Source organism: Zootoca vivipara, chromosome 1 (genome assembly GCF_965207765.1).
Source record: "Zootoca vivipara chromosome 1, rZooViv2.hap1.1, whole genome shotgun sequence".
Taxonomy (NCBI): Eukaryota; Metazoa; Chordata; class Lepidosauria; order Squamata; family Lacertidae; genus Zootoca; species Zootoca vivipara.
This window is the reverse complement of record NC_142582.1, coordinates 69,117,155-69,243,148: the sequence shown is the minus strand read 5'-3', so window position 1 is coordinate 69,243,148 and position 125,994 is coordinate 69,117,155. Positions and strand designations below refer to the sequence as shown.

At 42.1% G+C, this 125,994-nt stretch overlaps 3 protein-coding genes across 8 annotated transcripts; 2 read left to right on the top strand and 1 right to left on the bottom strand.

The window, feature by feature from the left end:
• Nucleotides 1-39,003: 39,003 nt before the first annotated feature.
• On the top strand, nt 39,004-42,975 carry PTH (parathyroid hormone). The gene is given in 2 exon segments (XM_035118695.2): nt 39,004-39,089; nt 40,075-42,975. Coding segments are annotated over 2 exon segments (348 nt in total). The 3' UTR covers nt 40,337-42,975.
• Nucleotides 42,976-46,317: 3,342 nt separating this feature from the next.
• On the top strand, nt 46,318-76,077 carry BTBD10 (BTB domain containing 10). Of its 4 annotated transcripts, none has more exons than XM_088667586.1 (9): nt 46,318-46,426; nt 56,429-56,558; nt 65,874-66,064; nt 68,247-68,529; nt 70,133-70,235; nt 71,212-71,332; nt 71,756-71,953; nt 73,713-73,823; nt 74,938-76,077. In XM_088667586.1, the coding sequence occupies exons 2-9, from the start codon at nt 56,458-56,460 to the stop codon at nt 75,246-75,248; spliced, it is 1,419 nt and encodes a 472-aa protein (XP_088523712.1). In that variant the 5' UTR covers nt 46,318-46,426; nt 56,429-56,457; the 3' UTR covers nt 75,249-76,077. The 4 variants fall into 4 exon arrangements, with proteins under 4 accessions (XP_088523712.1, XP_088523711.1, XP_088523716.1 ...); XM_088667585.1 differs by having other exon boundaries at nt 56,400-56,558; XM_088667590.1 differs by lacking the exon at nt 56,429-56,558.
• Nucleotides 76,078-77,203: 1,126 nt separating this feature from the next.
• Nucleotides 77,204-122,642, bottom strand: BMAL1 (basic helix-loop-helix ARNT like 1). 3 transcript variants are annotated; one of them, XM_060275555.2, is made up of 20 exons: nt 122,462-122,642; nt 108,763-109,099; nt 100,774-100,907; nt 99,251-99,398; nt 98,247-98,267; nt 97,236-97,274; nt 96,778-96,819; nt 94,868-95,025; nt 94,253-94,332; nt 92,154-92,246; nt 91,744-91,861; nt 91,174-91,323; nt 88,724-88,970; nt 85,471-85,577; nt 85,028-85,178; nt 83,834-83,922; nt 82,405-82,513; nt 81,410-81,503; nt 78,802-78,904; nt 77,204-77,883 (listed from the first exon to the last, which is right to left on the bottom strand). In XM_060275555.2, exons 4-20 carry the CDS (start codon nt 99,388-99,390, stop codon nt 77,723-77,725), a joined length of 1,902 nt encoding a protein of 633 aa, XP_060131538.1. In that variant the 5' UTR covers nt 99,391-99,398; nt 100,774-100,907; nt 108,763-109,099; nt 122,462-122,642; the 3' UTR covers nt 77,204-77,722. The 3 variants fall into 3 exon arrangements, with proteins under 3 accessions (XP_060131538.1, XP_088523702.1, XP_034974609.1); XM_088667576.1 differs by having other exon boundaries at nt 88,724-88,967; XM_035118718.3 differs by lacking the exon at nt 108,763-109,099 and having other exon boundaries at nt 122,462-122,634.
• Nucleotides 122,643-125,994: the final 3,352 nt, after the last annotated feature.

Here is a 125,994-nt window from a genome sequence, read left to right as displayed (position 1 = left end):
GTGAAAGGCTAGACACTGGTTTAATTTCTAAAGAAGAGTGTTATGGGTTATCTCCCCCCCCCAGGCCTAGTGGGGGCCTGGCAGGGGCCTACATAAAACAAAGGCCTAGGGGTCTGATAATGGCCACCTTGGTCCACCAAGTCAAACCACCCTCAAGTGGCGTTCTACCCTCCTCCACCCCCTCCCTTCCTGTGAAATCTAAGCCACACCCACAAACCAAATGACATCATCAACCAAGCAACTGAAACTACCAAGTCGGCCATTATCAGACCCCTAGGCCCTGCCAGGCTGCTAGGCCCCCACTAAGCCCGGGGGGGGAAGAGGGTGAGCGCCCAGATCGTAGGTCGCAGCACGGCCTTTGTTTTATGTAGGCCCCTGCCAGGCCCACACTAGGCCCGGGCACTTGGGGTCACAGCAAGGGGTTTTTACTTTACAATTTAGCACCACTACCCCCCAAAAAAATCCCCCACCAAATAACCACAAGACAAAAATAAATACTGTACCATCCTTCAAAATGTCATGAGATACGCCGGTCACGGCGCGGGGGGGGGGGGGGAACAAACAGAATAGATCATGGATCGGGACATGTGGGGGCAGTCACAGGGATTAGCCGCAACGTCTTTAAGGTGCTGCTGGAAGGAATATTTTTATTTTGTTTCAACTGAAAACAGGCCTTTTCCAGCAACAAGGCCCAATGAATAGGGAGCAGGGATACGTAATGGGTCAGAACAGGGTGGGGGGAGACACAGGGATGAAACCTGCCCTCTCCACAGTATCTCACCTCAACTCAGGGGGACTCTGAGGCTCAGGGGGATCTGAATATTACCCTCCATTTCACATATACTACGACTGAATGCAACCCTCCGCGTCTTTTTTTTTAAAAAAAACAACCATGCACTTTCTCTCCCCAGTTTAAGTCCTCAGATATTTGCAGTGCCCAATTCCCCCCCCCCTCGATTTACAATCCCCTACCTTCCCCTTGCCACTTCCTGGCTTTTTTATGGAACTGAACAACTTAGGTGCTTCAGAACGCACCTTCTGTTGCCAGGCCCTTGCAGGGCCAGACAGAGGCCCAGGCCAGGTAGATAATGTGGCCCTGTTTTTAACCCTTTTGTTACTTTTTTCATTTTACTGATTGTGAATATGCTGCTCGAGGCCCCCTTTGGATTGGGAGGCCCGCGCCAAGTGGCCCATATGGCCCCCCTCCTTCTGGAGATACAGGGGGGAGGGGATAACAGAGGCCTCAGACAAAAGTAAATACTGGGAAATAGAACCCAGAAACTGACAGTTCTTTCTCCAAGGGTGGGGGCCAATGTAGGAAGATACCGGGGGTAGGGGCCAACACTCCCCAGGGACAACAGAAGGCTCAGACAAAAGTGCATGCTGTGAAATAGAACCTAGAAGCTGACAGTTCCTTTACGAAGGGTGGGGGCCAAGGTATGGAGATACAGGGGGGAGGGGCCAACACTCCCCAGGGACAACAGAGGGAAGGGTATCCTACCGAAACACAGGGATGAGCCGGGGTGGAGGGAGGAGGGGCAGGATACGTCATGGATCGAGACAGGGTGGGGGGGGTCACAAGAAAGAACCACAGCAACGCGTGGCTGGGTCAGCTAGTAAATTATACATCTTTGAAAGATTCTTAACTTTAGATTCTAACAATTCCGTTTCCAATTTGGATTTTTCCATTTGAAAACCAACTTTTTTATCCAATTTATACAATTCATTTATTTGATGATACTGCAACCAATCATTCAAATGACTCTTCAACTGTTCATATGTTTTTAACTTAATTTGTTCTTTCTCTTCCACAAATAATTCCTTATACGTCAGCCACCTGGTCTCCTTATTTAACTTTTTATGTACTTTAGCCTCTAAAGGTGAAATCCACCTGGGTGTTTTTCTTTCTAACAGATCTTTATATCTATTCCAAACATTAAACAATGATTTTCTTATAATATGACATTTAAAACCTTTATGAACCTTGATCTTGTCATACCACAAATATGCATGCCAACCAAATGCATTATCATAACCTTCTAGGTCTAAAACATCCGTATTATCAAGCAGGAACCATTCTTTCACCCAACAAAATGCTGCGGCTTCAAAATATAACTTTAAGCATCAATTTGTTAGAGAATGATTCTGCAAAGAAACTAGAAAATTTCTAGAAGGTTCCAGAGTTTTTCCTTTAAGTTTGGGAGTGGCACTCTGAGCTTAATTAGTGTCAGCTGGAAGTGCTAATAAAAAGAATACCACTAGGCTTCGTGTTTGCAGACACCTGATGACAGATGTCTGACAGAAGAGTGCTGCCTGTGAATTCTGTGAAGGACTGTTGCTGTGATTTACAATGTGCTGGAGATGAGACTTTTGTTTCATAGTGTACTGTTTATGTTAACAGTCAGAAAATGAGAACAGTGTGTTAGGACACCAATGCATGTGCACATGTCCAAAAGAGGTCTCGAGTTTCCTGATGGATATATATATATATATATATATATATATATACATACACATATACATATACATATCCATCAGTATAGAAATAGTGTTTTATATGAACAAAGAACACCACACCCACTGCTTTTTTGTGTGGATTGGTATTTCTGGTAAATATCTTCTGAGACCCTTCTTTGGGTGCCTCCTCCTTCAGAGGTCAGAAGGGTGGCAACATGAGAATGGGCCTTCTCTGCAGTGGCTCCCCGTCTGTGGAATGCTCTCCCCAGGTAGGTTCGCTTGGCGCCTTCAATATACACCTTTAGGCGCCAGGCAAAAAGTTCCTCTTTAACTGAACTTTAACAATGGCATACACATCCAATGTCCTTTTAAAATGCTGGCTCTTTTGCGGGGTGGGGAGTTATTGGGTTGTTTTTGTTTTGATTTTATGTATTTGATATTTTATGTGAACCAAGTGGGATACTAATCACACTCTCACTGTAAAAAAAAAAAGTAGCTGTGAGCCTGCCTACCCCTCCTTGTCTGGCAGTACATGCCTATATTTCAATAGCATGGCACTCGGGTTTTCACTCCCACACTCCAGCCAATGATGTGGAGCAGGAACAAGGAAACCAAAGGTCTCTCTGGTCTGGAGTGGGGAACCTGCGACCCAAGGGCTGCATGTGGTCCTTAGTCTAAATTGATGTGGGTGGTGGGACATTGGAGAAAGGGCAGATGGCTAATGGAAAAGGTGGGGGTCTAAACAGATGGACTTATAGAGGCGGAATTCCTTTTAGAAGTGATCAGTTCAGACCTCCATCAAGGGCAATCTTTCTATGCTCAAGAAACCAGTAGGAACAGACAGAAGGGGTTATCAGAAAGAGCCACCCAATTTTTCTGTGCATTGTTGGCTTCTGCCCTGACCACCCTCAATGTGTTGATCCCAACAGACTACCCATAAGGGAGAAAAATATCCCCTGTGATGTGTTCTGTCAGGTCCTTTTAGGTCCAGGGACCTCGGATGACATTGAGCCTCCTATAGTTACATTCCTGTGATATAGGCTGGGTCTCTGGTGGGGTGAGTCTTTTGGGTGGAGATTAATCATCTGGTGGAGGATTACAACCTTGGATTAAGAGCAGCACAAATCAAATTATGTACTGGCCCCATGTTTCGCATCCACACCAGTGGGCGGTGTTTTTTGAGATGCAAATTTATTGAGTGTTGTTCCTTCAGTTCCTGGGAATCTGGTTAGGAAAGCCATGGTGAAACAACTGCATAGATTCTTAGATAAGGGTGATTTTCTTGGTCCATGCCACTTTCAGTGAAGCCTAGGGTTGTGATTGAATTTGTCTTGCTTGCCCTTTAGGGAGAGGACATGTGGAATGCCACCTTCTACGTGAGCCCTCCGTGGCTTTCGATACAATTCACCATGGTATTCTTCTGGACTGACACTGTGGAATGGGTACATTGACACTGTGTTGCGGTGGCTCCATTCTTAGCTGCAGGATCATACCCAGAGAATAGCATTGGGAGAGTGTTCTTTGGCTCCCTGGTGTTTATGCTGTGGGGTGCCACAGGGCTCTATTTTGTCCCCAGTGCTATTTGACATCTATATAAAGCTACTGAGCAGTGCTATTTTTCTAGGGAGCCAGTGTGGTGTAGTGGTTAAGAGCGGTAGACTTGTAATCTGTGGAACCGGATTCGCGTCTCCGCTCCTCCACATGCAGCTGCTGGGTGACCTTGGGCTAGTCACACTTCTCTGAAGTCTCTCAGCCCCACCTACCTCACAGAGTGTTTGTTGTGGGGGAGGAAAGGAAAGGAGAATGTTAGCCGCTTTGAGACTCCTTCAGACACTTCGGACATGGACACTGGTACCAGAGCCTGCAATAAACCCAGATGCCAACTTTGCTGCCACATACCATTACTGGCTCCAACAACATCTAACATACCATCTCAGGACTATTTAATTGCTCATCTTCTAACATTGTGTATGCCATCAAATGCCAACAGTGCCCTTCAGCTCTCTATATTGGACAAACAGGCTAAACCCTACGCCAAAGGATAAATGGACATAAATCTGACATCAGGAATCACAAGACAAAGAAACCAGTAGGAGAATACTTCAATCTCCCAGGACATTCTATAAAGATCTCAAAGTATCCAGTGTAGTGTAGTGGTTAAGAGCGGTAGACTCGTAATCTGGGGAGCCGGGTTCGCGTCTCCGCTCCTCCACATGCAGCTACTCTGGGTGACCTTGGGCTAGTCACACTTCTCTGAAGTCTCTCAGCCCCACCTACCTCACAGGGTGTCTGTTGTGGGGGAGGAAGGGAAAGGAGAATGTTAGCCGCTTTGAGACTCCTTCGGGTAGTGATAAAGCGGGATATCAAATCCAAACTCCTCCTCCTCTTCTTCTTCTTCTTACAAAAGAATTTCAGAAAAAGACTGGAAAGAGAAGTTGCTGAACTGCAACTTATTACCAAGCTTAAAACCATGGAGAGACCAGGTCTGAATAAAGACATTGGATTCTTATCTCATTATACATCATAAAGCTATCTTTAACCATCTCACCCCTTACTTTTTCCTGTAAGACCAATTGCAGTCATAAACAGTAGTCAACAGCTATCAGTCAGTCAACCAATCACCCACTCCCACCACAAGGAGGGAGTAATACCCCTCCCCACCCTCTCACTATATATAGCATCTGGTGACTTCTGTTGCGGTGTATCTGAAGAAGTGTGCATGCACACGAAAGCTCATACCAATGACAAACTTAGTTGGTCTCTAAGGTGCTACTGGAAGGATTTTTTTTATTTTGTTTCGACGGCGACAGACCAACACGGCTACCTACCTGTAGCAGCAAAGAATTGATCCTGCATCCTACAAAAAACCTTCTGCATTCTTAGCAAGCTTATCACCCCAGGCTGGGGGAGAGATACTGTATATTCCTGCTTATAAGACTACTTTTTAACCCAGGAAAATATTCTCAAAAGTCAGGGGTCGTCTTATACACCGGGTCGTATTTCTTATACGGCAAGTATATCCCAAACGCTATATTTTAACTGGAAAAGTTGGGCGTCGTCTTATACGCCCAGTCGTCTTATACGCCAAAATATATGATATATCATTATCCAGAATAGGCTGTAGATCCCTGCATTATACATTGGATTGGAATGTTTTTATCTGGGCACATAGTGTCCTGTAATTTTATGTTCTAAGTCTTCCCTGTAGCACAGTATTTGTGGAAAGCAGTCTGATGTTATCAATTGGCTTTTTCACATAGTTGGGTGGGTAGTGCCTGACAGTGGGTTTTCGGGGTGTGTTCTGGGTGGGTGCTGGAAGCATGTGAACACCTGTAGCAGTAAGTATCTTTTGGTACTTGTGAACTTCTGTCCTGGCAAATCAAGTAGCATAAATTAATAAAAACAGTTGCCAGTATTCGTGGAAACCAATCTGATGTTATCAATTGGCTTTTTCACATAGTTGGTTGGGTAGTGCCTGACGTAAATGCCTAACTTAAAGGCTATAATATGACTGAGAAATGCCTGATGCAAATTGAGAGTCAGAACAGAGACAGCAGAGCTTGGCTGCAGACAATGGGTTTTCGGGGTGTGTTCTGGGTAGATGCTGGAAGCATGTAAACAGCCGTAGCAGTCAGCATCTTTTGGCACTTGTGAACCTCTGCCCTGGCAAATCAAGTAAATCAATAAAAACAGTTACCTGAGTGTTCTGCCTCCCCAACATGAAGCCTGCCCCGCCTCCAACACTGCCCCACAACATAAATCCTGGCTACGCCCATATGCTGAGGTGAGGTCTTTTGGAGATGCTAATTGCCCCCTCCCCAGTCATTGGATTGCTCATACGAATCAGTGGTGGCAACTTGAATAAAATATTGGGGGGCCCAGGAAAGCCCCGTCCTGCATAATCAATCACAAGATGTGGCACAGACACCCCTTTTGAATGGCAGTGCCCATTAACTTGGGGGTGCGGCCCCTAGGAGTTGGCTCCCATGAAATGAATAGAACAATCTCACATATTAAGAGCAATAATAGCACATATCACCAGGAGAGAAGGGGTGTGTGTGTGTATTTTGTCCATTGTGTGCTTAGGGAGGGGGTATCGTCGTGCCCATCACTGACTGGCATGTGGTCCTCAGAGGACTGACCAAGGATGAATGTGGCCGTTACGGAGAGGGAAGGTTAGGCATTCCTGCTTTACGGGGAGCTGTCTAAAGCATGGGTAGGCAAACAACTAGGGCCCTGGGGCCACATCTGGCCCAATCGCCTTCTAAATCTGGCCCCTGGACGGTCCTGGAATCAGCGTATTTTTACGTGAGCAGAATGTGTCCTTTTATTTAAAATGCATCTCTGGGTTATTTATGGGGCATAGGAATTTGTTCATTCCCCCCCCCCAAAAAATATAGTCTGGCCCCTCACAAGGTCTGTGGGACAAAGGACTGGCCCCCTGCCGGAAATGTTTGCTGACCCCTGGTCTAAAGGCACAAGGTCTGCTGGCAGACCATCTCTGGGTTACAAAAAATGTATGCTAACGTGACATGAAGGCTGGCATCATTAACCCCGCCATATGGAAATCCCTTGCAGAGACCACAGAGCCTTGGGACAATCTGTCAGGTTGTGTATCCACAACAGTGACCAGAGGAGGAATGACCACCAGGAGGAGCGCAGAAAGAAGAAATGCCATGGGACACCTGTAGCAGGAAAACCAGATCACTTCATCTGCCCCAGATGCAGTTTGATAGTGCACTGTTTAGGTTAACAGTCGAGAAATGAGAAAATGTGTCAGGATACATAAACCAACGCATGTGCACATGTCCAAAAGACGTCTCAGGTTTCCTGTCCCGGAGCAACACAGAGAGAGATAGAAAAATATATATACTAACATAGCAGTATAGAGCAAAATAAAAAAATTCCTTCAGTAGCACCTTAAAGACCAACTAAGTTTATATTTTGGTATGAGCTTTCGTGTGCATGCACACTTCTTCAGATACCACTGAAGAATATTTTGCTTCGACTCAGACCAACACGGCTACCTACCTGTAAATAGCAGTATAGAAATAGTGTTATATTTGAACAAATACCACCACACTCATCGCTTTTTTGTGCAGATCCGGTATTTCTGGTATATATCTTCTGAGGTCCTTCCTAAGAGTTCTTTGGTAGAGTTGGAAAAGGTTCAGAACAGGGTCCCCAATATTATCAAGGGAATGGAGCGACTCCCTTATGAAGAAAGGTTGCAGTATTTGGTTGGGTTTTTTTTAGCTAAGGTGAGTAAGAGGTGACGTTTAAAAATTATGCATGGCATGGAGAAAGTATCTAGAGAAAGGCTTTTCTCTCTCTCTCTCATCATGCTGGGCATCCAAAGATAAATGTTGCCAAATTTTGGACAAATAAATGCAAGTACTTCTTCACACAGTGCATATGGAACTCTCTCCCCCAGGAGGCAGGCAGTGATGGCCACCAACTTGGATGGCTTTAAGAGAAGACTTACAAATTCATGGACGAGAAGGCTATATGGCTACTAGCCATGATGGTTGTGCTCTACCTCCACAGCTGAAGGCAGCAATGCTTCTGAATATCAGTTGCTGGAAACCATGGGAGGACAGAGTGCATTTGTGCTCATGTTCTGCTGCTCCCATAGGCAACTGATTGGCCACTGTGAGAACACGATGCTGGACTTGATGGGTTATTGATCTGATCCAGCAGGCTATTCTTACATTCTTATGTGATATACCTAGATGCCAAGACCCAAGTTTGGGGCAAGTACCCTTTGGTGAGAAAATCCAAGCAGAGATTTAGTTACAAAATATGCAGCAAAGTCAAGCTTGGAAATATAGGCTGTCTGACCTTTAAAATATGCCCTTCCAAGTGAGTTCCAATTTTTCCCCCCCTACCATAGGGAAAGACCGCATGTTTGGTAAGTTGGAAAATTGTTTACTTACAAACTCTCCAAAGGTCAGGTTCATGTGTTTTTCCACACATCAGTCAGCAAAGTTGCACAGGCAGTAAAATGTAGCTTTGTTACAAAGTGCTGAAATTTCCTAGATTAGTATAGAAGTGGCTGGTGAGAGCCATGTAGCTGAGCTGGAACAACTAGCTCAAATCTCTTCACACGCTGAGTTTCTCAGGTAGACTAAATACGGTAATAAGCTTGATTACATATTTCCTCACCAAGTAAGGGGGCGAGATATAGCTAAGCCTGCAAGGCAGCTTACTCTGTGCTAAAAGGAAAGGCTACAGGGTGGAATAAAGGGGATAAAGCAAACATGCTGCTCAAATAAAAGTCTGCTGCTTCCATTTTCAAGAGAGAGAAAGCGGGCAGTGTTTTGTCTATGTGGAAAATGAGCAGCAGGCAACTAGGCAGCAGGCAATTTCTGCACCTTTTCTCCAACACACATTTTTCTAAAAAAGGAGCTGCCTGCTGCCTGCTCCTTCTGATTGACTAGCAGGAAAACAAACAGCAACAAAAAGGTTTACAACTGCATCTGTTCCAACTCTACAAAGACTCTCAGCTAAGAGATCTACAGCAAACCTTTTTAGAACTAAAATATCCACCCGATGAAGTTAAACAACAGATCAACAGAGCCAGACTGATACCCAAAGAGAACTACCGCAAGACAGACCCAAAAAAGAAAATAACAGACCACCACTAGTAATCGCATACAGCTCCCAAGTTAAAACAGTACAACGCATCATCAGAGATCTACAACCTCTCCTAGATAATGACAGCTCTCTTTCTCAAGCTCTGGAAGGAAGACCTTTCATGTTTGTGGGGGACAGGAGGCGGGAAGGTGTGGAGGACTCCCTGGTCCTGAATGGGGTAACTGTGCCCCTGAAGGACCAGGTGCGCAGCCTGGGAGTCATTCTGGACTCACAGCTGTCCATGGAGGCACAGGTCAATTCTGTGTCCAGGGCAGCTGTCTATCAGCTCCATCTGGTACGCAGGCTGAGACCCTACCTGCCTGCAGACTGTCTCGCCAGAGTGATGCATGCTCTAGTTATCTCCCGCTTGGACTACTGCAATGCGCTCTACATGGGGCTACCTTTGAAGGTGACCCGGAAACTACAACTAATCCAGAATGCGGCAGCTAGACTGGTGACTGGGAGCGGCCGGCGAGACCACATAACACCGGTCTTGAAAGATCTACATTTGCTCCCAGTACGTTTCCAAGCACAGTTCAAATTGTTGGTGCTGACCTTTAAGGCCCTAAATGGCCTCGGTCCAGTATACCTGAAGGAGCGTCTCCACCCCCATCGTTCTGCCCGGACACTGAGGTCCAGTACTGAGGGCCTTCTGACGGTTCCCTCGTTGCGAGAAGCCAAGTTGCAGGGAACCAGGCAGAGGGCCTTCTTGGTGGTGGTGCCTGTCCTGTGGAACGCCTTTCCATCAGATGTCAAAGAGAAAAATAGCTACCAGATTTTTAGAAGACATCTGAAGGCAGCCCTGTTTAGGGAGGCTTTTAATGTTTAATTGTTTTATTTCATTTTTCTGTTGTAAGCCGCCCAGAGTGGCTGGGGATACCCAGCCAGATGGGTGGGGTATAAATAAATTATTATTATTATTATTATTATTATTATTATTATTATTATTATTATTCCTACAGACAGCCACCCAATCTTAAACAACTCCTCACCCACAATACTACAACCACCATGCACACTGGTACCAGAGCCTGCAATAAACCCAGATGCCAACTTTGCTGCCACATACACCCGGACAACACCATTACTGGCTCCAACAACATCCAACATACCATCTAAGGATTATTTAATTGTTCATCTTCTAACATTGTGTATGCCATCAAATGCCAACAGTGCCCTTCAGCTTTCTATATTGGACAAACAGGCCAAACCCTACGCCAAAGGATAAATGGACATAAATCTGTCATCAGGAATCACAAGACAGAGAAACCAGTAGGAGAACACTTCATATTGGAAAATAATATATATGATAAGAATATTGGAGAAAACTGTGTATTGAAACCTGCTTAACCTAAATCATATATCCCAGTTTCCAGCGGCAGAGTATACGCAGTCAGAAGTTGACCTGGCTAAGAAAACACCACCAAGAGCGTAGGGAATTGTCTCCCTTCTATGAAACCCCTTACTAGCTGTACGCTTGTAAAAGCATACAGAGGAAAATACAAACATTTGGGTTTCTTTAACTGAAAAACAAACTGACTCTAAAGAGACTTTAAACTAAAGATAAATGCTTTCTCTCTTAGCAACATTCCAACCTTCAACCTATTCCAATCCTCCCACAAACTCCCACATAACTCCCATTAAACTATCCGAGAATTAACAGCAAACTAGCATTATAACTAAGCAACTCTCATACTAAGATCCAACTAGGAATCTCTTAAACTGAGAGTCTCTTTTACTAAGATTCAACTTGGAATCTCTTAAACTGAGAACAACTGAGAGAGTGATCTACCTAGAGATGAATCAAACTGAAAGATCTAAGTAAGAGATACAGAAGGCTTTCTGGCAGAGCCTTATATACAAGAAGCAGAGCCCACGCCTGTGAGCAATTAACAGAAACACCGGCACCTGTTTCTCTTAAACAGACAGTATTTACATTAGACCGGCTCTAAAGTAACTTGACTATTCAAAAAATCCAACAATCTCCCAGGACATTCTATACAAGATCTCAAAGTAGCTGTCTTATTCCAAAAGAATTTCAGGAAAAGACTGGAAAGAGAAGTTGCTGAACTGCAACTTATTACCAAGCTTAAAACCATGGAGAGACCAGGTCTGAATAAAGACATTGGATTCTTATCTCATTATACATCATAAAGCTATCTTTAACCATCTGCTTTTTTCTGTAAGACCAATTGCAGTCATAAACAGTCGTCAACAACTACCGGTATCAGTCAGTCAATCGCCCACTCCCACCACAAGGAGGGAGTAATACCCCTCCCCACCCTCTCACTATGTATAGTATCTGGTGACTTCTGTTGCAGTGTATCTGAAGAAGTGTGCCTGCACACGAAAGCTCATACCAATGACAAACTTAGTTGGTCTCTAAGGTGCAGCTGGAAGGAATTTTTTTATTTTGTTTCGACGATGTCAGACCAACACGGCTACCTACTTCTAGCAGCAAAAATTTGATCCTGCATCCTACAAAAAACCTGCATTCTTAGCAAGCTTATCACCCCAGGCCTGTGTGAGAGATACCGGGTATATCATTATCCAGAATAGGCTGTAGATCCCTGCATTATACATTGGATTGGAATCTTTTTATTGGGTACATAGTGTCCTGTAATTTTATGTTCTAAGTCTTCCCTGTAGCACAGTATTTGTGGAAACCAGTCTGATGTTATCAATTGGCTTTTTCACATAGTTGGTTGGGTAGTGCCTGACAATGGGTTTTCGGGGTGTGTTCTGGGTGGGTGCTGGAAGCATGTAAACACCTGTAGCAGTAAGTATCTTTTGGCACTTGTGAACTTCTGTCCTGGCAAATCAAGTAGCCTAAATCAATAAAAACTGTTACCAGTATTCGTGGAAACCAGTCTGATGTTATCAATTGGCTTTTTCACATAGTTGGTTGGGTAGTGCCTGACGTAAATGCCTAACGTAAAGGCTATAATATGACTGAGAAATGCCTGATGCAAATTGAGAGTCAGAACAGAGACAGCAGAGCTTGGCTGCAGACAATGGGTTTTCGGGGTGTGTTCTGGGTAGATGCTGGAAGCATGTAAACAGCCGTAGCAGTCAGTATCTTTTGGCACTTGTGAACCTCTGTCCTGGCAAATCAAGTAAATCAATAAAAACAGTTACCTGAGTGTTCTGCCTCCCCAACATGAAGCCTGCCCCACCTCCAACACTGCCCCACAACATAAATCCTGGCTACGCCCATATGCTGAGGTGAGGTCTTTTGGAGATGCTAATTGCCCCTTCCCCAGTCATTGGATTGCTCATACGAATCAGTGGTGGCAACTTGAATAAAATATTGGGGGGCCCAGGAAAGCCCCGTCCTGCATAATCAATCACAAGATGTGGCACAGACACCCCTTTTGAATGGCAGTGCCCATTAACTTGGGGGTGCGGCCCCTAGGAGTTGGCTCCCATGAAATGAATAGAACAATCTCACATATTAAGAGCAATAATAGCACATATCACCAGGAGAGAAGGGGTGTGTGTGTATTTTGTCCATTGTGTGCTTAGGGAGGGGGTATCGTCGTGCCCATCACTGACTGGCATGTGGTCCTCAGAGGACTGACCAAGGATGAATGTGGCCGTTACGGAGAGGGAAGGTTAGGCATTCCTGCTTTACGGGGAGCTGTCTAAAGCATGGGTAGGCAAACAACTAGGGCCCTGGGGCCACATCTGGCCCAATCGCCTTCTAAATCTGGCCCCTGGACGGTCCTGGAATCAGTGTATTTTTACGTGAGCAGAATGTGTCCTTTTATTTAAAATGCATCTCTGGGTTATTTATGGGGCATAGGAATTTGTTCATCCCCCCCCACCGAAAAATATAGTCTGGCCCCTCACAAGGTCTGTGGGACAGTGGACTGGCCCCCTGCTGGAAATGTTTGCTGACCCCCGGTCTAAAGGCACCAGGTCTGCTGGCAGACCATCTCTGGGTTACAAAAAATGTATGCTAACGTGACATTTTCATTATTAACATATGGAAATCCCTTGCAGACGACAACATAGTCTGAGGACAGTCCGTCAGGTTGTGTATCCACAGCAGTGACCAGAGGAGGAATGACCACCAGGAGGAGCGCAGAAAGAAGAAATGCTATGGGACACCTGTAGCAGGAAATCCAGATGCCTTCATCTGCCCCAGCTGTAACAAAACAGGTCTCTCCCATATCGGCCTCTACAGCCACAGGAGGTACTGTAACTTTCCAGTGGTTTGACTTCACCCCCAAAGGCCCACTCTTCCATTGCCCTCCCACTCTTCACTGCTTCCCATCAGACCCTCTAGGGGAGGGGTAGCCAACAGATGCTATTGGACTACAAATGCCATCATCCTTGGCCCCATTGACTGAGGCTGCTGGGTGTTGGAGTCAAACAACATTGGTAGAACATCTGCTTTGCATGTCATCTGTAGACATTTGAGTTCTGTTTGCATTTTCCTTTAAAATATATATATATATTTATTAAAGATTTTCTCAAACAACAGAGAATACAAAACAACAACAAAGAAAATACAAAACAACACAAGTAAAAAGAAAAAGAAAAATAATATCCTAGCAATCAAATCTTATCATAACTTCCTTTTAGGACTTCCCCGACTCTCTCCATATTGGGTCCATTATCACAGCTAAATTAACAGTATTCAATATATTCCATCAAATCTATTTATGATATTTTCTAAACACATTGTGTATGCCATCAAATGCCAACAGTGCCCTTCAGCTCTCTATATTGGACAAACAGGCCAAACCCTACGCCAAAGGATAAACGGACATAAATCTGACATCAGGAACCAGAAGACAGAAAAACCAGTAGGAGAACACTTCAATCTCCCAGGACATTCTATACAAGATCTCAAAGTAGCTGTCTTACTACAAAAGAATTTCAGAAATAGACTGGAAAGAGAAGTTGCTGAATTACAACTTATCACCAAGCTCAAAACCATGAAGGGACCTGGTTTGAACAGAGATATTGGATTCTTATCTCATTATACATGATAAGCGATCTTCAGCCATCTCAACCCTTGCTTTTTCATGCAAAACCATTTGCAGTCGTTTCCGGTCATCAACAGCTATCAGTCAGTCAATCACCCATTTCCACAACCCTTCTGAGTGATCCCCCCTCCCCATCCCCACCCCTCCCCACCCCTTCTCTACATAAGTGCCTGGAAACTTCCATTTCACTGTATCTGAAGAAGTGTGCATGCACACGAAAGCTCATACCAAAATAAAAACTTAGTTGGTCTTTAAGGTGCTACTGAAGGAATTTTTTTTATTTTACTTCGACCCAGACCAACACGGCTACCTACCTGTAACCATTTCTATTTTCGTTTAAATCTATAATCTATAACTTCCCCTCACCTTTATTTTTTGCTGACAACGAATCATCCTTCAATTATTAACTCTTATATCTTAATACATTTATAACAATATTAAAATTTCATCCCTCCTTCCACCAATTCCAGATTCTCTGGAAATTTTAGCGAATTCCATTATTCAGACCAGTGTCGGGTCTTCCATATCATCCATCCATTAATTCACCATATGATTCCTTTAACCCATCCCCACCCTTTCCCATATCCTCAAACCCACTTTTTTACAGTTACAGGTAGGTAGCCGTGTTGGTCTGAGTCGAAGCAAAATAAAAAAATTCCTTCAGTAGCACCTTAAAGACCAACTAAGTTTATATTTTGGTATGAGCTTTCGTGTGCATGCACACGAAAGCTCATACCAAAATATAAACTTAGTTGGTCTTTAAGATACACTGTATCTGAAGAAGTGTGCATGCACACGAAAGCTCATACCAAAATATAAACTTAGTTGGTCTTTAAGGTGCTACTGAAGGAATTTTTTTATTCCACTTTTTTTACACCACTCCTTCTGTTTCCCCCTCCCTCTATCTGCCTCCCAACACACTCTAACTTCTTTAAGGTTTCCCCCAAATATGCCCTGTCCTCCCCCTCTCACTGGGAGGGCAAAAGCCCATCCTAATTTTCCCTTGAGTGGTTGTTGTAACAAGTCCTTCCTCTGTTCCACATCTCTCACTTGTGGAACATTCTCTTCATTTTCCTCTTCTTCAGTGTACAAATCAGTCTGCTGCTCTGTTTCCATATTCTTTGTTAATAAATCCTCTTGATCCTCTAACGCCTCTCCAGGTCTATTGTCCAAATATTTTCTTATTTGTTGGTTTTGCTCACGGAGCTGGTTTGCGTTCAGGTTCAGTTCCTTTTTAATGTCCAAAAGTATTATAGAGATCCTTAGCCAGAGTCCCTCTTTGTCGGATGTTGAGACTACAGCCATCTTATCACTTTCCATCCCGTGGGAAAACAGCAGAGTGCAGGGCAGGAAATGACAGGGATGTTGTTTGGATAGCTCAAGTTACAGGTAGGTAGCCGTGTTGGTCTGAGTCGAAGCAAAATAAAAAAATTCTGAAGAAGTGTATCTGAAGAAGTGTGCATGCACACGAAAGCTCATACCAAAATATAAACTTAGTTGGTCTTTAAGGTGCTACTGAAGGAATTTTTTTAGTTTGGATAGCTAGTACTCCATTTTAAACCCAATCTGGGAATCTTTTCTCTTCTTAATTCTCTTCCATGCTTGAAATTCTTTACTTTTTAACCAAGTCCAAGTCAAAGCAAATAAAATTTGTAATCCTCACTTAATTTCTATGGTCCATTCGCTAATCCCTCCAGGAACCCAGAACAGGCTTCTTCAGGGACTTCCTTTAAATACACTTCTTTAAACTTGCAGGGAATTTAAATATTACTTCACTCTTCACTCCCCCCCCCTGCTTCAGGGAGAGAGCTTTTAAGTCTAATTGATGGCAAATTAGATGTTTCCTTTCATCTTCCCGGCAGGGGTCAGGTTACTGTTTCACCAGTCTCTCAATAGAAGAGGTCAACTTCCCTTTTACACCTCCTCCGTGGCCAAATCATTACAAGTCCAAATTGTTTTACATAAATTACTCACGGGTCCCAAATTCTTTGTTTTTAGAAAAAGGGAGGAATCCACCGCTCTCCGCTGCTTCACTTTGCGAGGGTGACGATTACTCTCAAAATGGCCCCCCCGCGACTACCACTCAAACTCTCTCCGGGGCTCTAAGGCTTACTGGGGAGTTGAGGAGACGCAGAATCTGGGCGCCGCTGAGTTTTTCATCCCCAGGACACACAACCTGGGGCTCTTTTGGGGAGGTGCATCACTATCGCACCTCCCCCCCTCGCGGAGCCGGGTTGCCTCGGAGCTCGAGGCAAACCCTGCCGATTTCAGTGCTGGCGGTGGCCGGAAGTCGTTCTGTTTGCATTTTCTGACTGTAGATATTGAAATTCTTTTTTCTATTTTGGTTCTGGCTGCTATGGCTGTTGAAATTATACGACTGGACGTTGTAACTGTTGCTGTTTATTGGTTTTAATGATTAGGTATATATTATCAACCACTTTGAGATTCATACATTTATAAATGAAAAACAGGTAAGTTTTTCCAATCAACAACACCTTTTCATTGGCCTATGTTTCTTTGAACTGCCTGCAATCTTCTTTATGTGAAACATATGCTCTGTGTTGGAGGAAACCATCTCTTTAGTTCGTAGATAATGCATGTACTGTACAGTATTACTTTAAACCATCAGAGTGCATTATTTGTTTAGCAATCTAGCCAGCACTTCCATGTAATTTCTCTAAGTTAACTCCACCCCTAAAAGCTGAGACATTTTGTTTGTTGTTCTCTCCCAACTTACCCAGACAAGATTTCTCCTGTTTCTCTCATCTCCACTCATTCTGTAAATAGTTCCTGTATGAATAAAGCCTTTGAACTCCAGAAACTGTAAGTGATTATTCCAATCGAATTCCCCCAAGCTGCAAGGTCTGTTAACACTCTGCTTCTGGACTGTGCCCCCTCCAAAGAAAGCACACACACCCTCGTCAAAAAATTGGGACTGTGCAGTAAGTTGCAGTGCAACCTGAATATACCGTAGTTTAAGTGCTTTTTGTTTGTGAAGCTCAATAATTTCAACCATCTTGGGCAGGATGAAACAATAATTATTTATCTTTTATTTTATTATGTCATAAATGCTTTAATTGAAATTCCTACATTGTACTTGCAGGGGTTTGGAAATAATAATGATAATAATAATAATAATAATAATAATAATAATAATAATAATATATTATTTATACCCCGCCCATCTACCTGGGTTTCCCCGGCCACTCTGGGCTGCTTCCAACAGAAAAATAAAATAAAATAATCTATTAAACATTAAAAGCCTCCCTAAACAGGGATGCCTTCAGATGTCTTCTAAAAATCTTCTAAAAATCTGGTAGCTGTTTTTCTCTTTGACATCTGATGGGAGGGCGTTCCACAGGGCGGGCGCCACTACTGAGAAGGCCCTCTGCCTGGTTCCCTGCAACTTGGCTTCTCGCAATGAGGGAACCACCAGAAGGCCCTTGGTGCTGGACCCCAGTGTCCGGGCAGAACGGACGCTCCTTTAGGTATACTGGACCGAGACCAATTAGGTCAGCACCAACACTTTGAATTGTGCTCGGAAACGTACTGGGAGCCAATGTAGGTCTTTTAAGACCGGTGTTGCGTGGTCTCGGCGGCTGCTCCCAGTCACCAGTCTAGCTGCTGCATTCTGGATTAGTTGTAGTTTCTGGGTCACCTTCAAAGATAGCCCCACGTAGAGCGCATTGCAGTAGTCCAAGCGAGAGATAACTAGAGCATGCACCACTCTGGCGAGACAGTCTGCAGGCAGGTAGGGTCTCAGCCTGCGTACCAGATGGAGCTGATAGACAGCTGCCCTGGACACAGAATTGACCTGCACCTCCAAGGACATCTGTGAGTCCAAAATGACTCCCAGGCTGCGCACCTGGTCCTTTGGGGGCACAGTTACCCCTTTCAGGACCAGGGAGTCCTCCACATCTGCCCGCCTCCTGTCCCCCCAAAACAGTACTTCTGTCTTGTCAGGATTCAACCTCAACCTGTTAGCTGCCATCCATCCTCCAACTGCCTCCAGGCACTCACACAGGACCTTCACCGCCTTCACTGGTTCTGATTTAAAAGAGAGATAGAGCTGGGTATCATCTGCATACTGATGCACACCAAGCCCAAACCCCCTGATGATCTCTCCCAGCGGCTGCATGTAGATGTTAAAAAGCATGGGGGAGAGGACAGAACCCTGAGGCACCCCACAAGTGAGAGCCCAGGGGTCTGAACACTCATACCCCACCACCACTTTCTGAACATGGCCCAGGAGGAAGCAGCGGAACCACTGTATGACAGTGCCCCCAGCTCCCAACCCCTCTAGACGGTCCAGAAGGATGCCATGGTCGATGATGTCAAAAGCCGCTGAGAGATCCAGTAGGACTAGGAAACAGCTCTCACCTTTGTCCCTAGCCCGCCGGAGATCATCAACCATTGCGACCAAGGCAGTTTCAGTCCCATGATGAGGCCTGAATCCCAACTGGAAGGGATCCAAATGGTCCGCTTCTTCCAGGCGTGCCTGGAGTTGTTCAGCAACCACTCGCTCAATCACCTTGCCCAAGAATGGAAGATTTGAGACTGGGCAATAGTTGGCCATATTGGCTGCATCTAAAGATGGTTTTTTAAAGAAGCGGTATAATAATAACCGCCTCTTTCAGTGGGTCTGGGAAGGCTCCCTCACAGAGAGAAGCATTCACCAACCTGCGAAGCCCATCGCCCAGTCCTTCCCGGCTAGCTTTTATAAGCCAGGATGGGCAAGGATCAAGGGTGGTTGGTTTCACTCATCCAAGCAGCCTGTTCACATCCTCGGAGGTAACAAATTGAAATTGATCCCACGCAACTTGACTAGACAGACCTCTAGCACTCCCCCGCCCCAGCCCTACTCCCACGGTGGAGTCTACCTCTTCCCAAATCTGAGCGACTTTATCTGCAAAAAAAGTTTGCAAAATCGTTGCAGGAGATCATGCAGCTTGTACTGGGCCCCGATGGAGCAGGTGGTTCCACTAAACTGCGAACCACCTGAAGAAGTCTCCTGCTGCTATTTTCTGCAGATGCAATAGAGGTGGTGAAGAAAGTCTTCTTCGCCGCCACTACCCCACTTGGTAGGCTCGACATTGAGCTTTAACCCGTGTCCGGTCAGCTTCAGAATGAGTTATCCGCCACCAGCGCTCTAGCCGTCTCAATGATTGTTTCATTGCCCTCAGATCCGTGGAAAACTACGGGGCTGTCCGGGCTCCATGCAATCGGAGAGGGCGCTTTGGAGCCAAACAGTCAATAGCCCTGGTTAACTCCACATTCCAGCGGGCCACCAGGGAATCGGCTGAAAGGCCATCAACATGGGATAAAGCACCCCCTACCCCTCTCTGGAAACCATTTGGATCCATTAAGTGGTGGGGGCGGACCGTCCGAATCGGCCCCACCTCCCTGCAGAGGGGAAGGGTCGCGGAGAAGTCCAGTTGCACCAGGTAGTGATCTGACTGTGGCACTTCTTTAGTTTCACTTTTACTTAGGGTCAGATCACCAACATCCCTAGAGGTAAACACCAGGTCCAAGGCATGACTGTCGGGTGTCCCTTCCAACTCTGCAATTCTTTGATTCCAGGAACCACTGTTGAATACATAAGAAGGGACATAGAACTGTGGAAGTTCAAAATATAAAATCTCCAAGCCAAGGAAGATTTAGCATAGGAACTTACTAACTTTTAGAGATATCTGAGAAGTACCGGTAGGAGAACTGTCTCAGTTTAAAGGAAAGATCCCCATCTAGTGGTGACTGAGGAAATAAGTGTTAAATGGAATAGATGGACTTTCCAATGTACTTTGAAGTTAAGGGTTGTACAGTACAGTATTTTTATGAATGAAAAACACCTCCCTGAAGGAAAAGATGTGAAAGTACAGACTGTCATAGGTAACTAGTCCAGTTCTTCTACCCTCCTTCCTTCTGTATGAATGCATAAATTACCTCAAGGCTTAATTTTAAGTTAGTCCCAGCAAAGCTGAATCTACCCACCACTTTTCCAGAGTAGGCCCAGGCCTAACTATCACTTTGGCCAGTACTGCCCCTTCCCATTGGAAAATGAAAAGGTATAACTAGTGTTGATATAAGAAACCAACATTTTTCTTTGTTTCCTCACTCTGTGTTTTCTATTTTTCCTCATTGCTTTAGGTACCTTCAACCTTCCCCCCACGCAAGGTATTCTGGAGATGGTTTGGCTGTTGGCAGGTTTTGGATATCAAGATGGTGATTGGATATTTGGCACCTGGCTTTCTTCAGCTGCTTGTTTATGTGCAATTGTTATTACAGGTAGTTTTGAAGAATACAGAAATAACACTTGTCTGAACACACGTTTTCTTGGGAACTGTTTACAGGGTGGGGTGAGTGGATTTCTTTTTTCTTTCTGCCAAACATGCCAATTGATACTTTGTTTAATTGCATTTTTTGAAATTATTATTATGTAGCAGCAGTGCTTATTTCCTAAAAGAAATGTTTAGGGGCACTCTCATTTTCCTATTCATATTGAAATACGGCCCCTCAATGAAGCCAAATTTAGATTCACAAAATGTTTAGGGGTATGCGTAACCCTGCATACCCCTGGAAAAATAGCACTGTGTAGCAGTAAGGCACAACATAGCAATCGACATGCTAATTATTTGTTATGTTAACATCACATCCTTGCCCACATGTTTTTAATAAGAATTTTCAAAAGTGAGCTTCTGGGGACTACAAGGCACATTGCAGGACCCTTTGAAAGGGGCTTGGAAAGAGCCCAGAGCTGTGCTTTGAAGTCCCAAGGATCATGTGATTGGAGGCATTTCAAAGCACTGGCTTCACCTGGCACCACTGTCATGCCAGGTGACTGACACATGAGTGACCTGACCCATTCACCAAATTTGGACTGTGGGGATACAGGAATAAGGATCTGATGCACCAGTAGGTCCCAGATTCCCATCCCTGATGTATGGTTTAATGGGTCCAGAAAATCCTGTTGCCATCACATAGTTGTTGGTTTTTCCTACTGTGAAAATTAGCCTAAATTTGCATCTATCAATAAGACGTTGAAAATGCAAATTGGGAAAATACACCAAAAGCCTCAGCAGCCCAATGAATTCAGGTTTTGTATTTGGGCCATCAGAGCCAATCCTTTGTAAAATATTCAAGCATATTTCATTGCTTCCCAGGCCTTTCTGTGCCTAATCCACCCTCCAGACAACCAGTTTATTGAGCATTTGTCTTCTTTGCCAGCACAGTACTTCTGCAGAGGTTAAACTTAGGCTGCACAGGGTTTCCTGCATTAGTTTAACTGGCTAGTGCTTCTATCCTGCTTTCTAATGTCCCTTTCACACTGCATTCACCTGTTCCATCATATCTTAACCGCTATACTGCCATGTTGCATTAAATGTCATTGACACTCAACAATGAGCAGTGAGCATCTACAGGTGTCAACTGAGTTGTTTTGTTTTGTTTTGTTTGTTTGTTTGTTTGTTTGTTGCTTGCTTGCTTGCTTACATTTATACCTTTATGTCCAAGGAGCTCAAGATATGATGTCTATGCTTCTCCCTCTGCTCACTTAATCTGCACAACAACACTGTGGGGTGGGTTAGGCTGAGAGGCAGTGACTGGCCCAAGGTCACCCTGTGTGATTCATGGCTGAGTGGGGATTTGTTTTTTGTTTTTTTTATAATTATTTATTAAATTTTCCAAAATAAACACATTTAAAACATTATACAAGACAAACAAACACATAAACAAACATTCAAAAATACAAACATCCCAAAAAAACATGCTCCGCCGAGCTTGACTTCCCTCCCTCCCCTCAAAAGGTTTTCTAATCAGTTCTTATCTCGCAGTTCCTTTGTATCTAATCTTTAGGGTCAATTCGTAGGATTTATTTCACGCCTGCAAGTGTCTTTAAACCTTTACAGTTCATTTCCATATAGTCCACAAATTTACTCCAATCCCTTAGAAACCTTGTCTCCCTCTGGTTTCGAATCCTGCTAGTCAGTCTCGCTAATTCTGCATATTCAATCATCTTTGTCTGCCAGTCTCCAATTGTCGGTAAGTCCTGGGTTTTCCATTTTTGGGCTAATAATGTCCTCGCCGCGGTTGTCGCATATAAGAAAAGGGTACTATCCTCCCTAGTTATCTCTTGGCCTATCAGTCCTAACAGAAAGGCCTCTGGCCTCTGGTCTTTTGGGAAAAGTATATTTAAATATCTTTTTCAGTTCGTTATATATCATTTCCCAATATCCTTTAACCTTTTCACATTTCCACCACATATGATAAAAGTCCCCTTCCTTTTCATTACATTTCCAGCACATTCTGTTACTCATTCTATACATTTTCGCTAATTGAACCCTGGTCTCTCATGTCCTAGTCCAACACTCTAACCACTGCACTACACTGGTTCCGCCTGCCCCATATGTACTACAGTGGTGAAGCTGCATACTCTGGCACCAGGGGTGGAGAGCAAACAGGGTGTGGCACACTGCCCTGTGTGGCATGGTGCGAGTCCCGGGGGCATGGGGTGCCGCCTGTGGGGGCGTGGCATGTGCCCCAGGGGTGTGGTGCGCCGTCTGTGGGGGTGTGGCGTTCGATGCGGTGGGCTGCAATGGTACCCCCTCCCCGATGGTGCCAGGAGGGGTGCACTCCCACCCCACCCCACCCCACCCCACTCCTCCCCTCGTTTTTCTGCCAGTGATGCACTGCTGTTTCTCCATTATTCACTCCTCTCCCTCTACATCCCGCTGTTCTTATGCCCTTTACCTTTCTGGTATGAATTTCAAAGCTGAAAATACTGGCACACTTTTGTCATCGGGCAAAAGAAAAAAGGTGTGAGACTTGAAATGGGCGGGAATGCAGTATACCCTCGTATGCCATCTCATGGCTCGTCATCCAAACAGCTGTGGCACGAACCTGTGAAAACAGCGAGAATCTTAGCATGTGAAACTCCCATGGTTTTCTGGGTTAAGGGGGCTGCAAATGGATTTTTCCAGAACCAAGTAACACAGATATGTGTGTGAAACTTGCACCATATCCCATTCGTTTTCAATAAGTGGCTTTTAAATCATGTGAAAACTCAAAGTAACGTGTGAATTAACAGTCAGGGAAACGGAATAAATTGCAGAATGAATCCAGCCTATGTCCAGTCTTTATTGAGCATTCCTTCTGATTTGTTGGTGGGGAGGTTATACAACAATGAACATTCATCCTGAAATGCTTGTGTGGTGTGTATATATCTTCCCATCAATAGTTCATTTAAGCTGCATTTCCCCATCACTTTCCCAATGGCAAAAAGCTATTTTTTAAAAAAGTGAGTTTGTTGTGCTAGGGTGACAAAGTGGCTCCATCCTATTTTCATTGCACAAACCGAAATTTCCAGGATGTGCTTGGATGCCACACACAAAATACAGTCATCCCGGAGGTGACGTGTCATGAAATGCTTTTTACTATGCTGCAGTATTGTAACAGAGATGTTATGGTTTGTCAAATGAATGATGGTTACATTGTGTTGAACTTGATTGCTTAATAATGACTACTGATAAGGAGTTGTTTACAAGGAGATACCTGCTTAAAAACTCTCTGTAAGAAAATTTTTCTTGTGTGAACGTTGGTGACTGCTGAGCTATAACGATACATGCAATTTCATGCTGGTGGAGCAGTTAGTAAATAGGCAGAATTAAACATTTTTCAGCTAGCTAAGGAAGGAATGGGCAATTCACATTTTGCTTCAGGGTAAGGGCATGAGCAGGCAATGAGATTCGATTTGGATCTGTATCTCTGTTGCTTTGGGAAGCAGCCCAGTCTGTTCTAAGTTGCTCTGTTGTCTGTCTGATTCAATTTTTCTTTCAAGTCCAAAACAACTTATTTAATAATAGAGCTGTTTCCCACCATTCACTATTATAATGAATAATAATAATAGTAGTAGTAGTAATAAACTATAACTTTTTCTTCATTTGACAGAAGTGGATGAAATTTCTAGGCATAGGAGCAGAGGCATACCTAGGCTCCCTTGTGTCTTTGGCAAGGAGCTGTATCAGTGTCCCCTGTCGCTTGTGCCCCTGGCAAGGAGCAATATCCAGTGACTTCCTCCATGGCCATTGGGGTTGGGTCTTCTAAGCTTCACCTCTTCCCTCCTGCACCTCCTCTTCCTCTGTTGGTCCATCTGTCTGAGCTTACGGATGGGCAGACAGGCTCCTGGCCTTTGAAAAAAACAAAGCCTATAGGTTCCCTGCATAAAACCCCCTGGATGTATCTGTTTATAATTTGGTGGTCTTAATCCACTCTGGATGGGCTGCTGTACCTGTAAACCAGTTGTGTGAAAAGCGGAAAAAAGCTATAGTCATTTTTAGATTGCACAATATGACCTGGGGGGGGGTTCTGTTTTTTGTTTTTTTAAACAGATCAAATTCTTTCAGGAATACAAAGTTGAGTTAGACAAGCACAAAATAGCTCCAAGACAGCTTCCCAGGGCCACAGATTCTAGTCACTGCTTTTGGCCAGTGGGTTCCTCTGTGGAACCAGAACAGGAGGACATTGGGAACAGATGGGATTGGGGTGGGGGAGCAGCTGCCCCTCTCTCGGCATCTACTAGCTGAAGTGCCCCCCCTTACTTTGGTGAGGCAAGCCCTCATCTGATCAGTGTTGACGAAATGTACTACTGTGCAATTTTGTTGCAAGCTTCAGATTACTTATCTTTTCTACTTCAATACGCGTGAGAATTGTTCGCTAAGGCACTGGTAATACTGACGGGATGATAATGCAGACTAAGGAAATGTGACCTTCATGGTAAGGCCATATGAAATCTGTCCCTGCTTGCAAATAGCCCATGAAATAAAATTCAACAACCAAAGATACCCTGAGGGAAAGTTCAGAACAAATACGGGGTGGGGTGGGGGTGGGGGTGGGGAGAGACACGGGAGGTTAAACACGCAAGAACCTGAAATAATTGAGATAGCTGAACAAAAAGCCGCAGTCATAGTATGCTAGGCTGAGTACCATTGTTTATACAGGCGTTCCCCCTATTGTGTGCTATCAACTCGTGTGGTGCTGGGAAATAAATAATTTAATTCATACCCAGAAATGGCGGGAGAGAGCTGGAGACTCCTCATGGCTCACGAAGAGACCCTCCCTAGAGTCGGAAGAGAACATCAGTGAGGGCAGAGGAAGCCCCAAAGAGAACAGAGGTTCAGTAGCGCATTGTTTATGCTGCTCAGCCTCCCCACTTAACAGCTGGTAGTGCAGCAGCGGCCGCCACTTTCCCATGCATCCTTCAGCCTCCAGCTCGCTCCAGAGCTTCAGTTCCAGTTGTGGATGTTTTTGGCACAGTATTTTTGAAATGGATTTGAGAGAGAGAGTGGCAGAGAGGGCATTCAAAGGGTGTCTAGAGGGTGCTTCCCACTTACACGATGCTCCCTTATGTGTGTGGGACACCAGAACGTAACCTCCGTGGAAGTGGAGAGTCGCTTGTATTCAGGTCTGCTGAAATGTTTCATGTTCCCCACACCCACCCCACCCCTCAGCAACAAAAGCTGAGAGGAATACTTTTTTCCCCTTTACCTCATGTCTCTGGTTCTGCAAAGGCTAGAAATGTACTTGAAAATAAAGCAAAAAAAAGAGCAGAGAAATTGGGTATTTTATTTATTTATTTATAAAAATATTTATAGACCACTATTTTCGAAAAGCTCAAAGTGATTTACAGCAAAACCATGAGAGAGAGAGAGAGAGAGAGAGAGAGAGAGAGAGAGAGAGAGAGAGACCGCGTTAAAAACGAACAAACATTAATTAACCTTTGTGGAAAGATGTATTCCTAATTTCCTGCATAGGCCTGACAGAATAGACAAGTTTTTAGCGGGCAGTTAAAAGTTGAAACAGAAGCTGCCTGCTGATTATTGTTCATTGTGGGGGATGCCCATAGACAGTTGTCATGCGAGCATAACCATAGGTACCTCCAAAGCATGCGGGTAGCTCAGTTGGTACGGATGAAACTCTTAACCTCAGAGTTGTGGGTTCCAGCCCCATGTGAGACAAATAGATTTCTGCATTGCTATGGGGTTGACCTAGATAACCCTCATGTTTCCTTCCAACTGCATGATTCTATGATTCTACAAAGAAGCATTTTTTAAATAAAAAAAAATGCCTTTCAGGTGTTCAAAGCCCAATGTGGTTAGAGGTGAGTGCAGATCCTCTCTCTGTCTCTGATACCTTCCATGTGTTGGAAAGCAAAGGTCTACAACAGGGAGCTTGCTGTATGCCTGGAAGCTCCCTGTGTGAATTAGAACTCAGGTTTTAAAAACAAAAACACAAACCACATGGGAGCCTAGAACGAGTTCCCTTTTGCCTTCCAACACATGGACAGTGCCGGGGGCTGGGTGACATGGACATGCCAGAGGAGGTGGGGTTTCCAACCTAATGCCTTTAGGATCTCGGCGTGCGACTATTTAAAGTCTCAGGCACAGATATTAACTGCATGACTTGTTGCCAGCTGTGTTTCACGGTCACAGGAAGATATATGATGCAAGGGAATGCCTGTGACAAAGTAGTTATCATGCTGGGTAAGTGAGCTAATACGGAGCAGTGTTTTATTACATGACAGGAAAAGGGGTGGGTCCCACGCCAACAGCAGCTGCCAGTGCAAACCGTCTGAGCAATGTCAAGAATGAGAGTCGCCCTGTGCATGAGAACGGAAGCAGAGCTCTGCTAGATCAGAGCAAAGGCCCATCTCACACAGCATCCTGTTCTTGCAGTGGCCAACCAGATGCCCGTGGGAAGCCCACAAGCTGAACAGGAGTGCAACAGCATGCTCCCCATCAGCAAGAGTCAGTCTGGTGTAGTGGTTGCAGGCATGTCAAACATGCGGCCCTACAGATGTTTTGGCCTACAACTCCCATGATCCCTAGCTAGCAGGACCAGTGGTTGGGGAAGATGGGAATTGTAGTCCAAAACATCTGGAGGGCCGCAAGTTTGACATGCCTGGGTTAGAGTGTTGGACTAGGAACTGAAAGGCCAGGGTTTGAATCCCCACTTGGCCATAATGCTCACTGGCAGGGCGGTCTCAAGCACATTGGGTGCCCTTGCGCCGTGGTGCAGAGATCGCTCTGGCGTGCCCCCCCCCGCTCCATTTCTTGCTGCAGCTGGTGGGCAGGTGCAGCGCACAGCACGGTTTCCTCACGGCTCCGTCGCATGGCGCCCCCCTACCGGACCGGCGCCCTGCCGCCCCGCGCCACCCAGACTACCCCTAGAGCTGGCCCTGCTCACTGGGTAATCTTGAGCCTGTCACTGCTTCTCAGCCTAATCCACCTCACAGGGTTGTTTGGGGGATTAAATGGGGAGGGTGCAGAACCATGTACACCACCTTAGGCTCCTTAGAGAAAAAGTGGGACATTTGCACAATGAATGAATAAATTCCCAGAAGCTAATTTTCAGGATTTGTACACGCTCCCATTGACTCTGCATCCAGTGTGCTCCTGTGGCTGGTCTGGGAAGTGGTGTACTGTACACGCGACATTAACCACGCTATACCTATCCTTGTATTGGACCTGTCATTGCTTATGAAATGCTGCATTTCCCCCAGATCAACTTCAATTCAAATGGGAAAAAAGAACAAACTAGCGGAGTTTTAAACTGGCAATGAATCCATCGCTGCAGAGCCATCGTGGCTCTGGCAGTGGAGGTAGAACATAGGCATTGTGGCTAATAGCCTCCCTGAATTTCTGTAAACTTCCTTTAAAGAAACCCAAGTTTGTTTGTGTATTTATTTATTGTTGCATTTATATACCACCTTTATCTTCCAACGAGCTCAGGATGGTGTATATGGTTCCCTCCCCGCCCCCTATTACATCCTTACAACAAAACCTATGAGTAGGTTAGACTAAGAGATGGTGACTGACCCAAGGTCACCCAGTGAGCTTCATGACTGAGTGGGGATTCAAACTCTGGCCTCCCAGGTCATTGTCCAGCACTCTAACCATTATGCCACACTGGCAGCCATCACTACATCTTGTGGGAATGAATGCCATAGTTCAACTGTATGCTGTGTGGGAAATTGCTTTCTTCAGTTTGTCCTGAAAGGCCCAATGTTCAGCTACATTGGGTGGCCCAGTGCTGCTGCTTTTGTAGTTTTCCCGTAGGCAGCGCTTCAGTTCAAATCATAAAGGCTAGTTCAATCATTTATCTTTCATACTGGCAGGAAACCGGACAACTATAGCGGAGGGCACCATGCAATGAAGAAACGACCTGAGCAGGGTATCGTTTTTCTTGGGAGCCATGACCATCATCCCCATGTTGCCGTGTCCATCTACAGAACATTTCTGCAGGAGTTATCAGCTCATCTGCAGAAATTGCAGAGAGTGTGAGAATTGGACCTTGGCATTTCTTTCAAGCAGCAGCGCTGGGAAAATCTCTTGTTTCTTTCTGCACCACAGCCAGTATGTCACCTGCTGTGTGCACCTGCTGAACACACTTCGATAGGGTAGGATTTTAGATTGTGTTCCAAGACTGATTGTTTTATATCTTAAAGCAGGGATGGCCAACTGTTTTCCAGGTGCTGTTTTCCAGGTGCTCTCCCAGGAATTGGAATTGATGGATTTAATGTCACCAACAAGGCTTTGCAAGTATGTAGTGAACAATCATCCTTTGGGGAGGCTTTCTAGAATGCACATGAGGAAAACAATACAATAAAAGTTCTATGAAAGAAGTCAGACCTGCCACAAAATGTTACATTGCAGAATACTCCTGCTTCGTTCTATCTCCCCTGGGACCCTGTTTTCACCCCCACATCCAGCCAGCATTCTGTGCCCGCTGCTGACTCTCAGGGATGCTTTGGCGACTCTCATTGGGATGCTTTGGCGGGGGGTGGGGAGTTCCCCCCACTTGGTGTCTCCCCCAAGTTTTTGTACTTCTGCAAACCTTTCTTGTTGATACCTCCTCCCTCCTTGTGCAAGAATGGCACTGTTTTGGCAATGGCACTCACCTCTGAACGTTGGTAACAGAGACTCACTGCTTCTTTTTCTAACAAGCAAAACTGAGAGCAAATTATTTGACCGTACCTTGATTGAAATTTGGTAGCTTCCGCAGAGGCTAGAATAAGTGCTTTGGGGGCTGTAACAACTTGTGGGCTACCAACGATCTAAAGTCATAAAAATATAAGAGGTCAGCTTGAGCTCAATTTTAGATAAGACAAGCTGAGTTTGGAGATAGAAGTTGATGGTAAATCAGGAAAAAATATAGGGAGCTGTGTGCTTGGGAAGTTCTTGCAGTGATGAACCTAGATCTTCATTTCTTCTCCTTTAACAGCCTTGTGCATTACCATGTAGGTCAATTTCACATAAGAAGTGGTTCTTGCTTGTTGGTTTGTGAAGTGAATTCAAATCTACATTGGCCTACATGCTCATTCACATTACCAGTGTCTCTCTTCCACTTTTCATCTTCACTACAGTCAGACATTCATTTTTTTTTAAAAAAAAAAAGTTTTAGGGAAAGCTCAGAGTTGATTTAGCTCTCTCATATGAGAAATGCCCCTGTCCTCGATTGATTGTTGATGCACTCTGTCCTGATGCACTCTGCTCTGATTTTTACTTATCTATTCGCTGTGTAAACCCACACTTCACAGTATAAGGTTATACTGTGTTTCAACGTACCTTTGAAAGGCATCTGAACTGCCTCCCATACTTTTGGCAGATTGTGCTGAGATCTGAGCTATATGCACCATTCATAGACAGCCTAGGAATCCCATAGATTAACACTGTAGTAGGTGAGTCTGTTTCTGGGTTCCTTCACATGGTCTGGGATGGAAAGCCTAAATTGCATATGGGGCTCTGGATCATGCCATGCATCAGGTGTAGGGAACCTCTGGCCCTCCAGATTTTGCTCAACTACAACTCCTATTTCCCCCAGCCATTAGCCATGTTTGATGGGGTGGATAGGAGCTGTAGTTCAGCAACATCTGGAGGGCCAAAGGTTGCCCACTCCTGTCGCATATAATGAGTGTTGCTCGGTGCTTAAAAGACTCAGGACACAGACATAGCATGGCACAGATTTGCAGGTGCTATTTTATTTTATTTTCCTTTTATTTGCAGATTCATACATTGCTTCACAGCCAAAAGCTACTGAACGATATGATAAGAACAGATCAAAGATGTAATAAACCAAAGCAATAAAGTCATTTCCTACAAATGCACAAAATGATGGCTCCTGTTTTGCAGAAAGCCTTCTTAAACTACAATTTGTTTAATTTATATCCTGCCCTTACAGCTTTATTTAATTTCTATTCCCCCCCTCCCACCCCCTGCCCACCACGTCAACAATGCCCATCCCATCTATTTAACAAGCAGATTATGTGGGGTCTCAGGCATGCTTTGTCATTCCTGGCCCAGAGTGTCTTTGTTGTTATTGATCACTGGGGTATGTCTCTGAGCCTAATAAGATGAAGCGCCTCTTCATGACTTTCCTTACCGGCATTCCTCTGCGCAGCTCACCAAGCCTGGGATTCTTCTCATTAAAGAGAGATGAGGTAACCATCCTTCCCCATTTAGGCTTCAAAACAGCTATGCAATGCTAGATGAATCCCCCTATGCAAGACACAAGGTGTCAGGTGATGGCATGCAGAGACGGCTGCATTCACATGTCTGTCTTCAGAACATAGCATACCCAGCACAGAGCACTGTACGGAAAATGCCTGAACTCATGCATGGTGTCTGCTTCAGAAGCAAGTTGCAGACCACCCTGCCACCCCAGATATATAATGCAAAGTCCACGCAGCAGCTACTGTATATCAATAAATATGCCCTTAGAAATCATGTCTTATTGTGACTGGTGCTGAGATTTTAGAAGGTAAGGTCTTCTGCAGAATGACCGTGGGACTCAAGGATGGGAGAGCAATTTGATCTTGATTGCATTTAAAGGCTAACCTACCTAATGCATGCATATCAGATAATATGCAAGCTGAAACACAGCCATCCTTCAAAATTCACACTTTTTTGCAATGATAGTTTTGCAGCGCAACTATCAGAGCCGTGCAATGTGTACAAAAAGGCACACACTAGGGTGAAGTGTGCCTAAAAATGCGTATATGAGTGAAAATAGCGTAGAAAAAAATGCATTCTCTTTGGGGAAATTGTTTTGCATATATTAGGAGAAATTTGTAATAAAATGCTGGTGATTTTTCATGAGGACTATTTAAAAAAGATGAGCTGACGTGGAAATGTGGAGACACATTCTCCCATCCCTACATGAGACTTAGCCTTTCTTACACAGTTTATGTTTTTCTCAATCAGAGACCATGGCTGCATTTATAGATAATGTCCACCTGATGAGAGTGACAGAATTAATAAATGCTCGGGATGGTTGGACGTTGCACAATATAAAGAGGTAGAGAATATCTTCAGAAACATTCTGATAGTGTTGTTGTTTCCAAGGGGGACAGGTGGCTCAGCATGTTCTAGAAATTTGGCCAGAGCGTTCTAGCTTGTGGGCTTCCCATAGACATTTTGCTGGCCATTGTGAGGCCATGATGCAGGACTAGAAGGGCCATTGGCCAGGTTCAGCAAGGCTTTTCTTACATTATTATCATTGTTTATTATTTATTGAATTTATATACTGCCCTATACCCAGGGGCCTCAGGGCGGTTCACAGAATATGAAACCACAAAATACATAATAAAAATAACAACAACCCACTAGACCTGCCCCACAAAAAAAAAACCAACAACACACATTTTAAAAGGCCATAGGATGTAAATCAGATCAGCTAAAGGCCTGGTTAAAAAGGAACGTTTTTGCCTGGTGCCTAAATGTGTTTAATGAAGGCACCAGGCAAACTTCCCTGGGGAGAACATTCCACAGACGGGGAGCCACTGCAGAGAAGGCCTGTTCTCATGTTGAACACCCTCTGGACCTCTCAAGGAGGAGGCACACAAAGAAAGGGCCTCAGAAGATGATCTCAGGATCCGGGTAGGTTCATATGGAAAGAGGCGGTCCTCGAGGTATTTCGGTCCTGAGCCGCTTAAGGCTTTATAAGTCGAAACCAGCACTTTGAATTCTTATTTTAACGATGTGCTGTACAGAGAGCATGGGACGAGTGTGCACATTCTAGGAGTCACCACCTGGTGGAAGGGAAACGATAGGATACATGTCATACATGCAGAAGGTCCCAGGTTCCTTTGATAGATCCAATAAAGAAGATCCAATAAAGAAGATCAGGTAGAAGGCGATATGAAAGATCTCTGTCCAAGTCTCTGGAAAGCAGCTGTCAGTCAGTTGATAATACTGGCCTGAATATTGTTAAGAGTCAACAATAGTGAGCTAAATTATTGTTGTACCTGATATGAGGTAGCTTCCTTTGTTCCTATCTGCACATAACAGAGTGGCTGGGACAACCAAGTTAGATGGGTGGGGTACAAGGAATAAAATTATTATTATTATGAGTAAGGAAAAGGAACTAGTATTTTGAATGCCCCCATTCCACTGAGATCCCTTGCCTCTTGTCTAGATGCTCCATTGATTGAAGAAGTTATTTTGAAGCTCAAAATGATCAAGAGCTGTTAATAAACAAGTACATTGTCCAAGCATGACATTTTTGTCAGGGCTGTTACAGGCACCAGGGCCCTTCTGTCAGTTTTTATCCTTCGCTGAAAGTTTCATTTGGTTGCTAGCGTTGCTCGAGAGGCACCCGAGGCTACGTCAACCTGGTTATGTTATGGACTAGGCATGCTGCTGTGGTATGTCAGAAGCCACAAATCTTGTCAATCAAATCAAGATCTAAAGGAGTTAACGGACGGTGCTTTCAGATCTCCATTGTGTCAGGAGAGAAACATTCTTTAGACACATTTAGAATGGTTGCCTCACCACAACCATCCGTGTGTCACCACTTACTCCTCCTCCCTCCTCTTTCTTGGCTGTGGCATTGTTAGCGAGCACATCTCATGCAGCTCCTGGACGTGCACAAGGGGGTCAAACCCTAATGCACTGCAGTGTAGTCTCCCGTAAGTAAATGAAAGTGTTTGCATGCTCAAAGGTAAGGAAAGGTTTTTATTGCCCTTTCTCAGCTGAAGCTGGGCGAAACAGGGGAAAAATTGTTGCAAGAGTACACATTGGATGTACCAGGAGGAATCAACATCAACGTGATTTGTCCTCTTGTATGGAATACAATACATTTTATTGCACAATCGCATGCCAGTGCATCATTCTTTTTACCAGAGCAAAGGCAGCAACATTTATTTATGCTCTGCTGCATGTCTTAAGGTCAGTGGAAGATAAGGATATGACTTTACATCTATATTTCATGTTTGGATAAACCAAAGCACACAAATAAACCTGACCAGATTGGAGTACAGATAACTGTTTGCTATTCAGTGGGGGGGGGGGGAGTGTCACACTCAGCTTTTTCTCTCAAAATGTGAGACGCCAGCATCTTCACCCTATAATTGCTGTCCTTCAGAAGTTCCTGATGCCCAGAGCTTTAAATCTGATACCCGAGGCAAGGTCGTCATTATAAAGTTATTTACAAATTTTAGATTAATAATAGTGGGTTCAAGAGATGCAATGATAAAAGATTAACTCTATCCACGCCGAAGATCTTTCTTGGAATCATAAAGTCATTGAATCTGAAAACAAAAGGTGACCGGTGAATGTCTCCTCTTCACACAGAACTTGAATTTTTGCAGTTTGACCGCCAGCTTTTCTAAATCTTTTCTTTTTCCACATCCTCAGCCTCCATATTTGTCAAACACCTGTGGTCCTGACCCACGGTCAACAGCCTTAATAATAGCCTTATTCAGAATCAATGATTGTACACTGAAATCCATGCACAAGTGGGGTCCAGGACTGTTCCCACTATCCCCACCTGATGTTGCACTTGCATGGTGGTTTGCCTCACCTGTATACACCATTGTGTTCAGAACTCCAGATCACATGGATGCCTTTGCATGTACATGTGAAAGCTTCCTTACTGCAGATGTATATAATGAACACATGGATGTCAGAGTGTGGGACAAGGCAGTGTGTGCAATGTTATGTGCAGGCCCCCATTCACGTGTTGATTCGGTGTGTCATATCATATTTATAGTATGCATTTGCTAGGCTAGTGGCTCTCAGGGCCGGCTCTAGGTAGACCCCCGGTGGCGCGGTGTGCCAGGGTGCCGGGCCAGTACTGCGCCCTGCGAGGGCGGGGGCGCCGGAGCGATCTCCGCCCCTCAGCACCAGGGCGGCCGACCTGCTCGAGACTGCCCTGGTGGCTCTGGCTCATGAACCTAATTAGACTGGTCAGGCCTCATCATCTGACCCATGAGGTCATTTTAGCCAAGCCATGCCCACTTTCCCTACACCTGATGCCATACAAGGTTTCAGATGTGGGACAGGCAAAGGCGGGTCTGGGACAAAAGGGTTTTCAGGTACTGCCAATCAGTTAATTGGTAGCACCTGCATAGGGTTGCCCTATCTGGAATACTGCAGTCGGCAGCAGTGGCCTGGCGGAAATCAGGAAAATGTCCAGGAAACTCCAGACATATGGCAGCCCATGTTGGCAGTGCCAATTTTGCCCCTTGCCCTGGCAAAAACTTTTCTGTCTGGATTTTCACTGTTTGCAATATGGCAACCCTACACCTGCATTGTGCGCGGCGCTTTGAAGTCAGCTGATGGTTGGAGTTCAAATTGCCATGCCTAAACTGTTTCATTTCAAACAATGCAGGTGAGATTGGGTCACTTGGCGCCATTGTGATGTCAAGGGATTGACAGGTGGGTGACCCCGCCCATCTGTCAAAGCTGGCCCATGAGAAGAGAGAAGGATCCAGTCAGCAGGCCAGAGCCAGTTTCTTACCTCCTTGCTAGTCCATGGGTTGCTTGAAAGAAGCAAGAGGTAACCTATCTAAATTGTCTTTACGAAGACAATCCCTTCCCAATTAGTAGTGTGCTGTAGGGGTAAGCCAAAACACTTTTCAAGTCTAATTGCTGGTGGGTGGGAGAGTGTGTATGTATGATGTCCACAACAATTTCTCCAGGTTGCAAATGTGACTATGGACCAGAAAAGCTGGTGATCCTTGCACTAGGTCAGGCATCCCCAACCTTCCGCTCTCCAGATGTTTTGGACTACAGTTCCCATCATCCCTGACCACTGGTCCTGTTAGCTAGGGATCATGGGAGTTGTAGGCCAAAACATCTGGAGGTCTGCAGGTTGGGGATGCCTGCACTAGGTACTATAAAGTAATGTAGGTAAATAAAGTAGTCATACTAGGGTAGCTCAGTTGGTAGAACATGAGACTCTTACTCTCAGGGTCATGGGTTCGAGCCCTACGTTGGCCAAAAGTTTCCTGCATTGCAGGGGGTTGGACTAGATGACTAGATGACTCTTGTGGTCCCTTGCAACTCTGCAATTCAATGGTTCCATGAAAACGTTTCTTCCTACTTCATTTACCCAGTGAGTACAAATTCATAATCATAAAGAGACAGTGACAAGTTGTTAACATCTATCATAGAAGCATATCGGTGAAAGGCTTCAAAAATCTAGCTTCGCTCAGGAAATAAGACCATCCACTTAGCAGACTTCTGCAGAATAGTCAATATGGGATCTAAGCCACAGTCTAAAAGTGGAGGTGGTGGTGGAGAATCGGTGAACTCAAAATGTTGCCTGCACAATCAAGAGATACAAATAACTCAAGCAAGTGAGCCAAGTCACCTGCCATGGTGGAAAACAAGGATTAAAAAGTTTCTCAGTTACTGAGAAAAATGTGTTCTGTTTGTACAGAACCAAGATAACCAATTTAAAGCTTTAATTCTATTGTAATTGTTAAGCTGTTGCATGGGAGGGGGAATGCTTGCTTTTAGGTGAAAAGTCTAGCTTAATAACAGTTCTACTTTATTTTTCATTGTTTCCAAAAGGAAGGAAATAAAACATTCCAACAATTGGTGTCCTCTCATCTGATTTCATAGCTTTCACAGCAAGACTTGCTTAAACTTTCACAGCAAGTTTAAGTTAAGTGTGGGTAATCCATGACGTTGTAAATTAGGCTATGGGATTGTTCCTCGCGTTGCGATTTGTACTTAAAATCAATGTTTGGTGTTACAATAGTCAGCAGGACACCTGTGTAACTTTTCCTTTTCCTGGCTTGAATAGGTTGGATTTAATGAAGTTGTGCATGCTGGTAAAAGTTTTCTGGAGCTTGGCATTTATTTTATTAGCTGTTTGTAACTCACTCACAAATGTGACTGTTTTTAGTCATCCGTGGTGTCATTAACATTTAGAGCTGATCATTAATTAATTAACCCAATGACATAATTTCTTTATAATGCATTTTTCTCCAACCCTAAGCTCAGATTCCCTAGAAGTCAAACTCTTTTGAAGTTGCCCAGGTTACTGTATTTTGCCCTCAACTTTTCTTTTCTTTCAATGCCCCATTAACAAAAGCACATGATGGGTGGTACATGAGGGTCAGGGGGTGTGTTTGGAGTGACATCAACTGAGAAAATAAAAGAGCTCCTTAGTTACTTAGAAGTCTTCTAGACCAATTAAGCAGATTTTAAATCAACTTCTGCGGAAAGCCTGCTTGAGAAACTTTGGTAAGAACTTTTTCTCTTTTCTTTTGAAAGCAATTATTTGTAGCAAAATCAAAATTGATTGTTTCATCCATTACTGGAATGTCAACAGAGGTTTTTGACTGCCAGTCTAAATTGTTTCTTTAACCAGCAGCTTCTGATATCTGTCAGGGAGACTTTTGCTAGGATTTAGAAACCTATTGTGGATCTGTTTGGATGATAGTCATATAAGATGTAACTATAGGTATTATTATGCCACAGTAGTAAAAAATATTATGCATCACAGGTATTGCTTTTAAAAAACACATTGAAAACTTTTTATTAGGCATCTTACTGCTGTTTCTTTATTCTTAGTATCACTCTCAAAATGTAAAGCTAGACTTGAAATTGGGCTCAGATTGTTTTCTTTCTGCTCGTTGCATCAGCAGCAGTAATACTGATCACTGCAGAGATTTTCGCTAGTGCTCTGTCAGTGAAACATCTAATGATCATGATGGGTTTATGCCGGCATGTAGCTTGAGCACCAGATTTTCTGTGCCTATAAACTTTATGGAGCAAATCAAAAGGAAATGTGATTTCCTTTCCAAAAGGAAGGTAGAGAAAATAAAGAGTTTGCTGCAATTTTATATATGTCACAATGAATCTCTGAGTGAGGGGGAGTTTATGGCATAAGCAAGCAAGAATCAGGTTAGAAACAAGCCTTTTGTTTGTCTGTGATGCCATTTGACAAGAAACAGGCAAGCTAATATCACTAGGCACAACCCAATGCTATTTTATGACCCAATGATTCATGAACATGCTTAAATCTCTACTATTAAAATCAGTGGGACTTGACAGGGCTTAACCTTAGCTTAATGGGATCAAGGGACACAATGCTATTAATATCTAAATTAACACAAATAGAGAATTTAGTCTGGGTAGATACCGGTATACAGTATATAGAATTCAGCATGTGATTTGTGTGGCTCACCCATCTTGGATCTCCCTCCCTGGCTACCTGGGCTGGAATGTCTCAGAGCCATCACCTTCCATGTACACTCATCATACACCAGGGAATACACCAAAATTGAGTTAAGCAGGGGTGTAATGTGTTGGTGCAATACATATATTCTCTCACTCTTTGGTGAGAGAATCCCAGCAGAGTATTAAAGTCACAAAATATGCAGCAAAGTGAAGCATGGAAATATAGGCTGTTATATCTTTAAAATGAGTTTCAAAATGCATGGGCATAGCATGGGCCGGGCAAGAGGGGCTGTTGCCTTGGGCTCATTTATTATTATTTATTATATATATATTTGGATTGCTCATTTTGCTCCTTATGCTGGGGAGAGTATGCTGGACAGATGATCCTCAGGTACAGAGCAATCATATTTTTAAGCATCTCCATGTACAGTCGTACCACTTTGGAAGTTGAGCGGAATCGGTTCCAGAAGTCTGTTCAACTTCCAAAACATCCGGAAACCAAGGTGCAGCTTCCAATTGGCTGCAGGAAGCTCCTGCAGCCAATCGGAAGCCGCGTAAGCTGCGTCGGACATTCGGGTTCCAAAGAATGTTCGTAAATGCAAACTTCCAGGTTTGCTGTGTTCAGGAGCCAAAATGTTCGAGTCGCAAGGCGTTAATCAACCAAAGTACGACTGTATATGACTTTAATCATGTGGGTGTTTTCAACAGAATCAATAAAGTATTGTGCATCTTCAAGCCCTCATGCGTGTTGCATGTCAACATCCATCAAGGGCAAGACCACTAAAATCCTCTTTATATATTTTTAAACAGGCATCCCTGTGAAAAAAAAATCACCTTAACAAAATATAATTTGAGTTGTGGTACAATTCCACAGCATTTGGTCCCTTCTTGTGGGCTTCCTATTGGCTCCTGGTTGGCCACTGTGAGAATGCTGGACTAGATGGGCCATTGGTCTGATCCAGCAGGCTCTTGTTATGTTTCTATGTTCATTGCCCATGTAGTATTTTTTGTTTTATAGAGGGTGGCTAATGAAGCAAAGGGTACTCCCCTTATATGGCTGGCATATGAATATGATGGAGAATTATTTATACTGGACAAATCTCATAATGGCTGGTTGCAATACCTAAAGTGGCTGCTTGTAATAGACAAATCACGTTTATTTTAATAAACACGAATGTTCTGTACTGTTCCCTTCAGTGTAATCTGGGGAAACTATAGGGAGAGAAACTAATAGGCTTAGCCAAGGTGTTACAAAAAGTGTGTGGGAAAGTGAAGTCGGCCCCCAGTTTGATGCTTTGTTCAAATAAGAAAAATACACCACTGTTACACAGTCTTTCGTCTGAACATCACCTTCTTGAATGCTTTGATATTTATGTACAGCATTCTAATATCTCATGTTGTCTAACTCAATCCAACCATGTGCTAACCTTCTTTCATCTCTTATAGTTAACATGACTTCAATCAGAGACATGGCTAAAAGTGCAATCATTTTATTGGCAGTCTGCTTCTTTGCCAACTCCAATGGGAAAGCTGTGATGTAAGTAGAGTATATTGCTGAATTTTTTTAGAAGATGAAAGGTGTTAATGAGCAACATATTCTAGACATGATGGGGTGGGAGCTGACTGTTGCTGCTTCTTGCTCTGATCACCTCAGTAAATTGCATGAATACTTTTTGTGAGTAAAAATCCATCATCATGGGGACCACTAGATGGACTGGAATCTTGATGAGGCCCCATTTGGTTCCAAGGAAGAGTTCCTCTTGATACAAATATAAAGGTGTAGAGGGGCCAATCAGAATTGGGGCCACAGTAGGGAGAAAAGAGTTGAAGTCCTGAAACATCCCACCAGAGTGATAATCAGGAACTACCTCCCACATGGATGCCTTTTTACTCCAATGATGATGATGATGATGATGTTAGTAAAGGAATTGCTAATCTGGTGAACCATGTCATGTCTACTGTGGCACATAGGTGCCGTTAAAGGTGTTAGCAGACTTTGCAGCCTGGGTGAATTAGATTCAAGTAATTACTTAAAGTTTCTAGAGTTCAAAAACTTTATCCATGCAGGAACTATTCACAGGATGAGTAGAGATGAGAGAGAGAGGAAAAAACAACAACAGACACCCTGTCTCAACAAGCTGGGGAAGGACAAACAAAATGGCTAAGCTTTTAGGGATGGAATTCACTTAGACAGAGAGGCTTACAAGCAAGTGCTGGTTAGATTGCTACACAAACAGTGGCATTGTGTGGTTTAAGGTAACAGATGCATTAATTACAAACCCAGGTGAAGGAAATGTATTTGCTTTTCTCCATTGAAAGGTTGGACCAGGCACCCCCAAACTTTGGCCCTCCAGATGTTTTGGACTACAATTCCCATCTTCCCTGACCACTGGGCCTCTTAGCTAGGGATCATGGGAGTTGTAGGCCAAAACATCTGGAGGGCCACAGTTTGGGGGTGCCTGGGTTGGACTGTTAATGCTATGTGGTTGTTTTAAATCCTGCCTTATTTATCTGTATTACAGGAAGAGGTCAGTGAGTGAAATGCAAATGATGCATGATTTGGGGGAACACCTGCATTCTGCACACAGGCAAAACTGGCTCCTTGAGCAATTGCAGACCGTGCACCACAACCCCCAGGCTGCAGCAGGAGAAGTGAATGCTAAGGCCCGCGAGGTTCGAAGCTGGAGGTTGCTCCCGGATGACCTGCAGGCAAAGCTGCAAAAGAAAGCAGTGGATTCTAACAAAAATTAGAGAGATGCCACCTTCAAAACAAGACTCCAGTGAGAGGGTCCATAGTGTTGTCTTTCCAGCTAAGTGCATACAGTAGTGAGCAATTAGGGCATTTTGTTATTTATTGTTTATAAAATGATGTTTAAGGGCATGTCTGCATGATGCTACTTCTTGGGGATTAGGTGTGCTTCTTCTGTACATCTCATTTCTCCTAGTGTACATGTCAGTGGGGGTTCACACACTACTTCTTCAGTTCTTCATATGGCTTACCAGGTGAATTGCAAGGCCGGTGCAAACTGAGCAGTCTACATTATTATCTTCTATTAATGGGGTAGGTGGCATGAGAGGGACCCTTACCTCTCCAAGGATATCTCCTACACTTCTCGAGTGCTCTACTACTGAGCCTGACACATTGGTCTGCTGCTGTAAGGACATGTCCAAATGAATGAAGAGCATGGGACCTGTCCCCTGGTACAGTATTGCCCAGGCCACTCATTTGGATCTGCAGATGGAGGCAACACAGACAAGCAAGTTGGATCCATTAATCCTCTGGCAGGGTAAGCTGGTGCCGGGACCCACCCTTTGCCATCTTCTATCCAGCTTGTTGAAATAATGCAGTTTGTTGCCTTCTCTTGGCAGTTAGGAAAGGGAGTGGCATGGAGAAGTCCATGCATCAATTTGGGATGTTTCTGGCAGATGGTAGCCTCCTGTATCCAGGCAGGCAGTAGCTGTGGATATCTGGTTTCACTCCCATCTCTCTTGAAGACAATAATGTGAATCAGCACAGTGTGTGTGTGTGTGTGTGTGTAAGATGGCACAAAAACATTGATTTGGAATTGTCCCCATTCTTAATACATGGTCACTGGTAAAGTTTGAATAGCTTAAGGAATTGACAATGGTTTTTATCCAGAAATGAGTAGTCCTGCAAAGGTACCATGCATTTCAGTAAGTCTCCAAATGTGCTAAACTAAGGGCTCGTCCCACCACTTTCCCATGGCACGAACAGCTGTTTGCCACTGAATCAGAACAAACGTCCATTGGTTTTTTTGTGGATTGATGTTTGTTCGGATTCAGTGGCAAACAATGGGTTTTCCCAGAGAAAGCAACGGAGACAAGCAAAAGCAGCGGAGACCTGAGTGGCCTTTCGACTGGCATCAATGCAAACTGATGAAGGTGTTTTGGGGAGATATGGGAGATTCAGTGAACTTGGATTGTTACATAAATGTGCACAGCAGAACCAAATCGGAAGGGAAGTGTGTTCTGATACCTGTAGAGTACTCTAGCTTGTAAAATATTTAAGCTCATAGGCTCAATTTAAGTTATCAGCACTTTATTTCATAAAGCCATATGGAAAGAAGCAGCACGCTCATGGAGCAGACTAAATCTAGTTTAACTGTCATTCCCTCTCCCCGGGGAACTCTGAGAACAGTAGTCAGACTCTTGTAGAGACTTCTCTTGGTGCCACACCAAATTACAGTTCTCAGGATTCTTTAGGTCAAACCATGGCAGTTAAGCTGGCATAAAACAGATATTAGTATAGATAGGACTATGTATATGGAGCGCAGTATGAGGATGTGATGTGCTGCCACATTCATTGCAAGCCCCGTGCATATTTCCTACTGCACGTACAAAGGCTTCTCCAACACCAGGGTGGATGTTTGTAGCCCTTGCTTATGCAGAGCCCAAAATGTGCCTCGGAGCACCTTACCTGCAAGTAAGTGTGCTTTGAATCAGAGCCTGGCACCCAGATCTGAAACATATTTCCCTGGGAGCCCCATTCAAGTCAAAGGAAGTACATCTACATAATTTGTGAGGCTGCCATCCTACAAATTCTTACTTAGTGGAGACTTGCTCTGAGTAAAAATGCACACAATCCTACGCTATAAGGGGGAAACATCAGAGACACACTATGGGGCAACTGCCAAAATTGATCCAGAACTGGAGATGCAGGTGATGCAAGATGTGAGACGGAGGCCATTATCTTGCAGAGTCTCAGCAGTCACAAACTTCCAGTTGAATATGTTAGTTTCTTTTTCACATGAGACCTAAGGAAGATCAGACGCTACTACTCTGCATTGGCCTAATCCAGTATGGTTGCTTTTATGTCTGTCTCACCTGTTTGTAAGTGTGGCACCTCATGCCTTTTGCAAGAGTTGGTTAATAAATAATAAATGTCAAAACACATTCGCCATTTTTAGACTAGAAATGTATTTGCAAATAGTGAGCTGACATTCATTGTATCTAGACAGCAAGGAAAATTCTGGCTCCCTTTAAATCAGTGGCAAAGCTTCAATTCAGGGTCAGAATATTATCTTGGACCCCTACTAAAGACATGTTTCTGCAAACAGACAATACATTACTACAGACCCTTGAACCTGCAGAGAACTGCATTCAAATGGCATTCCATGTGGGAGCAAGGTTCTGACATGCGATAGATAGGGTATGTTTGTGGGACTAAGACCTTAATATGCACTTTCTATTTATTATTTTGCTGTATGTTCATGTCTAACTTGCACAAATGTATCTTTATTCCTTTATATCTGTATCTTGCTAATGAATTGTCAAATAAAATGGACCAAAAGCTCTTGGACAGTAGTAGTTGAAAAGCATAAACCTTTTGTCTTTCTGTCATTATTTATACATGCACTTTCCAATAATTTCAGAAAATAAAACTATTCAGATGAACCCACAGTTAGCTGAACCAAGTTGTCATTGAGATCCATATACTACTATAGCAGCGGGGGCGGGGGGGAGATCAGTAAATTAGTTTTTACTAAGTTCCTATTCAACTCAGTGGGGATAGGTTCAACTAACTTAGGGATGACTTCATCATTGTGCTAATGTCCTCAAATTCAAGCAGGGGAAGCATTTTAGCTTGCAAGATGAAATAATCTTCCCTCTCCACCCCCTGTGAGCTGTTCTGAAGATTCTCCTGCCCCCTTCTCCGAGCCAATTTTGGTGGACATGGAAGGAGAGAAGAGGGGTGAAGTCTCGTTGTGCAAGTGGAAGTCTACTGATGGGAATCACTAGTTGAATCCCACCTTTAGTCTGGATCCATCCAGTGGCGAAGCTTCATGCTCCGGCACCGGGGGCGGAGCGCGCCGCCCGCATGGGTGTGGTGAGCGTTCTGGGGGCATGGTGTGCTGCATGCAGCGGTGTGGCGCACATTCTGGAGGTGTGCAGCCCCCACAGGGGCATGACGCACATTCTGGGGGCAGGGACAGCCGCAATGGCACCTTACCAGGATCATGCTGCCGGGTGCAGTGCGCTCCCATCGCCCCCCCTCTTCCTATGCCCCTGGATCCATCCTACTATATTTAGTCAGTAAAGCATGAGACGCCTAATCTCAGGGTCTCTGGTTCGAGCCCCACGTTGAGCAAAAGATTCCTGCATTGCAGGGGGTTGTCCTAGATGACCCTCGTGGTTCCTTCCAACTCTACGATTCTATGATTCTAACAAAGTACTTATATTAACCTGGAAACATGAGAAAAAACATTTGAGGGAGGAGCGGGGGTAACTCTGAGAGGGCAAGCTGCCCCTGTAACATGGGAAGAAAACACCAAGTGCATGATTTTCCATTTAACAGTTGCAGTTCAAGCTGTGGCCCCCTACCAGGGGTGAAAATGGTGCTCTGCTAGTCGCAATGACAAATATGCATCTGTTTGTGACCAGTCCAGTCTCAGTTGTTTAAGTTTATTGCAATCACATCATGAGTAGAACTAAGAGACAATGGAAATTTTTTACTGAGCACCACTATGTCTGTAATAACTTGCAACGCATAACATGTTCTAGCATTATATTTTGATAAGTTAACTGTGGGGTTTTGCGTAGGCAGAGAGGCGGCCTATCTGCAGTGTCTATCCTACTCCCTCCTTATTGACCTAGCCATATTTCAATTTGGTATCAAGATATGAGTTTGGCCTAACCATGCCACTTTTTTGGCCCAAACAAAACAAGATATAAAGGATAAGAATAAGAGACATCTCAACAGTCCTGCCATTAGAGGTCATTATTAGAGCTGAAAAAATAAACGTAATCATTCAAGGACTTTGCTTCCATAGTGATATTATCTTCAGGCAGAACAGACAGGTGATTAAGCTTTTCAAACAAAGCAGGAGCCCTAAAGACAAAGTCACAAGACCCATTTTTAGCTGGCTTAGTCTGCTAGCGTGTGGACCAGCATGGCTAGCATGTGGAGAAATCTTTTAAGAGTTTCACAGGGCACTTTCGGATGACAGCTCATTGTAGGATCAGTTACTTATACACACAAGTTATTCACAGCATCCATACAGCATAAATAAAAATGCCAGCAAGCATTCCCCCCCACCCCAATTTAGTTTCCCCTTACCATGGAAAATTGGATAACTAAAAATAACCTCTTTTACATCTGCAGTCACTGCTGGTGTGGCAGCTTCTTAGCATATTATTTTTGTTGAGCAGTTTGCCACCAGTGTGGTGACGTTTCAGTGTGTGGCCTCCATTGCTGCACTCCAAATTCCATTTGCTTCTCAGCTGAGCACAACCTACTCATTTTGTTTCTGGTGACACAAGCAGGCTACCTAAAGTCGCTGGTGGTTAAACCTTTGACCTTTTGCATGCAAAGCATCCATTCTACCATGAAGTTAAGTTCCCTACCAGATATATGATCTGCCCCTCCAAGTAACCATGCATTGAACTGGACTACAACTCAGAAATTAATTATGTTAGGAGTAGGAGTGGTGGTTATGTGGAACTAAGCTTTGACCTAAGGGCCCCCAGATGTTGCTGGACTACAAGTTCCATCAGCACTGATCCTTGGCAGTGCTGGCTGAGGCTAATGGGAACTGGAGTCCAACAAGACCTGTAAGTTAACAACTTGCAAAACCCCTGACGTAAGGCGTTAAGGACTTGCCCAAGAGGAGCAACTTGTTGAGCTCACACCCAGGGCTGATATTATTATTAAGGCCAACTAGATAGCCGCTAGGGCACAGACCTCAGAAGGAGCACAGTACTGACCTTTGATGGGCACAAAATAAAAATAAAAATCCTTCCAGTAGCACCTTGGAGACCAACTAAGTTTGTCATTGGTATGAGTTTTTGTGTGCATGCACACTTCTTCAAAGACCATCCTTTATGAAGTAATTCGTAGATTAGAATTAACTTGTGGGCTGCAGGAGTGATGAGGGTTTTCAACAAGTTTTGATAGATGCTACTGAGATTGCAAAGGAACTAGAAATACTACCAAACCTTTGAGAAAGAACAAGTTAGAAAGAGGAGAAAGCCATCTGTTTCTTAACACTGAAGTTAGAAAATATGTTTTTTGGGTTGGGCAGGGGATGTGTCAGTAGTTGGCCTTGCCTAGGGCGCCAAATAGCCCGGCCGCGGTCATGCTTACACCATATACGGCCCAAGAGCAATAATAATAATAGCAATAATAATATATTCATGAGTTTGACCAAACTGCGGGAGGCAGTGCAAGACAGGAGTGCCTGGCGTGCTATGGTCCATGGGGTCACGAAGAGTCGGACACGACTAAACGACTAAACAACAACAACAACAATAATATATTCATACCCCGCCCATCTGGCTGGGTTTCACCAGCCACTCTGGGCGGCTTCCAGCAAAATATTAAAAGACAATAAAATGAAATAAATGAAAGACGCGCCGTCACAATCCTCCTCTGATGCCCAGTGGGCTCTTCTCGGAGGACGACCGTCCACTTGAGCACATTCGGGAAAAGGACGGGAGGAAGGAGGAGGAGACGTCGCTGCTACCAGAGGAGCGGGGCGAGAGAAGAGAGCGCCGAGGGGCGACGATGCCGCCGCTGCAGCCACCGCTTCCTCGGAACTCGGCAGGCGCCTGCAAGAAGAGCCGGCCGCCGCGGAGCAGCCAACCCGCGCCCACCTTCCCGCGCCTCGGAGCCAAGCCTCCCGCAACAGCAGTCCTCGCGCGGTAAGCGAGCTTCGCGCTCTCCACCCGCTTCTCCCTCCCTCCCTGCTGCCAGGCGACGCCTCGCGAGCTTTCTGCGCCTACCTCTCGCGAGAGCAGGGGCAAACGACCGGCCGGGGCCTAGTAGCAGCTGCAGTAGCCGGCGGGAGGCAGTGGCGGCAACGAAGGGGAAGCGCGGCGCAGCTGGAGGAGCCCCGGCGTCGTGGGGCGCAGCAGGTGAGAGAAGTGGGAGGGCGGCGGGGGCCCCTTTAAGCTCCCCCCACGGGACTTGGTTGGGGGAGACTAGGAGCGGCCAGAGGAGCGAAGGAGGGTCGGGAAGACGGTGGTCGGCAGGCAGGACGGTGGCGGTGGCGGCCACCGGTTGTTTTCTCCCACAGAAGCGAGTCTGGGCCGGGGAAGGGTCGCGGTGGCGGCCAGGTCTGGCAGGTGGGCGCTGCTCGTCTGTGCTGGCGGAGGGTGGGTGGCAGTTACAAGGGAGGTCTATGAAATGAGAAGGGGCAGCGGTTGTTGGGAAGCCGGGTACGTGTGGTGGTGGGTGCCGCGTAGTATTAAGACATGTTTGTGCGTCTACACGCGCATACCTGACTCTCTCTGTGTATGCGTGACGCGCGTCAGATGCGTGTGCATCTGCATCTGCCTGATAAGTGCGGCAAGACAGGGGGATATCTGTTTAAAACTCACGTGGACCACAAGTAGTTGCGAGGAAGGAATGCGGGATTAAGGTGGTGGTTGTTATTATTTAATTAATTTATAGGCTGTTTACGGCGTCTTTCATGGTGATTCCCGGTTCCCAATGCCCCCTCCCTCTCCTGGTGCTCTTACTGTTTTCACCGACGGGCTTGTTGGGCGCATGGCTGCTCCGGCAGAAGTGCCTTGTCACGGGTAGCTCGCCTTTGCCCCCTTCTTTGCCACATCCTGCCCTTCTGGAAAGGTGTTGGGGGGCATTTTGGGGAAAGCCTGGGATGAGGAGGAGAAGAGGTTGTGTTGGGGGGGGGGAGAGAGAGTTTTAAGAATACAATACTCAAAAAAGTTGGACTGTTTTGAATTTTTTAACGGAAAACATAGATTTGTGGGAAAAGTTGCCTTGTAATTTCCCCAATATATGTGCTGCCTTTTTTGTGATTAATTCTGACTTTGGTGTTCTAAATACCGTAGATCAGGTTTAAAATATTTCTAATGTTTACTTGGGAAGATAAGGGATGTTGTTTGTGTCACAAATCATTTACAGTGTCGTTTGTAGTTTTAAATTTTTTTTTATTAGAGTTGGCTATCAGTACAGGAGAATGCAGTTGGGTCCAGTAATTCCAGTATCCCCATATCTGTCACATCATTCGTTCCAGACTTATCATTTATTCTTTGATCCTTTTGTCATTCATGTAACCCAGTTGCCACTCTTTTTGTTTAGTATTGTATTTCAGTATTTTGAAAAATATTTTCTAACAATACTTTTGATCTCTTGCCACATACCTTCTTTATAAATTGTTGTTGTTGGCATCCGTCTTCTGACAAAAATTAAATTCCAACAGATGATACTTAGCCAGTTTCTGTCTTTTGGAAAGGAGTTATTGGTTCACATAACAAGGTAAACCAAACCTTTGCTTAGGTGACACACTGCACTGACCTAAGGACTATGAAGGAACAAAGTGGTTACAATTTCATCTCCAGTAGCTGTATCTGAAGAAGTGTGCATGCACACGAAAGCTCATACCAAAATAAAAACTTAGTTGGTCTTTAAGGTGCTACTGAAGGAATTTTTTTATTTTATCTCCAGTAGCCTACACATTCCTGCTAAACTGTGGTTTGGCTTGTGTGTGAGTGTGGCCATTTTGTCAGTCCTTTTATTCTTGCAATGTTAAAAGTTTTAAACCATAGATACCTGTACTTAAGACATGTAAAATGTTTGAGTACTCTTCTTACATTTCAAAACAATTTGGGTATATTAATGGACTTGTTCAATTATATACATACTTAACTTAGATTTGTGTTTAGGCTGTACACTTCTTGGAAAATAATAGAAAGCTCCTCAGATTAATCTACAGCAGGGGTCCCCAAACTAAGGCCCGGGGGCCAGATGCGGCCCAATCGCCTTCTAAATCCGGCCCGCGGACAGTCCGGGAATCAGCATGTTTTTACATGAGTAGAATGTGTCCTTTTATTTAAAATGCATCTCTGGGTTATTTGTGGGGCCTGCCTGGTGTTTTTACATGAGTAGAATGCATCCTTTTATTTAAAATGCCTCTCTGGGTTATTTGTGGGGCCTGCCTGGTGTTTTTACATGAGTAGAATGTGTCCTTTTATTTAAAATGCATCTCTGGGTTATTTGTGGAGCATAGGAGTTCGTTCATATTTTTTTCCAAAATATAGTCTGGCCCCCCACAAGGTCTGAGGGGCAGTGGACCGGCCCCGTGCTGAAAAAGTTTGCTGACCCCTGATCTACAGTCATACCTTATGATACGTCCGCTGCGGGTTGTGTCTTTTCAGGTTACGGACACACCGAACCCGGAAGTCCCAGAACGGGTTACTTCTGGGTTCGGCGCGTCCGTAACCTGTGCACATGTGCAGAAGCACTAAATTGCGCTTTGCGCATGTGCAGAAGCACCGCATTGCGTCACACGCGTGCGCAGGTGTGGCGCTTCAGGGTGCAGCCTTTTCATGTTGCGGACGCACCGAACCCAGAAGTAACCTGTCTGCTCTGAGTACAACTAATATTGGTTATCACCATTAATATTTTAAAAATGTCATTCTTGTCTAAATAAAGATCTTAAGCCTCTTTAAATCTGTGTGGTGCTTCAGTGAGACACCATGTATCTTTTGTAGTATAAACATCCCGTTTTATTGTAAAACAGTTAGCACTTATGATCCTAGAATTTTACACAACAGACCTTTATGTTTTCTTCATCTGCTCTCCTTCTTCAAAACCTACGACTTCATTATTTTTCTTTCACAGAATATTTGCAGCTACTAAACTAGTATGCTTGGATCATTCTGTTTTATTTCTTTTGCATTACTTTGGAAGATGCTCCATCACAATTTTTCATTAAATTCTCTCCAGCCTCCTCCAATAATGCCCCCTTCATCATAGTAATGTAGAACAGATTTCTGGCTTTGGTAAGTAAAAGGAGAGACTTAAATCCAGACAGAAACAGGAATAAATTTATGAGAGCATTTTAATTATGTAAATATCAGTAGCAAGAATGTGATTCCTAGAGGCATTGGGCATAAAGGCATAAAATGTTCATAATTAATTCTTAAAAATACATGCTGCTATGAAATATTATTATTATTATTATTATTATTATTATTATTATTATTATTAAATTTGTTAGTCACTTTATGTTTCCTAGGGCAATCCAAAGCAACTTACAGACAAACAAGCAAGACAATAAACCCCACATAGATACAATAAAACCAAGAGGAAAATTAAATACATAAAAAAATCCCACCCACTTCTAAAAGGCCACAAATAGTTAAAGGCCTGGTTACAGAGGAAAGTTTTTGCTTGGTGCCAAAAGATATGTAGTGAAGGTGCCAGGTGAACCTCACTGGAGAGAATATTCCATAAACAAGGAAGCCGCCGCAAAAAAACAAAAACAAAAAAACACACAGAAAAATTGCTCCCCTCCAGACCTCTTGTAGAAGGGCCTTAGATTATGATTGCAGGGTCCGGGACAGTTCATATGAGGAGAGGCAGTCCTTGAGGTATTGCCAGCAGTTTGAATTGGGCTCGGACACTAACTGACAGCCAGTGCAGTTGATCTAGGATTGTCACTATACTGTATGCTCAAACCGTCTTGCCCTTGTGAGCATCTTGGCTGCTGAAGTTTCTGAACCATCTTCAGGGGCAGCCCCATGTATAATGTATTGCAGTAATCTAACCTAGAGGTTACCAGAGTATAGCTGATAGAAGGTAGGCTGTCCCTGTCTAGATAGGGGTACAGCTAGGCCACCACCCACAACTGATGGAATGCGCTTTGTGCCACCAGGGCCAACTGAGCCTCAAGTGACAGCTATGGATCCAGAAATACCACCCAATAATCTTAGCAGGTGCCACAATATTGGTAATGAAACACATTTTGGCTGCACAGATCTTTAAAGAATGCTTGTAATTTATTATGTATTTATAACCTGCTTTTCAGTAACCATCATAAAGTGACTTACAAAATGCAACCAATACAATATAGTTTAAAAACATTTAAAACATCTTCATCATAACATTAAAAGATCTTTGAAAATTAGCTGTCCTAGGGACGCAGCAGCTAAAGATATGATACTTAACAATGGTTGTTCAGTTCTCTATTATTGTGGAATGTTTTAAATGGCATTTTAATTAAGTTGTAAGCTGCTCTGTGCTTCTGTTTGTGAGGAAGGTTGGGAATAGATAAAAAAAGTAAATAAGCATTACTAAAAGCCAGCACATAACCTCAACAAATACCTAAATACACAAAACCAAACCACAGTATCACTTTTGCAGCTCAGTTTATATGAATCATGAAGGCCTTGGAAAACAAATGTGTCTTTCAGGCGCACTTAAAGGGATGTCATGCTGTTAAACATGATGAAAACTTTCATTAAAATACAAAACTAGCTATTAAATTTTTTACTTCATGAAGGTCCAAATGGATATTTAGTAGAACTTCAGTCAATGAATTAAACTGGAAAAGAAAATAAGGTGTTGTTTCCTAAAACTTAACACTAATGTACCTTAACTCTGGTGTAAGCTGGTGTAAGCTCCTCATTATTCTGAAGTAGCAGAATAAGCACCCCTCCTTCTCATTCCATCAGTTGTCTTAAGAGGCTGGTTCCCTACATATCACAGTGGAGCAAATAAACTGCTACCGTGTTTCTCATATTATAAGACACGTCTTATATTAATTTTTTCCTCAAAAAACACACACTATGGCTTATTTTCAAGGGATGTCTTATTTTTTTCCTCCTCCTCCTGCCGCGGCCGGCATTGCTGCTGCACCTATCACTATGTCTTATTTTCGGGGTATGGCTTATATTCCTTGAATGCTTAAAAATCCTGCTATGGCTTATTTTATGGGCATGTCTTAAAATATGAGAAGAGGGTAATTGATAAAAGTTCTCCAGAGGAAGTTTCTTGACATAATGTAATTTCACGTGCAAAACCATGTCATAAAGTGTCAGTTATCTTGTGAAGCAGTGACTTGAACCTAGAGAAGTTTACTCCATCAAAGCCCATCTGGACCCAATCATTTATTTAGTACCATGGGACAAGGAGGGTGATGACATGTAAGAAGAAACAAGGAAGAGAGAGAATGTGAGGGTAAGTGGGGAGGAGATATTTGAAGATGAGGACAGATGAAAAGGAAAGGGGAAGAAGAGTTGTGTAACTAACCCAAGATTTGCTGGGATACGAGTGTTTGGATTTGGCAGATCTTAGTCTTTCCCGGTTGAGCCAGGTAGATTTTTATTTTTTATTTATTAAATTGTTATACTGTATCTTCATCCAAAGATCTCAGGCGGTTCACAGCATAAAATACAAGATAAAAACACAAAATACATAATAAGGACAAGAACAAAACAAACTAATAACCCTCAAACACATTTAAAAGGATAATCAGCCAAAGGCTTTGTTGAAGAGGAACTTTCACCTGGCGCCTAAAGGTGTATAATGAAGGTGCCAGCCAAGCTTCCCTTGGGAGCCACTGCAAAAAAGGCCCGTTCTTATGTTGTGGTAGAGGCACACAAAGATGGGCCCCCAATGGTTATTGCAGGGTCCGGGTCAGTTCATATGGGGAGGGGTGGTCCTTGAGGTATTTTGGTCCTGAGGCATTTAAGGCTTTATAGGTCAAAACCAGCACTTTGAATTCGGCCTGGAAATTAGTTGGCAGCCTGTGCAATCGTGCCAGGATCAGTGTAATGTGCTCATACCATCTTGCCCTGGCAAGTAGCCTGGCCATCTAATTCTTCACCTGCTGAAGTTTCTGAACCATTTTCAGAGACAGCTCTATGTAAAATGAATTGCAGTAATCTAACCTAGAGGTAACCAGCACATAGACAACAGTAGTTAGGCTGATCTCACCCTGGCTTAGTCTGTGGCTCGGGCACAGTGTGGTAGAATGGGGCAAGGAGAAACTTATACCTATTCTAAACTTTTAGCTTGGTCATATTGTGTGACTTTGGGCTCAATGCTCAGAACTGACCCCCACACTTTCCTGCCAGTTCAGGTGACAGTAGCCCACCCCAGAGCCTCCTGAATGGAATTTGGAATAGCAGCAAGTTCTGCCACCATTGATCATGCTAGTGCAAATTACACCACCTTTCTACAGTTAGGAGGAGGAGGATTATATTTATATCCCATCCTTTCATACTGGGACTCAAGGCTGCTTACAAATTAGAACAAGATAGATAAAATTCAAAAAGCTAAAAACATATAAAAATAATCATTAAAAATAATTAAACTCAAGTAGAATGAAAACAATATAAAAACCAAATCTATTAAATTACAAGTGATAAAACCAATAAAAACAGCACAACACTATTAAAGCCCTTTCCTTAAAAAATAAAAAATAAAGTGGAAAAAAGCACTGTTGCTTTGTTAATTCCCCATATCTTTCAGGTACCAGTATTGTCCCTTCACTTGTTACATAGGAGCCCAGAGTTTAAAGTGGTCAGCACACCTTCTAGTTCAAAATTCATTTATTTATCTACACAGTGGTGCTATCCATGTCTGTGATGGTGTACTTTACAGAGTTTTATAACGAAAATACAAGCCACTATCAGTTCCTTGGGGAAAATATAAATGTAGCCCTGGGGAAGATAAAGACAAGAGTGTGTTTCTTAATAATAAGAATCCAGGCAGGGAGGGAGAAGACTGGGGAGGCGCTTCCTCCATTGGAAAAGTTGGACAAAGATCTAACCTACAAGAGCATTGACTTAGAAAAGTGTTGCAGAAGCCTAAGGCATAGAGGGAGTCCAGGGGGAGGATTGTCCCAGTTCTCAATGTCGCTGATGCTGTCCTTGATAAAGCTGACGGACACCTTTATCCCATGAAATGAGAATATTGTATGTAATATGGTATTAGTAAAATTAATTTCAGGAAAACTCAAATTGTATAGGGAAGTTGTAAGATAGTTTAAAGCAGTTTCAGCTTCTTGCATATTGTTTATTTGTAAGGCTCAACACAGTCAGCAAAATGGACCAGATAAAGTGGGGTGACCAGGAATAAACAGTCAGCTTCAGTAGCCTGGAGGCAAGGGAAATGAAAGCCTTGCTTGAAATGGCCCTGAAAACAGATATTATATAATGTCAGAGATGGTTACAGTTTCTAAAAGCCGTGGCATTTGCTACTATTTGGATTTACATCTGAGCTAATTAGAAATCTGATAAGGTGAAGCTATGAAATGAGATCATGTCAGTAGCCTGATCAGTAGTACCCATCTTTAAATATACTGTAGTGCTCTTTGAGCCAGAAGAATAAGGCCTTCTGCCTAAAAGTTGCACCTCAGCTCTTTCACATGATCACACTTCTGATCCAGTTGATTGTCTCATTATTGGATTGATTTGATCTTAAATGTAACACATTGCTTCTCAGTCTAATACTGGTTCATATAATATGATAGGTATGTAATATGACAAATACATAACTTTTATGTATTTTTTAGATTATTCAAAGCACTTCAAAGATTATATACTTCACTATAATGCTGTAAAATCAGTGTCATTCCCATATTGCAGATATGGGACTGAAACTGTGAGAATAGGAACTTGCCTTAGGCCACCTTGGGAATTCAGGCAAGTGAGGTTTGAACTATGGTCTTTCCAGTTCACAGCTTCCATGTCTAATGATGATATTTGCTGACCATCTTGTGGTTAGCATTTATTGAGATTAATTGTATAAATTATAAATTGAAATGAAAAGAATTAAGATTTTAATGAAGCCTTTATCATGACATTTCTCCCTAACCACTCTCATCTATTTAGAGTATAATAGCAGAGACCCAGTATATGTATATTAACAAACTACATTCTTTTTTCAAGTCAAACTGGAAATCAGGGCTATATACCCTGTTTCTCATATTTTAAGACATACCCATAAAATAAGCCATAGCAGGATTTTAAGCATTCAAGGAATATAAGCCATACCCCGAAAATAAGACATAGTGATAGGCGCAGCAGCAATGCCGGCCGCAGCAGGAGGAGGAGGAAAAAAATAAGACATCCCTTGAAAATAAGCCATAGTGTGTTTTTTTGAGGAAAAAATAAATATAAGACGTGTCTTATAATATGAGAAACACGGTATTTGTGTTTCAAATACAACCTGACAGTTAGGTAGAAACAAGAGTTATACTCCTGTATAACTCCCTCTTATGGTAGCTTCAGCAGAGATACCTTGCCAAAAATGGCTTTCAGTATTATTACATCTACTATGAATTTGAGTCCTGGTTTGAGGGCTAATGGGTTCACATCTCTAAAAGCCTTCCCTCCCTCTGCATTTTTCTTTTCTCATAGGTAAATTTCTTCTCCCAGAGCAGCCTTTGAATGTCTGCTTAAGCCAGAAGGCAAAGTATGGAAGTGGCATTTGACTGGTCAAAACAACAAAAAGTTGTTGAAGGGTCACATACTTAAGTACTTTACTGTACTTAAAATGGTAATTTATCAGTAACAAACTGAAGTCACTATGTGAATTGCAAAGTTTTGTTCTTCTTAGAAGCATAATGCACTTAGATTGGCAGATGCCTGTAAACTAGTACATTATTGATTTCATATATTACCACAACATGGTCAAATAATAAGGAGCTGACCGTCCAGTTAACAATATTTTACTGATCAGTTGACAGCCTCTCCAAATCATGCAGGCTACCAGTTAGTTTTATTTCTGTCAAAGCCACATAGGACTTGCTTGCTCTGTTTTTCTTACCTACCTTCAGGTTTAGTCACAGCACTGAGTGAATGGATGATTTCCTATTTCTCTTGGGTTTTTTTCTTCCCTCAGTCTTCTCCTGCCCTCTATACTCTTGATTCCTTTAAGTCTTGGATAATTTTGCATTGCTCGGAGCTTCATTGTATATATTCTCTTGTAGACCAAAGAAGCAGATTGTTGGTGCTTTCAGTAACTACTTGTTACATCTGGTTTGGCGTTGAAATACTTCATATGTTTTTTTTTAATAGCTCCGATGATTACACTGTCTAAAGAAACTTCATTCCCCTCCCCACCTCTGTTCACTTGTGAAACAGATGATGATTTTTATGGGGATGGAAACTAGGACTATGCTGAGATTCAAAGTGTTTATCAGAATATACTGTATACTATTAGTGGGGAGTGCCCAGCACTGCCCAGAAATACAAACAAACAAAAAACAAACAGTCCGCTTTTTAAATAGATAGTGTAATTTGCAAGTTTTGGGACTGTGTTTACACACATGTACACACGCACCAACCTGGCTGTGGAGCACCTGATCTAGTACCTAATTGGTTTTTTGGGTGGGAGAGGGGCAAGCGTGATATTGAGCCAACAAGTCATGGGTTATAATCCTGATTTTTCAATAAACCAGTTTAATCTAAGCAAGCCTGAACCAGGATATTATCTCCATGGATATGGAAATCTACGCTGTTGAAGAGAAATGCTATGAATACTCAAAAGCTCTCTCTATATGCTAATTATTGGCCACGATTCAAAGAACTTGACCCTTGTCAGATGAACTGAAGGGGACTTTTGCCTTCTTTCAGACAATGAACTGCACAGGTTTCATGGCAAAGCATAAATTCAAAACATAGCTTGGATTAGGGGAGGGGAGGTGCCAGCCATTCAAAGGAAATGGTGAAAACTTCCAGTGTTATAGCATACGTGGGAGGCTATGAGACCACATTTTGCTATCTGTCAAAGACAGATATTCCTATGAGTCATGCATTAAAGAACCTAGAGTATCTTGCTTAAACTGTTGATGCGTGTGCAGTTAAGCATTTTTGTATGTACTATTAAAAGGTAATTAAAGAGGCTGCTATCAATGTTCCATGTCGGCAAACATTCATGTGTATAATTAAAACTGACTTCCCATAGTGGATATGTCTCTGTACCATTGCCAAGTTGAGGTTTGTTTGTTTCTAAAAGTCTTGTTATGTTGACTCTCTGTGTGCATGTGAGTAAATAGCAAAATGCTTCTATTTTTGCTTTTTTATTACAATAAATGACATTTTAAAGGTCAATGCTGCTCTTTTAATGTAGGTTATGAGTGCTGGCTGTATGCTTTTCAGAGCAGTAGTGTGAGGAAGCTTGGAGTGGAATGGCAGGACGGCCTCATCCTTATGACAGTAACTCCAGTGATCCAGAGAATTGTGATCGAAAATTGCATAGTAGACCCCGTAAACTTTGTAAGCATTCAAGGTAGGTAGCACATATGCTGTATAGCATCTCAAAACTTTAATCCAAATTGATTCTGAAAAAAACTATTGAAAAGTTTGATGCTCTCAGTAACAAATGATAAACATCAATCTGAGTGAATGTATCCTTTTTTGTATCTTTATTGAGCTTGCTAATCACTTCTCACTTTTGCCAGCTGTAGCCATCTGAGAATGTGTAAAATACAGAGTTCAGTTGACCAATTATTGATTATGTTACCTAAAATGAACCAAAAAACCTACCTGGGTATTTGTTAAATGAAACAAGTACGCCACTAGGTCTAAATTATACACATCTAAGGCAATACATATGGTCAAATGAATAATCTGAATAACCTTTGTCCTGTCAGCAACACTGACTATTTGACATGCTTGTGTAACTACAGAATTTTTTTCTACTATAATTTGACTCTTACTGTGCTGAACAAATAGGTGAAAAGCATTTGATAGCAGAAATTATTGCTTTGCAGCTTGCATTGCCTTAATAAAAATGTTAAGCAAATTAACATTTGGCATCTTTGCATGTAATACCTTTAAATTTAGAAGTTCATATACATTCACTGTACTTCAGAAGGATCCTCTCTGCCTCACTGGGTATTGAAGTATCCATTGCAGAGATGGGAAAAGAGGTCTAGAATGTTACTGACAGTAGGTATCAGTTCAGTGGAAAATCTGTAAATACAGTTTATGGTGCCTTGCTTATATAAACCCTGTAACCATGGTACTTTAGCACTAAAAACATGCTGTTGGGTTAAGGCTGTTAACAGGATGCCTTAGAAGCCACTGTGCTTATATGCTGCCTAGATGGCATTAGTCAGCTGGGTGTATATAGATTGAGCTGTCTGTGAATCATATAAGAATAAAATGGTGAGCAGGCATATTCTAGGAAGTGGCTTTCCAATTTGGAAATTTGCTGTTTCTGGAAAAATCCACTCGGTCCTCAGCCCTGGGTATTTTCCAGAAGTGTTATAAAGCCTGATTTTAGCAGGCTTTCACTGGATGGGGATATGTTGGGTCAGCTGGAATAGCTTGTTTGCTTAATATGCATTGGCACAGCAAAAAATAAAAAAAGATATTACTTACCCTGAGCCTAGGACATCAGGCTTGGTTCAAAAGACTGAACTGCAAGCAGCTACTTTTGTTATGAGTTCTAGAAAGGAAAATTCTGTTGTAACAAATCATGCAAGCAATACAAATGAAAATAAAATTGTATGATATGAATAAAAGTAATTGGTAACTGGCTTTGTTATTAAATTTCTATACCACCTTTCATCCAAGGGTCACAGGGCGGTTTACAATATAAAACACAAAAATGCATAACTTTAGTGTAGTTTGGAGATAATGTTTAGAACAGGGAACATGGGACATTACTGCTGTGGTTTTTTGGGGGTTTTTTTGGAATATTATGGAAAATCTCAGAACAAAATTGTTTTCAAGCATTTTAGGATCTCAGAAAACAAACATTTGTTACCAAAGTTGGATACAGGGACATCAGCAATAGAAAGTACTCTACTGCAAAACTATGGCATGTTCCCCTTCTAGACTCAGGGTGTGATAACAATTGTTTGATTACACCAAAAGTCTTGAAAAAGGCGCACAGATAAGCAGAGTGCAAAAACTGACTATGCCATGGCAGAAGAACATTTGTGGAAGCTGTTTGCTAGAGAATTAAATACTGAATCAATCTTGTATTATTTTTACTACTCACAAACAAAATAATAATCTAACATTTGGGGTCATGTGAGACTTTACAGATGAGCATAATTTATTATGAGGGGCTTTCATCTACTTGCTGGGGTTAGAAAGAGCTAAAGATGCGTTTGCTTCGATAGTTTATTGCATTTTTAAGTTATGAAGAGCTCTGCTGAATCAGACCAAAGGCCCATCCAGTCGAGCATTCTGTTCACAGTGGCCAACCAGATGTCTGTGGAAGCCCACAAGCAAGTCTTGTCCTCTCAAATCAGTGGCGTAGATCTTGGTTTGTAATTGTATAACTGAGAAACATTTAAGTTGTGGAAGAAACACTCTGGTTAGAGCAGTTACAGTGGCTCTTGCTTATTTTGCACTGGCAGTTTCTTAACCTGAGTTTTCTTGACTGTTGCCTTTCTCTCCTATATTTCTAGACGGTGTCTTTTATTAAATATATTTAAATATCCAAGCAAACCAGATGATCCCCAATGAAGCTCTTTGATAGTTTGTGTTGCCTTGAATGACTATAAAATCCGGCATGAAAGATGTGTGACAGAATAAACCTTTTCACTTGTTTTGTTAGTTTATTGAAATCTGACAAGCTGGCAGGACTAGAAATAGCTTCACAGATGGCATTGGGCAATATACCAAGCAGCTCTTCTCTTATGCGTTCCTTATACTGTCCATCAACTATGTTAGCCAATGGCTGTTCAGAGATGAGGAAATGGTAAGCATGAATTCAGCTTACAGGAGGCTGTGAGGTCAGACGTCAGTACTGCACTGTGCACGGCTGAGTCAGTGGCTGTGAGAAAATGAATTGAATTAATATCTAGGGGGTTTGCGTCTCTGAGCACTTAATGGACTGAATAGCTGTAACAGGATTGTTACCCTTGAGGGTGAGAGGGAAAGAGGATGCTAGAAAGTAAGGCAGGCTAATGGTGCAGAGGAGTACTGAGAGGAGGATGGAAATAGCAAATATGCTGAACTTAGCAAGTAATGCCAGAGGATGCTGAGCTGGCTTCCAAATCTACTGCCTGGAAGGGAGCGGATTTCCTTTGTACTTTGGTCTCGATATTTTCCCCATGTTTTTGTGTTTCTTCCTTGTTCTACTCCAAAAGCAGGTGCGTAACCATTAATAATCTGAACAGCATTTAGCAGAAGCTGAAATGGAAAGGAGACTAAATGTCCTTTGTGTAGTCTGATCTCTTTAAATGTCTGATATGACAAAGAACAGATGTGTGTGTGCATGATCTTTTGTCTAAAGGAAAGACTGTAATATAAACAGAAATGTTATTGTTGGGGTGTTAAAATGCATTTATTTAGCTTAATTTAAGAGGAGTTGGAAGTTTGCAGATCCACTCAAATCCAGTTCTTAGAAGGGGCTATTTTTAAGTTTGGTTGACTAGCTTTTTTTAGTGTAAGACAGAATATTCCTTTATTATTGTTTGAAAGATTCATAGACAAAAGTTTTTGTAGGTGTAATATTTATTTGAATGTACTCTATCATTTAATCAGGAAGATAAAAAGATTTGATTAGTAAGTCTCTGAAAGTGTTGCCATTTTTTTTAAAGTACTCTAAAATCGGAGTCCCTACACACTTTTTTTTAAAACAATGAATATTGAACATGCTTCTTAAATCTGTAGTTTTAACATGTTGCTTTACAGCTCCTAGAGTTGTACTGTATATTCTATAAATGCTTATGGCTGATAAAATAGTTGCTTTCATTTTTGTTGTCTTGAATTTTTTTTGTATCTGCATCATTTATTGCATCATTTTATTTTTATTGCATTTTTAGTGCATTATTTTTGTAGTGAAGAGCATCATATGAAGTTGTTTAAAATATGGAGAAATTAATGATTTTATACACAAAATAGCTGATAGAAATTAATGGGTTGTTTTTCTTAAGGCTAGTTTGGATTAGTTCAAATCTAAGACTGTACTATATAGAGGCTTCTTAAAGTTACATGTATGGTATGTGCTCTGTGCACATCAATATGTTTGTGTGAAGTGACTTGCAACAAACAGTTGCTTTATGTAGTTTGCTGTTTGTAGGAAGACAAATAGTGTGGAGTCATCCATTCATGTTGCAAGCTACTACTGTACATGGGAATGGCTGGGTGATTTTGTGTGATAATGTTTTGAGTTTCCAAATGAGGGTTTATGTCCCCTTCAAATTACCAGGTTTGGGCAGTAATCTGTATTCTAGGTGGACATGTGTTAAAGTACTGTGGCTAACTTTTTTTGGCCTGAGGGCCACATTCATTCTTGATCAACATCTGATTACTGCATGCCAATGGTAGATGTGCCCCCGCCCCATACATATATCAACAGACACATAGCCCAAATGATCATTCTGATGACTGGGAAGTGGGTGATTTGCATCTCCAGTAGGAAACTGGGAGCCCCTCCCCCTGGGTTGTGCCTATTCCAATTCCATTTTTTTCTTTTGGCTACTGGTACTAAAATGGGAAAGGGCAGAAAAACTGCTTGGGGACTGAGTCACGCCCCCCTAACGGGGGGGGGGGTTAGCCACCCCTACATTACAGTAAAGGTAAAGGACCCTGGATGGTAAAGTCCAGTCAAAGGCGACTATGGGGTTGTGGTGCTCATCTCACTTTCAGGCCAAGGTAGCCGACATTTGTCCACAGATACCGGTACCACTTCTGGCACAACAGAACACTGTGACAGAAACCAGAGTGCACGGAAATGCCGTTTACCTTCCCACCACAGTGGTACCTAATTATCTAATTGCATTGGTGTGCTTTCGAACTGCTAAGTAGGCAGGAGCTGGGACACAGCAACAGGAGCTCACCCTGTTGTGCGGATTCGATCCGCCAACCTTCTGATCGGCAAACCCAAGAGGCTCAGTGGCTTATATTACATTACATTACAGTGCAAGTTTACAAAGAACTGTGCTAGCTCCTCTAAATAACTTGTAATTTGACTGATATTTAGCAAACAAAGACTAAAATATGTCATATTATTTTTTAAAAGAATATTTTAATTTCTGTTTTTTCATAATACAAGCAAACAGTGGCAAATAAGAATAACCCAAATGGAGGTATACAAAATCTCAAATACAAGTTATTCTGTTGATAATACGGTAGCAGTTTTTTGTCAGTTGAGTAATGAGTTGTCAGTGGTCTTAGAGTTGAGTGTGAGGTGTTCACAAATGATAGGAAGCTGAACCATATATCAGCAAAGTAACTTTTTTTGGTCTTCTGTCATAAGTTTTTATGCTTGTGCAATTTACCAGACATTGCAATGCCAACAGCTAAGAGTTAAGCCAACTCCAGTTTTCCAGTGTCTACCTATTATTAATTTAAGTGTATAAATATATCATTTTTCAATAGCCAAAGGAAGTTGAACTGAAATATTTGATGTGGGGGGAAATAATCAATTAAGTGCACTTACTGAGTTAAAATGTTAACATTCAACATGTTCCAATGTTTTGCCTGAAAATTTATTTTTATTAAAATGTTTTAAAACATTTGTTTTCATTCTGACTCATGGCAGTTGAATAACATACTCAGAGGTTTTTTAGATGTTAAGAAAACAAATGAAGGCACAGAGACCTGTTAATACACTAATCAGCATCAGAAGCACAGTTTTTGGTGACATGAAAGAGAGCCTTTTCCATGGCTGCTCCTATATTGTGGAATTCCAAACTAAGTTTAGAATGGCTCCCTCTCTGTTATCTTTCCCATGGCAGCCTAAGACATTCCTCTTCAGACAGGCCTTTGGAAACTAAGGTGCAGACAGTGCTGATCACTGGGTTCCTGTTAGGGCAAATTGTATCTTAAATGAGAAATCATTGATGGCATCCAGTACTGTGCAAGTGCAGGCGAGCTCATGTTGGGGGAATTCCCTGTGATTTCCTGCCCACTGCTGTGCCCCAAGGCCTGCACCGAGAGAATGGCACTGCACGGGCAAGGGACAAGTGTAGAAAAGTGAGTGAAAGGAGCTTGCCTGGGAGTTGTCTCCATCCAGTTTTACAAAATTGCAAAACCCTGTCCCACATCCCATGATTTCTTGAGGGTCTCTGGTCCACAGGAAAAAGTTTTAAGGAGTAGAAACTATGCAAGGGGGATCTCCCTTATCTCTGCACAGCACTGCATAAGTTTCACCTGAAGTCTCAGAATGGTTCCACCTTTGGCACACGGATAGCCTTCGAAGTGGCAAGTATCTGTTCATCCCCAATACTCTTAGTCCTTGTTGCCACCACTCAGTGCATACAAACTTCTTTCATTTCTACTCTTCCCAATGAAAATAACTTCTTGAAGCACTCAAGAGTAGAGTTGTTGCCTATAATTTTTGGGGTATAAATTTCTGAAACAAATGTTTGCTGTGGTTTTCATCTGGAAACGTGCCATATTCTTTGTAGAGGAAATAAAGAATACTAGCAATATAAAAGCAGGAGTAAAATATGTTTTAAAATTAGTTTAGATTTTCCTCCTCAAAATACACATCTCAGTAGCTTGACAAAGAGATTAGGGATTTTAATTTTATTTTTTTTACTGTGGTTCAGAATAAAATTCCAGTAGCATGATTATTCTCTATTCTAGAGTTTTAGGCTGCCTAAGGAAGTGTATTATTGTGAGTCATCTGCAATACTTCCTGTTGCACCTGTTTACAGTAGATAATTTCCAGGTTTTAATATGCATGAGCTTGGCTTGTTTTTGAAAACAGTCAAAGAGAATAGTATTTTATTCTGTGGGTTGTGTAGACTTGCTCTGGGGCTGGATGGACCTTTAGGGGACAAAACAAAAACTTAAGTCTAAATGTAGATGCAAAATCATGACTTAGACTTTAATGAAATTTTACTTCCTTTAGCTAACGCATGTGTTGTGTCGCGTCACATCACGCCGTGTTTCCTGCTTTCTTATTTCCCATTTTAGAGTTGGAGATCTCTATCTTTCACTAATATTCACTCTTTGTCTTAAGCTGCTTATAGATTTGGAAAATGACTTTCAGAAAAGCAGCTTAGCATGCAGTGAAGGGATGGACAGTAATAATAAATACAGCACAGTGTAGTGGCAGCTTTTTTCTCCATGAGTAACTTTGGGCACACACTTGAATGATCTAGGTAACTGCTCTTTCTCTCCCCTCCCTCATATCTTGCAGAAATTTTGAGAGGTTTTTCCAATATGCATAGGGGGGTGTTTCTCCCTCCTGTCTTTTCAACTGGGCATAGGATGCATTCATCCTGTGGTGGTTTTGTGTGAGCTGTCTGTCATTCTGAGGCCTGCTTCACACTTAATGGAACAAGAGGGTTCTTGTATTGGAGCGGTGAGGATGCCGTCATATGGGCACCATGGTTCCTTTTGTTTCTTCAAGTGTGCAAACATGTAAAACATTCCAGAAATAACCTAGTTGAAATATTGTTGCAACGTGGGAGCTTGTCTTTCCTGTAATATGAAAAGTGTCCCTTTGATGCCATGCATTAGTTATGTTCTGCTGAAGTCAAGAAGGGGTTTTCTCCCACCTAAGATCTTGAGGGTGTGTCTCCCTTTCATTTTTGGCATAAAGGACCATCACAGTTAGAGAGAGGGTTTGTGATGTGTTAGTCATAACATGCAACTAATAAATATATAGGCTTTGCTTCATGCTTGAAATCTGAGATGATAAGAAATTTCTCCCTCATCAGGGTAGCTAATTCCTCTTAGTCTTTTGTTGCGCTATATGGGTTGATTTCTTAGGTCTTTTGGATATGTGGGGTAGTATACCACCTTAGCGGGTAATCTGCTTGTTGTCTAGTTTCTGCCAGCCAGTGTGTGGAGGATCTAGTCTTAGAGGCTGGACTTTTTGACACTGCAGTTCCTCCTTAATAGATGCAGACATAATTCTGTGGAACGCAAATACTTTTTGCTTGTCACATTTAATCTTAGACCTGTTTCATCCATGCAGCAATCCATGTGAGGCAAAGGAAGCTATTTGTGTGAGTGGCTTACATTGAAGTTCAGGCACATTTTAACCACATCATCATCTCCACACACCCCTCTCCCTCCACCCAGTCATTTTTAATTGGGGGTGGAATCCCCCATCATATCAGGCCTCTTCTCTGATCCAGTGCGATGGGACAGAATGTACATGAACTTCACCAACCAGTTTTCAGTCCTCTTCTGCCTGTATAAAGACAAGACCTTGCTCCCAGAGCTACACATGTTTTGAGGCAATATAATGGGACAGTTGAAACAGACAATTAGCCACCTGTTGCTCTCCTGTTGATAACTTGTATATAAAAATCAAGACCGTTTATATTGCTCTTTTATCCTACTTGTGGACTTCTGTAGGCATCTAGTTGACACCATGGGACTGTTGGATTGAAGAGGCCTTTGGTCTGCTCGGCTCTTCTTGTGATATTATTTGGGGGTGGGGGATGATGATAAATCAAGGCAATTATATCTATTTAAAATGACAACAAAAAGCTAATTTAAATAGATTTAAAACAGGTTTCACATTTCTTAAGAGAGAGAAAGAGGGGTGCAAACCTGACCACTAAATTGCATTATATTACAAATAAGATTAGTGTTTCATTCTTACAAGCAGACTTTGCACCAGGACAGTTTCTGTCCTGCTGTTTTGAACAAGCTTTACTACATTTGCCAACAACTCTATTGTTCATCCAATTTAATATGCATTCTATTAGAAAGCAATTCTGCATTAGAAGTAGACTGGATTGGTGGTTTTTAAGTTTGACTGCTCAGATTTTAGAGGAGAGGCTAGGGTCAATCAGTGTGTATGGTGTCAAATCACTGTTAATTTTCTTTAAAGGTAAGACATCATTTCTGCAAAAAGGAAGGAGCTATATTAGCCATGTGAATATGTACAAGTTAGTGGTACCTGCTTTGAAGCTTTCGGAAATGGTCCAAGGCTCTAGGCATGCAAATAAGCAGGGTGAGATTGTTTGATCTGCTGCTGATGTCACAATTGCTTCAAGGGAGAATGGAGCCAAGGGCTGTGGCACAAGGATGTGTCTTGGGAGTCGCATAGACTTCCTTCCCCACTTGCATGTAGAAGAGATTGTGGAATTAGAGTGCAGATGTGGCATTTCTCTGGTTCCCCTTGTAATTAATTTTTCAGCTGACCTTTAAAACTTATTAATTGTACTAATTATAAATATTAGTGTGGCGGTATCCTTTCTGTCAAACTATTTCAAAAAGTTTGAAGTTTTTTTTTAAAAGGAATAATTCAAATAATATTTATCTAAATTTTGTTTTACTTCTGTGTCAGTACCTTAAATTCACATTGTGTTTCAAAGGCATTTTATGTGTTCTTAGTATATTGCACATTGTGAATATACTTTTCAGTGTGCTCCAATGAATGGTCCATAAGATCTTCTATAGACAGGGTATTGCAAGCTGTAATAAAGAGGTGAGCAACATAATGATTCCGCCAGGATGGACTTAAACTTTCCCACAAGCAATGTGCCTCTTCCTAAATTTTTCAGAAATACAACTTGATGTTAGGATGCCACTGAGGTTAGGAAATAATTTCAGCTAATGAAAGATTGGAAATACACCTGTTAATTATTGTTATTCCAATGTATAGACTGCTTTGTAAATCTTAATATGACAACTGTAAACTAAACATAAACATTTGTCTTTCTAGTTCTTCTTCTCGTGTTGCTAAAGGAGATTGTAGCAAAATGAGTCTCCATGGTGCTAGTGGTGGGCATGAAAGGTCACGAGACCGACGCAGATCAAGTGATAGATCACGTGACTCCTCCCATGAAAGGCTCGAGTCTCAGCTTACCCCGTGTATCAGAAATGTGACTTCACCAACAAGACAGCATCAAGGAGGTATGTAAGGAGAGAACTGCACCTAAAGTCTTTTTTTAAGTGTACTTTTTAGTAACAATAGAAATCTTGACATTGCCATATGTATGAGTGGATCCTTAAATTTCCTGAAGACATATGTGTTGGTCTTCTTAACTGAGGTTAAATCTAGGGTTATTTCACACATGTGATGCAAATGTAAAAACTGCATTGGCCGGTATGTTCATTGGCATTACAGATGTCCATCCTCCACTTTATTTCCACACCAGTTGTTAGCTGTGAACATAAATAGTGCAACAGAGGCCCAGAGGCTATTTATTTAAGCTTCATATATGAAAAATATCCTCACTAATTTGTTCTGTGTTCATATGCAACACTTGGATCAAAAGTATGTGAAATCCCAACCCCAAATAGGTTATATTGTCATTGCCTTCATTGAATCATATGATAATGGAAAGCACTAAAACAATTAAATAGATTTAGTAACAGTTGTTTCATATTGTGAACTGCCCTGAGACCTGTGGGTGTAGGTTGTTATACAAATAATAATAATAATAATAATAATAATAATAATAATAATAATAGGAATAATTATCAGGAGATAATAATCAACTATTGTAGAGTCGGAAGCGATCCTCAGGATCATCTAGTCCAACTTCTGCAATGCAGGAATCTCAACCAAAGTATCCATGACAGATGGTCATCCAACTTTTGCTTTAAAACCTCCAATGAAGGAGAGTCCACCACCTTCCGAGGGAGTCAGTTCCACTGTTGAACACTTCTTACTGTCAGAAGTTTTTTCTGATGTTTAATTGGAATATCCTTTCTTGTAACTTGAAGCGATTGGTTTGAGTCCTACCCTTCAGAGCGAGAGAAAACAAGCATGTTCCCTCTTCCATGTGACAGCCCTTAAGATACTTGAAGATGGCTATCCTACCTCCTCAGTCTCCCCTTATTCAGGCTAAACATACCCACCTCAAGTACTGCACACCCTTTTCACTTTTTAAGTGAACATACAGTCATACCTCGGTTTAAGTACGCTTCGGTTTGAGTACTTTCAGTTTAAGTACTCTGTGGACCCGTCTGGAACGGATTAATCCACTTTCCATTACTTTCAACGGGAAAGTTCCCTTCAGGTTAAGTACGCTTCAGGTTAAGTACGGACTTCCAGAACCAATTACACTCATACTTCGGGTTAAGTACACTTCAGGTTGAGTACTCCGTGGACCCGTCTGGAACGGATTAATCCACTTTTCATTACTTTCAATGGGAAAGTTTGCTTCAGGTTAAGTACGCTTCAGGTTAAGTACAGACTTCCGGAACCAATTGTGTATTTAAACCGAGGTACTACTGTACTTTTGATTTGCACTTTTGTAAAATGAGATGATCTTATTTGCCTCTCACAGTGAACCAGGGCTTCTGGCCTGTTGTGGTTTACCATGAGCAAGCAGCATGCTGGTGTGCACAGCCCAGTCTCTTCTCACTTCTTTCCTTCCCTGGCACAAAAAGAAATGAACCAGGAAACTTGTCACAGTGTCTGAACCTGAGATATTAGCTTGTTCCCTACCAAGCTAGGATTCATAAGCCAGCAGCAAACCATAGTTGATTATCCCAAGTCTTGAATGTAAGATGTGACTATTCCTTCTTCCCCCGCATGTATAGGTTTGCACATTGATACCTAGGACTAGAGATAACCGAACCTTGTTTGAGAAAAAGTTGTATGTGTGAAATACCTCTCCATTCATACAACTTGTCCCCTCCCCAAGTGTTCTGTCCCAGCCGTCTGTGGGAAGGGAAACAGATGACCCACTTCCACTCTTAACCTCAGGAATTCCTATACTGTTGCAGCGATGATATGATGACTGTTGATCTTCACTTCCTATGTCCATGGGCAAGTGCACAGAGAACCCTTCCACTGCTGCTCAGAACAATGAGATTCCGTTCTGTGCAGCTGTCACCCATGTAATGATAAGCAGAGCGAAGGTTAGGAGACTTTGCCCCTTTGTCGTCCTTCACACCACAAGGCCACACCCTGCTGCCACTGTACCTAAGGTCTAAGATCCACGTGGTTTAATCAGTGCAGTGGCAGCTCTGCTTGTTGGGTCACAATGATAGCTGCCCCCTGTGAGAATGTACATTCTGATAGTGTATAATATTTGGACACTGCAACACCATTTACAATATTTTAAATATTTTTTTGTTGCAGAACGTGAGAAAGATCATAGCTCATCTCGTCCAAGCAGCCCTCGACTTCAGAAAACCTCTCCAAATGGTTCCAGTAGTAGTATTGGGAACAGTAGAAACAGCAGCCAGTCAAGTTCAGACGGAAATTGCAAGAATGCTGGTGAAATGGTTTTTGTATACGAGAATGCAAAAGAGGGAGCTCGGAACATAAGGACTTCTGAGAGAGTAACGCTCATAGTGGACAACACTCGATTTGTTGTAGATCCTTCTGTTTTTACCGCACAGCCAAATACAATGTTGGGCAGGTTAGCATTTCTTTTTACTGCATACACATATACTGTACTCCCTGAGTTTGAGGCTCAGAACAAATGTTTGGCTTGTTCAATATTTTTATTTGTTTAAACATTTTTATTTATTTAAACAAGGATGTACACTTTGGTAACAAAAGAACAGGAAAAAACAACAGAATGAATGAAAACTAAAATTAAAAATACACAAAGTACAGATTTGGGTTGTTTCATTTACATTCCCCAGAAAAAAACAGTTATTATTTTGATATTGGAGGGCAGTAACTTTTTTTTAAGTTTTATTTCTAAATATCAAGATACTGTCTTTGAGGTCTTATGATAGTCTTAAAGCTAAAAGATGATTAAGAATTCCAAATTGTAGCATATATCATAGGAATCATTTAAATATTTTTATCATGAAATAAATTGTTCAATTTATTGTTCAATAAATTGTTTTATGAAATTGTTCAATTTTCTATACTTCAGTTTTACAGCTGTCTTTATTAAATATTTTTGTGCAACATTTCAGGTGAAATTAGCCTCTTTTAGAGTTGGTACCTTTTCTCTCATGAAATGCAATTTAGCTATTGGATATTTTTATCCTTGGGTAAACCTGTCCATGGTGCATTTCAGTTGAAGAGGAATATATCTTATATGACTTTCTCTGCAGTAGTTAATTACCTCCTAATGAATTTCCTCATGGGAGATGACCCGTGGCGGTATTGTTCTGCACCAGATTCATTTTTAGATAGTGTATAATATTAGGGACATATCGAGGTCTGCTCTTCTAGAGACCAGTAAGGTAACTTCTAATGGCTGTGCTGAATAGAGTTGGCTCTTATCAAATTCAGCAAAGGAGGTAATAAACCTTTTATGGATTGATCATTGTCCATTTTAAGCTGACATTTTACTTGAAAGCATGCATTCATCCCTGCTACTTATGGATTAAAAGGCATGTTGTAGATTAAAATGGCAAGACTATGCAGAAGAGTGAACTAAACCCATATTGCCATATTTTTCCATTTATAAGACGGTGGTTTTTGCTATCTTGGGTGTCTTATACACGGATAGTGAATGCAGAGGGGGGACGTGCAATTAATGGCAGCAGCAAGCAGGAGATTGGCAGTGGTGATTGGGTGGGTGATTGGTGGCTGTGGCAAGGCCTGGCGATTGGCTCTGGCTGCGGCAAGTGGATGGGTGGGATGTTGGTGGGCAGACAATTGGCTGCGGTGAGGTGTGCAATTGGCAGTGGTGGGCAGGTGGGTGAGCGATTGGCGGAAATGACCTCCCCCAACCCCCTAAAAAGCTAAACAACTTAATTTCTTAATTTGGGGGTTTAAAAAATAGGGGCCGTCTTATACATGGGGGCGGCATCTACATGGAAAAATACAACAATTAATATGGGTTAGTTCACTCTCCTGAATAGTCTCTATTTTATTTGAAGTAACAAGTCACACAAATACCTGTACTATCTTAGGGAAGATGCAAGAGTTACTGTTTTCTGTAGCTCTTAATTTGCTACTAGTCTTTCTGCAGTTTTACCTTGCTAATTTGAACACTAATGAACGTTGTACATCTGAAATGACTTCTAAGCAAACCTTTTATATATATATATATCTAGGATGTTTGGATCAGGAAGAGAACATAATTTCACACGGCCCAATGAGAAAGGAGAGTATGAAGTGGCCGAGGGAATTGGCTCTACTGTGTTCCGTGCTATTCTGGTGAGATTACGTTATTTGCTGCTCTTTTCACATTCATATGTTTATGTACAAGAGGTACAGATTTTTAAAATGGTTTTGTAGACTTGAAAAATAACATCTAAACATTCATCCTATTATATCCAGGACCTGTGCGGGTTGTGATTGAGGGTGACTAAGGATTCCTGCAGGGCACTGCTATTCCATTGTGCATGGCATCTCTCTCTTTCATTCTCACATATATTGAATGACATTGTTTGAAAGAATAAATGTAATATGGAAATACTTTACAATGCAGTTTTGTTTCCAGCTGTGTAATCAAAAGGCTTCAACTGAAATTGAGGGATATAAAAGGTGGTATCTATTTTTAGATATTTTATTGCCTCCAATGATAAAGAAGTTCTACATAAAAGCTTATTATTATGGACCTTTTGTATCACAGTATGGCAGTTGAGATAACTTATTTCAGCAAAGTACTGTGGGAACTGTTCTAGTGGCAGACATTAATTTCTGCAGTGTTTGACTCTAGACCATTTTCATCTCTGCTCTGCTGGATGAAATGCAATTGCCTCTGGTCTATTTTTTTGGGAATCCTGCAATGTGTTTAGATTTTTACTCTGATAACTATACGTTGGAATCAATATGAGTAGAATTCATGACAAGAGGAAGCTAAAATCTTTGGCCAATGTTGTAGGACAGGCAGGTGTCCCCTAAGATGCACATTCCATAATAATGCAGGCCTTTTGGGTTGTACCCTGAAGCTAATTGGCATCCAGTACAGTCATTGTAGCTCCAGCCTTCTATGTAGAAGGTATGCTGCAACTTTCTGCATTAGCTCTATTTTCTGCTCTGTTACCATGTAAAGGCATAATAGTAAGCTACTTTTGTCTTAAGATGGCAGAACAGAATTTTTGGAGAAGTGAAAAACTTTTCAGTAAGGAATTAGATGCTCCTTTCCAGTGTTTCATGGTAATATAATTTCCCTTTTTCTTTTTCTAAGGATTACTACAAGACTGGGGTGATCCGTTGTCCAGATGGAATATCTATTCCTGAACTTAGAGAAGCTTGTGACTATCTCTGTATTTCTTTTGATTATAGCACTATCAAATGTAGAGACCTCAGTAAGTACACAGTTGAAACTGGATTTATATGTATGTGTTTTCAAGATACCTTGTTCTAACTGCAAAATAATTTCCTGGAATAATATTTATGCAGCAATACAGCCATCTCCTTTAAAATAACCCCTCATTTCCAGATGGCTCTCCATATGTATCATGGCATTATTTTCTTCTAGACAATTCCTTAACATCATGGAAATACAGTGGGGAAATGAATCTTTAAAGTTTAAACCAACATAGCCTGTTATCTGAAGCATTCCTAAACAAATTCTTTCCCTACCAAAAAACCCATATTGTTCAGTTTCCCTAGTTAGGGGAACGACAGTAGAAGCTTCCCCCTTTTTTTGGTCTTGAAAAACTGTACTGACTAAAGTGTCTTTCTTAAATAAGTGTTCAATAATATTGATTTGGTGCTCTTGATTTCAGGTGCTCTTATGCATGAATTATCAAATGACGGCGCTCGGAAACAGTTTGAATTTTACCTTGAAGAAATGATACTGCCACTGATGGTAGCCAGTGCTCAAAGTGGAGAAAGAGAATGCCACATTGTTGTGCTCACTGACGATGATGTGGTTGATTGGGATGAAGAATACCCTCCACAGATGGGGGAGGAATACTCACAAAGTAAGTCACTGAGGTTTTTTGAAAATAAATTTGGCTCTGGGGTATTTGTCCAATAATACAAGCACATATCCTCATATAATTTTCATTAAACAAACAATACAAACATCACTAGAAAACATGTGATGGTGATCTCTAAGAAAAAATATCTTTAACAAAATAGGTAGTGGTGTTTATGAATTACAGTAGGCGCACATTGCAATACAGTTAAGGTTCTTGTTCAGTGTGGGGATTTTATTTATCTATACAGAACGTACTTAATTGACTGCATAGGCCTAGTGGATTAGAAAAGTTTTCAGCGGGTGTCTAAAAGTTGCCACTATAGGTGCCGATTGGCAAGAGTATTTCACAATAAAGGTAAAGGTAAAAGGTAAAGGACCTCTGGACAGTTAAGTCCAGTCAAAGGCGACTATGGGGTTGCGGTGCTCATCTTGCTTTCAGGCCAAGGGAGCCGGCGTTTGTCCACAGACAGCTTTCTGGGTCATGTGGCCAGCATGACTAAACCGTTTCTGGCACAATGGAACACCGTGACGGAAACCAGAGCACACGGAAACGCTGTTTACCTTCCTGCCTCAGCAGTACCTATTTTTCTTCTTGCACTGCGTGCTTTTGAACTGCTAGATTGGCAGGAGCTACGACAGAGCAGCGGGAGCTCACCCCATCGTGGGGATTTGAACCGCTGACCTTCTGATTGGCAAGCCCAAGAGGCTCAGTGGTTTAGATGACACTAAAAGCTCTGTCTTGTTATGAAGTGAACCTTGTCAACTTGGGGAATGACCAGTGCCATTCCTGCAGATGATCTTGGTGATTGAGCTTGCATATAAGGGTTCAGCTGATCCCTGAGGTATCCAGGACCTAAGTTGTTCAGGGCTTTGTAAATTAATGCAAGGATCTCGAACCTGGCTTGATAGTAGGAGTGAGCAAGGAGCAAAATGACAGCATTCAAGTCGTGTGTACCAGCATAGAACTTGTGGAAAGCCTAATTTTGCTTAACCACGATTACTGACCTATTGTTATTTCCAAATGCAGCCTTAATGTAAATCCCATCAGCAAAGTGTGAACTACATCACAGCAAATTTTGGTTAGTCCAGTTAAATTAGAAGTGAAGAAGGGAGCATTCACAAAATTTTGAAGTGGGGGTGGTGCTAAGAACCCATTCCAATTTCTATTAATTATCTCACATTGGATTAAAATCTTTTGCTATGCCAGTTAGCAAAAAGCACTCGCTGGCCCATCACGTTGTACATGCTTTTAAGAAAAACAAATCTGGGAAAAGAGTACATGCACTTTTTAAATAATCGAAAAGCTTTCAAGAAGGAGGCCCCAGGCACATCGACTGCTTTTTAAACCTTTGCATGATGAGTCTGAAGCCTGAAGGGAGTTTTAAAGAGTTTCAGTGAATGTTCTTACAGCTGCTGCTCACAAGAGGGTTTCTGTCTTACCAGGGTACCTCCTCACACAGAGTTTCAGTAGAACACATTTAAAAACCTCTTTAGAGCTTCATGTTAATTGCCCAAAGGTGTAAAGAGTAGCCCAAGTACCTGGAGACACTGGGAACAGGGCTTGCCTGCAGTTTTACAATGCTTGACCTCTGTTATTTGTGTGGCAAAGTGGGTACAAAGGATCATCTTCCAATTAAAGTTGCAAACATTGTAACACTGGAGGAGAATGCATTCATTGCTTTATCCACCGTTGCTGCTGAACCAGAAGCAAACACTGTATAACATTTTATTCATCGGTGCATTGTGTTCCCTCCCCCCAGTTATTTATAGTACAAAGTTGTATCGATTCTTCAAGTACATTGAAAACAGAGATGTGGCCAAGTCAGTCCTGAAGGAAAGAGGCCTTAAGAAGATTCGATTAGGTATAGAAGGTAAGAGGTCTTACATCATCAACAGATCAGTGTGTGTGTGCACTTCTGCATTTACACAAATGGAATAAGACAGGGTAGCACTGGAAGGCAGATAACTAAACTGAGAGAGAGAGAGAGGAAAAGAGAGAGAAGCCTTGAACAAGAATGTAGTTGATCATTCTGAATGTATGGACCATTTCATGATTCATGTGTACATGAGTAAATCTTCCTTCGTAAGTACCAGTGAAAGCCTAACTTGATAAATAAGCATAGCTTGAAATGTTAGTGTTTTACCTCTTGTGGTCTGTTAGCTTGTAATAATAATAATAATAGGGAGCTTTTAATGTTTGATGGATTTCTGTACTTTAATATTTTGTTGGAAGCTGCCCAGAGTGGCTGGGGGAACCCGGCCAGATGGGCGGGGAATAAATAATTCATTATTATTATTATTATTATTATTATTATTATTATTATTATTATTTACACCCCACCCATCTGGCTGGGTTTCCCCAGCCACTCTGGGCGGCTTCCAACCGAATATTAAAAACAGTACAGCATCAAACATTAAAAACAGTACAGCATCAAACATTAAAAACTTCCCTAAACAGGGCCGCCTTCAGTTGTCTTCTAAAAGTAAAATAGTTACTTATTGCCTTGACATCTGATGGGAGGGTGTTCCACAGGGCGGGTGCCACTACCGAGAAGGCCCTCTGTCTGGTTCCCTGCAACTTGGCTTCTCGCAACGAGGGAACCGCCAGAAGGCCCTCGGTGCTGGATCTCAGTGTCCGGGTAGAACGATGGGGTGGAGACGCTCCTTCAGGTATTTTGGACCGAGGCCATTTAGGGCTTTAATGGTCAGTACCAACACTTTGAAATATATATATAGTGTGTGTGTGTGTGTAATTATAGTATATGACAAATGACAATATAGTACACACAAATGACAAAAATATATTGCTTGAAGGCAGAGTGCCAATAATATATTCAGTGGAGGGTGGAGGCAGCCCTTAAATGGAGCACTGCCTAAAACTAGCCTGCCTGGTATCTTAAAGTGTTATATTCCTTTAGATGCCCTGGAAATGAAGTACTTCTGGTTGAAATGTGTACGAATTTTGTTTGTCTTTTAATATTTCAGGTTACCCCACATACAAGGAAAAGGTTAAGAAGCGGCCTGGAGGACGGCCAGAAGTTATCTATAATTACGTCCAAAGACCTTTCATCAGGATGTCATGGGAGAAGGAAGAAGGGAAAAGTCGGCACGTTGATTTCCAGTGTGTAAAAAGTAAATCTATTACCAACCTGGCAGCAGCTGCAGCAGACATTCCCCAGGACCAGCTGGTGGTGATGCACCCCACTCCCCAAGTGGATGAGTTGGATATTCTTCCCGCGCCCCCTCAACCCAGCAACAGTGATGTGGATCCTGAGGGACAGAATTTGCCACTCTGATCTGAACTCTTGGTTAAACAAAAGCATGCTATTATAAAAATGAAGATGCTGTAATGAGCTCATACTGCACTACAATTCCAGCTTCTCTCCATTGTGTAATGAACATAAAATGTTTTAGGATATTGCAGTATGGACTTACAAAAGACCAAAGTGGGATCTGATTATGGTTTGTGGGAGTACATGTGTAAGAACATCCTGAGGTTCAGTTCCATACCTGCATATGTTTACCAGTAGGTTTTGTGGTATTGGTTATTTGTATGGTGGACTGTCCTCATCCTAAGGCTCTCTGTCACAGCAGGATTTGGAAGTTACAGTTTATTCAGTATTTTGGTACACGAGTTAGCAAAATGCAGACTTAAAATTGATAGTGGCACTTTATTAATGGTGGACAAAAAGAATTCTCAAAGCCATTTTTATAGTCATGATGCACAATGTTGAGTCTAACAGAGTGCTTCTTTCAGAGACTTTCTATTCAGCTAAATGTAAATAGTTTGTTCTGAGTGGAGGTGATGAGCCTACTTTGTTCTCTTATGGACAAGCACAAAATTCTTGCCACTGGGGCTTTTGGATTGTGAGGTTGAGATCCAACAGCCTTCTTTTTCAGATTTATTCAGCGAAGGGATTTTTCATGTTTGATGTGAGCCATGTTCAAGAGCCAGGAACATCCAATACGGGCTTTATCTTAAAATTCTGCCTTACCTTAAAAATATTTATTTACTGAGTTTTTTCATAAGTGTCATGGAATAGGAAAATGCAAATTGTTCACTCTTCATTTATTAACTGATTGTAAACGAGTTTTTCATTCAAATAAAAATTTCCATTATTTTAATATTAGCTGTGAAAGTAATTCATTACGTAGATTTGTAAAACACTAGACTAGTAACAGAATTTAGCGCCAAAATCAATGCCCTTTCCCCCTGTCTTTTTAAAAATAAAATGCCCTGACAATCCACATCTGACAAAAGACTGGTCTTTTTTTAGGAGAAAAAAGTCCCAGTTGCAATCATAGTATATGAGGACATAAAGACGCTGTTGTAAGGCAACTTCTATATATTTTATATTTCTAAAAGTATATATACTACGATTATATATAAAATAAAATAAAATAAATTCCAGCAGCACCTTAGAGACCAACTAAGTTTGTCATTGGTATGAGCTTTCATGTGCATGCACACTTCTTCAGATACAAAAGCTCATACCAATGACAAACTTACTTGGTCTCTAAGGTGCTACTGGAAGGTATTTTTCTATTTTATTTTTATTTTATTTTGACAGCAGACCAACACGGCTACCTACCTGTAACTAAGATTATATATGCAGCTCTGTAAAATCAAAAAAAGACCAGTACAACAAACGGTATGTGGAAGTTATTCATTGTCTGTAATGAGGGTAGACTGGATGGGATGTGCATCTTTGCATTGGAAGGCATTGCAGTAAAGTGCAGGAGGACATCTAGATTATGATCATGAGATGAAAATCCTCAAGAGTCAAGAATAAGTAGATGCCAACAAGGCAAGTGCAGTGACCTGGTGGTTAGCAGCACCTAACACTGTACTTCCTCCCCTGTATGAAGATTTTTGCATGTCGCTTTTAGGCAAAACTTCATCTCATAAGCCTGTATTTCTTCAGTCAAACCTTAACCGCCTGCTTTTGTCACCAGAATATCTCCTATACTCCACATCTTTTTCCATGCTTCAGAAGCTAGGCTGAAACTTGTGGGCGTTTGACTGAATAAATACATTGTAGGAAGTCCTGGTTGTGTCTGTGGTTTGAAAAATTGCTGCAGACTCACATTGGTGCCAGGCAATTCAACAGATTCCCACAAGCATACTTGTTCAGGTAAGGCCATCACTTGCTCAGGGGGCCCCTTGCTTCGGAAATACATTTGCAGTTCCTTTCGTCTTCATCATTATGCATTTCAAGCAGAAGTGCTTTTTCAACCCAAGTAAACGTAATTTAGAACAAGGGAAAACATTTTATTTTAAAAATATTTAACTGTCTAATACATTACACTTCAACAATATTTATAGTAAAGGATCTTACAAGAAACAGTTTTGATACATTAGTATAAGAAATATCCATTATCCACATGGGGGACCATTTTTGTAGTGTAAAAACACACCATACAGCTGAAATGACCATTTGCATATAAAAGCTACCAGTGATGCCAGTGCTTATTTCACACAGTGATCTTTTCCTTTTTTAAAAAAATGTCAACACAAAAACAGAATCCAAAATATACAGTTAACGCAAGCTATACACAGCTAACCAAATCAAAGACGAAGGAGGAACACTGTAGCAGGTGATCTCCACTTGGTGGTCTGAAATTACACATGGGAGAAGGATGACTGTTCTCTTGATATGGCTTTTTATGAAATTAAAACATCAAAGCAATTCAACAAGCTTCACAGATTGGAGAACTCCACCAATAATGCACTTTGATATATCCATATTTCAAAGCTATTGGGTAGCATTTACAAGGGCCATGGTAAGTCACTAAAATCAACAGGGCCCCCTAGACCCGCGTCAGCTTCCAAAAGGCTCATGATTACAGCCATTGCTGCTTCATCATTGCTGGGGCTGCTGGATCCCTGGTCGTTGTCTATCATGTCAATTCCTATATGCGAGTTTTCCCCTGCAAATAAAGTAAAAAAGTGAAAGCTATAGTATGAAAAACAGATCAACTCTGTCCAAGCAGTTTACTTAAGACCCTGAGATCATCTTCCGAGACCCTCCTTCGTGTGCCCCCTCCTCTAGAGGTCCAGAGGGGGGGCAACACAAGAACAGGCCTTCTCTGCAGTGACTCCCCGTCTGTTGAATGCTCTCCCCAGGGACGTTTGCCTGGTGCCTTCATTATACACCTTTATGTGCCAGGCAAAAACGTTCCCTCTTTAACCAGACCTTTGGTTGATCTGATTTACATCCTATGCCCTTTTAAAATGTGGGGTGGTCAAAAAAAATAAAAATAAAATGTGGGGTGGTCTTTTTTTTGGGGGGGGTGTATTGGCTTAGTGTTTTTATAGTTTTATATCTTGATTTTATTTTGTGACCCCCAGGTATTGGGCGGTATATAAATTCAATAAATAAATAACAGCAGAGATAAAACAATGCCAAACTACAAAGAGGCATTACTGTTCCCTTTGTTCTGTATACTTTGTTCTAAGACATTTAACATTTCAAATTTTAGAAATTAAATATTCCTAGTTTTCTTACAAAAAATAATAATATGATGCATACAAACATACAAATGAATTGCTGCTCTAGAAAAGTTGTGGAATACCTTATCTTTATAAGAGAAGAAGCAGAAGGTTAAATACCACTTGTTGGGACTCATCTGGAGTGAATCCTGCATCAGTGACATCAGGCTGGTGACCCTGAAGTTTCCCTGGGATTCCATCAAGAGAAGTTTGCACTCAAGATAACTCACCAATATTTTTAAGTTAGAGGGATAGGACACTAACCCTAAGGATTTTTACTACATAGTGACTGTGAGTGAGTAGTTCAATTCCTTCTTTTATTTGTCTTAGCTTGTCTTACATGGTTATGTACTTACCAAGAATGGAAGAATTGTCAGAATATGGGTAGCCTGGATTGTCTTGGATCTGGCTAGATAGTAAACTGGCAGGAGGAATGTCTGGAGTTCCACCATTCAAAATCTAAAGAGGAATAGATAAAACATAACAGACTTTAGTCTCTAGCATGATCTGAGCGCTCTGATCGTAGCATATTTTGCACACACGATCCTGTTACAAACTTTTAACATTTACAGAGCTTATGTTCTGACATTACTTATTTATTTTTTCAATCATTAAGCTGCCCTTCACCTGCCTCAGGATCCCAGAGTGATTTACAAAATACTAATGAAAGATAAGCAAGTTAACAATAAACAAGTCAAATTTTTAAAAAAAACAAATACAAAAACATTTGTAAAGCTTTTCATAATTTCTCCTGATTTCTACACATTATGGAATCATGCTATGGTGAATCTTAGCAACTTTGTTGTTTTAACACCTGAATTTGAAGCAGAGGGAACCATTTGTCAACTTTCGGAGGATATTATTAACTTCAAATTTACATTATGACTCAGCAAGAATTTCCCTTTGGGCCTAGCAACAACCCATTCACAATGTAACAAGTTATCACATGGGGTTTTTCTTCCCACTGAAACCTGCTAGGCTGTGGAAATGAAAGGTGAGTCAACACATGAAGAAGTGTGCATGCACACGAAAGCTCATACCAAAATAAAAACTTAGTTGGTCTTTAAGGTGCTACTGAAGGAATTTTTTTATTTTACTTCGATCCAGACCAACACGGCTACCTACCTGTAATCAACACATGACGAAAGCTTATTTTAGTGCTTATTTTAATAGCTCTGCTAGTCAAGCTATACTGTCATCTGAATCATTTAAATGTGCTGCAAGTGAACCAATAGATCAATACAAAATCTCAGAATAGCCAAATTATATTTTTAGCACTATAATTAAAAAACATGGAGTTACAAGCAATTAAAATTTTATCTCTGGCAGTAAAATGACCTGGTAAGTCCCCGCCTTGCATTCCAAAGGCCCAGGGTTCAATCCTTGGCATCTTCAGGCAGGACTTGGAGATAGCCACTGCCGGTCAGCGTACGTCAGAGCTTTCCAAACTTGTCATGTTGGTGACACACATTTTAGAAATGCACCAGTAATTCAGTTTCACTAGCAAACCGGAGGTTAAACTTAACCCCTTTCCAGCCCCTGGAGGAGTGCAGGGAGCATTTGCATGACGCAGCCGACACACTCATGACACACAGTTTGGAAAGCTCTGGTGTGCTAGGTGGGCCATTGGTCTAACTTGGTAGAAAGACAGCTTCCTAATGTGGTTTGTCACCTGGTTTGCAGTCACATACCTATTTTGGTCCCTGTCTAAATAAGTTTTGTTCTCTTGCACTCTTATGCAGGCACTGGTGCCATCTCCAGGGGGCCCTAGGGGCCTGGGCACCCACAGAATTTTTTGCTGTGGGAGCCTAGTTGTAACCATTACTGGCATGTTTTACTACCATTTCATATACTGTACAAACAAAGTTCAATTGAAATGCCGCTTAGGAAACTTTCAGCACCTACTCTGCTCTTTTGAAATGAGGGCAAGGGAGGAGAGGAGGGAACCTAAAACCTAAACAAAACCCATCCGGGAAGATCATGCCAGTACTAAGTGTTCACCAGGAGATGGCAGAAGCACATTTCAAAAAGGAGTCATCACATCAGTAGGAATGTTTGAAAGGCTTGCTGTGTTAGGTAGATCTGTGTGCAGCATGATCAAAATCTGCTTCACAGGGAGCAAGGGGTGCAAATCAGGAGGGTCATGGGCAGAAGGAAATATTGCAAGGCGGGCAATTGGCACTTGCTGACTGTGGTCCCTTGTAGGCCACCAAATAACTGTCAGTCCTAGGCAGCCATGCCCACTTACTTCCCTTGCAGAGTTGGCGAATGCCAGGTTGGCCTACAATAAAAAAAAATATCATCCATGACAATAACCATGGCTCAGGGGACTGAGGTGGCAAGTATTACAGAAACCTGGGAAGGTGGGTGGGCAGACTTGATGTGTTTCAGCTGAGCACACCTGGGTATTCAGTGCCGCATGAGCATTGGTTGGAGAACTCAAGGGTGGCCATTACTGTCATTCCTAAATTTCTGCCTTTCAACAGGAAGTCAATGTGCCTGGTGTTGGGCCAGAGAAAGAGAATAGGAATGTTATTGGTGCATTGCCTGCCCCACCCCCTACCGTCTTCCTGTCCAATCTGGTTGCAGCAATAATGCTGGAGAACCCCAAAGGGTTTGTTCTGAGGGACCAGCAGTGACACCGAAGGCATGCTTTCGGGCAACAGCCATGGGGCTGTCTCAGTACACGGATCGCAGGTTAATGCACTGCATCTGATGTATGCTACTGAGTGGACTGGATTGTGGCTCTGTGGCTGAAGGTGTCATGGACAGGCCACTTCCTGGTGGTTTGGACTGATGGTGGCAGTTCCAACTCCAGTGATTGCTAAATGCTTTGGGTGAGTTTCCAGTTGGCGTATCTGACACTCTGGCAACAGGAAGTTCCCAGAGGATGTCTGCGCATGCGCAGAACAAATGGGTGAGACTGCTGAGAGAAGCCTAGCAGTTTTACAGACCCCACCTCACCTTTTTGCCTCCTGGTGAAGACGTGTCAGGCGGAGGTGTGCTAGTCATGTTTAATGGACTAGAGCCACAGCTTGAAGGCGAAGAGCCTCTTATCCTGTCAAAACAACACCATTCAGATTAGAAAGGTTATGCTAAACAACGCAATTAATGTTTGACCAACTTATCGTATTCATGGCAACCTACCCATATGACTCCAAAATTACACCCTGGAACATTGTTCAACACCTTGGAACATTGTACCCAAGCAGGTCCTATCTCTCTCATTATCAGGTGTGAGAGAGGTGCTCTGGTTAGGACTCAGCATTTTGAATTTTAACCTGCCAGATGTGTCAACCTGTTCTGGTTTATAATGCCTTGGTGTTCTAAATTGTATACATTATTGGAGGTAGAAAACATAACATGAGGAATTTCCCACTGACTATACCCAGTGCTATTTTTCTATAAAAAGAGGTGTCGGAACTCACCACGAACACCTCCCTCATTCTCTTAGAAGGGCAATGGCGCCCACCTGAGAGATGCCAGAATTGAGTTCCGGCAAATTCCAGCTGAAAAAAAGCCCTGACTATACCACTTATGGTTCTTTACTCCCTCTCCCTCTCCCTCTCCCCTGTCAGTGATCAGCATAATTTTGAGCAGAGGTTTTGGCCCATTGCTCTCAACATAACCCAATATATTGCCACAAATATTTTTTCTCCACGTCTCTACAAAAACAGCTACATCACTTACACAGACTACCATAAATGCATCAAGAGAGAACACACTAGGTGCTAAAAGTGAATGCATGTTTGTTCTGGACTTGTCAGGTTTGCCTCCTGATCCTACAGCAACCAATACACTACAGTAACACTACAGGAGCTATTGATTTCTTGTAACCTGAAAGCAACTAAACAAGGATACTTGCTATTTATGGAAAGGAAGCAGCTGGTCACCCCCCCCCCCTTTTTTAAAGAGAAATATAGCTTGAGATGGAAGAACAGCACTGGGGCTTTCCTCACCTGTGAATCTCCATAATTTCTTCAGCAATCATTCTGCCGATTTTTCCGGCTCCTGCTCTTGTTCCACCTGGAATACCAGGGACTGTTGGAAGGGACCTTTTGGGACCACCTTTATAAAGGGGGGAGGAGAGAACATAAAGAGCTAAGCTCCTTCTGCTTGCGCATTCTGAATACACATGAAAATTTTAGCAGAAAGCAGAAAATGTCCCTTGTCCAGCACTCTCTCCTCCATTTCCAATGTTAAATACTTTACGGTACTTCAGTAGTCATTGGGTTGTATCCGATGTAGCACCAAGTTAGGGTCCTGGCAGTGCAAGGATTTCTGCTTGCCTCCCCCCCATTCCTTTGTGCACCCCCCCAATTCCTTTGTGCATCCTTTAAATCTGTTCTAGGGTCCCCCAACTGAGGTCCAGCTCTGAGGGCCTTCTGGCAGTTCCCTCACTGAGAGAAGTGGGGTTACAGGGAACTAGGCAGAGGGCCTTCTCAGTAGTGGCGCCCGCCCTGTGGAACGCCTTCCCTTCAGATGTCAAGGAAATAAGTGACTATCTGACTTTTAGATGACATCTGAAGGCAGCCCTGTGTTGGGAAGTTTTTAATCTTTGATTATCGTGTTTTTAATATTCTGTTGGGACTTGCCAGAGTGGCTGGGGAAATCTAGCCAGATGGGCAGGGTATGTATGTATGTATGTACCGGTATGTATAAATAATATTAAAGAGGTGAGATCCCGTTGTGTAAATCCTTGCACCGTTGAGAAGAGTTTGTTGGGTATAGCCCAATGATTCCAATCATTGCAGTAGAAGCTTGGAGGCCCCCTTCTGACATTACATTAAGAGCCATGTGTGTGTGCTTGAGCATTAAGATAGACCCCAATGTCATACACAAAAAATAATGCTCACAGATTTTAGAATCATGATGCAGATCCTAATTAGGTATGCTTTGATGTTATGAGATGCCCTTAAAAAAAAAGTTCAAACTAGCTGCTGCCATAACCAAGAGGAGCAACTTCTGTGAAATTGTCTGTACTTTCCTTTCTTGGGCTACTTGTTCAAATGACTCCCAAAGGGAGGCATATAGAATGACAGACAGGACATCTACATGTGACTGACAAGGGATATGTTATTAACAGCTAAAGTGAGCCAAGTTAGAGTTTGTTAGAGTAAGACTAGGAAGATCCAGCTTCAAATGAAATAAAACTTAACTCCTATGTTACACTAACTTCATGTGTGTTCTTTGGCTTGGGGGCTCGTTTGGACTCTGATATTTGGCACTTGAGGCTTGTGAAATTTAGTGAGCTTCTTGGCTCCAGAAAGAGCCACTTAGAACATGGGCTTGACCGGCTGACTTAGCTTTGATGGTGGAATACCAATCTGGCTAAAGGAGCTAAAAGGCGGCCATGAATGGCTTTGTACAGTACGGTGCTCTAGTTACCTTCTCCAGCCTGGAGCACACTGTCCATGCTGTGCGGTGAAGCTGAAAGCTGTGGAAAAGTCGCGTCTCCCCCATCAAGTACATTGGCACTGCAGGGAGGGAGGTTTCCAAAGAAACAGAAAGACAAATGAGACCCTTGGCTTGCATGCAGCCAGTCACCATGTTTTCTCTCTTCAGATCATAGCCACAAAGTGAAAGACACACTGAAGAAATTACAAGCTTTGCATTACAAACTGATAATCAAGAAACAGATCATATGTTACACAAGCGACAAAAATGTAAACTTCACGTTTCTGTTTAGAATACATAAAGTAGAACTGGGGTTTTCAGATCTCAGCAGCAGCAGGGGTGAACTACACATTACAGCAGAATCAAGGAAGGCGGAAAGGCTGTTTATACGCTTGGAGCATTAGGGAACATAGGAAGCTACATTATATGGAATCAAACCATCTAGTTTGGTCATGTCTACACAGACTGGCAGCATTTCTCCAGAGTTTCAGGCACAAGTCTCTCCCACCCCTACTTGGAGATGCCAAGGATCGAACCAGGGCCCTTCTGCATGCAAGACAGATGCTTCGCCACCAGGCTTCGCCCCTTCCCATTCGTGCTTCTGTTTTCCCAACTCATTTTTTGTCCCTTGAAGAAATTCTAAAATGATACCCCTAAATTATAGGCCAGAACCTACATTTCAATGGAGCATGGCAACAGAAGTAGTTGCCTTCCATGACCCAAGGCAATCATGAAGGTGAAGACCCTTTTCTTGCGGAAGGTTAAATATTTTCTTGTCCTTCTGGCAACTTTGGGATAGGCAAACCAATTAGTCTAAATTGGAGCATTCTGCTATATTTGAACATCAGGACGATTTGGCTGTTTCCAGTTCTGTCGTTATTTGATTAAATATATCTTGACATTGAAAAGCAGATCAAGTGGCTCAATGAAGTGGTATGGACCTATGTAAAATACTGTCTTGTTAACATGTTGATGCCCCAAACCAGGCAACATGTAGGGTCCAGTTTTGCAGGCCACTTCATACCACTGGACCTAACAAAACTGTGAAGTCAATGGGAATGTCTGTGTATGTTTTGTTACCAAGCAGATAACAATGTGCTGATTTTCTACATTTGCTTATAACTCCTTTGATACTTGGAAAGAAGGATTAAATGCCCAGCTTATCAGCTGAAGAAAAATACTTACGATACCACTGTGTTAGTTGAGACAATATATTCTACTTCTTTGGTCCACGGGTTCATGAAACTGAACCAACAACTCCTCAGTGTAATAAAAGACCCATCTTTGACTTTAAACTTGTAACAATTAGTATTAATTTTCTCTCTTGACTGTAAAACTGAAAGAAGGGGAAAATGGGACAAACGTTAATTTAAATGCACACTTCCTAGATAGTCTTTTGTGTTTATCACTTTCCAGTGTTCCTTCCCACTGTGGCAAATTTCCTACATATGCACTATTATAATTATAACATCAACATTAAAATTTTCCCATTACTGTATTCAATTTACGCAGGTTGTGTTTCCTAACCACTCTTTCTTAATAAAAAACAGAAATAAAGTAAGAAATGAAAAAAATTGGAATTAACTACCACCCCCTTGCATTTTTATTTTTTATTTTGCGTATTTTACCTTGTCGATGACATTCTGCAAGATGCCCTATATCATCTTGATGAAAATATTCATAACATGAAGTACCTAGAAGTTCCTGTGGTAAATATGCCAGAATTGCAGTTGCCCTAAAATATAAAATGTTGTTTAGCTTAAAAAATAATACTTGGGCGAAAACTACTATATAAAAAAGGAGTGCCAACAGACCAGAAACAGATTGGCATGGCCTTCAAGGAGAAACTTTTACTGTCAGAGAGAAAGAAAGACATGGGCCTTCACACTGAAGCTCTTTCCTCTCCCTTCTGTTGTCACAACCAATGCTAATTATTCAGTATATAACAACTCAACGTGGGAACACGGTTTCAGAAAATGTGGCAGAGGGGTGGAGCAAAAGAAGCACTTAATGGATTTATTTAAATGCATTTATAAACTACTTAATATTTCAAAAGGGACGCGGGTGGCGCTGTGGTCTAAACCAAGGAGCCTAGGGCTTGCCGATCAGAAGGTCAGCGGTTCAAATCCCCGTGACAGGGTGAGCTCCCATTGCTCGGTCCCTGCTCCTGCCCATGTAGCAGTTTGAAAGCACATCAAAGTGCAAGTAGATAAATAGACACTGCTCCGGCGGGAAGGTAAACGGCGTTTCCGTGTGCTGCTCTGGTTCGCCAGAAGCAGCTTAGTCATGCTGGCCACATAACCCGGAAGCGGTCTGCGGACAAACGCCAGCTCCCTCGGCGTATAGAGCGAGATGAGCGCCACAACCCCAGAGTCGTCCGCGACTGGACCTAACGGTCAGGGGTACCTTTACCTTTAATATTTCAAAAATCTCCAAGGCGTGTCCCAAAAGAGATATGTCGACCGCGAATGGAGAGAGGTATGCAAACACAATGCCACTGATTTCAATGGGCTTCAAATGCCTGTAACTGGATGTTGGATTTTGTGGTTACAGTCAAAACTCAGTCTATTAACAAATCCAGAAATTATGTGCATGCTTTTGGTGCAGTTTTAAAAATGTGCATTGAGTGTGAGACCAAATGTACAAAGAAATGTAAAATAAGAAGTGACAAAAATGTATATTATGTTAGAGATTATTCGTGAAACCTTTTCTTTTCCACCTCTGCTCTGTAATCTGCATGTTATGATTTAGCTGCTGGTAATAGGATCTTCCTTCCTGTTGCTAGGACAGTAGGTTGGCATGGAAATCTCTTGCATGCAAATATATTTCTTCTGATATTCTATCAGTAGTTTTTAAGGTACCATCTGTTTTAGCATCTGTATTCCAGATAACTCTGGGGAGGCTTTGCCAAGTATTTTCAATTTAGCTATTGGCATAAAAGAGAAACTCACTTATGAAAGTACTCAAGGAAATAAATAAACATGATGAGCATCCCTAAGGTTAAAGATCCAAATAAGTTTCTGTCTTCCACTAAATCCAGATTAGCTCTTCCAGCTGCCAACTGACTGAACATATTATAGTCCAGAAAGCTAAAGGTTTATTTTCATACTACAATAAGGGATATAACTTCCCATGGTAACTTATGAACATTGGAGAAAATGTAGGTAATTATTGGTACATTTTCCAGTTATTAGCTCTTACCATTTTATATTTAACTGGCAAGGGTTAAATTGGAAACATTACCAAATGAACGAATGTATAGCAATTCTCCAATGTATTCATAAACTTAGAAATCCAAAGTGATATAATCCCTCCTTGTACAAAACTGAAAACATGTGAGAGCAGTAGCTCCAATATGGAAATGGAGTTCGTAGCCCACAATGATGTTGCTCACTTTAGCAGAAGGCTACAAAGGTGGCATTTTGCTGGAACGTTACAGAAAGCGTTCAACCAAAGCTGAAATTGTAGTCAAGATTTTATTTTTGTGGCATGCCATGTTCTCTTTGGCATGCCAAAAATGAAGAGGGAAAGGGGTGCACCGCAAAGAGGCCACACAGCCATGCTAATTACTCAGTTATGACTGTGAAAAGTTCCTTCACCCTCAAAACAGCCTTCACTTGCACCAAACAAAGAGTGAAAGGCAGGTTGTACATCTTTGCATAAAAGAATCACATTTGTTCTCTTATATCCCTTTCTTAACCTCCCTTCTAAATACTAAGCAGGGACATAGTTTGGTTTAATAAATCAAGTGCAACAAATGTGGAAGCTTCATGTATTTTCTCTTTATCAGCAACCCCCTCTACTCCTCACCTTTTATAAAGTTAAAGTAAATTAAAAGGATTTAATTTGGGGAAGCTATTGGTGTCTTTTTACAACCCAGTGGGGGTAACGATGATCTTGTAAGGCTGAGAGCTCCTGCACCTACTCTGGCCAGTCTCATTATTTAATTTATTAGTTTCTTCCCGAAAGGAGTCTCAGAACGATTTATAAAAAGAACATTCCATAATACAAATAATCTTAAAATCAAAAAGCAACACTAAAAATAATCAACTCATAAACACAACACACACTCTCCCCCACAATGTAAGCATCCCTGCCAAAGACTAACCTTTTTAATTGTAATTTCTTTTAAACTGGTTTTAAAGTTGCCGTTTAAATGGTTGCTACCTGCCCTGGGGTCTTAGGATAAAAGGCTGGTAATAAGCCAACAATAGCAACAAATGCAACGAGGGATTAATACACAGCTGACTGGGAGAAATGTCTTTCCAAGCACCAAAAAGATGCCAATGCCTGGGGCTGGTGAACCTTCCTGAGGATAGCATTCCACAAATAGAGGGTCACCCCTGAAAAGGCCCTTTGGACTGTTGCTGGAGGGGGCACACAGAGAAGGGCCTCCAATGTTTACCTCAAGCCCTAGATATAGGTAAAGGAGGTTCATAGTTTATTAAAGTCTGGGCCATTGAAGACTTTGTGGGTTAAAATCAGCATTTTGAATTTGGTCCAGAAGCAAATCAGTCAGATTGTGCTTTGTTTCCTGTGCTATGCTAGGAGGAAAGGAGATAATATGAGCACCATGGGGGGTTGTGGATTGCATCCCATTTTTCTAACCAAAAAGTTTAATTGTTATTCATCAAACTAGGTGTCAATATTCTTCAGCAACAAATGATAACATTTATGCCACAGGGATTCTGCCTTTCAGGGTGAGAGGTAATTTAGAGTCACAAACTGTGGATACATAATTGCTCCAAAAGTACTTTGCAATTATTTATTTTCACAACTAATATTATTGCTGTTCTGAATAAAAACATTCGTAGGAAAAAGAATCAACGCAAGTCAACAGACCATTGTCCTGATAGCATGAATTAAAGATGTTGTTCTTACCTCTGGTCTACAAATACAAATTTCCCATCAATTGCATGCCGAGAAACATATTCTGTCGGTTTAACCCTGATCTCTCCATTTACTGGTTGAGGAACTACATGAGGATGTAACCGTCCAATTGCAACGAGACAGCTTAAATTACAGCCTTCATTATCAGGCTCATTGTCTTCGTCTAGTCCCATTTTTGTTGGTGGCCAGCTTTTTAAATATCCTGTGCTATGGATAGTGCAAAAGCTTTTCCGGTCTGCTACAAAAGAAAATAAGGTTTATGTCATCAGTACTGCATTGGTGGAAAAAATGGCAGCTTGGGGTTCAGGCACATGAAACATCTGGCATCTTAAGCATTCAACTTCTGAAGAGCTGTACAATGTGCAACAGGCTGTATGTATGCAGATTTCCATGCATATGCTTGGTCTAGGACGAGGAGTTCTTGGTTTCTTCAGGGCTCCCATATAAGTTGGGCAGGGACAAGATCAAAGAGGTGCTACAGCAGTGCTGAACAAAGACATCTGCCAAAGTGCTATCATGCAATTCTTGGATCACCATCTTGACCAGCAGCTGGTAGTTTTAGCTGACCGTAAACCAGAGATCCATATATTTTAACCAGCCATTGGCTGTGAGCTACCACCAACAGTCTGCAGGAAAAGCTCCTCATGGAGGGCTCCAGTAGGGTCATGCGGTGGGTTCCAAGAAGCCACTGCCGTTTTGTGGCACACCACAGGTAGCATTATCAGGTTCCCATTAGCAGAGTCCAGCTCTTGCACACCTACTTAGTTGTTAACATGGACCTTCAGAAGAGGACATGTGGGGCCTTGTTAATTAAGAAAAGCACACCCCATTCTGACAGTAGGTGTAATGCACACTGCTTCAGTAGAATTTATAGATATGTTGAGAAAATGGTCATTTAAAAAAAACCTAAGCTTTTTTAAAAAATAAGTTTCATGTGAATAAGCTCTTCACTGGTTTGCGGTCCATCTAGATTTTCTTGAAAGATCAACTCATTTAATTATTAAATTATGCAATCCCCTCCGTATCCAGAGTTGTCAACATTTCAAGTGTTTAGAACATAGCATCATTCTGATTATGCGCTTCCAAAGTGCAGTTTAATTTAACGATATTGATTTTCTAGGCTGAGCTCGTTATGGTGAACTTGGCTGGTTCAATCTTTCTCCTTAAAAATATCCACTGCTGTTACACTTAAGATTGTCAAATAATTTTATTTCCAAGCAAAGGCTACATAATCTGAGCACTACAGGAAATGGAAGAGAAGGACTCCTGCTGGATAAGTCAACTTTGCTACTTTGTAAGTCAGAAGTAGAATCCTCAATACATCCAATTTAGACAGTTTACATGGAATTTCCTGGGCATGGTTGTGATACTGGTTTTCTATCTGTAGCAGGTGAAGTACAATCTTTCTGTCTTTGTAAAATGGTCAAGATATTAATGTCAATGGGCTGGACAGGGCAGAGGAAGGGGGATGCGGTGGGTGCGGGCCGCCCCGGGTGTCACCACTGAGGGGGGTGACAAAGTGCCGGGCAGCACTCACTGTGGGGCCTGCAGCGCGCCTGAGCCACGCGGCTCTCCTGGGAGAGACACGGTGGCTTGGGCGTGCGCAGGCTCTGCACTGCCCAAACAGTCTGCCTGCCTCCCCCCCCCAGCTGTAGGGTGGCTGAGTGGGAGGAGGCAGGCAGACTCCGGAGGCCTCGTGGTGCGCCCCACCCTCACACTGCCCCTTTGGGCGGCTCCTCCGAGCAGCTTCCTCTGCCACTGGGGCTAGAGCCAGGGACTCCTTCTGAATTCATAGAAGGAACTGCAATCTAGCTGAAATTCTCAGGGAAGGGAAGACATATTTCCCTGATTTCCCTTTTCTCTGAAGCTCCCTATATCTCTTCCCATCCTCCTTTGGAGGGCAACCAACACCCTAGAGCAGAGTTTCAGGGGACACAGGGGGAAGGACGAATCAGAGAAAATTACACATTTTATGATCTTTGGCTCTGAATGCAGTTTGCTATCAACAATTTAAATGTTATGTCTACAAACTATATTCTGACCTTACTAGCAACTTGACTTGTCTCACTGAACATATACCATTTGATAGCAAAAAAAGTCTTAGAAACTGTTAAGAGAATCGACTGTTTTCAGCAACAGCAGTATGACAATGTTATTATTTCAATGATTTGTGGACTCAAAAGTCATGGAAGGAGTGGAAGCTAAATCTCATTTTCCAAATGATGCTTTATGTAGCCAATGTAAACCTGATCCCATATGCAAAACCTATGAATTGTTTCATAAGGTCAGAAACTGTAAGCCAGTGGGAGTCAGGTTTCTTCTTTATTTCTTCACATAGTTACAACTCTGCAGGGTCTTATCTGATCTCAAATAAACACCTTAATTGGTAGAAATGAACCAAAGTTATTTTTTCTAGTTTAATCAATGCATACTACTGGTACCTTTCTTTTTAGAACAGGTGGAAGGAAAGTCTTTATCTTCTACTTTCACGGATGGTCTGTTGCATTTCATCCTACAAAAGAATGAACGTCTTGCTCCAGAGCATAGTCGTGATGGTCCAGGCGTTATATCTGTTTTAACTGGAAGACCAGCTGCAGTGGAGTGAAAGAACACAAATCCAAAATGGTGAATTTGGCTTGGCTTGAAATTTCTATTTTCAAATATACAGACCTGTAACTAGACAGTACGGTATCCATGAACATAACTCAACAGAATGATATTCAATGAAGACAAAAGCAAACTTCTGCTTTCAGGGAAAGCAATTATGGGATTGGAAATACTTGGCTTAGCAACAATACATATGAAAAGGATAATGGAATTACAGTCGATTACAAGCCAGACATGAGTCAGGAGTGTGAAACTGCTGTAAAAAGGGCCAGTGTGATTTCATGCTTCATGAGTTGAACCACAGTTTCCAAGTAGCAAAAGTTCCACTTTATTTTGCACTAGCTTAACATCATCAGGACCTGTGAACTAGCCTGTGGAGCTCAATGAACATTCCAATCACTCACTTTTTGCATCTATGAGCCTTTCCCGTGGTGCAGTATCAGAAGAAGAAAGTTGCTCCTTAACTTTGGCAATATCTTTAGGATGAAGGTAGTCAAATAAACTCTGGCCAATCAGATCATTCTGCCAATAAAGAATGTTAACAACCAATTAAATTATTAAAGACATGCGGCAAAGCTCACAGCAAGGAAAACTGTTAATAGCATTTTTGTTACATTTCAATTAACTGATATTTTGAATGAATGAAAACAATACTGTTTTTGTAAACTGAAATATTTCACTTCAACCCATAAAAAAACAACAGAGAACAACATTGATAGCTGAAGCACAGAGTCATCTACATCCACCACTGAGTTGAACAAAATATGTTACAAGGCTCTGTTCTTTTCTACATCATAAGAAAGACAAAATATACCTGACTGTAGTTGAGGATCTTGAAGACTGATTCTGAAACAAACAGTATTTTGCCTCTGTCACAGCCCACAACAAAGAGAAAACCATCTGCAGCCTAATTGGGAAACACAGGACAGCCACTTTGTTATAGTGTGTTATTTACACATTGTTAAAATTATTCACGACATGCAGTTGAATTTTGGTGACCAAACACTTTGCATTTAAATGTAACTAGATTAGCATACGGCAAAAATTTCAGTGGAGACTTGAGTATGACGACACTATTTTTTTAATAATAATGCCAGAAAATGGCAAGGCAAAATGGCTGAATGTCATTGGTAAATGTCTATTTGTAAAGGGTACCATTTAGTCACACCTAAGCAATTATTTAAAAACCACCTTGCTGCACTTGAGCTTTTCTTTTTTAAAACCTTTCTTTAAGGAAATTCCCAAAAACTGCAGGAGGTGACGTGGGAGTGGGGTGAGGTGGAGAGTAAGGGGTCGTCTAATCTTCCTATTCTTGCTCTAACTACAAAACCTTTTCCAGGATCTTAAGAGTCTACCAGGAGCTGTTCATGTGTGGGGGTGGAAAAGGCCATAGAAGCAGGGAAGGCAAAAATGACTCATTTTCATTGGGCTGTTGCCAGCAATCTTTCCAAAGGGGCTTCTAGGAAACCAGGAGAAAAGGATTTGCTGGAAATAGGCTAGATTAATGCAAGGCAGACTCCAGAACATTATTCTTGTGGAGTATCTTACCAGACACTTGGAAAGGGGTCATTTGCACGCATCACACATGCAAAACAAAGAATGCAAATACTGCTTGAAGATTTTGCTAGATCTTTTCACCACATTTGGGGGGGGGGAGAGAAGAGGTTATCTTACACCACAAGATGGCACCCCTTTATCGCTTGGTTTATGCCTCTTATCTGACCATGATGAATCGCACCCAGGGTTCCTTTTACTGATGCCTTTCTCTAAAGTTTCATAGGAGATGGTCTCTTCAGATCTTAAAAATAGGGTTATAAATCCTACTTAATTTCACTGGAGTGCTTGTCCGTATGGAAGCATACAGACTCAAGCCTGAATATTTGTATCAGCTGCACACCAAAGCTGCTTCAGCAGGGCAGAGACTCAGCATTCGTTTACCAGAGGGCAAAACCTGCAGGGTAGTCAGATCAAATTTGCAGAATGCAAATGAGATTTTGAAGATTTGTGGCGACCCGATGAAAAGGAGCATTTTCATGTTGTATGGGATACTAGTGGATAACATGTTTCAACTGACAGGTAAGCAGATGGGTTTTATTACTGTAATTCACTGAAACAGCATGGACACCCCAAATTTAATAAATATCAAGTCAGTTTCCACTAAGTTTTAAATATTACACGTTGCCATAAAAACAACAACCTTGAACCTGACAATTATAGTCAGTGTCATCCTTCACATGCACGTCAAGCAAAATCAGAGGTTCCCTATTCAATACAGAATATATTGTTGCCAGAAGAAAACACTGGCGTGGGGTAAATAGACAGCAAAATCAAAGGCCAGTTTCTAGAAACCAAGGTGCTTCCTCTCCCTTTAGCATTTCTGCTCAGGAAACACATTAGTCAACCTCAAAACAGTAGAGCTTTATGAATTATATAATAACTTTTTGTAGTCCCAGGCAATTTATTATCAATTTTTTGGTTTACTGGCTACTAATCCAGAATTTCATGTTACTGGGAAGCTTACTCAACACTATATTGGGGTTAGCACAGTGTGCTCATAACAGGCAGACAGCGACTTGCTGGTAAGTCCATTGGTTAAAAAAGGGCTGAAGCAGGGCTTTTTTTCTGGAAAAAGAGGTGCCAGAACTCACCATGAATGCCTCCCTTGTTCTCTTATAATGACAATGGCGACCACCTGAGAGGTGCAGGAATTGAGTTCCAGTACGTTCCAGCTGAAGAAAGCCCTGGGCTGAAGCTTTTGCATATAGCATGCATCTCTTACACTGGAGGAATTTATGGTCATAGTGTCTGGTATAAGAGAACTGCACCCTACATGAAAACGCCACCATACTTACAAGAATCCTCTCTTTCATTGCACACTATACATGCTTTCATGTATCTGACGTTAACACATACCCTAAGAATAAGATGTTTTAGTTCATCATCTGACAAAAAGGCAGGCTTGTAGTTTGCTTCTGTATATGGGTTTGTGGCACCTTAAAGGCAAAGGGAAGAAAAGTAATTATTCTTTGAGTAAATAAACCAGTTGTGTGAGGTGCAGCATGTGTTACATTCTATTTGCACAACTATTTTCAGTGTCCCTAGTCTGTTTTCTAGTAATGCTTAGAATGATGCCTCAAATAGGAAAAACCAAGTAGATGCTGCTCCCAAAAGCTACTATGAGACAGCAGCAATTTCTTTCTATTCAGAAACTTACAAACCTTTTACCAATAAAATATCTATTTTGTATCTTTTACCGGTATGAAAGCACCTTTAGCAAATCTGGTATCACATGGTGGAAGCTAGTTCAAATCTCACTTCAGTCAAAATCTCACAAGGTGCCCTCAGGTAAACTGCTGCTCTTTCATTCTCCCATCTAAAATAATACTAATCTACTTTACCACAATGGTGTAAGCAATACTGAAATAATAAGTGCAAAGTGCTTTCACTGCTCCAATACACCAACATTTCCCCTGGTTTTTAAGTTCCACAAGTAACCTCTCTAACCACACAGGTTGCTTTAAAATTTACCTCTTAACGTCTTCATGTGCTGAACAGCCATTCTCAATACCGTAAGTTTATCTAGTTTTCTGGACATAGCATTGCATGTTGGCACTAAAGAGGCCAATTCATCGATGAAACTGTTCATCTTATCACGACGTCTTTTTTCAATCTGACTGTGAGCCTCCCTAAGTGATAATGAAATAAGGATCATCACATTTCAGGTATCCAGAGTTACATCACAAACCTTAATTGCTTTTGTGAAAAAAAGAGACAGGATTGCTTACATTATCAGTTATCAGTAGATAAACCTTTATTTACTTTACATTGGTTACATAACGAAAAAATGAAACAACGTAAACAGGAGGATGAAAGCTGATGAGTAAATTGAGGGAAACTTGCTATAAATGAGGATATAGTCTTGGTCATGTACGGGGGGGGGGGGGAGAGAGAATTCAAGAATCACTGCAATTATCTGAAATGAAAACAGATAGACCATTTCAGAGGAGCTTTCAAGCCATTTTGCACACAATATCATGCAACTGCAAGAACACTCAATTCGTCTGGCAATCAAATTCTGAATTGAACTTCCACACAGCATGAAGGAGAGGCTTCACCAGAAAGATGCTGAATGGGTAATGCTCAGTGGTGGTCATATAGGTGTTTCACTGTGTGTGATGCACAAGCACCCACAGATTCTAGGGGCCCACCAAACTCAAAAACCTTAAAGGATCATATAGGCCAGGTGCATATTGCAAAATATTTTGATGAGTCTGCTTAACAAATATTTGAAAATATGTAAAGTTAAAAATGTCATTGTTCAAATATAACTTTGCCATGCCAATAAATATCATGCATGAATATGTATTTATAATTTATATATATTCTGAAGATATGTACTTTTTGCATAAGAGTGTTTCATATGCTGTAAAATAAAAAAATTCCTTCAGTAGCACCTTAAAGACCAACTAAGTTTTTATTTTGGTATGAGCTTTCGTGTGCATGCACACTTCTTCAAGTGTTCTGAAGAAGTGTGCATGCACATGAAAGCTCATACCAAATAAAAACTTAGTTGGTCTTTAAGGTGCTACTGAAGGAATTTTTTTATTTTACTTCGACCCAGACCAACACGGCTACCTACCTGTAATCATATGCTGTAAGAAAGGGACCTCACTGAATACTGGTGTATTGAATCTTGGTGATGCAGATCTTGAAAAGTGTGGGATAAACCTGAGCCTGCACTCCTAACTCAATGACCAATTCTATGATTAGCTGTAGCTAACATTATTGTAAGATCATGTGTTTAATTCACATTTATTGTATGTGGCACATTTATGACTTGTATAAATCTCTCTGTCACAGTGGTACCTTAGGTTAAGAACTTAATTCGTTCTGGAGGTCCGTTCTTAACCTGAAACTGTCCTTAACCTGAGGTACCACTTTAGCTAATGGGGCCTCCCACTGCCGCTGCACCGCTGGACAATTTCTGTTCTCATCCTGAAGCAAAGTTCTTAACCTGAGGTACTATTTCTGGGTTAGTGGAGTCTGTAACCTGAAGCGTCTGTAACCTGAAGTGTCTGTAACCCGAGGTACCACTGTATTTCAAATACTTCATAATTAGTTTAATCTTTAACTTCATCCACAATCTATAAACTGGAAACACTAAGGAAGCAAAAACTGCCGGGTTTGAAAAATATCCTTCTTAGTGGTAACTATATGGGATGCCTTGGCAGAAGACAGAAATGTTGTAATCTCTGGATCAAAAAATGAAATGGCTTTTTAATATAACCTGGTACACTCATTTCTCATGAGTGTAGGAGCATAATTTTCTATTAAAGGTATAAAAATCCATTATAGGAACACATCCAAAAGGCCTTTATGGATCACATCATAAGCTCACTCGCTGTTCACGGATTTAAAACAAAGACTCATTGTTTTACCTTGCATTTTTTATTCTGCCTTGCTGGTCTGTATATTCCAACCTAGCAGAGAACAAAAGTAATACAAATCAAGTCGAGACAGCAATATAATATTTGCCATGAGACAAGGTGAGGAAGAAAGATGCTTTTCAAATAAATCTATCCCCAAAGCTCAGGCTCACTTGAATATGTAGAACTAACTGCACAATGCTTTGGATCACAGTCACTTACATTTCAGAAGGATCACAACTACGCATTTTCTCACCAAGGTGAGGATTTCTATTTCATCTAGGTGTTATATTAAGACTTGATCTTCCAGTAGGATTACCCCAGTCCTTGTATACTCTCCAGATTCTCACAGACCTCAATTACACTCCACATCTCCTTATCTCACTCTCTAGAATTATCCGAGCTTTACTTTGAATACACTTATTTTTCAAGATGCACAATCAATTCAGCAATGATGCACAAATAAATACCTTCCATGTTGATCTTCTTTATCTGTATCCATACCTTCGCTACAAAACCAGAACAAAAGAAAAAATTGACATGGTAAAAATGCAGCAGAATTTGCTTCATTGATCCTTACTCCCACACCTTGCTAAAACATAAGCATTTGCACAAGTAAAAACAGATGGCATGCTGCAGCAGCATTCATTATATCTATATTTTCTGAAAATAACCAAGATAAAAAATTTGGCTGTTGAATGGCCATGAGCAGGCATTCACCTCCACCCCACAGTTAAAAGTATCCTTGGAACTTGGCCATCCTTTGTAATGCATTGATATATCCACCTAATTTAAAAGAAACAGCAGCCAGCTTTAGAAGGTGGATACATTAAGGACTATCTAGTTAAACACATGAGCCTAGTTCAGGCATTTCTATCCACACAATTGATATAGTGCAGCAAGTGACAAGGGGCCATATGCCCTGCCTCCGCACCATGCTTCACAATGTCCCCTTCTCAATACTGTACATGAGCTGTAGGAGCATCTGAAGGGGGAAGTCCACAGAATATGTACTGTATAGGGTCTCACCATGATCTCGAACCCTATATGCTCTGGGTTCTAGCTCATGGGGATGGCCTATGTACATTTGGTGTGAGATACCTACAGGCCCACTGTCTCTTCTCCACAAGATTTCTATCATCTGATGAGAAATGCCTGCACAGGGCTGGCCTGCCACTGAAAATGGCGAGTCATTTCCCCCTCAGCTAGCCCTTTCTACATTTGATGACAGAGCGTAGAGGGTGCAATGCTAATCATACAACTGGAATCCAAGGACTGTTTTGTATATATACCTTCCCAAGCGCTTTTTTCTTTAAAAAGGCATTGTATCAGAATCATGAACTTTGCTTACTAGTGACAAGCCAGATAAACAGTTAATATAGACTGTGCTTGAAAACAATCATATTTTTTCTCTTGCCATGCTTTTACACAGTGAGCATTGTAATAAGGCCCCCCTTTCCCCATATGATGTTTGTACTTACTCAAAAGAAAAGCCATCAAGTCTGAAAAGAGAGAAAAATATTGTTCAATTTATACTCTAAATCAGGCATAGGCAAACTTGGCCCTCCAGATGTTTTGGGACTACAACTCCCACCATCCCTGACCACTGGTCCTGTTAGCTAGGGATGATGGGAGTTATAGTCCCAAAATATTTGGAGGGCCGAGTTTGCCTATGCCTGCTCTAAATGATGAAAAGCGTTTCCTATCCACACATTCAGTTTTCAGTGAATCTAAACTTCTACTATTTGATCATTGCAACTGTGTACCTTGAGAAGATTTTTATTAAAAATCTGAACCTCCTGTCTAATGTTTCAGTAGGGTACTTGCATTTGCAAACATAGGTATAGGTCTGTTCTATTTACACACCACTTTTATTTATTTATATTTCTTCCACAAAATTTATATACTGCTTTATTTGTGGGAAACACCTCAAAGTGGTTTACAAAAAACCCAATAAAATTATCAATAAGAATTAACAACAAAAAGTTGAAATATTTCATTTATTTCATAATATTTTATTTCAGGTGGACACCTAAAGAAAGTAATGTGTGAACAATATGCCCTTTGGGCCTGACAAATGATCTCTGAACTTTTTCTGAAAGCAGAACTAGAATAATGAGCAAAGAATAGAATCATATTCTCAGCTTTAATTCAACTTACAAGTAAAGACTTGTTTATCAAATAATACCACAAATAATACCCCCTATAAATGCAAATAGTTGGGATAAGAACTCATTGCGCCATGTTTACAAAGCAGCCATCATTTATGTAAATGAAAGTCCATTGTCCCCCAAAACTCAATTCTCTTCAAAAGAGTGTCTTTGTGATTTCCCATGAATTAATAGATCACTGTAGGAAATTTTTACAGGTTGAAAAACACCTCATCTATTTCCACTATTTTTGGAAGGAAAATGGACTCCAAATAAAAATGGAAGTTGAACAACAGGCACAGCTGAAAGGTTATACTAATAGGAAATGCACTTACTGATAATCAGTAGAACTGCCTTTCCTTTTCCTATTACAATCCATTCCTGAAGAGTTAAGAGAACTAGAGATTAGGTCAGTGGGGCCTGGTGACATAAAATCACTGATTGTAGAAGAAATGTCCATCCTTTGGTCAGCCATTGGATTGTCTAGAATTACCACAAAAGAAAGAAGAAAAGAAGCACAGGAAATTGGTTTACCGAATGGCTACATCACAAGAATAGTTAATGGGTTCATATAGCCCCTGCTATCCCTAAGAGTTCACTTCATTACAACAATTTCTTACCTCAGCCCACAACAATTCTATTAAGTATGATATGAAATCATTTCCCCTATTCTACTGGAAGGAATAGATAAGCAATGCCATTCAGTATCAGAAAGAATGTCTATCCTGGTGCTCCTGAAAAGCTCGCAAGAGAGGTAAGATGGAGGCAGCCATTTTGTTTGTTCTCATGATATGGCAGTCAAAAGTACATGGGGTTCCGAACCTTGATGTTCCATTAAGACTAATCACCATAATCCTTGGAGGATTTTTTACAGTCTGTTTTTAAAGTCATCATGCCAAGAGGTGATTTCTGTCCAAGATAACCTAAGTAGTCTACTGCTGAACAGAGAGGTTATGCCTAGGTCCACGTCTAACACTCTTGCCACTGGGACCATAGCTGAAGCTTACAATTTCAATTTGAGTAAAGAAAAAGGTGACTCTGGTAACAATTCTGCTATGCTTTTTTTTAGTTACAGGTAGGTAGCCGTGTTGGTCTGCCGCAGTCGAAACAAAATAAAAAAAATTCCTTCCAGTAGCACCTTAGAGACCAACTAAGTTTGTCATTGGTATGAGCTTTCGTGTGCATGCACACTTCTTCAGATACCTGAAGAATACTTCAGATACTTCTTCATATCTGAAGAAGTGTGCATGCACACAAAAGCTCACACCAATGACAAACTTAGTTGGTCTCTAAGGTGCTACTGGAAGGTATGCTTTTTTAGTCTTCAAAGTGCTACAGTACTAAAAGCTGTTAAACTAAAACTGTAGTCAACAAGATTGCTCTGAAAAACTAATTGTCATGTAATTTCCTGGTCACTTCTGAAGCAGCTGACGTTGCAGCCTGCGCTCATATTCCTAAAACACACCATGGATATCAAGTTCTTGAAATATTATATGAAGCCTAGAATTGATACATTTAAAAAAAGATAAAAAGTGATGGGACTTTATTTGAGAGGATGGCAAGACATCTGTAAAATACAGGCAAATGATAGAGAGCTGGGAAAAGAGAACGGTCGAAAGCAAACAAATTTCTCCATGGGAAAAGAGCTTCAAAAGGTTCAAGTAACTTAAAAGGGGAAAGAGTTGGGGCAATATAATTAGTTTTCGATTATGGTTTTGCTTAATAAGCATTTTTAGAGTTCTTAAGAGTTCGACAAACAAAGCAGTCCACTCTTATTTCCCTATTTGTGAAATTTAGTAAGAGTACCGTATAAAGAAACGCAAACCAAAAGCACCGAAACCCCGATGGCTGTTCCTACCTGTAGACTTGATTTCTGGAATCTTAGATCCACTCTGGAAGGATGTGCACTCCTGCTGCCAGTGCAAAAGCAGCCAGTCACCTTAACCCTCCTTTCATTTCCTCCAGCCTTGTTTCTCAACAGCTTCCAAATTCCTGGGTTGTAGGATACAAATATCACACTGTCAATTTCCTTTATTACATCACCAGATATATTCTTTCGATGCTTTTAAAAAATGTTCAGGGTTACAACCAATTAACATTGTTCAGTTCAAAGGGTCCACACCTTAATCTGCTAGGAAACATTCTACTTCTTTATATCAGAATCAAGTGAGAGGGTGGCAGTGGTGAACCGATGCCTCAACGCAGTAATGGCCTCCATGAAGGCTAACGTACTGAAGCTCAATCCAGACAAGACAGAGGCATGTATAGTTGGCCTTCAGTGGTAACAGTGGCGGAACTTCATGCTCTGGCACCGGGGGCAGAGAGCAGGCAGGGTGGGGCTGGCGTGCATTCTGGGGGCGTGGCACACATTCTGGGGAGCGCCCCTATCACCCCCCTCTTCCTACGCCCCTGAGTGGTGACCTTCTGTCAACTTTGGATGGGGTTGTATTCCCCATGAAGAAGCAAGTTTGTAGTTTGGGAAAGCATTTACGTCAAAATACCAGCCATGAGATGTACCAGGTCTGGCACTTTCTATAGGCAGATATAGTTACATCAGATTTATCAGAGGTGTGGTAACACCCAGGCTGTAATACTGCAATGCATTACACAGTACATGAACCTGGCAAAGACAGCTCAGAAATTTCAGTTGGTTCACAGCAGGGGAAGAAATGGCCGTTCTGGACAATTAACAGCATCTTTAAAAAATATGCACTGCACTAATTTAAGGTGTGGGGTTTAACATTTTAATTCCTAAATGGCCCGAAGCCCTTTTGTCCCATATGAACCCACCCCAATTGACCCCTCCTGCAATACCCCTTGCCAGAAAGGTTGTATGGGTGCAACTCGGGGAAAGGCTTTTTTGTTTGTATGTGATGTCAGCCTGGAACGCTCTTCCCACAATAGACGAGGGGAACACTTATATCACTCGAGCACAATCAAGCCCATTCTGTTCTTCAAGACTTTGCCCACCTCCCCCAACCTGCTGCCCTACAAACGTTTTGAACCGTAACACCCATCACCCCCAAGCACTAGTCATGCTGGCTAGAACTGATGGGAGCTGTAGCCCAGAACATCTGGAGTGCAATAGTGGTTTAAGTGTTTTTTAAAGATTTGAGAGATCTTTCTGTTTATTGAGTATTGCTGCTGCAATTGACAAATTTTAAGTGAGTTTTATGGATTCTGTTTTAAGCTTTATAAACTTTGGTTTTGCTTGTTGCCTGATATTATGTTTATCATAGTTTTGTTTCTGCTTATATATTGTTTCAACAGAAAAGCAGTCTAGAAATATTTTAAAACAGATACAAATATACATAGTAGCCAGGAATACAGACACATAAGCATGTCTGTCATTACACAGCCCCAAATGCTGCTTCTTTTTACACCAAATAAAGATAAATGAAATGATCAGTTAAAACAAGAGACCATAAACAAAATCCACCCCGCACATCCACGCGTCATGGCACTGGATGATGACTTTTCATAGTTCAAGGCAAAGTCAAACAAAATTAAATGTATCTTCAGGCTGGCGTCTGATGGCCCAGTCTGAAATTATGTGCAAGGATGTGCACTCAGACACACAAACTCCCCACCCCCGTTAATTTCAACAAATGGAACAGCTCCATGCACACAATGGAAGGCCATGCAGAGCTGCTGTGAATGAGAAACTCACTTGTGCAGCCTTGTATATTTGCAAAACATTTTACTAACTCGCAAGTCTCAGCAAGCCTGTGCCAGCCACTTTCAACAGCCTGAACAAGTACCAACCCTTTCCCAACTTAAAAAAGTTTCTCGGCCTGGTTACTTCCTTGGTAGACTCTTATAGATAGGTGACTGGGAAACTGCCAGGCCCCTAACCTAACCTATGTGTGTAGAGAAGCTCTCTTGTGTGGACTGGAACATAATTGGGCTCAATACTGAAATGAAGCCCCTGGAAATGGGGGGCGGGGGGAACGACACACAGCCAAACGATAGATTGAGGCACTTTCCATGAATGGAAGCCCTGTTTATAGAAGGCTTCTCAGACCCATTTTGGGAACCTCCTTCTCCCTCAGCCCCTCAGCCCATTCAACAACATTTCCTGACCTCCAGGAAAGATGGAGTTGGGAAGCTTAATTCCTCCAGCCCATCTCTGTGCACTTTACTCTGTATCCAACCCAAAAAGGCATACTATGCAAACCACCCGTGGTTCAATATTTACATGTTCACAAAACACATTTTTTTCAATAACATTTAATTAAAATGTAACTTTACTACTTAAGTCTCCTGCTCCCAGTGCTAGCATTGCTATTTGTATGTTGCCTTACATAATTTCTAAAACTTTTTTAATTGTTAGATTTTCATATTATAGAGTAAGACTGATATGCAGCCAAGAACAACACATTGTATGCTTATTTGCACAAGAATGTATATCCCCACCCTTTTAATATTTACTTATAACTCAGGGTGGCTAAAAACCATTAAAATAGCCCCTTCATAATAAAATATTAGAAGCAAACAGTTTAAGACAGAACAGACAAGAATAAAGAGGTAAAGAAAACATGAATAAAGAGGTAAAATGCAATCTACTAATTAAGGCAAAAGTTTGCTGGAAGAAAAAAGCATTTACCAACCAGTGGAAAGTGGCAAGAGGCCCAAATGAGCTTCACAGGGCAAGGACTTCTATAATTTGGATGTGAAAAATATTTAAATTGTTGTAGCCAACTGTAGTATAGAAAAATTCATAACCCTACAGTCTATGTAGGTGGCACCTGTGGCCCATCAGCTGGAGCGCTGCTTCCTGAGCCCTAAGACCAGGCAGCCCCAAACTTCGGCCCTCCAGATGTTTTGGACTACAATTCCCATCTTCCCCGACCACTGGTCCTGATAGCTAGGGATCATGGGAGTTGTAGGCCAAAACATCTGGAGGGCCGCAGTTTGGGGATGCCTGCCTAAGACCTTTCTGAAATGATGTTGCACCTGAGCAAGAAGAGTTGTCTCTGCAAGGCAAGGCAAGGTAAAGGTGCCTATATTTTTTGAAGAGTTGGTGGTCTCTCCAAAGTTGAGGGAACTTTCACTTCATTTAGTTTTAAAATGAACTAAAATAAAATGACTGCCAGGTGATTAGGAGTCTTGGCAGCTGATACACAATAACCTCTTAGATTAAATTAACATGGCAGCCCTAATGATTTACAGGGCCATCCTGACCATCTCTACAGTACTTGGAAATAAGTCCTATTGAATTCAGTGGGGCTTATGGCTGTACTCTTGGTATAAGTAAGGAACAGGAAGATGTTTAAACTATCAAGATGAAAGGCTAGGAAACCTAACTAAGGTACTAGAATCATGTAAAATATTAAGTAGATATGCTACAGTTTTCTTCCACTTGGACTACTGCAACACGCTCTATGCGGAGCTACCTTTGACGGTGATTCGGAAATTACAATTAATCCAGATGCGGCTGCCAGACTGGTGACTGGGAGCAGGCTCTGGGACCACATAACACAGGTCCAAAAAGATCTGCATTGGCTCCCAGTATGTTTCTAAGCAAAATTCAAAGTTTTGGTGCTGGCCTTTAAAGCCCTAAGTGGACTCTGTATACCTGTATACCTGAAAAGGCGTCTCTACCCCCATCGTTCAGCCAAGACACTGAGATCTAGCTCCGAGGACCTTCTGGCAGTTACCTCATTGCGAGAAGTGAGGTTACAGGGAACCAGGCAGAGAACCTGCTCAGTAGTCACATCCACTCTGTGGAACACCCTCCTGTCAGATGTTAAGGAAATAAACAACGATCTGACTTTTGGAAGACATCTGAAGGCAGCCTTGTATAGGGAATTTTTTTTAAATGTGTGATGGTTTGCTATGGTTTATTAATTTGCTGGGGTGGGCTTATTAATGGGTCAGATGAGTGGCTTATTAATAAATTTAACAACAACAATAAATTTCCAACAAAGCCAGTGGGACATGCATTGAAAGCCACTGTATTTCTCAATGCATATCTGGGATGTCTTCTAACTCTGCTTTCTTTAACACCCCCTCTGCACTGCTCCCCTCACACTAGGTAAAGGTAAAGGGGCCCCTGACCATCAGGTCCAGTCGTGTCCGACTCTGGGGTTGCGGCGCTCATCTCGCTGTATAGGCCGAGGGAGCCAGCGTTTGTCTGCAGACAGCTTCCGGGTCATGTGGCCAGCATGACAAAGCTGCTTCTGGCGAACCAGAGCAGCGCACGGAAACGCTGTTTACCTTCCCGCCGGACTGGTCCCTATTTATCTACTTGCACTTTGATGTGCTTTCGAACTGCTAGGTGGGCAGGAGCTGGGACCGAGCAACGGGAGCTCACCCCGTCACAGGGATTCGAACCGCCGACCTTCTGATCAGCAAGCCCTAGGCACTGTGGTTTAACCCACAGCGCCACCTGGGTCCCCTCACACTAGCCGTGTGCTAAAAACAATAACCATTATAAAATCCACTACACTGAGGTTGCTTTGGGGAAAAAAAAACACCTCTGTCATTAGTAACCTCTGGTATAATACTGGTTAACTGCCAGGCGGCAGCTACTCATTTTATTAGCATGTAATGAGAGAGAACACTGACAATAGATCTTTCCTCTTGTTTCTCAAGGCACTGCACAAAACAGCCCATAAACAAGGCAACACTGCCCTGCTGTAACATACTCTGAACACCCACAGTCTCAAACACCAGCCAAGTTCTTCATATTGCGACCCCAAAGCCTGTTGCCAAGATACTTCAAGGATTTATTTGAAAGAATGCCATCTAGGCCACTTCCTGATTAGAGTCCTAGCAGAAGAGAACCAAGGCATGCTCTTGATGGATCGCATTCTGCCGCTGCTGCAACTCTCCCTCTGTTATTCTATCTTAAAACAATTTCTCAGAGAGATACTGAATAGAAATCAGGGATCAAGTCACAGACTCTGCCTGCATTCGGATTCAGGGCTTCTGTTCCGACTGCCCATCGTCACATGATTGATTTAATCACGCAGCAAATCAGATCATGAGCACATAAACACCTCAATGAGCAAATCAAGGTCAGAGCAAAAAAAAAAAAAAAAGTAGGTCAACTTAAAAAGTCTGCTGAGGCACCCATCTGGGAGGTGAGACCTCAACATGCAAGCGCTGCCAGCTCCAACACTGCCTACAGGGAAAATTACTGTCACCATAAAACAATGCTTGCTTCCTTCCAACGAAACATCACTCCTCACTTGCTGAATCACAAGCGCACCACACCACAAAGGCATTCTTTTTCAATTACCAACAATGTCTGCACTGCACTTCTTTTAGCAAAAGAAATACGACGATGAAAGCTGCGCCTGCTTTCGTTAGGCATCCCCAAATGACAAAAGTATACAATGCAGACTTCCCAACAAATAACTCTGCATGCGTTTTGTGAATGGAAAATTATGTAGCCCTGCAGGATGAAAACAAAGGTACATCTAGACCGGCACTCTTTTTTCCCAAAGGGGAGAAGCACATGCCTCCAGGAACCTACAAGCAGGACTTGAAGGTAACATCACTCCCCAGAAACTAGCATTCAGCTGCAAAAGGTCTCTGACCATAGATGTTCCATTAAGGCATCATGATGAATAGCCATTTCATTACAGCCTCATATGCAAACCTGTTTTCAAAAACACTTCTCTGAAATGAATGCTTAAAGGGTTTTTCAAACAAAGAGTAAAAATGAAGGGGGGGGGGAGATTGAGGGAAGTGAGTGCTTGGGCAAGTGAAAAGGCTAGGAAGAGGAAGCGAGAAAAGGAAGAAGTTGGTGGGAAGAGGAGGCACAAGAGACAGAAGAAAACCAAGCAGTAATTCCCAACCTTTATGATGACAGACGCCTTTTAACCTAAATTATTTGGATGTGGGCACCTGCTAATTGCTGTAATTCTAATCTACATTATTTGAGAAACTGCATAAGGACAAAAACTATTATGAACTCAGTAGCACTTAAAAATGAATTTTCAAACGTGCTGAAATCAAAGCAGCAAAAATTCACTTGTTTGTTTCCTCAAAAGACCCAAAACTCAACAGCCCCAGTAATTAATTTCAAAGGCATTAAATATAAATGTATTCATTTGTAATTATAAACTCATTCATTTATTTGCCCATTATACCCATTGTATCCCAACAAAATCAGTCAAACTGAACCAAATACTAATTTATTTATTTCCAAGTGAACTTAATTGAAGTAATCCCAAAAAGAAATAAAATGGAAACTTTAATTGCCACTAATATAAAATATTCCTGCACACAGGACTATCATATAGTTCAATGAAATCCCTAATCCCTGTAAGTAAAGCTATTTCAATATACAATTCATCTGATTCTATTTCATTTATATCTCATATCTGTATTTATATTTCTTTTTTTATAAGCCAGCAGGCATTAGCAGCAAATGCTACTTAGAACAACAGACCCAAAAAGTCTGCCTTCCCAAATATCTTAAACCAGAAAATAGCCATAACTCACACCCCACACCCAAGAATTAGGCAACACCAATCCACAGAATGTATCCCAATAAAGCACATGAAATAAAGTCAAAACTAAGAAACCCTAATGTAATCAGAAATTAGGAAGCAAAAAGCCTGCCAATGGTCCACAATACAAATCCCATTAAAATTAAAAGGGGAGCACAGGGAGACTTGTAAAGGCTTTAATAAAGTTCCCCCACTCCCATTTGAACCTCCAGAAGCACAAACAGGGGGCAAGGGTGTTTTAAAGCCCTTTGCAAAGGTGCTTTTTGAAGCATCTTCCCTCCCACTTTTAAACATAGTTTGTTCAAAGGAGAGAGGAGACTGTTTCAATGAATGCTTTTGCTTAAAGTGAGATTGCAATGGGACAACATCTTTTCTGACCCCTTGGAATGGGATGGGTCAGCGTCTATATTAAGTTGTTGCACAACAGAGAAGTATCCATGAAAACCATTATTATGGATGTTTCATCATATTTTGTCCAGATAGATATGCAGTTGATTTCATTATACAACCATATATGACCCCCCCCCCATAGACTTCTCAATTAATCAATCAGGCTTGGACATGGATTTGTCCATCCATAGTGGGCTGCTAGGCGAGTAGGATCGAGCTGGCCTACAAGTTGGTGAATGTACCCTTATCACTGGAGGGTGGTGCATATGATCCTTTCCCAATGCCTGCCAACATGTACAGTAATGGGGTTTTTTGGGGGGGAGGGGGTTTAAAATGGATGCTAAGACTGCCCCTCCCAGAATGAAGCATGTCTGAGTCACCAAAAAGACATTATAAAATTCTGAGATATGGCATGTTAAAATGACTTCTCTCAGTGGGTAGCTATAACTTGGCTCATGGCTCACCAAAATAATAAAGTAACCCCCCCCCCAATAAACAATAGGAAATGTTAATGAATGAAAGGCCTGCAATTACATAAAATATATACACATTGAGGTTGAATACACATTTTCATAGTATACTGAACTTCACTCAAAGCTCTGGCATCTTTCCATAGCAGCTGAGTTGATCGCCTAGAAAAGGGTCCCCAAACTAAGGCCTGGGGGCCGGATGCGGCCCAATCGCCTTCTAAATCCGGCCCATGGATGGTCCGGGAATCAGCATGTTTTTACATGAGTAGAATGTGTCATTTTATTTAAAATGCATCTCTGGGTTATTTGTGGGGGCCTGCCTGGTGTTTTTACATGAGTAGAATGTGTCCTTTTATTTAAAATGCATCTCTGGGTTATTTGTGGGGCATAGGAATTCGTTCATATTTTTTTCCAAAATATAGTCCGGCCCCCCACAAGGTCTGAGGGACAGTGGACCAGCCACCTGGTGAAAAAGTTTGCTGACCCCTGGTTAGCATTCCGGCCATATTAAATCTGACCTACCTATAGGCTAGGAGATGCGGGTGGCGCTGTGGGTTAAACCACAGAGCCTAGGGCTTGCTGATCAGAAGGTTGGTGGTTCGAATCCCCGTGACGGGGTGAGCTCCTGTTGCTCGGTCCCAGCTCCTGCCAACCTAGCAGTTCGAAAGCACGAGTAGATAAATAGGTACTGCTCCGGCGGGAAGGTAAACGGCGTTTCCGTGGGCTGCTCTGGTTCGCCAGAAGCGGCTTTGTCATGCTGGCCACATGACCTGGAAGCTCTCCGCCACGCGAGATGAGCACCGCAACCCCAGAGTCGGTCAGGAATGGACCTAACGGTCAGGGGTCCCTTTACCTTTACCTATAGGTTTAGAAAGATATGAACAAGTCCAAGGGCATAGTTAAGAATCACAGTCAAGGAATTATAAACACAAGAAAGCTTAAAAAAGGAGCAAGTGCTCTTTTTTATCCAACTGGCTACAAATCACAACCCCATACATTATTGCAAGTAGTACAAGCAGATCTTTAAGCAGCTATCAGACAATTTACAGTTCTAGACACCCATTCTGATTTTTAGTGCAGCTCTGAGCTATGTGGCTAGCAAATATCTGTTTTAGTACTTCAAGAGCAATACTGGCACCTGCACTGCCTCTACCTTAGGCTACCAAATCAAAAGATTGTAAAAGCCAAACAAACCTCCCAAGGCAAGGAATTCCACATTCTTGATGGCATAAGAGATTCTTGCACATCCCTGCCAACTGTACCTCAGTAGGTGGTGATGGGACACGCAGAAAGACTTCATCAAATGTTCTTAGTAGGCAATGATCTTGCTAACCAGCTCATTACATTTTTCATTTGCCTGCATGCCTACACAAAGTTCCATTAGCCATTGACATTAGCCATCGGCAACTATTTTCTATATTTGTTTTCCGCCTCGCCTGCCCTCAAAATGGTCCATTTCATCACACAGGGACACAATCATATGAACCGCATGCACTTCATGTAATTGTGAAAATACTTGTGTCAACTCTAGCATATTATAAGACCCAGATTTGATGGGGCAACAAAACAAATTTAGAGAACGTAAACATCTGTGCTCTGATTTACAGTATTTATTAGAGAATTACAGAATTTACTAGAAAATTATTATTTTTGCAAAGGTCCCAATTTACTATATATTTTTCCTTAACTGTAGTAAAAAAAAATCTATCACCCTACATTTCACATTTGCATATTCTGTACATTTGTTTCTCATGTTATCCAAAAAGTGTGGGATTGATTATAAAAGAAACAAGTGTCTATAATACACTTAACCACATTGAGTTGTTACACTGAACCATGGTTCAATGAGACATGAACAAAACTAGCCTCCTCCCAGACTCATCAAAGGGGGGAGGATTTTGAAAGCTTTTACTCCCACTTTCCCTTAACATGCACTGCATCCAAACCAGGGGGTGTGGTTCGAGTTCTACAGTTAAGTGTTCAACCAAACCAACCTCCTGGCTCATAGTTTGACATTAGCTTCTATAACATCTTCCCATATCATTTATGTATTTTGGTAAGGATTCACAGAGGTGCACTGTGAGCAAAACATGTACCCCAAGCTTTACATATATTTCAAGCTGCATAACAATCACTGTAAAGGCAGGACCACCATGATGCTTTTGGTACATTTTAAAGGGATGCATGCAGCGTGATCCAGGCATGTATAATCAGAGGAAATTTTCATTTAGTCTTACTTGCTAGTATAGCTGCTAAGGATTGCACTTTGACTTTTCCTGTGTATGTAAACAACACCCTAAGCTAAAAACCTTGGAAAAGGTCTCGTTCTAATCTACAGTTATAAATTATGGACCTTGTGAACATCAAATAGAGCTTCCTATTCACCTAGGGGAAGATATTCTGAAATCTTAGTTTTAAACATAAACCATTATTGTACATCTGGCCAGCCATCCTTCACTAACCTTGTGCCTCCCAGATGTCTTGAACTATAAGTCCCACCAGCGCCAGCCTGCTTGGCTCTACTGAATAGGTCTGATGGGAGCTGTAGTTCAAAACATCACATGGGGTACCAAGTTGGCAAAGGCAGCATTGATCCTCACAATTTTTTTTACACCACACATAATAACAGGATAGACATACACACATATTTCTGTGTTCAACATTCACATTACTTGTCAGTTACCAAAACAAACTATATTTCCTGAAGAATCTGAATTAGTGACCTGCCACAATCACTTATCCTAAAACATGTGCTTTATGCACAACGTTATTTAGAGAAATCACTTGAATATGGAAGAGTCAAAGAACATAAATCCTTGAATGAAGCCTGTCCACCATTGTTCAGTTAATAGAATGTCCTCCAAGGGATCAAGTATGCAACTTTTACTATGTCTGGAAACCACTGATTCCTGCAGGGTTTAATTTCAAGCAAGTATGCTTAGGATTACAACCATGCATCAGGTATAATGCATGCTTAAGATTGCAGCCTTAGAATGACATGAGGCCTATGCCAGAAAAGAGACACTCTGGGCAAAAGCAGGTAAGAGTTCAACAAATGCTGGATTTACTGCTGGGGTGGGAACCTTTTAGGAACAAAGGCTGCATTCCCTTCTGGGCAATCTTCCAAGGTTGCATGCCTGTGGTGGACAGTGACAAAGGTAAGAGTGGGTGGAGTAATTAACAGACATTTGACCTGTGTAAAATACACTGGTTTCTACACATACCTCTTTATACCCTCTACATCCCAATTCCAAAGAAGGGCAGTGCCAAAGAATGCTCCAACTACCGCACAATTGCGCTCATTTCACACGCTAGCAAGGTTATGCTTAAAATTCTACAAGGCAGACTTAGGCAGTATGTGGACCGAGAACTCCCAGAAGTGCAAGCTGGATTTCGAAAGGGCAGAGGAACCAGAGACCAAATAGCAAACATGCGCTGGATTATGGAGAAAGCTAGAGAGTTCCAGAAAAACGTCTACTTCTGCTTCATTGACTATGCAAAAGCCTTTGACTGTGTCGACCACAGCAAACTATGGCAAGTTCTTAAAGAAATGGGAGTGCCTGATCACCTCATCTGTCTCCTGAGAAATCTCTATGTGGGGCAAGAAGCTACAGTTAGAACTGGATATGGAACAACTGATTGGTTCAAAATTGGGAAAGGAGTACGACAAGGTTGTATATTGTCTCCCTGCTTATTTAACTTATATGCAGAATTCATCATGCGAAAGGCTGGACTAGATGAATCCCAAGCCGGAATTAAGATTGCCGGAAGAAATATCAACAACCTCAGATATGCAGATGACACAACCTTGATGGCAGAAAGCGAGGAGGAATTAAAGAACCTTTTAATGAGGGTGAAAGAGGAGAGCGCAAAATATGGTCTGAAGCTCAACATCAAAAAAACCACGATCATGGCCACTGGTCCCATCACCTCCTGGCAAATAGAAGGGGAAGAAATGGAGGCAGTGAGAGATTTTACTTTCTTGGGCTCCTTGATCACTGCAGATGGTGACAGCAGTCACGAAATTAGAAGACGCCTGCTTCTTGGGAGAAAAGCAATGACAAACCTAGACAGCATCTTAAAAAGCAGAGACATCACCTTGCCAACAAAGGTCCGTATAGTTAAAGCTATGGTTTTCCCAGTAGTGATGTATGGAAGTGAGAGCTGGACCATAAAGAAGGCTGATCACCGAAGAATTGATGCTTTTGAATTATGGTGCTGGAGGAGACTCTTGAGAGTCCCATGGACTGCTAGAAGATCAAACCTATCCATTCTTAAGGAAATCAGCCCTGAGTGCTCCCTGGAAGGACAGATCCTGAAGCTGAGGCTCCAATACTTTGGCCACCTCATGAGAAGAGAAGAATCCTTGGAAAAGACCCTGATGTTGGGAAAGATTGAGGGCACTAGGAGAAGGGGACGACAGAGGACGAGATGGTTGGATAGTGTTCTCGAAGCTACGAACATGAGTTTGACCAAACTGCGGGAGGCAGTGCAAGACAGGAGTGCCTGGCGTGCTCTGGTCCATGGGGTCACGAAGAGTCGGACACGACTAAACGACTAAACAATAACAACCCTCTACCCAGGCAAGCAACAGTCTTTATAATGTTCCAAGTACACATTCCAGCCAGGCACAAACACTCCAGGACGATGAAAACAATGCTGGAAATGGGGTGTAGCATGGGGAGAGCCCCAAAGGCTAGACAGAGAGTCTGGGGTTTCCCACCCTTGTGCAGGCACACACAATTACATGGGCAACCACTTACTGTAGTAGCTGTGTAGGCTGTAAGGAGAGTTTTTAACAGTTCCCTGGATTCCAGATCCTATGCAGAAATGTGAGTAAAAGTCTCATAATGTGAGCAGTTGCTGTCTGGGCATTTCTAAACCTACTGTGGCAAGTCACCATTTGGCAGTGGATATTATTCATACCATTGCGATGATTAAAAAAAACAAAACACCCTTCAACTTCAGGCAATATCAAAAACTAATTTTCAAGCTTGCTATAGATGACCCTACCTCTCATTTCTGGTGTTTTTGTTTTTTTTAATGAGCTATCAATTTTATACACCCTTTACCCAAATAGGTCATTATAATGGAAAATACTGCCCTATACAAAATCAGACTGTTGCTTCACCTAATCCAATACAATCTGCTCTGATTGGGAACAGATCTCCAAAGGCAGACTTCCCCTGTGCCTCACCTGCTCCCTTATCCTGGCAATCCCAGGAATTGTACTATGCAAAGCCTGTGCTCTACCCATGGCCCTTTCCAAACAGAGGAGTTTCAAACATCAGGGGCTGCATACAGTATATGTTAATGTTGCAACTTGGCCTGGATTTCTACGATTTGCAAATTGAAACCTGCACAGATCCATTGGTACTACCTAAAAATATAGGCAATGTCTTATGGGATCAAGCCATAGGTCTTTCTAATCTAAAACTTATTCATCAATGAGCCATCAGATGCCCGTAGGGCTCTCCACATGGGGAGACAGAAAAAGAGAAAGAGAGGGAAATCCGGTGTGTGTGGTGTGTGTGTGTGTGTGTGTGTGTAGAAGGACTGGAGCTGCCATCCTATATCCCAACCTCTCCGCTAAGCAAATTAACTAAGGCAAAGATGCACTAGACAATTCAGAAATCAGATTGACAGGCTGCAGCAGAGAATGAGGTTGAATGTAGTTTCCAGGTTTTCTTTTTGAAACTAAAGTCTACTCCCGTCCTTAAGAAGTTATTAACTACGGTACCTTTCACTTACTGAAACATGAGTGCTTACATGTACCAATTTAAAATGCACTGCGCCAAGAACATATGGGAACTGACAGTACTGCTTACGTGGAACAAATGTCACATCAAAGCAAAGCAAAATTAAAAAATATTACAGATGTGCGTTCTGTGCAAAAAAACCAACAACAAACAACTCTAAAAAGTTTAATTCTCCTACCTGTACAAATTTAGGCTTCAATCCTAAACAGGCTTCCTATGCAGTAAACCCAACTGGATAGAAATCCAAGCAACATCTAGTTTAGAGTAGTCCCGCTCAAATCAATGGGAGTAAACTGATTTAATTCCCAGGATGAAGCAGTTTGTGGAATGTTGTCTTAGGACAACTCTTCAGATATTTTGGACTACAACTGCCATCATCCCTAGCCAGTATGGCCAATGGTCAGGGACAATGGAAGCTGTAGACCAACAGGCTGGGAAGGCTGCCTTCTGATATCTCAGTCAGCTTGTAACGGAGGCTGCAACCAGTCCATTACTTGATGCCAACCTGCGTCTTCAGATTGTGAAGTACTTGATAACTTATGAAGTACAATTTCTCAGGGATTCTGACAGAGATCAATTTGCAATCCTTCATCAGAGGATCAGAAGGCAGCACATAACCCATACATATTCAGTGCTGTATCAGTTCCAGGCCATTGTCTTAACCTTATTTTTCAGGGGTACAAAAAGGAAAATAAAAGTTTGCTACAGACAGAGGGCACAATATTTGTGTTTACCAAAATGCAGAAGTAGCTATACCCAAGTCAGACTTGGATTTCTGGAGTGGAGAGTGATATAAGGGTGATATGAAATATTGGCTGCCCACTTGCATTATGGATCTTCACTTGTTCAGATGGGACTGACCCTTCCTCTCCTTCCCCCACCATGTATGCCCCTAAAATTTGCTTCAGGAGTTGTCAAAACCTGTGGAGCACATTGAAGGCATGGGGGAAGAAGAGGGAAGGGAAGGTCTGCTAGTACAATGTTAGATCTTGCCCTAAGAACACAAGCAGGGCTGCAGGTTTAGTGGGCTTTTGTAAGAATCCATGTTTAAATGGTAAGCAATATAGGCTTACCAGCAAATATTAAAAGGAAAAATAATTGTAGACATCGATATAGGCAGAGCAAACCCACTTTCAGAAACATCTCAGATAATGCCTGAAGATTTAGCAAGCTTTAGCAAGCTTTAAACCATGGAGCCACCTGGTATGAACAGAGACATAGGATTCTTATCTCATTATACATGATCAAGCTTTCCTTAGCACCTCAGCCTTTGCTTTTCCCCCGCAAGACCAATTGCAGTCATTAACAGTCGTTGACAGTCATCTACAGGTTTACCACTCCTATCAGCCCATCACCCATTCCCATCACCCCCACCCTCTGAATATACATAAGTGTCTGGTTACTTCTGTTTCAGTGTATCTGATGTAGTGTGCATGCACACGAAAACTCATACCAAAATAAAAACTTAGTTGGTCTTTAAGGTGCTACTGAAGGATTTTTTTTGTTTTGTTTCGACTCAGACCAACACAGCTACCTACCTGTAACTAGCACCATGATCCATGCATTGATAACCTTGTGATGGGACTACTGAATTGTGCTCTAAGTGGAGCTTCCTTCAAGACTGGTTTAAAAGCTGCAGCCAGGTTGCTGAGCAGAGCAACTAGACACAAACATATTAAAGCTGCGCTGAGGGATAGAACAGCTACCAGCCACGTTCCAAGATATTGTTACTAACATATAAAGCTCTACACAGCTTGGGACCAAGTAACCTGATCGGCTGCCCTATATAGACCTGTAATCACTTATATCACCTAGGGAAATTATATCCTATCACAGGGCGGTGGCCAGAAAATGGGCATTTTCTACCATTGCCCCTGCACTATGGAATGCTCTTCCCCCTGCCATATATTAATTGCTTCAGATGTTTTGTGAAGGCGTATCTTTTTGCCCAGGCTTTCATTTATACATAAGGTTGGATTGTGCTATTAAGTTCCTGTGTTTACCTGATTCTGTTTTATTATATTGGTTTTTCTTTTTCTTTTTATACAGTTTTCATATACCACTTAGGAAACTTTTAAAATATGATGTAGTCTAGAAATGCTTTTAAATCAATCAATCACATTGATGTATTAAAAGTACCCAGGACTGGAACCTAAGATTGGTAACCTAAGCACTGATTAGAAAACAAGTTCCAATGCCATCAATAATCCTCACCATTCAAGACTACAAAATTACCTGAGGGTATCACTGAAATCAATAGGATTTTCTTTTCAGCATTCACACACAGGATCAGGTATCTGAAGAAGTGTGTATGCACATGAAAGCTTATACCAATGACAAACTTAGTTGGTCTCTAAGGTGCTACTGGAAGGAATTTTTTTTAATTTTGTTTCGACTATGTCAGACCAACATGGCTACCTACCTGTAACTAGGATCAGGCTGTTAGTGTGTATACTAGAGTGTGAATAAGCTTCAGTGAGTTGTGAATGGAGTTACAAGATCTTTAGACTAGGATATGCCGTTGACAGGCAATATTGTTTGCTGTAGGAGTAGCCCACTGGCACCATTCCTACTAGAAATTAACCCAACACACTACAGTGTGGCATCACACCAACATCACAAGTTGTTCCAGCTCCTGCAGCTGACTTCGAAACATCTCTTGGCTGTTGAGTCTCTTAATACCAAACTTCTCAAATAGCAGGAAGCTGAAAAGGTTACCAAGTTCGTGGATGCCAACTAATACTCATTGCCATCGTAGGTGAGAAAAGATGACCTGGAAGTGTCTCCTTTTCCCCCTAAAATGATCTTTCCATACACAATTAACTCAGAATTACACGCTGGCTTATTTATAAGAACAAAGCAGGAAAGAGGGATAATTTATCAACAAGTTTTACTGCTCTTCATGTTAGTTGCTTCACTGTTGGAGGACAGCCAAGAGTCTGACAGTGCTAAAGGAGTTCAAAGCTCATTTTAGGTATTACTCGTTGCCCAAAGCAGCGCAAAGGGGATGACGTTCTCCTTTAGGTTTACAGCAAAGGTCACAAACATTTTTGCTCTGCTTTTTAGGGATCCTAGGTATCACGTTATTGAGACTCAATTATTAGATATCAGAGGGTTTTCCTTTTCCATTATAAACTGTTTAAGTATAACAAAGTTCCAAAGAGAAGAATATATACGGTATATTGAGTATTTTTTATTGTCAAGTGTATGCTACATTAGAAGTAGTTGGAGAAAATGGAAAACAGGTTAGAAAAATGCAATAGGGACCATACAGAGATTCTCTCACTGAATAAATGAGGCTGCCTTATACCAAACCTTCATCAATCCAAGTCCATGTGTCTATGCTGACTAGCTGATAAGTCTTTAAGGTCTCAAGCACAAGTCTTTTCCATCCATACAACCAGAGATAAATGCCAGAAATTGTCTCTGTGGTTTTCCACTTGCAACACATGTGTTCGGTTCTGTGCTATACATTCTCCTGTTGTTCTGCGTACATTTAGTAAGAGGTGAAAAATTAAGTCAGTTCACAAGCAAGGCAAGTCTTTTTGTTTAACCAGCACACCTTCCCTCTCCAAACAAATAACCCAAAAGTGTTTCTTAACCCTGAAGAATGACTTGGTAGCCAAATGGCATTTGCCATAACTTTGTCTTTCTCTGCAAGTTCATGTGCACCAAGCTAATATGTTGCCAACCTGGGGTGGTCCCCCACCACTTGGTGAGAATGAGATGAAACACAAGCCAGCATCAACTCACATCTTAAGAGAGCTGTGGGGAGAAATGCTGGAACCCATAACAATGTGTGTGTGGTGGGGATGATGAAAAAATGAGCTCCAGGCATTCTGTATAGAAAAAGAAGGTAAACACCAGTGGCAATATTACCACATTAAATATATACCCACACAAATCAATGGAAGGAAATGGAGGAAATTGCTCGATTTTTCCATTTATCTCAGTAGGAGGTTACTTTCCTATCATTTTGCAGGTAGGGGGTGGGAATCACTTAATCTTTGTATGTGTGACCATTTATACATCTCATTTAGTACATCAAGTCACTGACCTAGGCTGGAAGATGCTTTAAATGTACCTTGTAAAACTATTATGCAGTAGGATATTCTGGTAAGGGGAACAAAGGTTGCATCTTTACAATAGCCAATGGCACTGTGGTTGTTAGTGGAGCATGACAGAAGGGGTATTTCCAATCTACATACATACCCTATAAAAAGGTAAAGGGGACCTTTCATACCCTGTAAGTATCGTTACATAAATATAAGGGCTTAAATTTAATGTTCAATACCTTCCAGAATGCTTGACTCAAAAAATGATAATTTTACAGAACTTGTGGCCACCTAAATTATACAGCAGTAGGCCAAACTTTAAAATTTGATTACAGAATAAATAAATATTACCCATATTTTCTATTCAAAGAATTTATTAGAATTACCACAGCATACCTTTATAGCAAATGGGCTTAATTTCTATCAAGTTAGCATGCACTACCAAAAATCTAGATAACTGTATTCTATTGCTCTCTGCTTTCCAACAAAATCAAAAAGGCAAAAAAAAATTAAACTAAATGTGGCTTGTAACACTTTTCTATCACTTACAGGACACAATTAGTTATTTGTTTATCCTGGGAGTTGGTAAAGTACATTGTGAAGTAATATAGGGACTATTCTAAAGCATTGACTGTTTCTTCCCCACTTTCTTAATTTGGACCCTTACCCACATGAAAACTTTCTAGCTCTTTAAATACTGGAAATATACTTATGTACATTTGAGAGGTGCCTTGAATAACATTTCCCATGAGGTTATCAAGAGATCTGCTCCTCTCTAGGACCAAAGGACCTCACATGGAGTTCAGGGAGTAGTAAGGGGGTTGGAAGGCTCAATAAACTCCCTATGAGGATCACTAGGTCATGCCATCTCTCTCTCTCTCTCTCTCTCTCTCTCTCTCTCTCTCTCTCTCTCTCTCTCTCTCTCTCTCTCTCTGTGTGTGTGTGTGTGTGTGTGTGTGTGTTCAAAAACAACTTGTAAGGCACAGGATCAATTTTGTGGACACCTAGTGAAACACACCATTAGGCTTCTAATTCTGTACTTAGTTCAAGTAAATATGACTTTCATGATTTGGTCCTTACATAGCTGGCTCTTCCCACATGGTCTTGAAACTTGAAAAAATACCATGCAAGGCAGTAATAGGATATACTCCAGTTCTAGAATGCCCCACAATACAGAACTCTATCCTTCCCAAAGCCATTATTTCAAAAGGACTGTAGCATTTTCTGTTTGGGTTGTCACCCAGAAACTATGGTTAAGCATGCAGAAAGCATGAAGAGTTTTATAAACGCAGCATTTTTAACTGTGGTATTTTTACCTTCTCTACTCTGTTTAATTTAAGGGCATCATTTATGGCTATCATTTTGGAGTTTACTACCGGGTAGGTTCTCAAACCAAATAAAATAATTTATTTTTAGACCATTACAGCTACATCAAGTAACAGTTTATCTGAAGTATTAGAATTATCCTCTTTCATTGGCAACCTAGTTCTGAACACACTTTCTTGGAAGTAATTTCTGTTGGTTTCAATGCACCCAGTTATCTCTTAGGTGATCAATTTACAGCAAAATATATGTGTGACTAATTTGTTGCATGGGAACTATGCTCAAGGTAATATTTCTGTTTGTGATTTTTTAGTACAGTACTCAAAATATTTTTGTTGCTGGGGAAGTGATCCTCCTCCAAGCAAGCACACTTATTGCTACTGTGAATGCTGCAAAGGAAGTGGCTGTTAAAACATGGTGAGCACTCGCTGGATAGAGCCTGTGGCATTAAGTGACAAGACCATGGCTCCTGACCCATATGCATGCTATTTTTGGAAATGCAGACCCTTTGTGGCTGTGTGCTCTTCTCCATGCTGCTAAAGCACTAGAGGGCTGGTGCAGCACTGGTTTGTTTCATTTGTTTAAAGCAGTAACTCCTACCCCCTTTTCCCACCATGCCTTTTAAAAATATTAACTCAAATTTGTTTTTTTTTACAACAGCCTACACATTTTTACTCGTACATTAAAGTCCCACAAAGTTCAATGCAGCAAGTAAGTGCACAAAGAACTACAATTACAGTATTATGTGCATGCTTGATGTGTACTTCCCATGGTGCAAAGCCAGAGCTAGAGCTGTCATCTAGCCTTGTTTACAAATATATTCTGAATAGCAGCAAGGAAATTCCACCAGCCCACATCTATTACATGAACTCAGGATGTCACATTAATGGCACTGCATTGGCTGAACAATTTGTAAGCACCTTCCATATCTCTTCTGATTGCTCTAATTGCTGGAATAAGCAACCAGCACAACACAAATGCTGATTTTGATCAAAGTTTGGAATCAAGGAGCTCACTTTGTTCAGGGAAACAGGGAAACTAAATTAACATAGCCACTGAAGGTTAGGAAATGGCCATTATATCCACTACTGACTCAATTTAATAGGCCCAGAATCCCCCAGCAGAGATGATGTGAACAATGCAACATACTCCTATTGCATGGTGGTGCATACACTAGTTGGTTTTCAGTCAACAGGTTATCATGTATGAATATATAGGCTGCAATCCTAAATACACTTTGAGTGAGCTCCACTGGACACAGTAGGACTTACTCACAAATAACATGTAGAACAGGGGTGGAGAACCTGTGGACTACAACTTGATCAGCCTCAGCCAGCATGGCTGATGGTCAAGGATGATGGTAGTTATAGTCCAGCAACATATGGAAGGCCACCAGTTATCCACCCCTGATGAAGAGTGGATTGTGCTCTTAAACATCACTCTGATCTAGGAAGCTGTCTTATACTGAATCAGACCATTGGTCATCCAGCTCAGTATCCTCTATACTGACTGGCAGTGGGTTTCCAAGGTTTCAGACTTCTGACATTCCCAACCCTACTTGGAGATTCTGCATGCCAAGCAAATGCCCTACTAGTGAGCTATGGAAACTTCATTAATAACTACAAAGTTAACTCACCAATCACTTACAAAACTATTTGCCCTTTTCCCAATCAAGCATTTTAATGTCCTCTCTCGGTACTGTTTCTTGACCATTACAATACATTTGGGATTTTGCTTTTTTACACCAAGGTCTATTCAAACTTTACTTAAGAGTGACTTTGAGTAAATCCTCCTATGTTCAGGGGCTACCTGACAAATATATCACCATGCATTAAGAAGGACAGCAACATTGTAGCAAGAGAGTGATTTGGTATTGCTTAAAATGAGACAAAATACAAGATTTTTAAGAGTGTAATATGCTTGATGGAAACAAACTCAATAAGAGCAAGAAAGAAGACACAAATGCTATCTTTATTGAACAATCATAGTATCTAGTTCAGATTTATGAGCAGGACAAATAATTTTACCCAACACATAATTATTTGGCTTGGTCATAAATCTGAAGTACAAAACAGTGTATTAAGAAATACATATGACATCTCCACTAAAAGAACAAGAACCCAGGAAAAGGAAATAAGATTGTGATCTTATGTATAATTACCAGGGAGTAAGTCCCACTGCAAGTCAGCTTTATCCTCCCAGAAACACAAGGCCCATTCATCTTTTGTCTCCCAAGTTTTGCCTCTAAGTTTGCATGAGTTATATTTTAAAATTAAGGTCAGTTACTAAGGCCTTACTAGTTGCTCAACTGACCACAACTTTGTTTCTAAAATAACAAGAAGAGGGTGGTCTGTGGATTTACAATGCCAATACAATTCCCACCCTGTCCACTGAATTTTTGTTTGTAAAAACCTCTGTCCAAAATACCACCCAAGTAACATTGCATGTATGTAGGTTTTCTGTTGTTTTGTTAACAGGACAGCCGTAGGTAAACAGACTCTGCTCCCTGCTCTCTGGTCCAGATGAAGACAATCTAATCCCGTTTCCTTATCGTTCCTTAGCAAATATCCCAGAAATAAGACACAAGAGACACAGGGAAAGGGGATAATTTCCCCGCGTGTGCATGCGAGCCCCCTTCTCCCTCTCCACTGAACAGACCCGGAGGCCCTGAGGAGGAGGAAAAGTACATCAGGTCCTCATCCAGAGGAGTAGCTGCGTTTAATCTGTTGGGCAACCCGCGCGCCCCGGAAAAGTCTCGGGCATAAGCGCCCTCGAATGCGTGAGACAGTTTTCACACATGCACCCAGATACGCGCTTTCTGCGCACTCCCACCCACGGGTAACAACACACAGAGGGCAGCAGCGCAGCAGGAAGGAGAGCCACCTCTCCCCACACCTGACAGGAGCCGAGAGGGGCTCCCCATTTCGCCGGCAGGGATCCCCCGCTTCCCCGCACTGAAGTCACCGAGCAGGAATCTCCTCCACCAGCTCCGCTCTCCCGTTCCCCTCCCTCGCCACCTCCATCTCTGCCCTCCTCCCCAGCCTGACTGCGGAAGGGAAGCGCTCCCCCGGTCCCGTTCCTCACCGTTTCAGAAGGGCGACGGCGGCGAGTGGGGGGGGGGAGGTGCGTGGGGGTGACAGTGCGCGGCCCCCACAACGGCGCGCGGTATGGCAACACAAGCGACGCCCGGCGCGAGCACCCCCTATACCTGACCTACTTTCCGCCTGGCTTGCCACTGAACGTCGCACCACTAACCTACTTTCCAGCCAATGGCTTCTCCCCCCGCACCAAGCCCCAGCCCGCCTCCCGACCAATCGCGGGACAAAGCTACGCGGGCACGACGCCCAATGGGCAGCCGAGGAGAGGCTTCGCCGTCCCGCCCTCCGCCCCGGCCGCCCAATCGGCAGCACCGGCCGAAGAGAGAAACGCGTCGGAACGGGGATCAACGCTCTTGTTCCTCCCGCCTGTTTAAAGGGCTGTAACTTGCGAGGCGGTGGGGAAGCGAGGGGGGGAGAGCGGGGGAGAAGAGGAAGGAGGAGCAAGGCTGTGTGGAAAGAGAGCCCCTCGCACGCGCGCTCTTTGCCGCCGCCGGCCTGTTGTTGCTCCGCTTAACGGTTGCGTAAGTGACTGTTTGGGACGGGTGGGACCCGGATGTCTCCTTGCTGTAGCGCCGAGCGCGGGCCCCAGCCTCCCCTGCGAGCGAGCGGCGCTGTCGTCAGAGCGAGGCAGCCAGTGGCCGTTAGCGGGGCGGAGACAGCGGCGTCTGTTTTTCCTCTCGGAGATTTCGCTGCCTCTGCGCGTTTTCGCTCCTCGCGGGGAGGCCCCCCTCCCCTGGGGGATGGCGCGCGGCTTCCTGCTCTCGGCGCCCTCTCGCGCCTGTGCCAAACGGCGGCCAAGGTTGCCCGCCACTTAGTGCCCGTCAGGTCACCCGAGCAGCCTCCGCTCATCTTGGGCAGATCCTGCTTCTGGTGCTAGAGCGTTATTGACTTCCCGCTCCGCCCGAGGGAATCGCCGACGTAAGTTAATGTTATGAACACGGAATACCCCCATGGAAAAAATAATTTGCTGATCGCAAAAAAGCCTCCTTTGCGCAGCCTTGTGCAACTCCGCATCCTGGACCCAACGTGCGCTGTGAAAACGTCCCCATCCATCGCCCTCTGTTTCCATTTCGACAAATTCCAGAGGACGAGCTCCCTGTCGGCTTATTGCGGCAAACGCCCACACGAACTTTGCGGTGCCTTAAGAGACGGAACAGATGCTTTGCGACTTCTGCCCACAATGCATGCTCTTTAATTTAGTCGTTTGTTTACATTCTTTGCATGGTTCCTTTTCTTTCTTTCGCCAAGGCGACTTACAGTTGTGAAGCACTAAAACCGACGAATGGTGCAAAATTCAGAACTGAATTTTCAGATCAACTGATGGTCCCCCTTCAGGAACTGGTGGTACAAGCGCTCTGGCCTGGGCTTCCTCCCCTCTTCTGCCTTCTCTCAGGGCAGATGGGTCTTGAACAGCTCCAGGATGGTGGGAAAGGAACTAACCCATCAGTTCTCTTGGCCCTTGATTGTATTTTTTGATTATTTTTATAACTATTTTTATCTTCCTGTTAGCTAGAAGCAGCTTGCATGTCAGTGATATAAAATACAGTCGCCGCCATCAAGCTTACAAACTAAAGGTTCACTATTACTATGTTTACATTTATACAGCTGCTATACTGCTAATAGAAGTTGAGTTAAGGGATCATATATCTGATGAAATATCTCCACTGGTTTTCGGTTACTTTCTAAACTCAATTCCAAGTGTTTTTGCTTATTTTTGAAACCCCGCAGAGATGCCTACTGGATATTTTCAATACCACCTTCATTCACGGAAATCTTTAGCTGAGGCCTTTCTCTAGGTGTCCCACTTTCTTAGTTTGTGTGACACCTTGAAATAGAGCCTTTCCAGTTGTGGCTTCCAGTGTTTGGATCGTACTCCCCAGAGGACGTCATCCGTTGCCTCCACTGCTGCTATTTAAGTGTCAGGAAAATATATATATTTTCCCAAGCCTTTTACTTTTTTCTACTATTTAAGCAGAGTGTAGTATTCTGCTGTTCTTCAGTTTCTATTTGTCCCGCCATTTTTTGTCCCCCACAATGCCACTGCAGCGTATCTCAGACTACATCACAACAATATGCTGCAAGATTCCCACAAAAAACATTGTGTGCTGCTACAATAGTAACTTCTCTCATCCCTACTGTGGCCACCCCCTCATACTGCTACAGCTTCAACTCTGTAGTTGCCATGGCAACATCAACCTCCGCAAAGTGCCATAGAAGCACTGCTGTAATGCCATAGCAATGACATCATGCTGCCAGGGATGCTGCCCATCCTCGCCATCTTTACATGCCATAACATTAAACTGCCACTGAAGTATTTCACAGTTTCACAAGGCACATAGGAACATCAGCATAACAAACACATTACAGTACTGCCCTATGCACTTTAATTATCTGTGCATATTTTATACCAGTAGCTGCACCCCTATTTGCTCCACTTGCCCCTCCTTTACCAAGCCTGTGGGGAGAAGCAGGGTACACTTGCCCTGGGTCTCAGAGGGCTAAGCTGACCATAGGCGGTGGGCACCAGGGCCCTGCTGAACTTACGCTGTCATGGCAAGAACAAGACTCCTTCCCCGGGCTTCAGACAAGCTCTGCATGGGCCATTAATCTAGAGATTCCCCTTCCCACTCTGTGCAACTACTAAGATCAGTTTTCAGCTTCCCAACTCCATTTATGAAGCTGCTTCTCTCTCCGCAGTTCCATTTTGCACTAATTTTCACTTTTGCTCCATGCCCATGCCCCCTTGTTCCCCTCCATTTGTGCAATCTCCTCCCCAAACCACTCCCATGTGTCTCCAGTGTTTTCCAAACTCCCTTGCCTCCATGCACCACCTGAAAATTGCCTAGGGTCTTGGAGGACCAACTTAAAGATTTTTCTGCCTGTTTTAGTAATTGTAGCAGACTGCACCAGAGACTGTATGCTTTTTAATTATATTTTTATTTCTTCTATTACAATTCAAAGTGTAATACAATAAAATACAATATATAAAAAAGCAACAAAAACTCAAAACCATTTTATGTGATGGATGTGCTATCTCCCATATCCAACAACAAATCTACAGAGATGCTGTGAACCATCTGAATGGAGCTAACGGACCACAACTTGGGAAATCTTGGTGTAGAGAACAGAAGCAACTAGCAAAATGGATTCAGCGGAACTTAAGCACTTATAATGAAAGCACTAACTCTTAGATGAATGGGATTTGAAATGGTTTAATATGCCTGGATTGTTCCCTTGGTGTTCTAAACATAGCTGCCAAGTTATCCCTTTTTTACAGGGATTTTCCCTTATGCTGAATAGGCTTCCTCGCGAGAAAAGGGAAAACTTGGCAGCTATGGTTCTAAACTGCACCCATGAAAACCTATATCATTCCACCCAAGGGTGTATGCCTGATAATGGGTAAATACACAATATGGGAGCACCCTATATTTATTGTGTTTTTATGAAGGAGGACAGGAAGTACTTAGGGAAACATTCCAGGAATATTATTCATCTGTATTTGTGAATCAGGCTGTAGTC

Excerpts from the sequence above, each read along its gene's own strand:
- BTBD10 (XM_088667581.1), top strand. The coding sequence starts at position 59,258 with ATGCCAGAGGATGCTGAGCTGGCTTCCAAATCTACTGCCTGGAAGGGA. Across the intron at positions 71,333-71,755 it reads TATCAAATGTAGAGACCTCA|GTGCTCTTATGCATGAATTA; the intron begins GTAAGTACACAG and ends TCTTGATTTCAG. Across the intron at positions 71,954-73,712 it reads GGGGGAGGAATACTCACAAA|TTATTTATAGTACAAAGTTG; the intron begins GTAAGTCACTGA and ends CCCTCCCCCCAG.
- BMAL1 (XM_060275555.2), bottom strand. The coding sequence starts at position 99,390 with ATGGCTGACCAAAGGATGGACATTTCTTCTACAATCAGTGATTTTATG. Across the intron at positions 98,268-99,250 it reads GGCAGTTCTACTGATTATCA|ACTTGATGGCTTTTCTTTTG; the intron begins GTAAGTGCATTT and ends CTCTCTTTTCAG. Across the intron at positions 97,275-98,246 it reads CTTGATGGCTTTTCTTTTGA|CGAAGGTATGGATACAGATA; the intron begins GTAAGTACAAAC and ends CTGGTTTTGTAG.